General features: G+C 35.8%; 4 protein-coding genes across 6 annotated transcripts; 3 read left to right on the forward strand and 1 right to left on the reverse strand.

Annotated features, from left to right (window-relative positions):
- Positions 1 to 1124: 1124 nt before the first annotated feature.
- On the forward strand, positions 1125 to 10500 carry LOC123563016 (D-beta-hydroxybutyrate dehydrogenase, mitochondrial-like). Its single transcript, XM_053537636.1, has 6 exons — positions 1125 to 1366; positions 1987 to 2187; positions 3293 to 3445; positions 4448 to 4641; positions 6972 to 7208; positions 7499 to 10500. Exons 1-6 carry the CDS (start codon positions 1162 to 1164, stop codon positions 7595 to 7597), a joined length of 1089 nt encoding a protein of 362 aa, XP_053393611.1. The 5' UTR covers positions 1125 to 1161; the 3' UTR covers positions 7598 to 10500.
- Positions 10501 to 25959: 15459 nt separating this feature from the next.
- Positions 25960 to 27035, forward strand: LOC128555391 (estradiol 17-beta-dehydrogenase 2-like). Its single transcript, XM_053537642.1, has 2 exons — positions 25960 to 26250; positions 26831 to 27035. Exons 1-2 carry the CDS (start codon positions 26046 to 26048, stop codon positions 27019 to 27021), a joined length of 396 nt encoding a protein of 131 aa, XP_053393617.1. The 5' UTR covers positions 25960 to 26045; the 3' UTR covers positions 27022 to 27035.
- Positions 27036 to 27629: 594 nt separating this feature from the next.
- Positions 27630 to 31584, forward strand: LOC123565056 (D-beta-hydroxybutyrate dehydrogenase, mitochondrial-like). The gene is made up of 4 exons (XM_053537641.1): positions 27630 to 27866; positions 28871 to 29064; positions 30275 to 30511; positions 31425 to 31584. The coding sequence occupies exons 1-3, from the start codon at positions 27692 to 27694 to the stop codon at positions 30308 to 30310; spliced, it is 405 nt and encodes a 134-aa protein (XP_053393616.1). The 5' UTR covers positions 27630 to 27691; the 3' UTR covers positions 30311 to 30511; positions 31425 to 31584.
- A 451-nt stretch (positions 31585 to 32035) lies between these two features.
- On the reverse strand, positions 32036 to 92251 carry LOC123565055 (uncharacterized). Of its 3 annotated transcripts, none has more exons than XM_045359057.2 (8): positions 92212 to 92251; positions 73312 to 73371; positions 70245 to 70281; positions 60053 to 60768; positions 59536 to 59671; positions 51048 to 51231; positions 43892 to 43971; positions 32036 to 43411 (listed from the first exon to the last, which is right to left on the reverse strand). In XM_045359057.2, the coding sequence occupies exons 4-7, from the start codon at positions 60741 to 60743 to the stop codon at positions 43906 to 43908; spliced, it is 1077 nt and encodes a 358-aa protein (XP_045214992.2). In that variant the 5' UTR covers positions 60744 to 60768; positions 70245 to 70281; positions 73312 to 73371; positions 92212 to 92251; the 3' UTR covers positions 32036 to 43411; positions 43892 to 43905. The 3 variants fall into 3 exon arrangements, with proteins under 3 accessions (XP_045214992.2, XP_045214994.2, XP_053393612.1); XM_045359059.2 differs by lacking the exon at positions 92212 to 92251 and adding an exon at positions 69783 to 69809; XM_053537637.1 differs by lacking the exon at positions 70245 to 70281 and having other exon boundaries at positions 92212 to 92228.
- Positions 92252 to 108525: the final 16274 nt, after the last annotated feature.

The raw sequence follows: 108525 nt of genomic DNA on the forward strand, positions 1-108525 counted from the left end.
GTTCAGGTTCCTGTGACCTTAACTTTTGATCAAGTTCTTCAAAAATCAATAGGGGTCATCTACTCTACATGTCCAATCATCCTATGAAGTTTCAACATTCTGGGTCAAGTGGTTCTCAAGTTATTGATTAGAAACGGGTTTCCATGTTCAGGCCCCTGTGACCTTGACAGGTGATTTTTTCTCTCTTTTTTATTTTTTTTTTCAAATGAGATCTCATCTAGGTAAAAGCAGGCTATGAATATATTATACATAATACATAAAAGACACTTCAGAATAGCTCTTAAACTAAAAGCAACCATAAAATAATATTTACAATGAAATTAAAGTGTTTTAATTCAATTTTAAAACAACCAAAACAACTACTACTGTCTCCAGTATCGGCACACATCATGATCTTCAGGTTGCATTAAGTCATTTTTCAGCTGTAGAATAATGTAATATGCCTCATAATACAACATGCATGTTTTAGTGTTGTAATATTTTCTGGTCCTTTGGGATCCATTCGGAGTCGATTCAACATATGTGTAAAAGAGTTCCGCTTAAGCCGATGCTAGGGGACGTAAGAGGTGTTGCACATTTCATTACCTCTCATGAACAGACTCAATCAAACCGAGTCTGTTATTATTCTTCTTGGTTGCATTCTATGCTTCCAAAGGATTTTTTTACGAATTTTATTGTTAAAAATGCAAATATTGAAAATTGAATTTTTTCAAACTTAGTTTGAATTGTCTCAAATGATTTCATTGCCCGCTATTGTATAATTATCCAATAAGAAATCGTATGCCAGTACGTGAATATTTGTGGACAATTTGTGGTAAAAGCCCTATAATTATATACAAACTTACCTTGAGATATTTATATCATAAATTTATACAATAAAATGATGCAGAAATCTGTATAGTATCACTTTAATATACATGTATTACTTTGATATTCGAAGTTTGTTATATTAAACTAACAAGACACTCAAAAGTGGTATAGTTGTCAAACTTTGGAAATTCTCGTGCAGAAAATGCAGTCTACAAAAAATACATGCGAACATCTTGATAGACTACACAGACGACTTAAAAGATTATGCATTATCATGTATCTAGTTCAAGGCTGTTATATCTTATCATGTTATACTGAATGTAGTTCATAGTGCGTGCAGACGATATTAAAATGGATATTAAAAGCACTGAGACTTTGATTTTCTCAGCATACATGTTAGCATGTATTCTTCTGTTTTACTATATTATTATAGAAGTATACTTATATTTTGCAGCAATTATTGTTCTGTATGTACTTTATAGAATATTATCAAAGCAATATGTAACGAAACTTGAGATAAAAGGACAAGGTGTGTTTATAACTGGATGTGATACAGGTAAATAGGGTTTTTTTCGCAACTAAAATTCTTTATAGTGTCTTAATGTAGGTTTTTTAATCAAATAACTGTTCTATGTGGAAATTATCAAGACCTTTAAAATACACGATCCTAATTTCCACAGTTTTAGCGTCGTAAAAACTTTCACATTTTGATGACGTTTCAGCAATACTGGCCGGGGCAATACGGTAATTTTCCGTATTGCACCGGTCAGTACACACTAGTCAAATAATGAACATGCGTATATAATAATGCACATGACCGTAATATAGTTGATTAATACAGCCAGTCTGAAACAATAGTGAAAAAGACCGTATACATATTAAAAACACTGCACAGCTGGTTAAAAGTATTGATATCGCATAGTTGCTAAAAGGATACGTTTGGAAATTCCATGCAGTCATATTTAGTAATTGCGTAATTTTCCATGCTGCTGCGAAAATGACATTTAAAGATGCAATTGTTTCTAAATATGATAACCTGCAGACGTTTTTTATTTCTTTGAAATATTTAAGTTTATGTAATAAATTTTGCTACATTACAGACAAAAAGTCATAATGCATTTACAATATCAAAATTACATATAGAACAATAAACCAATTGCAAACTATACATTGTAGGAATAGGACATGCGACAGCATTACGGCTGGTAAAAGCTGGATTTACTGTGTTTGCTGGATGTCTGAAACCCGAGGATGAGGGAGCGACTGCTCTCATGGAAAAGGGAGGAGAAAGACTACACGTGGTACCATTAGATGTAACAAGTGACGAAAGTGTTCAACATGCTTTTGAGATGGTGAAAACAGGCATGCCGGAAACGGGTACTTTTGTCTTTTCAGTCCATTTTTACCTAATAGCAAAAAAGTGTTTTACCAATTGAGTTTGTCGTCTATTTTGCATATTATTTGCAGAAACGTTTTATCGTTTTGTAATCCATAAATGAAGAGCTTCACACTCGGCATGATAATGTTAAGCTATTCGTCCTTCACATATATTGCACGATTGCCTGGTCAGTTCAGTCCAAGAATAATTTTATTTCACAATAATAGGTACGGCGCCTTCGTTCTTTGACAAAGACTAGCTATACGTTTATAAAAGTAAATTTGATATCTAGATAGTGGCCTCTGTGGCTGAGTGGTTAAGGTCGCTGTCTTCAAATCACTTGCTTCTCACCGATGTGGGTTTGAGACCCACTCGGAGCGTCGAATTCGTCATGTGAGGAAACCATCCAGCTGGCTTACGGAAGGCGGGTGGTTCAACCCGTGATGAAATAATGCACAGAGGAGCATCTGAGGTCTTCCTCCCGCCATCAAAGCTGGAAACTCGCCATATGCTCTATAATTGTGTTAAACCGAACAAAAAAAAAAGAAATCTAGGTAAACCGACTAGGGAATCGCTCTCTGACGTTTAAATGAAAGTGGTGGTGTACGATATTAGCATATTGAAGGGCAAGGAATGCCTAGCAATAAGTTGATTTTAAATGAAAGTCATCCCCAAGCCTTTCATAACGCTGATTTTGTTTTAATTGGAGGCGTTTATGACGTCATTTACACACTGCTGAATTCTTTATTTAGTTTTATATGTTTCTTGCGTGTTGCGTGTAAGATGTGAAACATGGTAATTTCTTTCATTATACCTGGAAAAGGCAGGGACATTATTTTACAGAAATAAATAAGTACAGTTCGAATATGTATCTAGAAATTTAACAAATCCGCCATTTTTTTTGTTGCCACGGAAACTGTACGGCCGCCATTTTGATCAAACATTTAGATGCTCATAATTTTATCATTTTTAAGCCGATTTTGAAAAATAATTCTTTCACTTCTTTAAATGATTTAGGAAATCCTAGCAGATAGAATTAACATAATAACAACTCAAATACCGATATGCCTGATCGAGAATATATATAAGTTCTGGAACTTTCAGGTCTGTGGGCAGTGATCAACAATGCAGGTATAGAGTTTGCAGCGGAAATTGAATTTGCAACCATTGAGATGATGAAACGTGTTGCAGAGGTCAACTTCTATGGCATTGTCCGTGTTACAAAAACGTTCCTACCTTTACTCAGGAAGTCAAAAGGTGAGTTCCTTCCTATATATCTGCACGTTGTTTTATCCATCAGTACAGCCTATCTTGCATTAATAAGCATCATACCTCAGGTAACTACGTAACTTAGTATAGGTCAATTTATAATAAGGAAATGGTGACGTGAAAATGTGCTGCTTCAGACAAACAACGACTCAACAAATGGCTGCCAGCAGAACAAAGTTCATCCTACACAAAAATTTAAGTCTGTTTGCTTACATGATAATTTTCGTGAAATTCAACTTTTTTTTGCAGAAAAGAAGTAGATTTCTCTTGATTTGTAATTGTTTTAGTTATAGTTATGATTGCAAAATTTAACAATTCAGTGAGTCATAATTTTTGGATATAATTGATTAAATTGCAGATACAATTCATTGACTCAGAATGTTGAGGTGTAATTGATCAAATTACAGATACTACTGTAAAAGTTAACTGTTCAATTCCTCAGATTAATTACAGATACGATTGTAAAATTTAACAATTCATTTACTTTTTGGATGTAATTGATTCAATTACAATTTTAAGTAATCACAAACGATAACTTTTGCTGAATGGGACAAATAACAAAGATGACATCACATACATTTTATGTAACAGTATTATATTATCAAAACTATTTTCAAACCGCAGGTAAATTTACGTACATATTAGTTATTTTTCATGCACATTAGTTATTTTTTCAAAAGTAACGCCACTGAATCTGCACCATTTCACTAGCAGTACTAAATAGGCGTTTACTTAACAACAAGACTCGATGGGTACAGTTCTCAGACCACGAATTATGTATCGGTTACTCGTGTAGATGATCATATTCACACAGGTGTGAAGTGTCTATGTTTAAATGAAATACATGTGTATGGATCAAATGATCAATCATTTTACACGTACATGTATATGCTTTGTCTGATTACTTGATATAAAGGTAACTAATTATAACTGATTATAATTACAATGTACGATTACCACATCTGGTATTTTTCCTATGGTATATTATAGGTAGAGTAGTAAATGTTACAAGCGTTAAAGGAAGGCTTGGCTGTCCGGCTGATTCGGCCTACACATGCGCCAAATGGGCTGGTGAAGCATTCTCGGATATTCTCCGTAGAGAGATGTACAGATTCGGGGTCAATGTTGTTATTATAGAACCCGGGCAGTTTGGCAATCTAACACAAATACTTCAGGGCGAAAGAGTATGTTACATTGTTTAATCAAATAATGCATTTCAGCAATTAATTTCAAAGCCTTTCCTCGTTTTCATTTTTCACTGTTTATAAGTTTGACATATATTTATATAGAATATCTCGTATTCTTTACAGTTATATAAATTGACATTTTGATTGTTCTTCAACAATATAATTCTATTGGAGTTTAGTAAAAAGCAGTCTCTTCACCCCAGTGCTTATTAGATAGGTCTATCACCTTTTTGTCTCTTATAGGAGTTCGTTCTGTTGATGAGAATTCTCTAATATTATTATTTGCATAAAATATGTTTGTCCTTCGTATAAAGAGCAGCCTATTTGCAGGGTTTCGACTTTTCTTACTGAGGTTATCTTTGAACAATTCTGCCATTTAAGACACCAATGCCCGCTTTACGAAGGGGATTCAATTTTTTAGACTTACGCCCTTCCGTAGAAACTATTACAGATACAAGTACGATTTTTTCATGGACTTCTAGGGATTTCAGTAGCCGTCTACTTTGAAAATTCCAGCGAAGTTAGTTTTGTCATAGAGCTGAGTTTAAGTGTTTTAACACACCATAATCGTATACTCGTTAGGTTCTACATGTATAAAGATGCATTGTTCTCTAAATACAACAGCCAAACAGATCTTGCAAGAACGTAAAACTGTTTAAGATGATTCTTCCCCATTCACAGCCACTGTTAATAAGTGGGGAAGGGTGTTTGATAAGGGAGAATCTAGAGTCCAAGATCTGCATCGTGTAGGGTGCCTTCAAACGTCAGCAGTCTCTCGTATTTACATTGCTGCTGTAGTAGCCATTGTAGCAAAAGACTCGAGATATACAGTTTCACAAATAGCGGCATCAGTTGGCATATCACCGGGATTCTGACTTAACATTTGAAATTATCGAAGGTGTGTGCAAGGTGGGTACCCCATCTTTTGACCAAAGAGCAAGAACTTCAAAGAGCGCAGTGTTGCTAAAAAAACTTCTAAACATCTATAAAAATGCAGATGAAAGGGTGTTTAATGAACTTCTCACAGCGGATGATGCATGGGTATATTATTTCAAACCCCAAAGGCGGTGTAGCGTAGCCGCTCCTTAAGTCCTCTGAATAAATAACTTAAGACACTGTTTTTGTATCTAGCTAATTTATTTTCCGTAACCAGTGGTATAACTTCTAACTGACAGAGCTAACAAAATTCCATCTAGCACAAGTAAAGCCTTTAAGCATTTCATAACTCTCTGTCTTCGTCTTCGTTCCTTCTCAGGCTGTGAACAGCGCAAGGCCTTAGCCCTGGCCGGCCTCCGAGCCACCACGTGGTTGCTGTTTGAGCGGGCGTCCCCTTTCAGCTTAGTCCGACAATACACAATTTGTCTCCATATTTATACAGATTGGTCAAATACATCATTTACATAAGCAAAATTAATGAATTCTGGTACAAACCGAAAGTAATAAACAATAAAAATATTTCTCGTAAAATATAGATAAATTGTCACTCAAGTTACACCCAATGTCCATCATTTTACTGCAATATAACACTTATATGACCTGACTAATAACTTTAGATGCATTTTATGTGCACTTCGTGAGAAAAACAACATGTTTTTCTATAGTGACTTACTTATTAATTAACCTAGATATTAACCTGTGTAGTCTCGCCTTTTTGTAAGAAAAGTGTTTCTTAACTTATGAAAAGATATAAGGAGGGTGTGTTTTCTTTCAACAAAAAGAAATTATATCAATTTCTTTACAGCGGGTAAACAAAAAATATTGGCTTATGAAAGGTTAAGAGTAACCATGTATCTCCAAAAGTTGCAAACGAGTTTCTTTACAACGTTTGCTTCAATGCCAAAGGCCCTATCATTGTGCAAATACCCATTGCACCCGGTAGATCTATTGCTGGAAATTTTTACAGGGACAAGGTTTGAAAATCAGTAAGAAAACACGAGCTGTTTTACATGGCATCTGCCCTATTCATACCAATGCATCTGCACACATGAGCACTAGTGAACAGCAGTAATTAGAGGACCAGCAGGTCTCTGCTTGACGTCGCTAGAATTCCAGAATCGCCCACGGTAGCGCGGTGTATCGGTGACTGCATAGTATACCAAGGAAAGACTATTCTGCGGCTTTTGTTTCAAGGATAGCCATGATTGAAAAGTGCGCCTTTGTTAAGGGTGGCTTTTTTGAGGGACTGGTGTAAGCAATATGCTTAAATATAGGTTTTTCTATATTCTATAAAGGACAGTCTCAAAATTTTCTCAATTCCCCTCTTTTGGTAAAGGAACGTTTTACTTGTTCATATATTAGTATGAAAAAGCTATAAATGTTGTCTTCAGCTGAGACTTGCCGAAGATGAACTTAACAAATGCTGGGAGCTGGCTTCGGAAGAAATACAAGAAGCATATGGAAGAGAATGTATTGATGGACTCATAAAGGATTTCCGTGATGACAGTAAAAGTGGCCCGAAAAGTTTGGATGCAGTTACTGAAGCCATGCTAGATGCTGTGGAAAATGTGAATCCAAAATGCCGATATCTCGTGCATGGTACTAACATGCCATGTGACAAGTACTGTGTAAGTGAAGCTTATTGCTTAACAAAGTTTCAGCTTACTCTATTTCTCTGTAATGTAACATTTCATACAATAAGAAGTGTTTGAGGAAAATATTAATCTAAAATATATTTAATGACATTTATACAATAATTATGCCATCATGCAATATATAACCGCACAGTTTTAACACTAAAGTCTTGGAAATTTAGAAATAACTGACATCCAAAATGCCCCAGAAATATGTTAATTAAACAGAAATTTTAGCGGTGGGATAATGTTTTTTTGTTGTTGTTTTTTTTTTTGCTTTCCAGATCACGGCTGTACTGAATCAGTATTTACCAGAGTATTTGATGGACTACATTTATGGTTGGATAGTACCTTTACCACCTGTGAAGCAACAAGTCAAATAGGTTCAACAGATTGACATTTATAGTACATTGTACATTTTGTTCTGGCTACCATAACTTAACTGACGCTGTTTTTTATTTTCTGATGGTCGCGTCCATTAAGTTATGGCGAAACCACATTTGGTTAACTAACCAGTATCAAACCGCAACAGCTCGCACAGACTCTCGCGAGAAACTGATGACGTTATGCAACGGTTCAGAGCACGTGGTTATTTTTGAAAATCAAGATCAAAATTTTACCTATTTATGAATTTAATTTAATCATAAACATAACCGTTTTCGATAAAATTCATAAAAAGACATACATTAGAAGGTTTAAGTTCTCAGAAAATCTGGGAAGAAGATAGAATATCATTGCTCCAGGAAAAGGTCAATAAATAACGATTCTATACCGCCTACTGGTTTTCAAAATGAAGAGTACCCTGATCAGGTGGCAACTGCAATGGCGGACAAAATATCAAAGACAGGGGTACCAATTTGAAACTTGTGTGTATAACTTGTGTTCAATTTATGTTGCATGGATTGTTTTATGCCAGATCAAAAGGAAAATGGATTATAAATATTTTAAAGTAAAAGGCGAGTCAAATGCATTTCATTTGAAGAAATTAAATTATAGCGTGACAGACTTCTGGCACGATTCTTGGTTAGGTTTTAGTACGGGATTCGTTTCAGCTCAGAGATCCATAACAGCATATTGATCTCTGAGCTGATTTTTTTAGCTACATGTACCTTATTGGCTGCTAAACGGATTAACGTTTATGTATGAATGCTGTAACAGCTGCCTTACAGGCTGCTAAACGGATTAACTTTTATGTATGAGTGCTGCAACAGCTGCCTTACTGTCTGCTAAACGGATTGAATTTAATGTATGTATGATGCAACAACTGCCTTATTGGCTACTAAACGGGTTAACTTTTATGTATGAATGCTGCAACAGCTGCCTTACTGGCTTACTGGCTGCTAAACGGATTGAATTTTATGTATGAATGGTGCAACACTTCCTTACTTGCTGCTAAATTTGATTGATTTTATGTCTGAATGATGCAACAGTTTCCTTACTGGCTGCTAAATTTGATTGATTTTATGTATGAATGGTGCAACAGTTTCCTTACTGGCTGCTAAACGGATTGACTTTATTGTAGGGATAATACACGTTTTTTTGTGTATTAACGTCTGCAGAAGCCCGCGGGATTATTTGTGACCGAGACCGAAGGTCGAGGTCACAAACATAACCCAAGGGCTTCTGCAGACGTTAATACATAAAACAAACGTGTATTGTCGCTATTCTTGCATAAAAAAACATTACACGACGACTTAATGCATTATTTTCATATGTGATGACTTTACGATTCCGGTACATTTTTAGTTACCATTTGGTTGTTCTTGGAAACGGTAAACATATTTAAATATCCATAACCAGGGCACACAGATCAACAACACTACCAAAAGCGTGATTTGAAGGTTTTTCAGCATCTTATTTTTATTTCTAGTTATTACAAACGTTATATTACCCATAATTTTGCATAATTTTAATATAACTTAAATATTTGATTAACAGGAACACAACTTTAAGAATAATAAATTTACATTCGAATTATTTTGAGTACGAACACATTTAGAGAACGAATGAGTTCGAGGGTAGTGACTAGCTTTCAAGGTTTATTATATGAATTCTGCGAAAAATCAGGTAAAAACATACCGACTGATACTAACAAAAATCATAAATATAATACCTAAAAACGAGCAGTAGCACAAGTTACACGCGATACTTATTTATTCACAGTTATTTACAATAACTGAACAGACGCTTTGTAAAGGGAGTGAACTCTAAGAGAAGCTAGTACGTACATTGGTGGGGGCAGTACGTTTGGGGTTGGAAACTGATACAGTTAAACATACTTTAGATTACATTGTATTTATAATGCTACAAGAAGAGGTTGTTATGGAAGAAACAAGACGCAGATGCCAAATATCAGTGTGCGCAAAAATACATACATATGTCCCTGGCAAAGCATTTCAAAAATAAAAATCGGGTATTAACAGCACGTGAATTGCCTTGTTTGCACACGACTTTTCTCCCGTTAATACATGTGCGGATCCAGTGAAAAAAGTAGTTTTTATGCAAGAAATATGAATGATGCAACAGCTGCCTTACTTGCTGCTAAATGGATTGACTTTATGTATGAATGATGCAACAGTTTCCTGACTGGCTGCTAAACGGATTGATTTTTATGTATGAATGATGCAACAGCTACCTTACTATCTGCTAAACGGATTGATTTTTATGTATGTATGACGCAACAGCTGCCTCACTGGCTTTTATTTAATATCTAAATTTACTTCTCGTTGTGAAGACTTAAAAAATCATAATGTTTGTGATCTATCTAAGTCAGCATCTTACGCATATCGAATTTATTTTCTTGTAAATACGAGATAACTTTTTTTGTAATTACAAAAAAGAGATATTGATTAACGAGAAAAAAACTCCTTTTATTTCTTTCTGAATGTGGGTCATTTAAGTGAAAGGTCAAGGTCACAGAGGCATTTTTCCGATCAATAACTTGAGAACCATTTGATAAAACCTTCAAGCTTCATTGGCACACTGGTTTGGGTTAGAAGGTAATCCTTTTGGGGACAGCATGTCAAAAATCAAGACCCTAAGTCTGTGAAACAAATCAAGCCCAGGTATCATTCCCAGGAAGTATGTGTGATTTGGGCATTTCTTAATTGGACACATTATCAGCGACTTTTAAGAATATAGACAACCTAAAATAGGCAAAGAAATATATATCTCAGAAGTACAACTCCGAAAAAGATCTGAATAAACGATTTACAAAATAGATTTTCTTCATCGATTCATTTCTATATAAAATATTAGGACTTGATCTGCTAGATCTAGTAGTTAGTGAAATAAGTTCAGAAAGATAATTATATAGAAAAGTAAAAGACAAAACAGGTCAAATCTTATGTTTTGTTTAGGGCGAAAATAGAAATTGAGATTTTCATAGATTTATTCAATATATAAAAATGCAGTTTGCTAAAGCTGCCTCTACGAAGTTACGGCACTGATATTAGCAGGGCCCGAACGCCGACACGTGTAAAATGAGGGGAAATATCAAAATACCTGCATAGAGTACAATTACGTACTCATAATTTCTATTTACGTGGATTTTTGAATCAACATGTCTGCTGTATCTTTTCACTACAGTTTCTATTTGTGGTGGGCATACCGTTTGCGCCGTGTTCTGTATTTCCTGGAAACTTACTCTAACTTTTTCTGAAAGTACATGAAGTTGTACAGGTAGAGTGTATTCAAAATAGGACGATTTTTTCAACGACTGAAATGTCATTATTCTTATGCATGGAAACCTAGAATACCAAATACACCAAATGATGACATGTGTGCGCATTGTTTAAAAACATCCAAGGGGAAGAACACATGCCAAAGGAGGGGGAAGTGCGGGTGGGGGGGGGGGGGGGGGGGGGGGGTCCACTCATTTTACCTTGCCCAATTGATGCGCCTCTGCTACGCCTTTGTGGCATGGTTTGTCCGAGTTCAAACTTTGATTTGATAAAAAAACGTACGTACGTTATTTCTTCTTGAATTTCAACGTGGCTGATTTATGCCATTTCGTTATTTCACAACAAAACAGCGACAGAACGTCGTTATGGCGCCCGGGCCCACTGAGCGTCGCCCCGCCAAACGTCAGCCCACTGAACGTCGCCCCAGCCGGATGTCAGTTCGACAAAATGACAATTCACGAAACGTCGTCCCGACAAACGTAGGCCCGCATTTTATTAAGATGGTGGGCTTATATAAAATTAACTCCTCATTTAAGTTGTGTAATAAATTGAACCTGACGTAAGAAAATGAGTGAACTATGTCTGTTACATACATACCAGTTTTCTTTATAAATCAACAATATATTACCGCACGTGGGGTGGGGGAGGGTTGTCGAACCCGGTTCGCGTGCGTGTGAAGAAGTGGAAAACGTAACCTATCTGCAGATACTACTTTGATCCGTGTTAATAACCTTCCCGCTATATAAACTAGTAACCGACATCTCAAACTTACTCCCACTTAAAAGATTATTGTTGCAATATAGTATTCAGTTATAGATATAATTTACTCCTATTTCAGGAAACAAACTTACTACGTATAATATTCGCATGTGGCGGTAAAAATCAAAACAAAATCTTACCTGGGGGTCCTGGATTGCGTTTAGCTATTTAACATATACTGACCTATCAGAAATCAATTTATCATGTTTTTACGGAATCCTGTTTCCGCCATCGACTTTTCGACTAGACAGAAACGCGAAAACTTGAAATTAAGCATCTAATTTATACTTTTCGTGCTATAAATTTACCGCGAAAAGTCGAAGTCTTGAAGTTTTTGACCCGACAATTGTCGTGCAAACGTCAACTTTTCGACCTAGAATCAAGCGCGAAAAGTAGAAATTAAGACAGCTAATTTCAACTTCTCGTGCTAAGATATTTCCTCGAAAAGTTGAAAAGTCGAAGTTTGTAACGCGACAATTGTCGTGCAAATTTCAACTTATCGACTGAATTTGTAGGGCGAAAAGTATAAATTAAAGTCTTAACTTCTACTTTTCGTGCCAGTTCTTTGGCCGATAATTTCGCGATATTATCGCTTAAATTTCGACTTTTCGTTGTAGGACTAATTTCAGTGAGCATAACTCTACAGCGGTAAGAGGTGTCTTGGTAAAAAACTGTATACTATCACCGTTTTTCGAAATGTCGTTGGAAGATGACATTCGGCATTATTTTATGCAGAATCATACAAACAGGGAAATATTGGTACTTTTACACCTGGAAAAGAATGTAAGTATCAGGTAAGCTTCATAATATGAAATTAGGCGCTGCCTATCTGACGGGAAAACCTGGTCATACGGATTCTTTCTTCTTTCTGCATAAAGTGTTCTTTCTGATATTTTCAGTTTTGACTGTAAGCCTAGTGGTTTTGCTCTTGTTATATTACATAATATAATATTTCAAACTGTTCAGTATACCCCCTTCGGTACATACCTACACTCGGTGCCATGCGCCCTTTAACGATCATGCCTCTAATACAAATTTCTGAATCCAGGAATGCACAGTTTCTTTTCAGTTCATTTCTTATATATAGTTTTTAAAAAAGACCAAAATAAAAATACAAAACCATTAATCGCTCTCAAGCAATAAGCATCACAAACTGTATGTTATCTTTACATTTCTTTGACTATCAAATACTATATGATAGACCCACAGTATATATCTGCTTCAACATAATTAATGGTCTCAGATTTGCCTGTCGTGATATGTCTAAAAATACTCTAAAATGTGACTTATTATTTATCACACGATAAAGTCTGTAAGTTCCTGATGAAGTCAGCTGCTGAAAATACAAATGTACTTTGATACGGCCGCCAGGAAAGAAAACAGCATTTTAAATATGATACGACGCACAACAATGGCAGCATATGGACTTGTAATAGCTTAAATGTAAAGCCAAGTCATCTACGAACATATCCATATATGGTATAGGGAGGTACCTGGGGTGTAGAGACTCGAACTAGGGTCAAAATCTAACATAGTGTCATTGTCAACTGAAATTCCGTATAAATTACAATAATAATAATAATAATGATAATAATAATAATAATAATAATAATAGGACAGGTATCAGAAAATGACGAAACTTGTTATATGCGGTAGGGTGCTGGCCAGGACTAAGCTGGCCTGACCCGTGGAGCTCTGAGAATTGCTCCAATGGTGTCATTGGACTGAGTAAAGGTAGTGCTTGGGTTTTCAGGACTTCATTGACTGCTCTAACAAGTTAATATTTTGAGAATTTTACCTGAATTTGACCTATGACCTTGACCCCTAGTTGACCGGGTACGAACCGGACGTAGCAACTTTTCTCTAGGTATTGGCTTGCCCTTTGCAACAAGGTATCATGTATTAAAATCAGAAATCAGGTTATGAAGATATAGCTCCTCAGACAAGGACCACCCCTCTATTTAATATATGAAGAAGTATGCATATTTTCGCGAAAAATGATACATTTTGAGACGGTCCTCCGACGAAACCGTCGGTGGTAAAATTATACAAATTACGTATCCGTTTAGACAATGTTAAAATTATATTTATAAAAGTAACACCATTTAAATATCTTGTGTTTGGAACATTCTACAATTTTTTTTAAGCTAATGAAAAAACGGACATTTTACGTACGGAAATACAGCTTTTATCCTAAATTACGTACACACGGATGAACAGATATTGTCTTTTTTGTCACAAACATTCAGATTTTGTCATTTTCTTTCAAAACAAATTTTTATTTGCAGTTATTTACCCAAAATAAATCTGTTATAAGCACCTTTTCCTTATTTTACTGATAATGTTTTAAGCCAAAAATGGCAAAGTTCAGCAAATGTTCCCGACAGCGTGCCCATCGGGGAAGAACATTTGTTTTTAATATTCGATTTGACAATACTACTTCTTAAAAGAATTTCAGTTTGATACCTTACTTTTACCGCTTTTAATGATAAATTGAAATTGATAAATTGTTAAAAAAATGCCACCAAGATTAGGCGGGGTTTTTTTTAGTGAACACCGCTATTTATTCAAGTGAACACCAGTTGACGCACGACAATGCGATACAACATCGCGATAATGTCGTTTGTCGTATCGCATTTTCGCGCGTCGTATCATATTGTTGTGATGTCGTACTGCATTGTCGTGTTTTGTATTGCGATGTCGCATCGTGCTATTGACGACAATGCGACACGACATCGCGATAATGTCGTTTGAGAATGTACGGAAACTTTTATGGGCCTCGCAATGTCGTGTAAGATAACGAAAATATCGACATATTTTCGCGAGAAATCAACATATTATCATAACAAGTCGTTATATTTTATTGACATATTGCATTCATCTTTTCAATGTTTAATCATTTTTTCGAGATCCGCGTAAGCTGTAATGATACCTCGACATATTATGTCGATATAAACCATCCATTTCTTGATTTTCTAACGCAAGTTCTCGACTTAACCCGACTATATGTATACAAAGTCACTTCAATGACAGTGAGCAGGGGTGTAGGAAAGGTGTGTTTGGTTAGGATTCAGTATGTATGCGTGGATCAGGGGACTCGTCAAGCAGATTATACGAATACACAATGAACATAAACATAAAATAAAAACGTGTAGTATCTCTAGAAAAAAATGCGGATTCACTGTATAGTCAGTTTACGAGTACTTAGGCCCCAAATTTTCACTCGGCGGATCATTTGCCTTTCTATAAAGAGACTCGGCAGAGCTGCTAGTAATAGCAAGACTAAAAGTTTATTTCTGGTTTACTGCAATTTGTAAATGCCTTAATGCTACTCGTTGACAGATAAGTATGAAGCAGAGAATAACTGCATACACAGTTTGGTTTGTCTGTGAACAAATAACATATCACTAGCACATAACACATTTTTATCAACCTTTTCTGAGTGCATGTTCTTTCAAAAACAGCAACAACTAACAAATTAAACAGATAAAGAAAATTAGAAAAAAACAGTCTCACAGTAAAATATCCACAGTTCTACTTTCACAACAGACGTCCGTCAGGTGTTGTGAAAGTGAGACAGTTCTTTGATTTTTTTTCTATTTTTATGGATTTCATAAATGACCACCAAGACACTTTTATATTAAATAACAAAAATATTTTTCATAAAGTAGATCTAGGTTAAACACGGATTTCGTAATAAAAAGTAAATATTCAAATTTAAAATACAATGATTATGTTTCATGAATGTATTTTATTGAAGAACGTTCGAAAATAACAACACTTTCTTAAACTAAAAATATAAACAAGTTTTAATATTTCTATGAAGTACATCTAGAATACAGTCGGATTTCTTTAAAAAGATGATTAAGGAAAATAAATAAATAAAATGTTGAGTTTTTTATTAAGTAGATTAAGACTGCTTGAGTTTCCTAAAATATCTGTTGCATTGCATTTGACGGACCAGTGTGTTTGTAACACTATCTGCTATCTATGTCATCTCACATGGATTAGGAACTTACATACTATAAGTGGTCAGCTTGAATAGTGTATACTTTTCCATCGATAATTTCTACATGTTTTATTCATGACAGGAAATATGGACCTTGTTTCTTTTTTTTTGTGTACATTCATATATCTTTTGTGTGTTGTCAGAATTAAAAGGAATTATGGTAACGTTACTGTTGTTTTTAGGAACCGCTTTTTTAACACATCCCGCTCCCAAAAATTGCAAACTAAGTGCTGATTTATAGTTGTAAAAGTACAGTCTAACCTGCCCTACGGTCAGTTTATATTGGCGGTAAGCCAGGCTTCTAGGAACAGGGTCAGAGCAACAATTCCCGAAATAATTTCCAAAATTGCGTTTATTCTACTGATTGAACTTCCAGCTAGTTGATTTGTCTGACTAGCATAAAATACTTCGTACGGGCCTGTAAACCCAAATTCCATATTTCTAAAGAGAGCAATTACTATATATTACGAGAACTCACTTTAGTAAATCAAGAAAGGGTCATTTCATATCGTCATTATATGTCGAAATATCTTTATAGTTTACGCGGATCACGAGAAAAAGTGGTTAAACATTGGAAAAATGAATGCAATATGTCAATAAAATATATCGACTTGTTGTGATAATATGTTGATTTCTCGCGATATTATGTCGATATTTGCGTTATCTAAAGCGACATTGCGAGGCCCATAAACGTTTCCCTAAGAATGTCATGTGTCGTATCGCATTGTCGTGCGTCGCTAAAATGCAGGACACGATGCGCTACAATGCGATACGACATCGCGACAATACGATACGAAGCACGACAATGCGATACGACGGACAACAATGTGACGCGATACTGCGATATATCGTGCCAAAATTGCCAACTCCACGCACGACACTGCGAAGCGACATCGCGACATTTGGACGAATGTCATATTGCATTGTCTCGCGTCGTATCTCACTGTCGTGTGTCGTATCGCATTGTCCCGTGTTGTATCGCATTGTCGTGATGTGGTATCGCAATGTCGTGCATCGCCTTTGAGGGGCGAGGGACGACATTTCACATGGCACTAACAGGATTCCGTAGCTAACTGATAACAAACAAGACTCACACACCAAGCTTAAAAGCCCACATGTCCACCAGCCGTGCATGCCATGATATTTGATTAGTTTAAAAACATAAATGCTGTCGGGTGCAAACAATTCAACACCATTGAATTATTTGAATAAGATTGATATCGAATTCATGTAAACAGTAGTACAGTAGTATGATGAGGAATGCATTTTTTTATATTAAGAAATAGTAACGTTTTATAGATCTATCTACTAGTATATAAAAAAGAAGAAAAAACAAACAATGTGCACAAAGTAAATGTACATTGTTTCATTTCAGAGACGTATAGATCATATATTTATATGTCTGTGATTGTTTCAATAACTTCATGTATTTTACAGATTCATAACACATGATTAAAAACTGTGATAATATATATTCTGAAATTATTTTTTTTTAATTTAAACTTTTATTATTTTAACGCTTAGATTAGAAATGTAACACAAATAATTATTTGAAAAATCCTCTTATTTTGTGACATATACATCACATAAAATTACAAGTTAGGGAACTTCATTAGAACATGTACTTGAGTAATAACCTCTAATAAGGTGTGAATTACATAATACCATGAAAAGTAAGTTTGATGAACCGGCAGTATAAATTAAGTTTTATTTAATGTATTACAGTCTTAGAAGTCTTGAGAGAATTCTTCGTAGCCTTGGTTTGAGAAGAAGGAGAACATTGGTTGTGCCCAGAGTTCAGGCAGCATTAATGGTATATACTTTAGTCTGTTTTCTGTGTTTTGTTTAAAAAAGATGATCTTGACATGCTTGAAGGCTTTGAAACCTATATAGCTAATGGCTACTTGTTGACTCTGCTATTTTATTGCCAGCTATTAATTATCCAATGTGTGAAAACATCAGCTTCTGGCCCTACCCTTAGGTGTACTACTTGTCTAAAAAAAAATTGATAGCCATTTTTTATACCACTTGTACCAAAGTACCAAATGCATAATAGTAACTTTCAACAAAGGATGGTAACCATTATCACATACAAGTCAGACACAATTCACAAGAAATAGTCATGTGATTGCTAAATGAATTTTCTCACAAACTTGTTCAGAAACACTTTTAGAGAAATGTGTGCCTGATGGAAATATCTTATTTTACAATAACACACATCACAGGAAAATGGGCAATTTTGAGCCTTGTCCAAGATCTGTCTGAAGTTGTGAAAACTGACCAGACCCATATTATACATGTATTTCTTTTTGTTCTTTACTTTTTTATTCAAAACCAATTTATATTTTTCTTGTCATTGCACCATAATCTCTGTACATGTACAGATATGGTAAATGGACTGATATATTTTAGCCACTTAACGACTCAACTTGTAAACAAACATATAAAATGGACGCTTGCAGTGGTTTGGTTGATTACTGGATCTGTGCCATATGAGACTGGCCAAATAAGCACTGCTGGTTTGAAGCGTACTTGTGGGTACTTGCCTATGATTCATTATGGAAGTGCATATCAAGACTGATAACTCAACAGCAATTAGGAATGATTACTTAGCTAATAGGTAGACCTTTTGCCTTCCCAACAATGTTAATGTTTATCATGGAACTTTTTTCAGTCATCAAGAATAATGTATGTTGACTGTTTCAACCTACAAAATTTGAAGCAAGGATAGTGGAATTTTAAATTGTTTTTATAATTTCTAGAGAATCGAGTCGTGGTGGAGGTTAATGCGGCAAATGGGAATAGGCTACTGGATTGACTATTTCAAAGATCTGGATGACAATGGGGTATTGTCCACTGAAAGTCCAGTTCATTTGTGAGTATTGTCTCAACCATAGTATAATGCACAAAGTGTATAAATAATTATTGACAAATATGCAGGTAAGAAACCTCAACTAGAAGATGTACAGATATTTTCGCAAATATTGTTAAAAGTAACTTATTTAAGCTCTACTTAGATGATAGCTTAAGGACGTGTCTGGGAGTTACTTATATAATAATAGTGTGAAGAATTTCCCATGAAATCGGATTTTCTCGTTGTTTCTTGATTTCAAGGGCAGATAACTCAAAAGCAAGGATGGCGACCTATATTTTTTTATTTCATTTTCTCTCTGTGTGGGAAATTTTTCACACTATTATTATATAGGGATCTCCCAGACTTTTTTTTTTGTGTGTGTGTGTGTGTGTGTGTGTGTGTGTGTGTTTTTATAAATTTTTGTGTACACATGTGTACTTTGTGACGTTACTTGGCAACGCCACATTTTCATTATGTCTGCCCTAACGATTTTACATGAAACCGGTTGGTGGACGAAATACATATTAAAAACGCATTTGATGTTTTTTTATCATTTTTAGCTCGAATATTCTAAGAATATGGGAGCTATCCTACTCGCCCGGCGTCGGCGGGAGCGCTGGCGTGAGCGTCACACAAACGTTAAAGTTTGCGTACCACCCCAAATATTTTCAAAGTCCATTGAGATATTGCTTTCATATTTTGCATACTTGTTTTCCATCATGACCCCATTCTGTAAACAGGAGCAGACAACTCTATCAAGTATTTTGACTGAATTATGGCCCCTTTTCGACTTAGAATATGCTTATTGTAATGTTGAAGTTTTACTCATAGCTTATATTATACTATCAAGCACTGAGAATAGTCGAGCGCGCTGTCAACTGACAGCTCTTGTTTATCTTATAATATACTTGTTCAGGAGAAAGTTATATATATATATATATACACACACACATGCTCATAAATTTTTGAACTGATTGTATAAATTAATACAATTAATGGGTGTTTTAGCTCACCTGTCACACAGTGACAAGGTAAGCCTTTGTGATCACATTTTGTCGTTCCTCCGTCCGTTTGTGCGTCCGTGCGTCAACAATCGATGTCTGCGCTCTAGTGGCCACAATTCCTCCTGAATTTTCACCAAACCTGGTCAGAAGTTGTGTCTGGATGATATCTAGGTCAAGTTCGAATATGGGTCAGATGGGGTAAAAAAACAAACTAGGTCACACGGTCACGAAGTACATTGAAAATCAGCTTTTTAATGCTTTAGCGGCTACAATTTTGATTAGATTTTCAACAAACCTGGTCAGAAGTTGCTTCTATGTGAGTTCTAGGTCTTTTTTCAAATATTTGTCATGTCTTGTCAAAAACTAGGTCATGGAGTCACTTAGTACATTAAATAAAGCCTTTTAACACTCTAGCAGCTACAATTTTCATTGGAATTTCACCAAACCTGCTCATAAATTGCTTCTAGATGATCTCTAGGTAAAGTTCGAATATGGGTCATGTTGGGTCTAACACTAGGTCACAGATTTACTGTGTACATTATATAATAGCCTGTGAACGCACTAGACAAGTTCTGTTGAATGCAAAATTGACCTATAACCTCTATATGTGCCTTTGAAGTATGGACCTAGGACTTAAGCAAGACACATGGTCTCATTTCGGTGAGCATTTGTGCCAAGTAATTGCAAAGTCCTTAATTGGATAAGAGATACAGTTTTTACAAAGTGATCTGGGCACACACTGTTAGCATGCTTCTGAAGGTCTTTATATTGTGTCACTGTGCAACAAGTATTGATGGCAATTTTGCCACTCATTCAAGGTTGTTTTTTTTTTATTTTTAAGGTGCAAGAGACTACAAATTTCCAGTAGAGTTTGAGGATATTGATGCTCTAGAAAGATTCTCTGTTAGGACACCACAGTATGGTTGTCTTGTTGAGTATGTTGAAGAATTTCAAATCCTTCTTGAAAGGAATGGAAAGGAAATGCCAGAAACCTGTCATGAAGCTATAACCCTTTATTTATGGTTAATACAACAAATCTGAAATTGTAATCTTTGTCCTGCAAGCATGGCTTGAGTTCGAGGAGGATATGTAACAAAGATCAAGAGCTCAGTAAAGCAAACTTTATAGCTCATGAAAAGAGCAACAACATTGTCATACATTTTAGATACTAGTAGAATAAATATTGGAAATGTAATTGCTAGAAATATACCAGATCACTCTTTTTTTTTTTGGAAAATCAATGTAAATGTTTGATTGCATTCACAGGCTCACTGCATGCCATCGCAAAGTTATGACAATTCCAACTTCGGTAATATCCCAGGAAATTTTCTGTCTGACCAAAGTATAGTTACACAGTTAAATTACCTTATAGCTAAACTAGTAACTAGCCTGGGAATGCAATCGGACATAGATGTTGCATACAACCAATGGTGTGATATTGTTAAGTCAGAAATGTATGAGAAAATACCTTTTATAACCATTTATACTAATAACATTTTATCTTGTTCCAAATATAGAACGTTTAAACCTTGGTGGAATGATAAATCGTCTGATCTGTGGGGAAATGTTCATACAGCAGAAAGAAATTGGTTAAATTGTTCTTCCAAATCTTTGAAAAATGATTTTAAGCATGTATATGTTAATGTTAAAGAACAATTTGATAGAGAGGTACAACGTTCTATAAGGTTTTCTTGGTATAAAACTCAAAATGATATTTTATCTGATCTACATTGTGATAGTAACCAGTTTTGGAAAACAATAGGCAAAACAGGTATTGCAAATGAAAAAAGTAAGACTATACCTATGCAGGTAGCTGATATTGTAACTGACAATGTTTTAGATACTGATATGTGTTTTAGAAGTAAAGAAAGCAGAACAGCGTCTGGTTTTGATATGTTACCATGAGAGGTTTTTTAAGAATGATACTTCAATTTTTATTTTGCATAGTCTTTTCAATATGTGTTTTAAAACTGGTCAGGTTCTAGCACTCTGGTCAAAAACTATTATAAACCCAATACCAAAGTCATCTTCTAATGATCCTAGAAACCCTATGTCATATAGAGGTATATCATTGGTCTGTTCTATAAGATATACATACCTTGGTTTAACCTTAACTGAACATCTTGATTTAAACATTACAGCCAAAATGGTCGCTCAGAGTGCTGGCCGTGCCCTGGGACTACTCATTGCCAAGTACAAAAGCTTTGTTTGGTTACCTTATGATGTTTATACAAAATTGTATTATTCAAATGTGGTACCAGTTATACGCTATGGAGCCGCTGTTTGGGGTGCAAGAAGATTTTACTGTATCAATGCAATACACCACAGGACTATGAGATTTTTCCTAGGCACCGGCAAATATACACCCATTGCTGCTATACAAGGTGACATGGGTGGCAACCTACTAATGTTTGAGCAATGGAAGAATATATGTTATCACTGGAACCATTGTTTTACATTAACACATGATTAGAATTAACAGTAAGATTTTTCAATGGTGTTTAAGAAAAGGTAATCATAGGTGTATTCTAAAAAGTCACAAAGGTAAATAACGACATAGAATTTTGGTAATATCTTTGATAAACTTGTCACTACTGTCTACATGATGATGCACTGTAAAATGTTGCATGTAAAATAGTCACGAGGCTTAAAATGAATATTATGACCATGTTTCGTGAAACTCTGATAAAAAAATGTGGCCTTTAAAATGGTTGCAAAGGTTTTCCTCAAATTTGACATAGTGACCTAATTTTTGACCCCAGTTGACCCATATATAAACTGGATCTACATATCATCAAGAGAAACATTATGACCAAGATTCATGAAAATTTTAAATCCACTGAAAATTATAGCCTAACCCTACTTGACACAGATTCAAACTTGACCTAGGTCTCATTAAGATAAACATTCTGACAAAGTTTCATGAAGATCCATTGAAAAACATAGCCTCTAGATTAGTCACAGTGTTTTCGTATTTGGTTACGTAGGTATTGACCCCACTTGACCTAGATTCAAACTCGACCTAGATATCGAGATAAACATTCTGACCTAATTACCCTTGGAAAATGTGGCATTTGTAGTGAGTGATCACAAGCAAAAGTTTATGCATGCATGGCCAACGGATAATCACAAAAGCTCAACTTGCCACTTTGCAACAGGTGAGCTAATACTAGATAAGTACATGTAGGTCATGGTAAAGATTATTCATGGTAAAAATATGTCAAACACTTCACAAAAAATATGGTACGGAAAACTTAACCAAGACTTCTAAGTCAAAAAGGGGCCATAATTCAGCCAAAATCCTTGATGGAGTTATGTACTATTGCCTATAACTGGATATGGTGATGGTAAACAGGTGTTGAAAGTTTCAAAGCTTTATCTCAAAAGACTTTGTCAAAATACAAACTGGTACGAAAAACTTAACCAAAATTTCTAAGTTGAAAGGGGCCATAATTCAGCCAAAATCCTTGATGGAGTTATGTGTTCTTGCCTATAACTGGCCATGGTGATAGTAAACAAGTGTTGAAAGTTTCAAAGCTTTATCTCAAAAGTCTTTCTCAAAATGTGGACTGGTACGTAAAACTTTACCAAGGTGACGCCGACGCCGTGGTGAGTAGGATAGCTCTACTTATTCTTCGAATAGGCGAGCTAAAAAGAGGGTCAGTTACACAAGAGTAAGACTATTCACGATGATTAACCCTCCTTTTTCATACTATGGGCTGATGGGCATAATTTTTCATAGGGGACGTCGCTTATCAAATATCCATGCTTTTCACCTTGTAGTTGTCGAGACAATTGCTCCAATGTGTTACAAAAACATTAAAAGAAACACTGTCTTTTTTAGTTTTATTGCAAAGGATATGCTTTATCCTTATATGATCAAAATTTTATGTAACTATACTAGTCAAAAGTTCCAACGCCCATATGTACAAAAGTATCAATATTTCATTTAATATTATTCCAGATACACTGAAATTTGACATGAGTATTACATAACTATCCTGTAACAGAATAAAAAACAAAAACTTATCAAATACCACAGTAGACTGCGATAAAATGCATTAATTAATCGAAGGGTGCACTTTTAAAGATTGCAGGATAGGTCAGAAGCGCGTAACGGTAACATGAACGGTCAGCGATACCAAAAGGACATTTTGCGTGCTGTGGTGGTACCTTACATCAACGCACATCCGGCGTACAATCTCATTTTCCAACAGGACAACGCACGTCCGCACGTGGCTCGTATAAATATGGCATACCTGCAGCAGAACGGCGTCAACATTCTTGATTGGCCTGCGTTTTCTTCCGACATGTCGCCAATTGAGCACCTGTGGGACGCGCTCGACAAGGCGATCCGCAGGCGTCATAGACAGCCTAGAAACCTACAAGAATTAACCAATGCGATTATACAGGAGTGGCGTAATATTCCAATTAACTTTGTGCGTCGTTTGATCGCATCAACGCGAAGAAGATGTTTAGCTGTGGTGAATGCTGCTGGTGGCCACACCCGCTATTGACTGATCCTGCGAACTTTAAAAATGCACCATTCAATCAATTAATGCATTTTATTGTTCTCTACTGTGTTTTTCTGTTAAGTTCTTGTTTTTCATTCTGTTACAGGATAGTTCTGTGTTACTCATGTCAAATTTCATTGTACTTGGTTTAATATTAAATAAAATATCGAAACTTATGTACATATGGGCGTTGGAACTTTTGACTAATATATAATTATACTCGCCCTTCAGGGAACATCAAAATCAAGAGCAACATTTAGTATGAAAATTATTTTTCCAAAATAGGCCTACACAACATTTATACTGAAATAAATGAGTAACCGACAGCTTAAGTATGAAACACTTAGGGCTGTTCCAGGAAAAAAGGCATGGAGTGTGTGTGTGTGGGGGGGGGGGGGGGGGGGATGCAGAAGGCCATTCTAAACAAGAGCTCCGCCAAGTGGGGCAATATACACCCGAAGGGTTATATCAGAGGAGGATGGGAGTAAAATTTAAAGAACTTATCTGTTGAAGCCTAAAGGACAGGAAGAACAAAAAGAAGAAATTCAAAAAAAAAATTCTAAGTCAACAGCAAAAACAATAAGTCCACAAAAAATCCTTACCAGGTATAGATATGTCACCTAAAAATTGGAGGTACCATCCATGTTGTACCACAGAAAAGTGGTCTCGGTTTTTCCCTATGACCAATAATAAAATAGTTACACAATAAGCTATTTATAGTAACATAAAAAGGAAGTAATCCAACAAGAGGGTCATGATGACCCTGAATCGCTCACCTAAGAAATATGAGCCACATGTTTCAAATGGCAAACTGACTCTAAAATCTTATAAAGTAGGTCACATTCATGGTCACTGAAAGTCAGTTTTAAGATTGGTGTGCAAAACTGTACATGTCATCCAAATTTCATGGCTGTATCTTAAAAAACAAGAAAGAAGGTCAAGGTCACAGTCAAGTGACTCCTAATTGCTTAGGGTCATCAGGTAATTGTAATTAAACAGTCTAGGAAATATAATCGGATAATATTTGAAGTTTTTATTCCTATATAACTCATATAACAAATGAACCCCAGGGCGGGGCCTCTTTTCATCCCAGGGTCATAATTTGAACAATATTGTTAGAGATCCACTAGGCAATGATACACACCAAATATCAAAGGCCTTGAACGTTCAGACACGAAGATTTTTAATTTTTTTCCTATATAAGTCTATTTAAAAATTGGGACCCCCGGAGCGGGGCCTCTTTTCACCCCAGGGGCATAATTTTAACAATCTTAGTAGAGGAGCACAAAGCAATGCTTCATATCAAATATCAAAGTCCTAGGTCTTGCGGTATCAGACAAGAAGATTTTCAAAGTTTTTCCTATACAAGTCTATGTAAAACTTGGGACCCCCGGGGCGGGGCCTCTATTCACCCCAGGAGCACAATTTTAACAATTTTCATAGAGGACCATTAGATAATGTCACATACCAAATATCAAGGCTCTATGCCTACCCCGGTAAATTAGTCCTACAACGAAAAGTCGAAATTTAAGCGATAATATCGCGAAATTATCGGCCAAAGAACTGGCACGAAAAGTAGAAGTTAAGACTTTAATTTATACTTTTCGCCCTACAAATTCAGTCGATAAGTTGAAATTTGCACGACAATTGTCGCGTTACAAACTTCGACTTTTCAACTTTTCGAGGAAATATCTTAGCACGAGAAGTTGAAATTAGCTGTCTTAATTTCTACTTTTCGCGCTTGATTCTAGGTCGAAAAGTTGACGTTTGCACAACAATTGTCGGGTCAAAAACTTCAAGATTTCGACTTTTCGCGGTAAATTTATAGCACGAAAAGTATAAATTAGATGCTTAATTTCAAGTTTTCGCGTTTCTGTCTAGTCGAAAAGTCGATGGCGGAAACAGGATTCCGTATGTTTTCGCTTTTTTGTTTGTTTCCGAGGCTGCTGCCTTAGTGTGCCTCAGTGTGGCTACGGGCCTGATGTAATACTTCATTTAATAGGTCAGAATGCAGGCTAACAGTTCAGAAAATATGTTTTTCTTTGCGTGGATGTTTACAACGCTGCTATCAGTTTACAAGATTATTTGGGAAATTTATTTATATATATTAGCCATTATTGTTTTATACATTTTGTATAAAGTTTTAGCGAAAAAGTATATTAACAGGATAGAAATTGTAGGCCAAGGTATTCTAATAACAGGATGTGATACAGGTAAATATATTAGTATCTGTTATGTGTTTATAGTTATTAATTTAGGATTACATGTCAGCTGAGCACAATAATGTAAGGATTTAGGTTTAGGGGTGGTGGCGGAGTTTCTAGTTTATACTAATTGATTTTTGCTCGATTGTGATGAAAGCTTCGAGCTTATTGAAACCACTGTCGAGTCCGCTTCCTGGATAAACCAGTACTGGTGTCATATGAGAAGACGTGGTCGTGACCCCAGTGGAGCTCGAACCCACGACCCCCGGATTGAATGGCCAACACCTTAACCACTAGACCACCGCTGCCCTCGAGAGCAGTGATCAGCACGAATACTTCTTTCTTGGGAAGAACAGTACTGGCCTCTTCATTGGCCAGGAGACACTCTACATGCCAGTGTCTGAACCGGTGTCCGAACCATGGAAAAAAACAACAACAAAAAAAACCCCCAAGGAAACACGGTGGGAAGACACGATATCCGTATCACACTTTCAATTCGTAGTTTCGTTTGTCTCATCGCCCAAAGTTCATTTAGCAGCATAATTTAAAGCATATCAATGAATAAATACTGATGATTTATTGTCAAAAGGTTTAGGTCATGATACAGCCCTACGACTTGCAAAGACTGGATTTACTGTGTTTGCCGGATGTCTTAAGCCCGAAGGTGAGGGAGCAACTGCTCTCAGAGAGAAGGGAGGAGAGAGACTGCACGTCGTACCTTTAGATGTAACAAGTGATGAAAGTGTAAACCAGGCTGTGGATATCGTCAAAAGCCAGTAAAATACCAGATTCAGGTACTAGAAATTTGCAAACCACCGAAAAGAAATTGTACTAGACCGAGAACAATGTATAATTCTTAAAAAAAAAACATATTTGTATTTTCTTTGTACGCGCTTCAACTTGTGACTTTTAAGTAGTGCAGAAGACGTATCCAGTGTTTGAAGCAATTTACATAATGAATATTATGAAACGTGTGTTTGATAAACATGGCTTGAATAAATGATTATGTACAACTCACCTTGATAACCACAGTCAATATTGCAGATAACACACAGTGTCAGTGTCCTGTATTTGACCGGCGATTTATATGGGATCTTCGAAAGCAGAGTACTACTATATAAAAACACAGTATCTAGCACAACAACGAGATGTCGGTGGATCCTAATGATCAGAGTAGTTAATTGAGTTTGCTGTCCGAATCGTGTGTCTCTCATTACTGTGGGTTAGAGGCTCACCGGAAGTCAGAGCTGTCTTGCGGAAGGTCGGTGGTTCTATCACTGAAGTTACCCGCATGTGCCTAAAGACACGTCCAAAAAGACTCGCACCTTATTTTTTACCCATTTTGAATCAGGATAATTCCAGGTGAAATGATACGGACAGAAAAACAAGAATAAATGTTAAGATGTTGCTAACTTGAAATTTAGGAGTGTGTTGGTGATGGTAATTACACATGTTTTTAATTTTTCTCACAGGTCTTTGGACTGTGATCAACAATGCGGTTATAGAGTTCATTGCCGATGTTGAATTTACTCAAATTGAGATGATGAAACGTGTCGCAGAGGTCAACTTTTATGGAATGGTTCGTGTAACAAAAGCTTGCCTGCCTTTAATCAGGAAGTCTAGAGGTGAGTTACAGTACGTTCGCTTGTTTTAGTTGGCCAGTCCTCCGATAGTCAGTCCCACAAAGTCGGGTCCTACGGTAACATTACAAATACAAGATATTCAGGAAACTTGATACATTGATAGAGGGCAATATGGAATATTGGCACTACACGTCCTTTTATTTTGTTGCTATGACAAAAAAATGAGATTTCTATGGCAACAGATAGTCCAAAAAAAATATGATAAAAAGTGGAAACGTGGGATCCTGCGATAACCTTAAAAGTTAAGGATATTTGTTAATGAAATTTGAAACATGGGTAGATAGCAATTCAGAGAATATTCACCTCCTTTTATTATTTTGCTACGACAACAAATAGTCCAAACAATGGGACAATATGTGGAGTATACTTAACTTTAAAAGTACAAGATATTTTTCATGAAATTTAGTAAAAAGATAGAAGACAACAATAGTATGGAGAACACGTTACGCACACTGTTGATCTTCCGTTCGTCCTTCTGTCAGTCTCAAATTGTGGATTTTTACATTACTAAAAAGGTACAAGATATTTTTCATGAAACTTTATACATGGATAGAAGACAATATGGAGAATATGCACATTTTTTTTATATTGCTGGGGCTACTATGGCAACAAATTATTCACAACTGTGAGAAAAGTTAAATTCTATAATAACTTAAAAAGATCTGCAAGATTTTTTCCCTGACATATAGATGGTAGGTTATATGGAAAATATGCAGGTTTTTTAATGAAATTTTAATATAAAAATGTGGTTCGTATGGCAGCTGTTATGCTAAATGCTCCTTCCACTAGGGGACTTTTATTCGTTAGCAATAATCTTGTTTTTCAGTATTTATTTCAGTATTTATTTAACCCACAATTGTAGAATAAATAATTCCGTGTAATGAATGTATCAGCCAGAGTTATATCCTGACAAATGGGTTCAGTTTTCAATAATCCCATCTGTGGCAGCTATTTGATTGTCTCTTGTCTGAAACACTGTATTTTAGGCAGGGTGATTAATGTAACCAGTGTAAAAGGTCGTCTGCCACTACCTACCGACTCTGCTTATATCGTGACGAAATGGGCGGGAGAAGCCTTTTCGGATATTCTCCGTAGAGAGATGTACAGGTTTGGTGTCAAGGTCATCGTAATGGAGCCCGGACATTTTGGAGGAGTTACCGCGATGCTTATGAACAAAAATGTAAGAAATCAATTTAATTTGCTATGTGAAATTATGATTGTACAAGTTATGATTGTACACCTGTTGATCATTAGTACGTCCGTGCTTGTCCCGCAATAACTTTACATGCATGGAGCAATCTTATATTTGGCATAACTGTTTACCCCCAATGAGATGGAGTGTCGCGAACAAACCCTCGGTCCCTATCTCAAAGGTCAATGTCACATTCGGGAAAGTTCATGTAAGATCTTGTCTGGGCCACTTAGACATGCATGAAGAAATCTTATTTTATTTTGTTTTGTAGAGGTATTTGCCTAATGAGACAAAGTGCCATACATCCCATACTACTGTCTCAAAGGCCAATATCACGGTTAGGGGTCAGATGTCATTTTAGACGTTGTCGTGGCCATAACTTAGACATGCATGTAGCAATCTTTATTTATATAAGGCATAATGTTAACCTCAATGAAACGGAGTGTTGCTCGCAAACCCCAGATCTCTTTTTTAAAGATCAAGGTCTCGCTGGGGATAAATGCTCATATAAGATCTTGTTTAGGCCATGAGTTTCACATGCTTAGAGACCATATGAGCCGCGCCATGAGAAAACCAACATAGTGCGTTTGCGACCAGCATGGATCCAGACCAGCCTGCGCATCCGCGCAATCTGGTCAGGATCCATGCTGTTCGCTAATGATTTCTCTAATTGCAATAGGCTTTGAAAGCGAACAGCATGTATCCTGACCAGACTGGGCGGATGCGCAGGCTGGTCTGGATCCATGCTGGTCGCAAACGCACTATGTTGGTTTTCTCATATTGCGGCTCATATTTATTTGGTAAAAAAATAACCTACAATGTAGTATTGCCACAGGGCACAGGTCCCTATCTCAAAGTTCAAGGTCACCCTCGGAATCAAAAGTCATGTCAAATCTTGTCGATGCCATAATAACTTTGGTTTTCCTTTTAACTGGCTGAAATGTTTGAGCCGTTATGGCGGTGTGTCCAAAGATAACGTGCTCGACAAAGGTGTCATTTGGGCATCAACGTTCTAGTTACAACAGGTTGAATGATAAATTAGAATTGATTCGCAATTCCTTTCATTTGCTTCTTTAATAAATGTAGACAGAAAGAAATAATTTGTCATTTTATGTGATCCGTTACGTTAATTAGGAAGAAACACTGCTGCATCTCACAAGAACAAATTTTAGTGTTTACTGTTTTTTGACGTTTTCAGGCAAAACTTGCCGAAGATTACCTCAATGAAGCTTGAGATGAAGCCTCTCCCGATGTAAAAGTGGCTTACGGTAGAGAGTATATAGACAACCTGATAAACGGACTCAGTCATATAGCAGACGCTGGAGCAACCAGCACGGATCCTGTTTCAGATGCAATGCAAGACGCTGTGGAGAATGTAAATCCAAAGTGCCGGTACCTTGTACATGGAACAAAAAGACCTTTCGACAAGTATTGTGTAAGTGTGCTAAAACATGAAAATGATTTGCTCTAAACAGTACGCTTCTCATCCTCTCAATGTTGTACATTTCATAGAATGTGACAAGTGAATTTCTTCGAAATTTTTTATTCACATACAAAATTGCATATGAACTATAAAACAGTAATAATTGTTTTAATCTAGTGTTTTATAATACATATGTAATAAAAGTTTAAATCTTAGCTTTAAAAAAGCATTTCATTTATGTGAACATTAATACATACTGTTTCAAAATAGCAGTGTCTCATTCCGAGTGGTTTTGTACATATTTCAAGTTGCAAAATATTTATGTATTAATGTTTTAATGAATTGTTTTATACTTTTATGTTATGTATAAAGTCAGCAGTGTACAAAAGTGAGACTTTGATAAACTCTCCTGTCTGGCCAGCTATTTTCTGTCATAGTTATATTCTTAACAATTACTGAAAACATGTAGAAAAGTATCGAATTTCAAGTGACCTTATTTTCCTCTGAAATTACTTTTTTCAGGTGCTTGCACGTCAAAAAGTCTCAAATTTCAAGTGAGCTTATTTCCCTCTGAAATTACATCTTTCAGGTGCTTGCACGTCAAAAAGTCTCAATTTCAAGTGAGCTTATTATCTTGTAAAATTACATTTTTTCCAGGTACTTGCACATCAAAAAGTCTTCCATTTCAAGTTAGCTTATTATCTTGTAAAATTACATTTTTTTCAGGTACTAGCACATCAAAAAGTCTTCAATTTCAAGTAACCTTATTTTCCTGTGAAATTACATTTTTTCAGGTGCTTGCGCATCAGTCTCAAATTTCAAGTGACCTTGATTTCCTCTGAAATTACATTTTTCAGGTGCTTGCACTCAAATTTTTTCAAATTTCAATTGAGCTTATTATCCTGTGAAATTACATTTTTTTCAGATGCTTGCTGTCCTGAATCAGGTTTTACCTGAAGCAATGTCAGACTATCTAGTTCGTAAAGCATTCCCTTTGCCGCATGCAGCACAACAAGTCAGATGAGAATTCAAACAGACTAAAACTTTCATCAGTGGATGTTTCAGGAAATAATGAATGGACACTGCCCCTTATTCCATTTTGTCTCCCAAATCTTTTTAAAAATGTTCTATAAATAATGCCAGTTTATTTTCTACAGTTTCATTAGTAGGCTATCTGCATGTTTTCAGTAAACAGCCCTTCAAATAATAAATGGTATTGCCAAAATTGAATGATGGACCAGTCCATTTTAGAAATTTAGCGGACTAAAGTTAATTTCTTGCGCACTGAAGTGCAGTTTTAGTCAAAACAGTTATTTCCTTGGGATATGAATACCTGGATTTCAACTTCTGAACATAAAATAAATGGGATTTACACTTGTCCACTAGGATTAAATTTCAATCTATTGTCTCAACCAAGAAAATCAGCAAAAATTGCTCCTGAACAAATATCAATACTTTCACAGTAAACAAGCACAGAAAGTATTAGCAGATCCTCAAATACTGGTATAGAAGTTTCGTAACAACCAACTACCATGCTATAATTCCCTCTTTTTATTTCCAATCTGACATTTTTACAAAATAGACATCATGATCAGCGAATTACAACACAATAGAAATGTGTATGAGATAGAACGAATACTGTAATGACCTTGAACTTTGTACATGTAATGACCGTGAACTCTGTAATGACCTTGAAATATGAACAACATTTAAACAAAAGTTTTGCATATAAATTTTCAGAAATACTGAAAGGTGACAGATATGTAAATATTTTACAGGCAAAGTGCAAAAATTCAGGAATAAAATAACTTCTTAACTTAAGAATAGGGAAATAATATTATACAACGTAAATTTTGATATGAAGAAATCATAGTTTAAGCAAATACTAAAGTAGAAATGTGTTTACAGGCCCAAAATGGTAGCCATTACTGATTATAAAAAAATATAAAAAAAATTCTAAATTTTACAAAATTTGAGAAACATTATGTCTGAAAGATGTAAAGACTCAAATTCAATATACTGTGCCTAAATTAAGTAGTTGTATGGGGTACATTTCAATATGCATATTGAGCCGCGCCATGAGAAAACCAACATATGTGACCAGCATGGATCAAGACCAGCCTGCGCATCTGCACAGTCTGGTCAGGATCGCTTTCAAAGCCTATTGTAACAAGAGCCATGTTAGACATGGCCAATCCCCCCGCCGGGCATATTATAATTGAAGGCTAAAGTTCCTGGCAAGTTAGTGTCTGAAAGTATTATTTTGGGGAAAGCTTTGAAGAACCGTTTAGTCGTGGTCCACATCAGGGGTTTTAAAGATGTGGAAGAAAGAATTATTCAGTGGTGAGGTGGTTTACTGCTAAATTTTATTAATTTTCATGAACAGTATAGCTACGATGTTTTTCTATATGGCTACTGTAAAAAGAAGGAATGAAAAGCTAACAGGGAACAAGAGTGCCAGAATGTCACAATATACGCCCGTCACAGCAAATTTCTTTACACTAGCACCTGTATTTGCAAATGGAATTTTAATTTTGTAGTTGTTTACAATGTTTTTTATTGAAATTATTGTAATTCTTTTATTTTTCTAAGTCCACAAAAAAACTCCTTACCAGGTAGAGATATCTAAAAATACACCTAAAATTGGAAAGTAACATCCATGTTGTACCACAGAAAAGTGGTCTTGTTTTTTCCCTATGGTCAATTATAAAAATGTTAAAATATAAGTTATTTATAGTAACAACTAAGGGAAGTTAACATTTAAAACAAAAAAAAACAAGAGTTGTCTCCACAGGATGACACATGCCCCCTATGGCACTTTGAATGAATAGTTATAGCCGATGTTAGAGTTTAGGACCTTTGACCTACGGAGCTGGGTCTTGCGCGCGACACGTCGTCTTACTGTGTCACACATTCATGCATAGTTATTTTAAAATCCATGCATGAATGACAAAGATATGGACCGGACATGCCCATCAATGCACTATCATGAAAAATGACCTTTAACGTCTAAGTGTGACCTTGACCTTTGAGCTATGGACCTGGGTCTTGCGTGTGACACATTGTCTTACTGTGGTACACATTCATGCCAAGTTATTTGAAAATCCATCCATCGATGACAAAGATATGGACCGGACACGCCCATCAATGCACTATCCTTTAATGTCTAAGTGTGACCTTGAGCTTTGAGCTATGAACCTGGGTCTTGCGCATGACACGTCGTCTTACTGTGGTACACATTCATGCCAAGTTATTTGAAAATCCATCATCGATGACAAAGATATGGGTCGGACACGCCCATCAATGCACTATCCTTTAACGTCCAAGTGTGACCTTGACCTTTGAGCTACGGACCTGGGTCTTGTGCGCGACACGTCGTCTTACTGTGGAACACATTCATGCCAAGTTATTTGAAAATCCATCCATCGATGACAAAGATATGGACCGGACACGAAAATTGCGGACACACCGACAGACTGACAGACGGTTCAAAAACTATATGCCTCCCTTCGGGGGCATAAAAAAACAAAAATGTAAGTCCACACAAAAATCTTTACCAGGTAGAGATTGGTCAAAATACACCTCAAAATTGGATGTAGCATGCATGTTGTACTACAGAAAAATGGTCTCAATATTTCCCTACGACTAGTAATGAAAAAGTTACAATAAAAGCTATTTATAGTAACAACAAAGGGAAGTAATTCTAAAGAAAGGAACTGTGCATGACACTTCCTCTCATGATGGTATATAATTGCGCCAAGTTACATCAAAATCCCTCCATGCATGAAGAAGAAATGCTTCGGACAAAGTCATTCTTGTATCCGACTTTTGGCCTCTAAGTGTGACCTTGACCTTAGACCTAGGAGCTGGTTCTTGCGCACGACACTTCGTCTCGTGGTGGTGAACATTTGTGCCAAGTTATATCAAAATCCCTCTGTGCATGAAGAAGAAATGCTCCGGACAAGGTTTTCATTCTTGTATCCTTTGACCTCTAAGTGTGACCTTGACCTTAGACCTAGGGACCTGGTTCTTGCGCATGACACTCCGCCTCATGGTGGTGAACATTTGTGACACGTTATATCAAAATCCTTCTATGCATGAAGAAGAAATGCTCCGGACAAAGTTTTCATTCTTGTATCCTTTGACCTCTACGTGTGACCTTGACCTTAGACCTAGGGACCTGGTTCTTGCGCATGACACTCCGTCTCATAATGGTGAACAACTGTGCCAAGTTTTATCAAAATCCCTCCATGCATGTAGAAGATATGCTCCGGACAAAGTCATTCTTGAATTTGACCTTTAACCTCTAAGTGTGACCTTGACCTTTGACCTAGGGACCTGGTTCTTGCGCATGACACTCCGTCTCATGATGGTGAACAACTGTGCCAAGTTTCATCAAAATCCCTCCATGCATGTAGAAGATATGCTCCGGACAAGGTCTGTGGACGCCGCCCGCCCGCCCATCCGCCCGCCTGGGGCGTTCCCATAATACGTCCCTTTTTCAAACAGCGTATAATATGACTAAGGGGAATAACTCAAAAAATAGGCAAGGTAGAGTTACTGTTCTTGCACACTGCACTTCCTCCCAATGTGTTCTATCAGTGTATGAAGTTTGAAGAAAATCCCTCCAGTACTTTTGGAGTTATGCTCCGGACAAAGATCGTTGCGGATGGACGGACACACGGAGAGCATTTCTAATATCCCCTTCGCCTTTGGCTGGGGGATAATTAGAGAAATCATCAGCGAACAGCATGGATCCTGACCAGACTGTGCGGATGTGCAGGCCGGTCTGGATCCATGCTGGTCACAAACTCACTATGTTGGTTTTCTCATGCACGGCTCATATGTATTCATCTGGTAAAATATTGTTACAATACCAGCATATTTAAATGAAGTATTTTTTATTTCAAAACATCATAGTAAGTTTGATCCAACCATCAGTTGTTTTCAAACAAGAGCAGTTTCCAGTAATAATGTATAAGTTTAAATACATTAAATATGTTTTGGATATTGCAATTTCAATAATCAGCATATATAAAACAACTGAAATGTTTCCATATCAATCTGACAACTGAATGGAATTAAAGTAGCAAAATCCTGGCTTAGAAAAGTTCCAAACGTTAATTTCAGACCAACAAAAATGCAAAACACTAATATTACTGTAACTTAATTTAAAATGAATTTATATTTTGCATAACTTTTTTATAGTTTTAAAATTTACATTTCCAAAATGTTTCACAGAATTATGTATCAGGTGTAAAAAAGTACCGAAAGAAGTAATATTTGCATATTTTCTTAAATGTTTACGAATATGGGTCCCAGGGCATTAGTTCAGAAACTTTCTCAAATGAAACCCCAGATCCTGATAAACTGTTTAATACAATTTTACATTTGAGCAACTTTTTAAATGTGTAAACAACTGAAAATCAAATTATACATTAAGTTCTACTATGGGAAGTTTTCCAGCAAATCTTAACTCATTTAAAACAAATATGCCACCCCTGATGGCCCACTAGCAGAAGCTGGATGTGTAATTTTCGGTTTTAAGCATGCTATGATCTTGACATTGCAAAATCACTGGGCCTCATCTATTTGCCATGGACAAGTTTGACAGTTATATGTCCAAGCAAACTGACACAAATTTTAAGTCTCAAGGCCACTATGACCTTGACCTCTGACATCAAAAATGACAGAGGTCAGAAACTAACCACAGCCAATTGTCTCAATATGAATGTTAATAATCCTAGGTCTAAATATTCTCCAGTTATTGAAACAAAATTATTCTAAGTATTGAGGTCACCTTGCTTTATGACCTTACGAACGTTTATCTGATCTCAGGCAATCATCCAATGTAATTTGGTTTTAATTGGCCCAAGTGTTCTCCAGTTATTGTGCAAAAGCTGTTTTGGGTCAAAAGGTCACTGTGACTTTGACCTTGACCTGCTGATTACAAAACAACAGTGGTCAACTACAGACAAAAAGCAACTGTCGTATATGAAGTCTGACCACTGTACACTAAACTTTTTTCAAATGACTGGAAACCAAATACTCTACCATTCTACAGACTGACTGACATGGACAAAACACTATACATCTCCTCTTCAAAAAGAAGCATAAGAATTAATGTCTGGGATGTTAGAATAAAAGCTATAAAAGTTACTTTTAATTTTGTATTGCCTGGTCATTCAAGTTCTACCGTGTTATGCAATTAAGTGCACTGATTTTAGGCTTATTCAACAAAATATGGTATCTGATCTAAGTAAGAGACAGTTACAGTTTTAATCTGCAAGATCTGCACAACAGATTCAACTTTTGATCCTTGAGGTTGACCATATTAAAACCTTATGACTGTCCAAAAAGTTATGCATTATGCAGATTACATGGCAAATTATGAACTCTTACAAGGACTGATGTGTCACAACCTCATACTGTATAAACAACATGACTTTGTAAAATACTGACATATAAGAAATGCTATAGTGACATTAAATTTTGGTCCCTGTAAACTAGGGGATATTAAATGGACTTTATATTGACCTAGTATCTGGGACTGTCACTCGTTATTTCCAGAAACAAAATGAACTTCAAAGAACAATCATGGCTAATGATGTACCTTACTGTAGCTTTTCTGTGTTGGTTATATAAAAGCTTATCAAGAAAGAGAAGACTTATTATTTACTGGTATAGGCTGTACAGTAGTAAATAAATTTGCTATACGTTCTATATAAAATTAACAATCTTCTGAGAGCTATAACATGTTACTGGTATATGAAATGCTATACATCTTATAATAAGACTTAAAGAGTAATTGACCTTTTTATTTAACCTATGCCAATTATCAAAATCTTCCTGTAATTTGTGTGAAACTAAATGTATGACATATAAAGAAAACTTGCCATGCACAGTATAATCCCCCTTAGCCATGTACATTTTAAGGCCACTATGTATGTGCAAAATGCTAAAGAGGTATGTAACTGAAGTATACTGTAAGGTAAAATATCTGACAAGCTACAATGGAGTTAAATTTACTAAATCAACACACTTTCTAACCAAGGAATCCAAATGGGACCTGTAACTTAAGGCTGAACAAGTTTTACAAGACATATGAATAATGTAACAACTATCAACCATTTATTCAGTAAACAATCTTTTTGTTCTACCATATTCATAGATTAAATCCTTGATAGTCAAGTTTGAGACATCATTTTTTTTATTCCGGTTTATGGTGCACCAACATATACCAAACAGGACAAAACATTTTGGTTTCACATCTCATTTACATTGAAATAAAAATATCTGGTATGTAATAAAAATGTTCATACCTGTTTGGCAGCAAAACCAAGTGTTCAGATCCTAGTTCTCTCTTACGATTAAGCAAGTGTAAGAAAGTGCTTCCAATATTTTTCATACAAAAGTTGTCTCCCAGAGCCATATGGGAAAGACAGAAAGAAGACTGAGGGTTGTCCAAAATGTTAAAAGAAAATAATGAAAATGCTGTAAAATAGTCAAAAATGTATTTCCTGCAAATAATATTGATATCACAACTCGAGTATATTGTGCCCCTACAAAAAGTATTTGAGCCGTGCCATGGGAAAACCAACAATGGCTTTGCAACCAGCATGGATCCAGAACACCCTGCGCATCCGCGCAGTCTGGTCAGGATCCATGCTTTACGCTTTCAAAGCCTTTTGCTATTAGAGAAACTGTTAGCGAACAGCATGGATCCTGACCAGACTGCGCGGATGCGCAGGCTGGTCTGGATCCATGCAGGTCGCAAATCCACTATGTTGGTTTTCCCATGGCACAACTCATTTAACCCCTTATTGTCAAAACAAGTGCATCATGCAACAATGTTATAGAAATGATAATGTTAAAAATCTTATTTCACAACAGTTGCTTATAAATAAAGATGTATATCTATCTGAAAGAGCCCGCAAGCTGAGCTCAGCAGGGAGAGCACTGGTCTACTGAATGCAGAGCAGTGAGTTTGATCCCCTGGTAAGGCTTATGTCCTTGACATTTTGATAAAAGACCCTGTAGCAGGAGTCATTTTGTCTTCCACCTCTGATTCGTGTAGAGAAGATGGGTTGGCAGTTTAAGTACTTGCAGAGAACAGGTTAGTACTAGTACAGAATAGGTTAACTGTCCACTGTTTGAAATTATAAAGCAGTGTTGAAGCCTACATGTTAAGTTGCAGTTTTATATATATCTATAAAAAATAATTTATCATTAAAGCTTAAGCTATGTACTTATATGATTCGATACACAACCTTTCAAATTAATTCACTGTCATTGCACCGAGAAAATCAGTCGACACTAGCCGCTATATCATTGTAAGCTTATATTACATGACTCCTTATATGAATCACCAGTCCATAGTTTGTGCTTTTTACCAGTCTACAGTTCAACACTAAATTTTTTCTAGGCTATAGCCAATAGCCAAAACTTGAAGAAAAATATTGTGAAAATTCATCTCTGACTGCATGTAAAATACACTTACTGAACAGCTTCCTGGTCAATAATCAAAATAATTGCCCTTAGTCCTTCAAACTTGGGCAATAGTTCTGACTAATGACCAGCAAGATATTCAATAAGACTATACTATAAAATTTCTACATAATGTACATGTCAAGCAGCTGTTATTGTATAATTTGCATGGTTTTATCATGTAAGATATTGATGTTGGCTGATACTATGCCTCGGATCAATGCCATAAACTGTCTTAATTGGTAAAATATTTAAGACTGATATATTACAAATAATGTAGGTTAGCTCATATAATGAGCCACACCATGAAAAAACCAACATAGTGGGTTTGCGACCAGCTTACGCACAGTCTGGTCAGGATCCATGCTGTTCACTAACGAGTTCTCTAATTGCAATAGGCTTTGAAAACGAATAGCATGGATCCTGACCAGACTGCGTGGATGCGCAGGCTGGTCTGGATCCATGCTGGTCGCAAACCCACTATGTTGATTTTCTCATGGCGCGGCTCATTATTATGTCAATATCAGATCTATACACTTTTAGAGGAATTAACAACATACAGGGATCACCACTTCTTAACATTCTAAGACTGGGTAAGTACTGTGTAAGTGGGAAAAGTTCGCAAGGAAATATTCGTGAATTTTGCAAATTCAAGAAATTGTGAAAATATCAGCCCGCCTATATTTCCAGGTTCACCAATACATGTCATTACAGTCAAGTAAAGATAAAAACATTTGGCTTTGGCACTTCAATTTTCAGCAATACCCGAATATTTCCCTTGCGAAATGTCTGGAATTAGCAGTTTGCAAACTATTTGACTTGTGAAAATGTATGTTCCCTTGCCCTTTCCATTTCTTCTACTTGGAAAATAATTGGGGTACAATATGTGGAAAAATAAAAGCTGATATGCAAGACAAGCAGCCTGTAAACATGGAGCCAATTTAAAACTGTTTGCCATGTAACTGATGAAAATACATGAATTCATTATCAATTTATGTGTTTTTAATTATGGGAATAAATTAAGCCTGTTTTACTAATGCACAGTATTAACTATGTACTGGCTTTACCAGTAATTCTGTTGACCGCAGAACATGAGCAATATGACTTGTGTGCACTCGGATATGTTCCAATATAAAATATTATTGTAAGTATGTTGCAGAGATAGGAAATATTTTTGCCCAACATCAAAAAAATCGTAATTTGCCAAGTTTATGTCATATCAACAGACTATACATTGTTGACACAGAGCAAGATCTATAGTTCAGCTTATCAAATCAAACTGGAAAAGATTGAAAAAGAAGAATACATTCATCTTAAATCAAGATAAAAATCTGTTGACTCAGACGTGAAAAGTATGGTTTTGTCCAAATTTCATGATATACCTCGATATAAATATATGTCATGATAACCAACCCTATAGCATTCATTAAATTATATAAATTTCATTTCAACTAGTTAATTTGATTTCAATGTAAACGGATATTAAATTGTGCCAAATATGTAGAAACAGAGGTAACCTAATATAAATCGCAGAATAACAATAAATACACAGCACTATCATGTCACAACCTTGTCCTGGTGAATACAAAGTTCCCTTGTAGTCTCTTTATGGACAACCCTCATACAGAGATGCATATTATACAACAGTACAGATATATGTACCCTTCTAATATGACTAGGCTCACTTAAAATGTAAATTTATAAAATGAATACAAAGTGTAATAAATAAATTGGGTTTATACAAATTGTGAAAAATAATTTAGTATGCTATGACCTATCTTTTGTTCAGGCCATTTTGTCCATCAACAAAAAATAATTTTTGTATTTAAGTTAAAAATTCATTAAAAATTTTGCAACATATACAAATAATTACTGACAGAAAACTGTTATAATTTCAATCACATCCTTTAAATACAACCAAATTTTGCGTAGTAATTGCATATGAATACATATTGCTTGCAATGTTCAATCTAATATCAGTTTTTCATGAAACTGTCCAGGATTTAATACTTTTTACATTATGTATATAGAAATTGGGGATTTCACAGTGAAATGTTCAGTTTTATATGGCTGTAATGTTACATATAAAACTCCTTATTGCAGCTGTGGAATGCCATTTTGAATTGTGTCCATTAACCTTTAGCCTGCTAAATTTTATAGACAGGTCCATCAATCAATTTGGGCAGTACCATTTATCATTCAAAGGAGCCTGCACTGAAAATTTACTGACTGAATAAATAGGGAACAGTGCAGACCATAAAGTGCAGGCTGATCTTGGTCTGCGCTGGTCGCAAACACAGAATCACTTGCCACCAATAGGCTAAAGGTTAATAAGGACACTCAGCTGTCAAATTATTCTAATTTTGGTAAAATATTTTTGCACACTTTCACTGCTAGTAAAAAATCAGCTTTTATATTACTACTTAAATATGCATGCAGCTCTGTTTCATAGTAAAAATCAAACTGTTCAAATTTCTGACACTGAAAGTTATACATTTTGTGTGTGTGAAGAACGGAACTTTCAGCACAATTAAAACTACTACCAGGTGTATTATCCAAAAGAAATACAACTAACAAATCCTTTTTGTATGTAAACAGTTTCAATTAATGTTGAAGAAATTTATCAAATCAGCATTTTTTTACACAGCGAGAGGATTTTCAAAACACTTCAAAAATTGTGCATACATGGCAACACCATGTTCATACATGCCAGTACTCTGTTCCATAGTTGTAAAAACAATTACAGAAATATATGTCTGTTGTCTCCTAAAACTCTAACTATAATTTTTATTTATCAAGTAATAAATCAGATTAAGTTTCAATGTAAAGTCTGCAAACTGCAAAAGAAAACATACTGGTAATTGAGTTAAATATGCTTCTATAACGGGTGTGTGACATTTTGTAGCTTTGGTTAAAAAAATTCAAGCAATTCTTTAGAGGCTGACCTTTTCTTGTTCCAAATAAGGTAGTTCTCATGTTCAGATCAATTTTTTTTCTACGATGTAGAATTTGATATAACTCTGAATTTTCAGAACTTCAGAACACACCTAGAAAATCTGGTAAATAAAAATGATAGGGTTGTGTGCTTGATTTCTTGCTAGACTGATTTGAAAAATTTGAACCTCAGACAAGTTTTCATAATGGGTGTCTATGGGAAAATTACTAATTTTATAACATTTTCGTGGATAGAAATTTTCCTACAATGGTGATTTTGATGAAATTTCTCACAATCATAAATAAGTATGGAAAAAAATGTTTATGTCCATGTGTTTGTTTACGCTATATTTACACATGATTAAAGAGATCCGCATATTACACGCTTTTTTATGACACTATTTTGAATTATTTAGTGTCGAACATTTTATTATCTTATCTTCTCTTCAGAAAGACAGAAACATTGCCGTTTTATAAATTTACTCACAGGTTTCCATTTATTCATAAAATGATTTTCATATCCGTATACAGAGTCCATGCTTTATTATATGTTATCCGGATAAATGAAGTTACGCCATTACTTTTGGTTAATCAAACATGCAGAACTACCTTAACTGTGGAAACTATTTATCATACATTAATTGCATTCAGCTTTTATTGTGATCACAACTGAACATTCTTATAAATGGTCAGCTTTAAAGTTGATTACATATGGCGATCAATTTGTCAGCCTAAGTGATCAATTTGTCAACTTCAGTGATGCTGCTTTCTTTAAAATTTACTTTGTTTTGTTTTTTTTTCCAAATAAAACTTTTCTAAATACTAAATACAAATCATATTAGAAAGGATGTCAGGAAATTTTTTATTTTATTTAACCAACCTATTTCACAAGCTGAAGCAGTTAAAACTATATACCGGTATGTGTGTGACTAGATAAGCAGTCATGGCTCTCTATATAACTTTTTTTGTGCAACACTCCACACTTTAAACATTAACTAGTTACTACGAAAGCTACTTCTGTAAGCACTCAATGCTATGCCAGGCACAAATGAGACACAAGTCCCCTAAATAAAAGTCTCCTGCAGGAAAATATCTGAGCCAGGAACCAGTCTATGCCAAGAACAATACAGAAACTGGTTCCCAGGCAAAACTGGTTTCATAAGCCAGGAACCTGAGGAACAAGTCTATGCCTGGAACAAGACATATACTGGTTCCCTGAGCCAGGAACAAATGAGATGAAACCTCTCCACACCAAGTAAAGCTCTTTTCCACTGTAGCACTCTTACAGTTCTTCATACAGATAAAACAAGCGTTTCATTGCCTTGTCTCTCTCTGCACAGCACTTTGTATCATGTCAAAAATGTTATTCCTTACAGCAACTGTTCTTGTTCTAATCCCTGCCAGAAACCACACATAAATCACCAGCTGTCCTTGGGTTGTAAAGAGTTTAGTAAATGGAACACAGGCAGATGAAGACATTAAATAATTGCACTGAAAAACAAAACGAATAATTTATCATTCATTACGACTGACTGCAGTAAACTGATGGTAACAGTGTTGAAATACCTGTTGTACTTACTCCCTAACATATACTTGCTCTTGAGCGACTCCACTATGCAGATGGCAACAGTATAGAAATGTTTGTTATACTACTCCATAATATATATATTGAGTGACTCTTTCTAGTCTGTTAAACTACTCCGTAGTATATACATTATCATGAGTGACTCTGTTTCTAGCCTATTATACTACTCCATAATACATACATTATCTTGAGTGACTCCAATAGGCAGACAGCAACAGCATAGAAATGGGCTGCCATTTTCTCCCTAACATAAACCTTATCTTGAGTGACTGCACTAAACAGATGAAGACTATATAGAAACAGCTGCTGTTCTATTCACCAATACATAGTTTACTTATGCAGATGAAAAGAGAAAAGGAATGAATCCTTTTCTATGATAATACTACCTTTAGTGACTGCACTATGCAGATGATGAAAGTATTGAAATGGCTGCTGTTCTACCCTCTACATCTTCATCCTCAGCATCCTGTAACACAGTAAGTTTTCAGCTTATTCATCTTATGTCACAACTGAAAGCCTTTTAAAATCTAATTTATAAAAGTTTCATAATTATTGACATTTAGCACTTTAACTTAGTAAACATTGATCCACTGAATTTTTTCTCATTTCTTTCAACATCCTGTGGCCCATTAAATAGCACTGGTCCGTTTCGAACATACATTTGAAATGTAGAGACAAATTTTAATCTTGGCAGCTGCAGTAGTAAGACCCTGAACTGTGAAACTAGGAGATGGATGTTCAAGCCTAAAGTCCATCAACAAAAATACTGTATAGGAACCTTGTACTTTGGACAATAAAGAAGTGGAGCTCCTGCAACTGGAGCATCTACTGAATCTTGCAACATCCTCTAAACAAGAGGACCATGATGGTCCTGAATCGCTCACCTCTTCCCACATGATCCAGTTTCAAGTATGAAGTCGTTTTTTCTATTATTTGACATAGTGACCTAGTTTTTCAGCTCATGTGGCCCAGTTTTGAACTTCTCCTAGATATCATCAAGATAAAAATTCTGACCAATTTTCATGAAGATCCATTGAAAAATATGGCCTCTAGGGAGGTCACAAGGTTTTTCTATTATTTGACCTATTGACCTAGTTTTCGAAGGTACATGATCCTGTTTTGAACTTGACCTAGATATCATCACAGTAAAAATTCTCACTAATTTTCATGAAGATCTATTGAAAAATATGGCCTCTAGAGATGTCACAAGGTTTTTCTATTTTTATACCTACTGGCCTAGTTCTTCACCGCACATGACCCAGTTTAGAAACTGACCTAGATATCATCAAGGTGAACAATCAGATCAATTTTCATGAAGATCCATTGAAAAATATGGCCTCTAGAGAGGTCAAAAGATTTTTCTAATTTTAGACCTACTGACCTAGTTTTTGACCGCAGTTGACCCAATTTCAAAATTGACCTAGATATCATCAAGATGAACATTCAGAACAATTTTCATACAGATCCCATTAAAAGTATGGCCTCTAGAGAGGTCAAAATGTTTTTTTATTATTTGACCTACTGACCTAGTTTTTGATGGCACGTGGCCCAGTTTCAAACTTGACCTTGATATCATCAAGGTGAACATTCTGACCATTTTTCATGAAGATCCATTCAAGGGTATGGCCTCTAGAGAGGTCACAAGGTTTTTCTATTTTAAGACCTACTGACCTAGTTTTTGATTGCAGTTGACCCAGTTTCAAACCTGACCTATATATCATCAAGATAAACATTCAGACCAACTTTCATACAGATCCCATGAAAAATATGGCCTCTAGAGGGTCAAAACGTTTTTTCATTATTTGACCTACTGACCTACTTTTTGATAGCATCTGATCCACTTTCTAACTTGACCTAGATATCATCAAGATGAACATTCTGACAAATTTTTATGAAGATCCATTCAAAAGTATGGCCTCTAGAGAGGTCACAAGGTTTTTCTATTTTTAGACCTATTGACCTAGTTTTTGACCGCACATGACCCAGTTTCGAACTTGACCTAGATATCATCAAGATGAACATTCAGACCAATTTTCATACCGATCCCATGAAAAATATGGCCTTTAGAGAGGTCACAAGGTTTTTCTATTATTTGTGCTACTGACCTAGTTTTTGAAGGCACGTGACCCAGTTTCAAACTTGACCTAGATATCATCAAGATGAACATTCTGACCAATTTTCATGAAGATCTTGTGAAATATATGGCCTGTAGAGAGGTCACAAGGTTTTTCTATTTTTAGACCTACTGACCTAGTTTTTCACCACACGTGACCCAGTTTCGAACTTGATCTAGATATCATCAAGGTGAACATTCTAACCAATTTTCATGAAGATCTTGTGAAAAATATGGCCTCTAGAGAGGTCGGCAGATTTTTTTATTTTTAGACCTACTGACCTAGTTTTTGACCGCACGTGACCCAGTTTCAAACCTGACCTAGATATCATCAAGATGAACACTCTGACTAATTTTCATAAAGATCCCATGAAAAATGTGACCTCTAGAGTGGTCACAAGCAAAAGTTTACGGACAGACGGACGGACGCTGCCCGATCACAAAAGCTCACCTTGTCACTTTGTGACAGGTGAGCTAAAAACAAGACCACCACCTTGGGGGTGCTGACGCTCATCTGATTTTTTTTGTATAATAGAAAAATTGTCCTACCCATGATTTTCTAAGTCCAAAAAGGGCCTTAATTCTTGCAAAAAGCAGGATGGAGCTATGTTTCTTGATGTACAGAGTCAGCTTATGATGGTGAACAACTGTTGCAAGTTTCAAAGCAATAGCTTTGATTGTTTAGGAGAGAAGTTTACCTAAACATATAACTTAACCAATAAATCTGATATTTTCTAAGTCCAAAAGGGGCCATAATTCTTGCAAAACGCAGAACAGAGTTATGTTTCTTGTTGTACAGGGTCAGCTTATGATGGTGAACAAGTGTTGCAAGTTTTAAAGAAATAGCTTTGATAGTTTATGAGAAAAGCTGACCTAAACATAAAACTTAACCAAGAAATCTGATTTTCTAAGTCCAAAAGGGGCAATAATTCTTGAAAAAAGCAGGATGGAGTTACTTTCTTGATGTACAGGTCAGCTTATGATGGTGAACAAGTGTTGCAAGTTTCAAAGCAATAGCTTTGATAGTTTAGGAGAAAAGCTGACCTAAACATAAAACTTAACCAATAAATCTGATATTTTCTAAGTCCAAAAGGGGCCATAATTTTGCAAAAAGCAGGATGGAGTTATGTTTCTTGCTGTACAGGGTCAGCTACTGATGGTGAACAAGTGTTCCAAGTTTCAAAGCAATACCTTTGATAGTTTAGGAGAAAAGCTGACCTAAACATAAAATTTAACCAGGCAAAGCCGACGCCGACACCGATCAAGTGATGACAATAACTCATCATTTTTTTTTTCAAAAAAATCAGATGAGCTAACAAGAGGGCCATGATGGCCCTATATCACTCACCTGAGTAGAGTTGCTTGCTTGAACAAATTTCTTAGATAAAGCTTTAAGATCTAGGTCTTCTGGTTTATTTTTAGCAAATTTATAAGATTTCCCTATGCACAATCAAATAACCCTGGGGCTGGGTCAATTTGACCCTGGGGGGGGGGGGGGGGGGGGGGGGGGGGGGTCAAGATTTGAATAAATTTTGTAGAGGTCCACTAGGCAATGCTACATGTCAAATATCTAAGCTCTAGGCCTTCTGAGGGTTTTTGTTTTAGAAAATTTTGAAGATTTTTCTATGTACAATCAAGTAAGCCCATGGCGCGGAGCCAATCTGACCCCGGGGGTCATGATTTGAACAAATTTTGTAGAAGTCTACTAGGCAATGCTACATGTCAAATATCTAAGATCTAGGCCTTCTGGTTTATTTTTAGAAAAATTTTGAAGATTTTCATATGTTAAATCAAGTGACCCCTAGGGTGGGGTCAATTTTGACCCCTGGGTCATGATTTGAACAATTTTGGTAGAGGTCCACTAGGCAATGCTACGGGTGAAATATCTAAGCTCTAGGCCTTCTGGTTTATTTTTAGAAATTTTTTGAAGATTTTCATATGTAAAATCAAGTGACCCCTGGGGCGGGGTCAATTTTCACCCTGGGGTTATGATTTGAATAATTTTAGTAGAGGTCCACTAGGCAACGCTACAAGTCAAATATCTAAGCTCCAGGGCTTATGCTTTTTGAGAAGAAGATTTTTTAAGATTTTCCTATGTACAATAAATTAACCCCTGGGGCGGGATCAATTTTGACCCTGGGGTCATGATTTGAACAAATTTGGTAAAGGTCCAGTAGGCAATGCTTCACACCAAATATCTAAGCTCTAGGGCTTCTGGTTTTTGAGAAGAAGATTTTTTAAAATTTTCCTATGTAAAATCAAGTGATCCCTGTGGCGGGGTCAATTTTGACCCTTGGGGTCATGATTTAAACAAACTTTGTAGAGGTCCACTAGGCAATGCTACATGTGAAATATCTAAGCTCTAGGCCTTCTGGTTTATTTTTAGAAATTTTTTGAAGATTTTCATATTTAAAATCAAGTGACCCCTGGGGCGGGGTCAATTTTGACCCGGAGGTCATGATTTGAACAACTTTAGTAGAGGTCCACTAGGCAATGCTACATGTCAAATATCTAAGCTCTAGGGCTTCTGCTTTTTGAGAAGAAGATTTTTTAAGATTTTCCTATGTAAAATCGGGTTACCCCTCGGGCGGGGTCAACCGCGGGGTCATGATTTGAACAAATTTGGTAGAGGTCCACTAGACAATGCTTCACACCAAATATCTTAGCTCTAGGGTTTCTGGTTTTTGAGAAGAAGTTTTTTAAAGTTTTTCCTTTTGGTTGCCATGGCAACCACAGTTCTCCATGGAATTCAATTCTTTGAACAAATTTGAAAGGGGGCCACCCAAGGATCATTCCTGTGAAGTTTGGTGTAATTCTGCCCAGTGGTTTTCAAGAAGACGATTTTTTTACAAATTGTTGACGCACGATTGACGACGCACGACGGACATCAAGCGGTCACAATAGCTCACCTTGTCACTTCGTGACAGGTGAGCTAAAAATGACTAATTTAAAGATTTTCTTAAAAAACCTTCCAGATGAGTAATCATGGCAACTATCTACATTTTTTCCACATCAACATAGTCATACCAGTATTGTATTATGACTTCCTAAATGATAGCACGCATGGATGAACCTCAGGTGCCACTCTCAAAATTTCAGACATAAGGGTATATCTGTGTAGAACCACTAACATTCCATAAGGTAGATAAACAGGTTCCTCATATTAATTAATTTAATACTGCAAGCAAGGTTCTTAACCCTTTAATATTGGGTAAACGAATTTTGGCCATCAACTTTGATTCCTAGTCATCGCAGAGTAAAGAACTAGAAGATGCTTTTGTAGAAAAGCACATGTCCCCCCAATGCATAGGAGTAATAGGCAGGACAGGAACAAAAGTCCAAGAGACACCAATCCTTAGCTGCAATAGGGATCATCTACTTGGCATGTCCAATAATCCCAAGAAGTTTCAACATTCTGGACCTAGTAGTTCTAAAGTTATGTACTGGAAATGGTTTTCCATGTTCTGGCCCCTGTGACCTTGACCTTTGATTGAGTGACACCAAAATCAATAGGGGCCATTTACTCTGCATGTCCATTCATCCTTTGTAGTTTCAACATTCTGGGTCAATTGGTTTTCAAGTTACTGATCATAAGTTTTCCATCTTCAGGCCCCTTCTGACCTTGACCTTTGCTCAAGTGCCCGCAAAATCAATAGGGGTCATCCACTCTTAAGTCCTATCACCCTATGAAGTTTTGAAGGATCTGGGTCAAATGGTTCTCAAGTTCTTGATCAAAAACAGTTTTCCCATTTCTTGCCCCAGTGACCTTGAACGTTGATCAAGTGACCAAAAAATCAATAGGGTTCATCTACATTTCCAATCATCCTATGAAGTTTCAATATTCTGAGGCAAGTGGTTCTCAACTTATTGATCAGAAATGGTTTTCCATGTTCAGGCCCCTGTGACCCTGACGTTTGATCGAGTAACCCACAAAATAATAGAGGTCATCTTACTTTGTAAGCCACATCACCCAATAAAGTTTGAAGGTTCTACGTCAAATGGTTCTCCATTTCTTGATCAAAAATGAAGTGTGACAGGCAGATGGTCCCTGTGACCTTGATCTTTGATGAAGTGACCCCAAAAACACTTACTCTGTAAGTCCTATCATCCTATAAAGTTTGACGGTTCTAGGTCAAAGGATCTCAAGTTATTGATAAGAAATAGATTTCCATGTTCTGGTCCCTGTGACCTTGACCTTTAATAGAGTGACCCCAAAATCAATAGAGGTCATCTACTCTGCAAGTCTAATCATCCTATAAAGTTTCATCATTCTGGGTCAAGTGGTTCTCAAGTTACTGATCAGAAATGGTTTTGCATGTTCAGGCCCGTGACCTTGACCTTTAATGGAGTGACCCCAAAAACTATAGGGGTTGTCTACTCCATAAGCCCTACCATCCTATGAAGTTTGAAAGTTCTAGATAAAATGGTTCTCCAGTTATTGATCGGAAATGAAGCGTGAGGGACATGCGGATGGACGGCCGGCCTGACCGGCGGACAGGGCAAAAACAATATGTCTCCCCAGTAGGAATTACTGACACCAAATTGATGGGTATATATTATCCCCCTTTCTTCACAAACATATCAAGAAAATGACACCTTGAAGACTGCAATGGATGTAGTCAATAACCTGATAAATGAAACATGATTCAACCATACTAGTGTGAAACATATGGGGATTGGCATGCCTTTTATATAATTTTGTCTTAGTACATTTTACAATCAACACCGTCACAACATAGAAAATTAGTGACAGGACAGCCCACATATCATCACCTCTGTGTGAATGAAGACAATGACTAGCCAAGCCCAAGAGAGCATGTCACTGTACAATCTGTAGAATTAAGACTTCCTCACACTCGGGTAGCAACAAACAATCCCTTTGTAACTGTTGTTCTAGTTAGTGGCATTTATAATATTTGATACAGCATCCATTTTCATTTGTTACATAAATGAAATTCTTGACACCTCTTGACCTCTGTACTCAAAAAAAGGAACAGATGTGCTACTGAGATTCATGTTTCCATATAACCATCACTGAGCACTAAAAGGTCACCAGTAGGCAGAATGACATAATTTGATTACAAGACATATCTGTATCCTGAAAGCCATAAACTTACAAATTTAAGTAAATTAGCCCTTACCCTGCTAAATTTATATAATGAACTTGTCCGACTTTCAATTTGGACAGTGCCATTAACCGTTAAAATGGGTGCATACCAAAAGGATACTGATTGAATGTCGAACAGTGCAGATCTTGATACGAATACACGGATGTGCATTCTGATTATGATCTACACTGGTCACAAAGGCAGAATCAGTTGTGTCCTGCATGATAAGGGCTAAAAACTGTGATAAATGCATGCATGGGATCCCAGAAGCTCTAAAAAAAATCTGTGTATTGTTCTAATAAAACTGTTTTCAGTTTGTACCTGAATGACTTCTGTTAACTGGCTGAGTTTCATCTTTAAATTCTGGATTTCATCAATGATTTGTGAAAAAAGGTCTGCATCTATCACAACAACTTCTCGTCCATTCATCGTCATAGTGGTCACTTCTGGTTGGCTAATGGTGGACGGAAGATCGTAACTGATATCTGAACCATCCAGGAATGACCTACATTATATAAAACTCTGATTCATATTGTTTAACATAACATTTTCAAAACTAAAATTCTTTCATTTAAGAAGATCAAGGCAAACAAACCAAAACATACTGTATAATAGTGCAGTCTTTACAATTTAAGGTGATTAATCACCTGCCCGCTTAGCTCAATTGAGAGAGCTTAGATCTATGGATCGCGGGGTCATGAATTTGATCCCCAGGCGCAGCTTATGTTCTCCCTCATGATTTGATAAGACATTGTGTCTGATATCATTCGTCCTCCACCTCTGATTCATGTGGGGAAGTTGGCAGTTACTTGCGGAGAACAGGTTTGTACTGGTACAGAAACTAGGAACATTGGTTATGTTAAGTGCCCGCCATTAGATAACTGAAATACTGTTGAAAAATGGCGTTAAACTCAAAACAACCACAAAAACAAACATTTAACAAACAAACAAACAAAGGTGGTTAATCAGAAAAAAATTATAATTTTTCATGGGCAGGAACTTAACACAAAGGAAAGATACATCTATTTTTCATAGATATTTCAAAATTTCAGAAAGATCATATTATCACCCTCTGAAACCGTTGAAATGAATGAAGCCACAATCTAATGAAAACCCACATTACTGATTTGGTGGATCAAATAGTACCAGTTTTTTGTACAATCAGACAGTTTCAGGATCTCAAATTGGGTATAAAAAGAGTAATATTCTGTGCACTACCACTTTTAAGATTTAACACTTTTTATCACATGTTTGAATCATGGAAGTAAAACAAAGCCATTACATAATTTTGGTAATACATTAGTGTAATAAAGCTTTGACACTGACGTCGCTTTAAGTATAGAAAACATTGGTCGAATTTACTTTGTCTATAATATGTAAAGAATGAAGAAATTTTGATTTTTTCAGCAGGAAAAGTATGCATGTGATAAAAAGAATATTATATTTGTGTCTTTCCACATTGAATTTATTAAATTCATTGAATAAAATTGATAAAATGCTCAATTCATCCTCGCATTTTATTATTTTATTCAATTTGTTTAATTACAAACTCATTTAATGTCCGCTATTTTCATTTTCTACCATGCCCTTGAATAATGCGTATATTCAAAACATGTTTTGACCCTGGGCAAAAGTTAAACATGTAAAACAGACAATTAAATTACAATCTTATTATCCTGAATTTCACTTCGCAAACAAAAAAATGCAGAAAAAAAAAAATTAAAACCAAATGTTTCAAAACTAAATTGGTAGCATTATATTATAATAAAAAAGAACTAGAAAATGCTTTTGTAAAAAAGCGCATGTCTCCCCCAATGCAAAGTCCTATAGGCAAGAAGTCAATAGGGGTCAGGAGCGAAAGTAAAAGAGACACTGATGGTTGGCTGCAATAGGGATCATCTACTTGGCATTACCAGTCATCCCGCTAAATTTCAACACTCTTGGCCTAGTGGTTTTCAAGTCACTGTTCAGGCTCCTGTGACCTTGACCTTTGATCAAGTAACCTCAAAATAAATAGGGTCATGTACTCTGCATGTCCAATCATCCTATTAAGTTTCAACATTGTAGGTCAAGTGCTTCTCAAGTTATTTCCAAAAAATGATTTTACATGAACAGGCCACTGTGACCTTGACCTTTAATAGACTGATCCCAAAATCAATAGGGGTCATCTACTCTGCATGTTCAATCATCCTATGAAGTTTCAACATTCTGGGTCAAGTGGTTCTCAAGTTATTGATCGGAACTGGTTATCAATGTTCAGGCCCCTGTGACCTTGACCTTTAACGGAGTGACCCCAAAAACAATAGGGGCCATTTACTCTGCATGAACAATCATCCTATGAAGTTTCAACATTCTGGGTCGAGAGGTTTTCAAGTTATTGATTGGAAATGGTTTTCCATGTTCAGGCCCCTGTGGCCTTGACCTTTAACAGAGTGACCATAAAATCGTTAGGGGTCATCTACTCTGCATTACCAATCATCCTATGAAGTTTCATCATTCTGGGTCAAGTGGTTCTCAAGATACTGACCGGAAATGGTTTTCAATGTTCGGGCCCCTGTGACCTTGACCTTTCAGAGTGACCCCAAAATCGTTAGGGGTCATCTACTCTGCATGACAAATCATCCTATTAAGTTTCCTGTGACCTTGACCTTTGATGGCGTGACCCCAAAAACATTAGGGGTCGTCTACTCCAGCAGCCCTACAACCCTATGAAGTTTGAAGGTTCTAGGTCAAATGGTTCTCCAGTTATTGCTCGGAAATGAAGTGTGACGTACGGACGGACGTACGGACGGACGGACAGGGCAAAAACAATATGTCTCCTGGGGGAGACATAAATAACAAAATATCATGTAAACACAGGAGGGAGCACTCAATCATGCAGTATCACAATTAAAACATCGTCCAAATAATGTTATTTCCTTTGCAAGGCAGAAAGAGCTGGCAAACATGCAGTATATCTAACAATATCAACTAAAACATTTCCATAAACTTTTGTACACCTAAAAAACTATTGGAATAATATTTAATAGAATAATATGTACAGTATTTAAATTTATGCAAATCATATTTCTTAACATGTATTGTAATAAGAAATCAATTATGTATGAAATCATCTTGAAACTATCAATCCATATCCATAATACTATTGCGACAAATTGATTTTAATGCTCATTTATTTATATAAAGTTGTTCTTGTTTTTTTGCTGCAAGAATTGTAAAGCATAAAGCTGCAATACACACAATAAGCAATATTTTTAAGTTGGAAAAAGCTCTTGATTTTACAATTTGTGAGAGTATGAGAACAAAATAATAATTTAATGAGAAAAACAAGAGCTGTCCGTAAGACAGCCAAGCTCGACTATTCGAAATACTGTCCCAGAAGCAGGAAAATATTACCCAAAATGTTAAATATCAAAAGAGTTTAAAGTCCAGAAAGGGGCATAATTTGGCCAAAATGAAGGTCAGAGTTATGGGCCTTGCTGCTATCAACTAGTTTTATAACCCCAAAGACACATGTGAAGTTTCAATTCAATATCTGCATTAGTTTTGGAGATAGTAACTTGCATGTAAAACTTTAACCAGAATTTTCTAAGTCCAAAAAGGGGGAATAATTTGCTCAAAATACACGTCAGAGTTATGGAACTTGACCCAGTGAGGTTGGTAATTGACCTAGAAAAAGAATAAACTAGAAAATGCTTTTGTAAAAAAGCGCATGTCTCCCCCAATGAAAAGTCCTATAGGCAAGAAGTCAATAGGGGTCAGGAGCGAAAGTAAAAGAGACACTGATGGTTGGCTGCAATAGGGATCATCTACTTGGCATGTCCAGTCATCCTGCTAAATTTCAACACTCGTGGCCTAGTGGTTCTCAAGTCACTGTTCAGGCTCCTGTGACCCTGACCTTTGATCAAGTGACCTCAAGATAAATAGGGGTCATGTACTCTGCATGTCCAATCATCCTATTAAGTTTCAACATTGTAGGTCAAGTGGTTCTCAAGTTATTTCCAAAAAATGATTTTACATGAACAGGCCACTGTGACCTTGACCTTTAATAGACTGGGTCAAGTGGTTCTCAAGTTATTGATCGGAACTGTTATCAATGTTCAGGCCCCTGTGACCTTGACTTATAACGAATTGACCCCAAAAACAATAAGGGTCATTTACTCTGCATGAACAATCATCCTATGAAGTTTCAACATTCTGGGTCGAGAGGTTCTCAAGTTATTGATTGGAAATGGTTTTCCATGTTCAGGCCCCTGTGGCCTTGACCTTTAACAGAGTGACCCTAAAATCGTTAGGGTTCATCTACTCTGCATGACCAATCATCCTACGAAGTTTCATCATTCTGGGTCAAGTGGTTCTCAAGTTACTGACCGGAAATGGTTTTCAATGTGCGGGCCCCTGTGACCTTGACCTTTCACAGAGTGACCCCAAAATCGTTAGGGGTCATCTACTCTTTATGACCAATCATCCTATTATGTTTCAACATTCTGGGTCAAGTGGTTCTCAAGTTACTGACCGGAAATGGTTTTCAATGTTCAGGCCCCTGTGACCTTGACCTTTAATGGAGTGACCCCAAAATCGATAGGGGTCATCTACTTTGCATGTACAATCATCCTATGAAGTTTCAACATTCTGGGTCAAGTGGTTCTCTAGTTATTGATCAGAAATGGTTTTCAATGTTCAGGCCCCTGTGACCTTGACCTTTGAGGGAGTGATCCCATAATCAATAAGGGTCATCTACTCTTTATGACCAATCATCCTATCAAGTTTCAACATTCTGGGTCAGGTGGTTCTCTAGTTATTGATTGGAAATGGTTTTCAATGTTCAGGCCCCTGTGACCTTGACCTTTGACGGAGTGACCCCAAAATCAATAGGGGTCATCTACTCTTCATGATCAATCATCCTATGAAGTTTCAACATTCTGGGTCAAGTGGTTCTCTAGTTATTGATCGGAAATGGTTTTCAATGTTCAGACCCCTGTGACCTTGACCTTTGACAGAGTGACCCCAAAATCAATAGGGGTTATCTACTCTTCATGACCAATCATCCTATGAAGTTTCAACATTCTGGGTCAAGTGGTTCTCTAGTTATTGATCGGAAATGGTTTTCAATGTTCAGGCCCCTGTGACCTTGACCTTTGACGGAGTGACCCCAAAAACAATAGGGGTCTTCTACTCCAGCAGCCCTACAACCCTATGAAGTTTGAAGGTTCTAGGTCAAATGGTTCTCCAGTTATTGCTCTGAAATGAAGTGTGACGTACGGACGGACGTACGGACGGACGGAAGGACGGACAGGACAAAAACAATATGTCTCCTGGGGGAGACATAATAAGTTTCAAAGCTATATGCCTTTAAATGATGGCTGTATGTACTTGCATGCAAAAACTTAACCAGAATTTTCTAAGTCCAAAAGGGGGCATAATTTGGCCAAAATGAAGGTCAGAGTTATGGGACTTGCTGATATCAACTAGTTTTATAACCTCAAAGACACATGTGAAGTTTCAATTCAATATCTGCATCAGTTTTGGAGATAGTATCTTGCATGTAAAACTTTAACCAGAATTTTCTAAGTCCAAAAGGGGGAATAATTTGCTCAAAATACATGTCAGAGTTATGGAACTTGACCCAGTGAGGTTGGTAATTGACCTAGAAAAAGAATAAATAAGTTTCAAAGCTATATGCCTTTAAATGATGGCTGTATGTACTTGCACGCAAAAACTTAACCAGAATTTTCTAAGTCCAAAAGGGGGCATAATTTGGCCAAAATGAAGGTCAGAGTTATGGGACTTGCTGATATCAACTAGTTTTATAACCCCGAAGACACATGTGAAGTTTCAATTCAATATCTGCATTAGTTTTGGAGATAGTAACTTGCATGTAAAACTTTAACCAGAATTTTCTTAGTCCAAAAGGGGGCATAATTTGCTCAAAATACATGTCAGAGTTATGGAACTTGACCCATTGAGGTTGGTAATTGACCTAGAAAAAGAATAAATAAGTTTCAAAGCTATATGCCTTTAAATGATGGCTGTATGTACTTGCATGCAAAAACTTAACCAGAATTTTCTAAGTCCAAAAGGGGGCATAATTTGGCCAAAATGAAGGTCAAAGTTATGGGACTTGCTGCTATCAACTAGTTTTATAACCTCAAAGACACCTGTGAAGTTTCAATTCAATATCTGCATTAGTTTTGGAGATAGTACCTTGCATGTAAAACTTTAACCAGAATTTTCTAAGTCCAAAAGGGGGAATAATTTGCTCAAAATACATGTCAGAGTTATGGAACTCGACCCAGTGAGGTTGGTAATTGACCTAGAAAAAGAATAAATAAGTTTCAAAGCTATATGCCTTTAAATGATGGCTGTATGTACTTGCATGCAAAAACTTAACCAGAATTTTCTAAGTCCAAAAGGGGGCATAATTTGGCCAAAATGAAGGTCAGAGTTATGGGACTTGCTGATATCAACTAGTTTTATAACCCCGAAGACACATGTGAAGTTTCAATTCAATATCTGCATTAGTTTTGGAGATAGTAACTTGCATGTAAAACTTTAACCAGAATTTTCTAAGTCCAAAAGGGGGCATAATTTGCTCAAAATACATGTCAGAGTTATGGAACTTGACCCATTGAGGTTGGTAATTGACCTAGAAAAAAGAATAGATAAGTTTCAAAGCTATATGCCTTTAAATGATGGCTGTATGTACTTGCATGCAAAAACTTAACCAAGGTGTGACGCCGACGCCGACACCGACGCTGATGCCGATGCCAGGGTGAGTAGAATAGCTAGACTATTCTTCGAATAGTCGAGCTAAAAACGATATTCCACCAGAAAATAGGTTTTTCAGAAAAGTAATTATGATAAGATAATATGTAAAACATTGAATATCCGAAATTAATACTACTTCATAAACTTCATTTTTGCTATTTGTTTTGTTTGATCCCTGAAGTACTGCAAAATTTGTCCATTTTCATACAGATGGTACCTTAAAGGTCCAATACTAAGGAAAGTGAACATTTTAATTTCTTTTAAAAAGCACAGAAACTATTTCATTTTATTGGAAAATGAAAGTTGGTATGTAGAAATTCGAAATAAATCGCAGTATATGTACAATTATTTTTCTATGAAGTATGAAGAAAGTTAAAAAGACCTGGGGGTCTTTCTATCGATTCATTGAAATTTCAACATAATACACATACATTTCTTTGAGTTCCAAAGACCTTCTGTAAATTTTGACCTGCCAATCTTCATTATTTAGTGTCTTGCAGAATTCTATGCACTGGCTATGAAAAAAATTGCCAACTCACTTTCCCTTAGTAATGGACCTTTAAAAACATTTTGGACAACAACGGCAGCGAAACACATTTGAATCTTCCATTTATTAAATATGTCCATATACGTTCTAGAACAGTTATCTTTCGAACGCTTTCTTTTCCAAAGTAGGACCAACTTTTTAGAATGAAATATAGTCTTTCATCATGAAAAATGAAGTATAAATTTCAAAGTGAAATCATTATCAAAATGAGACACTCCAGTATCAAGTTTTCACACAGAAAACAATATTAGATGCAAAGGGAGTATCCTTAAATTTCAGACAAAAGATACAGGATTTCTTTCTTCTGAGAAATTAATGAAAGCACCCCTTAACCATGAAATTACTTTAACTCCTAGGCAATTAACTCTATGTGCATTAAATTTTATTCCAAATAAAACTAAAAGGTGCAACTAGAAATGCATCCAGCAAGCTTAAGCATGTTCAAATCACTATACTGTACCACAGCAACATTTCACACCAGGAATTTTGCGAATTTTCAAGAATTATGAAAACTGAAAATATGATTTTCTCTACTTGTAGATCTATTTCTGTTTCAAGAATCAAGAAGCACAAAAATTTAGCAACAGAGTAAGAATCATTACAGGTTTTGTGTGAAATTCTCTTTTTGCTTAAGAAATGGTATATCCCAAACATCAATTCTGTCACTGAATAAAATCACCGTTTTGAGTTCAGATGCAAAAGAATTATATGTATTACATAAACAATAAGTATCTGAAAGGCAAACAGTGATTTTGCTCAAAATAAAAGTACTGTTTGAGATTATATCATTCTGATTCTAACACAACACCAAGGATTACTATTTACATCACTAACTAAATCTGCCAAAAATGTGCGTTTTGTGTCGTATTCATTTCCAGCGCGCCTCTATGACCTAAAACAAGTGATTTTGTTACGGAATAATGTCACACTTCGTGTTGTGTTAGAATTTACAGTATAACTTTTGACATGCATTATCCCTACGACTTGTGAAAGTAGCGTCCGTGCAATTAAAACAAAAATTTAGCCTAGTAATTAGGTTAAAACTTAATTTTTTAAACATTCTGACATATTCATGTAAGAAAATGAACAAAGTGTTATTTCATGGTAAAACAAAACTTTACTAATTTACTTAGAAAAACTCATATAAAACTTTAAAAAAATATCATGCCTTTAAATTAATGAAGGAATCAATCTACATAACACAATGAATTTCAAAGGAGTTAAACTATACAGGATCACACAGTGTGTAAATTATAAATTTACATTGAAATATTTACATGTACCAGCCAAAAACCGAGGTAAAATAAAAGTTAAATCGAAATGTGAAGCATAAACAAACTGAAGGAGAAGACAACATGCAAACAGTGAGTACCGCAAATGGTTACAACAAAACTGCGAAAAGAATTAAAAATCAAAAATCGAGAAAGGCTACAAAATGTTATTGTTATATGTAGCAGGAAACAACAAAAACATCTTACCTAGCATACATCTTACCTTTGTTCTGTGGGCGTTCCGAGCGAATTCTGACGTATCGCCAGACGGATTTTATCCAAATCCGTTGTCGATTCATTTGTTTTGTTAGACTCACTAAGTCTGTCTATTGATGCTATTGACTGTCTATTTTCACCTTCTAATCCAGAAAAATCAAATTGAAATTGAAATGTATCAGAGCAATAATCTACACGTTTTTTCATACTTTCACCAAGGCGTTTTGAAAAATCATAGCTACTCCCTAAAGCAAAATCGACAGAATCAAAAGCAGCTAAAGGCGCATTTAATAAGCTTATATCATCACCTAAAATAGAAGAGCACACGCTTTTAGTTCTATCCAAACTGATAGCAATAGATTCTAACCCATCTAAACTGTCGGCTGATTTCCAAGATAACCCCTTTTTCCGTCTTGATTTAGAGTTACTCTTTTTCAAACTAGATTTTAAAATTAAGCTTTCAGAACTTTTGTTAACATGGAATGGTCTTGAACTTTCTGAAAATAAATGACCTTGACACTCACCATGGCAACTACAGATGTTGGAATGGTCTGTGACATTTCTGTGTCTTTGAGAATCACATATTTTGGAATTTGAACATATATACGAGCTTCGTTTTATTTCTTGTTCAGTAACATTTACACTGCTTGTAGCAGTGTCAGTTTGATTTTCTAAGGGATTTAAATGTGTTTCGAACTTTTCCGAATATTCATCTTTTGCATCCTTCTTTTGTTCTGCACTTTCACAACTTTTACAGGTTTCCACCTCTATTCCACTGTCTGATGCCGAGACTTTTCCATCTCTTGTGTTTAAATGTTTTGAAATCTCACCAAAACCTTTTTGAGCATTTTCTGAGTCACTGGGTTCATCTTTGAGTTTAGCACTTTTATCATTTATCACAACCAGATCATTTTGTTCTAAAATTTCACAACCAGTCAAATTTTCAATATTTTTATTTGCATCTCTAGTCAGGTGATCCAGACTGGTCTGCTGACTTTTATTTATACAATTTGTTGTGTCTGTCACAATAACATGACTGTCCTCTGTATAGACTGTGTCACTGAGATCTTTTTGTATTGGAATATCTATAACCAGTCTACTATTTTTAAATGATCCTGCATGACCATTTTTCTGAGAACCCTTCTTTCTCTCTCTAGGTCTTTTATCTTTGTCTGGATTGACATCCTGTCCAGACTTGGAATAACATGCCCCCATTTTCCTTCTATTACACTGAAATCATCTGAAATTTAGAAAAATGTGTCACTTAACATGCTTAAAATTTATTAAAAGTATGACAAAATCAATCCAAAATTAATCCTATATTCTAAACACCACTTCATGTTCTGTCTAATAAAATTTCTACAACTAGCTGTTGGTCACGAAATAAACTGATCTCCTAGATATAAATAGAATCTTGTAAACATAATGTCATTAATTGACATAAACAACTGAGTCATAGATCTATAATCAACGACTTTTTATCAAGACTGATGTTTACCATAACATTTCAGTATTTTGTCTATATCTACAACATAATTTCATACTGCAAAAGCCTGTGTAGTTTATGTAACATATTCAATTGTTCAGTGATAAAAATATGAAGTTAGCTCACATGTCAATCTCGCATATCAGATGGTGATTAGCATAGTATTACTGTAATTCCTATTATTAATCCTAATCAAACCTATCAAACCTAGTATGTGATATGAGGCAATATATTATGACTGTGTTCCCAGTGAAATTATAGCCATCAGATTTTCAGGAACAAAAATAATAGCCCAAGCCTGCGTGTGAAAGCGCGCGGAAAAAAATTCAGTCAGATTTTCAACACTGTTTTAATTATAGTTCTAACAAGAGCTGTCCGTAAGACAGCGCGCTCCACTATTCGGCGATTTGACAGTAAAATGAATATATGTCTCAATAAGAGACCTCTACTTTAAAAGGAAGATACACAAAGGGGCATAATTCTGTCAAGAACACAAATTAGAGTTATTGGGATTGTTACCACACATGCAGATGATGATGGTAAAGATATATTTTGAGTTTCAAGTCATTATCTTATATAGTACCAAAGTTACGTCCAGAAAACGAAGTTTGTTAAAAAATTTAAGTTGAAAGGGGCATAATTTGGTCAAAAATACAAATCAGAGTTATGGGGATTGTTACCACACATGCAGATGATGATGATAAAGATACATTTTAAGTTTCAAGTCTTTATCTTATATTGCATTAAAGTTCTATCCAGAAAGCGAAGATTGCAAAAAAACTTTAAGTACAAAAGGGGCATAATTCTGTCAAAAATACAATTAGAGATATGGGGCTTGTAACCACACATGCAGATGATGATTCTAAAGAAATATTTTTAATTTCAAGTCATTATCTTTTAAAGTACCAAAGATATGTCTACAAATGAAGCTTTCAAAAAATTCAACATGAAAATAATTCCAAGTATAACAACTTTGTGACCTTGTCCTTGAGTATAATGCCCATACTTCCTTTGTATACTGAACAATATTTATGTGAACTTACAGTAAGATATAAGCAATAGTAACAAAGATATGACAGAAAAACAAAGGTTGCTGAAAACTTTAACTGTAAAAATAACCTAAGTATAACACCTTGGTGACCTTGACCCTGGGTATAATGGGCTCAGCCCCTAAACATATTTTATTTGTATACTGGACAATGTTTATGTGAAGTTACAGTAAGATATAAGCAATAGTAACAAAGATATGACAGAAAAACAAAGTTTGCCGAAAAACTTTATCCACGAAGGGTCACGCCGACGCCGACGCCGGGACGAGTAGAATAGCCCCCCTATTCTCTAAATGTGTTTGTATTTTAAACTACTCAGCTGTTACCTTTAATATTAAAAGAGTTTTACAGCCTGCTTGTACAGTTTTGGTAGAGGGTCACACAAGGACAATATCTGTGAAATTATTTTGAAATAGAGCCTGTGTTTTCTCATTTTTAAATTTTCCTCTCAATATTGGCTGGTAATGTAAAGAGTGCGAGGTAGGGGATGGGTTTGGGTGGAGAAACAGACAGAAACAAGAGGACCATGATGGTCCTAAATCGCTCACCTCTTCCCACATGATCCAGTTTTGAGTATGACGTCGTTTTTTCTATTATTTGACATAGTGACCTAGTTTTTGAGCTCATGTGACCCAGTTTTGAACTTGACCTAGATATTATAAAGATAAAAATTCTGACCAATTTTCATGAAGATCCATTGAAAAATATGGTCTCTAGAGAGGTCACAAGGTTTTTCTATTATTTGACCTATTGACCTAGTTTTTTAAGGCACGTGACCCAGTTTCAAACTTGACCTAGATATCATCAAGGTGAACATTCTGACCAATTTTCATGAAGATCCATTCAAGGGTATGGCCTCTAGAGAGGTCACAAGGTTTTTCTATTTCAAGACCTACTGACCTAGTTTTTGATCGCAGTTGACCCAGTTTCAAACTTGACCTAGATATCATCAAGATAAACATTCAGACCAACTTTCATACAGATCCCATGAAAAATATGGCCTTTAGAGAGGTCACAACGTTTTTTTCATTATTTGACCTACTGACCTACTTTTTGAAGGCACGTGACCCACTTTCGAACTTGACTTAGATATCATCAAGGTGAACATTCTGACCAATTTTTATGAATATCCATTCACAAGTATGGCCTCTAGAGAGGTCACAAGGTTTTTCTATTTTTAGACCTACTGACCTAGTTTTTGACCGCACATGACCCTGTTTCAAATTTGACCTAGATATCATCAAGATGAACATTCAGACCAACTTTCATGAAGATCCATTGAAAAATATGGCCTTTAGAGAGGTCACAAGGTTTTTCTATTATTTGACCTACTGACCTAGTTTTTGACGGCACGTGACCCACTTTCAAATTTGACCTAGATATCATCAAGATGAACATTCAGACCAACTTTCATACAGATCCCATGAAAAATATGGCCTCTAGTTAGGTCACAAGGTTTCTCTATTATTTGACCTAGTGACCTAGTTTTTGATGGCACGTGACCCACTTTCGAACTTGACTTAGATATCATCAAGGTGAACATTCTGACAAATTTTCATGAAGATTTCATGAAATATATGGCCTCTAGAGAGGTCACAAGGTTTTTCTATTTTTAGACCTACTGACCTAGTTTTTGACCGCACGTGACCCAGTTTCGAACTTGACCTAGATATCATCAAGATGACCATTCAGACCAACTTTCACACAGATCCCATGAAAAATATGGCCTTTAGAGAGGTCACAAGGTTTTTCTATTATTTGACCTACTGACCTAGTTTTTGAAGGCACGTGACCCAGTTTCGAACTTGACCTAGATATCATCAAGGTGAACGTTCTGACCAATTTTCATGAAGATCTTGTGAAATATATGGCCTCTAGAAAGGTCACAAGGTTTTTCTATTTTTAGACCTACTGACCTAGTTTTTGACCGCACGTGACCCAGTTTCGAACTTGACCTAGATATCATCAAGATGAACATTCTGACCAATTTTCATGAAGATCCATTGAAAATTATGGCCTCTAGAGAGGTCACAAGGTTTTTCTATTTTTAGACCTACTGACCTAGTTTTTGACGGCATGTGACCCAGTTTCGAACTTGACCTAGATATCATCAAGATGAACATTCTGACCAACTTTCATAAAGATCCCATGAAAAATGTGACCTCTAGAGTGGTCACAAGCAAAAGTTTACGGACGGACGGACGCACGCACGGACGGACGACAGACGACGGACACCGCGCGATCACAAAAGCTCACCTTGTCACTTTGTGACAGGTGAGCTAAAAATCAACAGGTCTCCACCCAAGTGGTGGGAGACACAAAGACACATTTAAATTCTAATATTTAGTTCAAGATGTATAGCATAATATCCTTGGTTCTAGTGTGGAATAATATCCTTGGTTCTAGTGTGGAATGTAGAGAATCTATTTAACAGAATTAAGGAAATACACTTCAAATAAGTACCTAAAAATAAATAAAATCCACCATCTAGTACTGTTGCCATGACAACAAAATAGCTGATCAAATATTGGAATGTCCAGAACTTTTTCATTTTTATGCCAATTTTGAAAATTCTTTCACTTTTTTTTAATAAACTAAGAAGACCAAGCGGTCAGAATTAACTTAGAAATAGTGCTGTCTTTCCTTTTAATTTTTTTCTTTTGGTTGCCATGGTAACCTGCATGCTTCTGCATGGTTGGCATATGTTTGAAGGATTCAGAAAAGGGACCACCCAATTTGGAACATTCCTGCGGAGTTTGGCTGAATCTGAAGATTTTTAATACTAAAATGCTTTACGAAAATGGACTCTGATATAAACCTATAGGTATCAGCAAGTCTGGGAACTACCTGTAACTAACAGAAGTAAACCAAACAAAACAACTGAAGATAGTCTTGGTCCATGACTTACAGCTAGCTTTTTTATGTCACCTCATCATAAACTTATTGTGAATCATAAGTATGCTTGTTAACATGGAAAAGAACTTGCATTGTACAACCCTAATAACACGGTCATGTACTGTACTTTAAAATCTGCTTGAGAATACTAGTATCAGGTTTGCATTGTATCATTGGTCTGTCAAATATTTTTAAACATTCTGATTGGTTGTGACCAATTCAGATTTTTTATACCCCATTTATCTCTGAAAAACACTGCAGACATCTGCAAATATAATTAAGTAGATATGGTAAAACAAATCTTACTAATTGATAACATTTAACTTACATTTATTTATTACTGGGGATTAGCAGTAAGGGCACTGGTAATGGTAAATAAATTCAACTTATTAAAGCAAGTCAGTACCATAGAAATTGAAGTCATCCAAAACTATAGATTTGTTTATAATCACTAGGTCAATCCAAACTGGATCTATGCTTAGCATCCTCAGGCTGCTCCAAGAAAATGTTAACAAGAGCTCGTCGAACACGAAATGCCCCCCTTGATGCATTCAGTAATTGCACAAGGAACAGAAATTATATGCTCACTGTAAACAAAAGTTCTACCATTCTGGTTTAATCTGACCTTGACCTTTAACCTATTAACCTAACAAGAGATTACAGAGTGATCTTGGCGCCATCCACTGAGCATGCATGTGGTCCAAATTTGAAGCCTGTACCTTCAAAAATGTGAAAGTAGGTAGGTCAATAACAAAGTCAAAGTTTTTTTCGGTACACAAACCTATGCATGTGGTCCAAATTTGAAGGCTGTAGCTGCAGAAATGTGAAAGTAGGTCACTAGGTCAAGAGCAAGGTCAACTCATGTCAAGGTCATCTTGCCACTCAAAACTATACATGTGGTCCAAATTTGAATGATGTAAGTTATGGACATGAAGATTCTATGTTTTTCCCTATATAAGTCTATATGAACCATATGACCCCTGGGACGGGGCCATATTTGACCCTAGAGGGATAATTTGAACAAACTTGGTAGAGAACCACTAAATGATGCTACATTACAAAATATCAAAGCCATTGTCTTTGTGGTTTGGACAAGAAGATTTTCAAAGTTTTTCCTTATATAAGTCTATGTAAACCATGTGACCCCCAGGGCAGAGCCATATTTGACCCTAGTGGAATAATTTGAACAATCTTAGTAGAGGACCACGAGATGATGTCATAAACAAAATTTCAAAACCCTAGGCCCTGTGGTTTTGGACAAGAGGTTTTTCAATGTGTTTTCCTATATAAGTCTATATAAACCATGTGACCCTAGGGGTGGGGCCATATTTGACCCCAGGGAAATAATCTGAACAATCCTGGTAGAGGACCACTAGATTTTTGCTACATACCAAATATCAAAGCCCTAGGCCCTATGGTTTTGGACAAGAAGATCAGAAATTGTTTTAACTGTTCCTGGCCAATGTGACCTTGACCTTTGACCTAATGACCTCAAAATCAATAGGGGTCATCTGCTGGTCATGGCCAACCTAAGTATCAATTTTCCTGACACTAGGCCCAAGCGTTCTAGAGTTATTGCCTGGAAACCATTTTACTGTTCCTGGTCACTGTGACCTTACACCTTTGACAAACTGACCTCAAAATCAATAGGGGTCATCTGCTGGTTATGTCCAACCTCCCTACCAACTTTCGTGACCCGAGGCCTAAGCGTTCTTGAGTTATCATCCGGAAACCGTTTTACTGTTCAGGGTCACTGTGACCTTGACCTTTAACATACTGACCTCAAAATCAATAGGGGTCATCTGCTGGTCATTACCAACCTCACTATCAACTTTCATGATCCTAGGCCCAAGTGTTCTTGAGTCATCATCCGGAAACCGTTTTACTATTCAGGGTCACTGTGACCTTGACCTTTGACATACAGACCTCAAAATCAATAGGGGTCAACTGCTGGTGATGAACAACCTCCCTATTAATTTTCATGATCCTAGGCCCAAGCGTTCTTGAGTTATCATCCGGAAACGGATTGGTCTACATTCCGACCGACCGACCGACATCTGCAAAACAACATACCCCTCCTTCTGCGAAGGGGGGCATAAAAATGCTACTGTTGAGGTATAAAATCTGATCAAAATGGCTGTTTGTATTTGTCACAAATATACTACCTTAGTTTTCAACTATTTCAGTCAATATGTAAATAACAACTGCTAAAAACCTATTTATTGAATGGGTAAAGGGAAAAGTGAGTTTTATTTACTTTCACTTTAAGAAACAATTAATATAAGCTCTATTGAGCTTTTGAGCAACACAAATTTAAGTCAAACCAATTATAACTAATCCCAAACGATTTGCTGGCACCCACTTATAGCAGGGTCAAATGCAGCATTAATTATAAAGTGCATAATTGCCAAATTATGCACCGCAGTAGTACTAAGCATGGTTTAGAACTGGGGGCCTTCAAGTGTTGAAGCCCCCTCGATCAAACAATTCATCCACAGAAAGCTGCCAGGATTTTGTTTTTTTTATCAACACTTTATTCCCCCAGCCATTATGTGAAGTCTGAAAATGGAAGTTGTCATTCTTTACAAGTTTTTAGTCTTCAGGTCACAGTGACATTGACCTTTGACTTACTCACCACAAAAAAAAAATCAAATGGCATACAAAAACAAGATTACAGATGTAACATTATACAAACCATAGTTTTCTTCTTAGATCCAGATAAAACATTAATTTCTTCTTCACAGTGAAATTTCACCTCTTCACAGTCAGAGATTTCAGTGATTAAAATCTCTTACTAGGAAGAAAGTATTAATTAAAATGAACCTGCATGTTACACTTAAAAACACTACACCAGTCCTGTTCTTCCAGTGTATCACAAACGGTTTTTAAATACCCATGAAAATGTAACGAAAAAAACAGAGAATTGTGTGTCTATATTTGTTTATATCTTATGTAAATCTCATTCACCTGCCTGTAACATCAAAATCTATAAACCAGAATCTGATGTGGGAGTTATCAATAAATCATCCTCATTAAGAAGGTTTCTTTTCTCCAATATTGCTTGTTTACAGTTTATAAATTGAACAGGTTTAGTAACAATATTGACAGCCTGCAACAGCTATTACAGGCAATAAAAATTGAAGTGGAATACCTCAAGATTTGTTTTTGTTGTCTTTTTTGTTTTTGTTTTCAAAATTTGTAATACCGTATTTTGGTGTGTATAGGTCGCGGTAATGTATAGCCCGCATCTAATTTTTGCTCTGGAAATGGTCGGAAAATTTAACTTCTAGTGTATTAGTCGCAGTTAAATTTCGGACTTTTTCCCCAGCAATATTTAATATTTACCGGCAAAAAAGTTATGGCGGCGGCCATATTGATGCCGCGGACTGAATTATTATCAGAACCTGATTGGTGGAAATCGGACAGTGTTATTTTCGTTCCCAACCGTTTCGTACCAACAGTAGTATCGGTAAAAGACTACATCAAAGAAAAGCGGGTTTTTGACACTAATTGGCAGCAGACGGTTTGCGTTTACATTCTGTTATATGCAAGTTTAAGTGTGAATTGTTTGCACAGCAATTTATAACACCTTTCCATGTCATGTAATTAACCGCGTTCTTTTGATTCTGAGTAAAAAGATTAACAAAATATCTCATTTTGAATTTTTTTCTTTTATTTAAAAATCAAAAGTAAAAAATTATCTTTCAAGTTTTTTAATACGCTAAGAATTAGTATAAACAATGTTTGGAATGGAGGACGGATCTGTCCGGATTTTATCCAACCCGGAGTACATGTCAATGGCGTCCAGTAAAACGAAAGTAGAAACAAACGTAATTCAGACTGCAAAAACATCTTTGAATTAAAGTCATTCGTAATTTTAAAACTCTGTATGGGTTATTTACGATATATTTTATTGAAAGTAATCACAATTGGTTGAAAAGCCGCCGATATTGATATCTTTTATCCATTTTGTTCGTTCGTAACAGATGCACGTAATTTTGCGAGAGCTACGGTCAGAAAATTGGCCCGGAAAAAAAACTGCTGGCAATGTTCTGTCCTATAGGTAGCAGGAACTTTTTCTGGCAGCAGAATGGGAAGAAAAAGTGCGACCTATACACACCAAAATACGGTACTTTTGTTATTATAAAGAAATATTAACAAGAGGGATATGAAGGCTCTGTGTTGCTGACCTGACTAATTTTCTGACCCCAGATGACCTGGTTTTGAACATGACCTACTGGTAGTTTTAATTTTAGAATAATATTTTGACAAGGTTTCATGAAGATCAGCCTAAGCAGAATCTGTGGCTGCTACAGCTTAAAAGATTTTTATCAACCATTCTTGTGACCCCCCCCCCCCCCTTCCTCACTAGCATTTAAACTGTCTCTGAAAATTCATTTTCTCCTGGCTCAGCTCAAGCAATGAAAAAAGAAAAGAAAATGGTATCAAAGAAGATTTTAGATATGGTAGAGAGAGTACTTTTAAGGACTATAACAATTGATGCCTGTATAGTATTTTATAACAAGACTGAAGTCTGACCTTACGACAACCATTATTTTTCAACATTGCCTAATAAAAAAAAAATTTAAGTAACAGCAACAATCTTAGCTAGCTAAACCATGTTAGATATTCACTGATTTTTAAAACATCATTGTTCAAACTGAACTATTTACAGAAAATAATCTGAAATAGAAAAAAGCTTCTACTTTACCTGAATCAGGTATATATAGAAAAGTTTGTGAAAAACAAACAAACCCATTGAAAGCTTATAGCCTACAAAAATTCAATATTAAAGTCACTTTGAAATCAGTTCTATACACTTACAAAGTCCTTCAAAAACTTCCCCACTTTCTGTTTTAAAAAAGTAAAATGTAAATTCTTTTTCTATATTATTAAGCCTTCTCCTCTTTTCACACTTTTATTACAGCTAGTATTTCTGTATAAACAGAGAGATATTACACTGTCACCCTATAACCTAAATAGTGCATGTCCATCAATACTGCCACTATATGAATAAATAATGTTTACCAATGTTTGGAGACTAATTAAAAAGATGTCAGGCTCTTTTAACAGTGAGCGGTTTTTATTAGCTAAATGTGACAGATGAATAAACGATCAACAACTTTAAATACAACACTTTTTAACATTCTTTAAATACCATTACTATACAATTTTACTACTGTATTTTTAACAATTAGTGAAGAGAGTTTGCATGATGGTACAAACTAAAAACATCAAAACAAAACAGAGGTTGTGTGTGTAAAAAGATGCAAAAGATCGTCTTACCTATCCATGCATTTACCACCAGTCACTCAAATTATACCTGAAATAAGAACATTTTTAATACAGTCAAACTCTGTTTGCTCAAACCCGGATAAATCGTACACAACCAAAATTCACCTGAACTCATTTCCCATCAAATTGACTACATAATGCAGCTTTTTCAATGATTAAAACTACAGATAAATCCGACAAACTTTGCTTGTCCCGTCAAGTCTGAGTGAACAAAGTTCAACTGTACTATGTAAGTATATAGGGTGACCATAAAGTAGAATTCTGGTGTTTTTCCCTGTTTAATATTCTAATAATTTTTCGTTGTCATTTCAAGATGTTTGGTTAAAAAAAACTTTTAGTGAATGTCTAAGTTGACTGAAGACCATAATATTTCAAAGAAAACTCATTAATGTCTTGAATTTTAAAATAAAAGGAAAAAAACACCTCCTCTAAGATATCATAATCAATATAAACATTATCCTGAAAATACAGTTAATTCCAAAAAAAAATATGACTGTGCTTTTTTTCTATCCAGTTCACATTACAGTACAGAACTCATCAAAATTTTAGCAAAATTTAATGTAGACCCTTTACAATTCTATGAGACATTATAAAATCGATGAAAATATAAGTGGCGATTTTAGTACAAATGTACATTAAAAACCTCACTCGGAGGCAAGATTGACACTTTACTTCCTGTAAATGTGACCACCACAACAAAAACAAACGTGAAAGTGCAAAGATTACTTAACTGTTCAAATAAAGCTAAACAAATATTAATTTCCCTTTTCAACATGTATCAAAATGTTTTTGTAAACTTTGATTTTTCAACTATTAATTTCTTTCAAAAAGAGAAATATCTCGTAACAGTTTTAAATATCAATTGCCAGCATTATTTGACCATAAAACACTTTTATGACAGTAGACAGGAAAAACATTTAAAACAAGAGGACCATCATGGTCCTGAATTGCTCACCTGTCCCCACATGACCCATTTTTTCTATTTATTTGACATAGTGACCTAGTTTTTGAGCTCATGTGACCCAGTTTTGAACTTGATCTAGATATCATCAAGATAAAAATTCTGACCAATTTTCATGAAGATCCATTGAAAAATATGGCCTCTAGAGAGGTCACAAGGTTTTTCTATTATTTGACCTTATGACCTAGTTTTTGAAGGCACTTGACCCAGTTTTGAACTTGACCTAGATATCATCAAATGGACATTCTCACCAATTTTTGTGAAGATCTTATTAAAAATATGGCCTCTAGAGAGGTCACAAGGTTTTTCTATTTTTAGACCTACTGACCTAGTTTTGGACCGCACATGACCCAGTTTCGAACCTGACCTAGACATCATCAAGATGAACATTCTGACCAACTTTCATAAAGATCACATGAAAAATGTGACCTCTAGAGTGGTCACAGGCAAAAGTTTACGGACACCGCGCGATCACAAAAGCTCACTTTGTCACTTTGTGACAGGTGAGCTAAAAAGAAAGAGGCAAGACAGAACTGTTTTCTGTGTAAAATCTTGGAAAAGTAACCAAAATGTACAAGAAACTTCTAAGCTGACAGACCGTGAGGGTAAGGACAACAATCCTCGCAATCTACAGACTTAAGTCTGTGTTCCAGTTATACTGAAATTCTAATTTTTTTTAAATAATTATTTTTCCCCAAATTTTTTTTTTTCTCTCACTTTTTTCATCTCACAAAATTCTGTTGTTGCTCTAATCATGTTTTTTTAAGGTGAAAAGTGACATAATTTACCAGAACTAGAGCTGCTTTTGTGAAAAGCGCATGTCTCCCACAACTGCCTAATCATCTGAATAGTAAGTCTGTCTTTATATACTGTTTACTCACAGAAAATATAACTTTGACAGTTTTGGAGTAAGTGTTGGATTAGGTTAGTGTTCGAGTAAGCAGCCTATCGGTAATTCAAGGGCATAATTCCAAAGTGCCTGGGCCGATTTAGCTAGTTATCAAACTTGGCCGAGGACTTATTGGCAAACACATTTTGTTTAAGTTTGGTGAAGATCGGATGAGAATTTGTTCGACTTAAGAGTGCAGACAAGATTTGTGACTGACGAACACACATACACACAGACAGACAGACAGGAGTAAATCAATATGTCTCCCACCACACAGTGGTGTGGGAGACATAATTAATATACAAAATCTGACAGTGACAGCTTCAGGAGGTACACTTATCTCCTATAAACAAAACAGACAATGGAGACTCTATCATACAAACTTGACCAGAATATACTTAGGATCACAGCTTGTATATTTGAACCTGATGAAAAGCCACCATTTTGGTTTCTGAAAACAAATGTAGTTCATTCTAACACTATAAGCTGTCTGTTGGTTTCCTTAAAGGTGGTCAATCACATTTAAACAACATTTAATGACATTTTTTACTTTTTGTATATTCTGGTAGAGAATTATTTAAGGAACAAAAAGACCGATTACATAGAGTTAGATTCCTATTTGAAATGTATATTTTATTATTTTTATAAAATTTTGTAATTACTCCCCTTTAATATGGAAGTATATAAAAAGCTGGGTATTTCTTTTTATTTCGATACAATGTCTAGTTTTACATTTGCATTTGATAGACATATCAACTATTGAACAATCTGAACCAAAATGCAAGTTTAAAAGCTGTGAGTAGCTTCTGAATTCATTTATTTCCAATCTATCTTGGTTGTGCAACCAAGATAGGCAAAGGGAGGTAATAATAATTTTTCAAACTTGCGTTTCTAATGAATTCCATCTAAATACATAATTTTTAATGCAAATATTTTACAAATATATTACAATATGTCTAATATTTATACATTTCTTTAGGCAAAGTATGTTTATTAAATTTATACTTATGATAAAATAACTCTAGCTTGGTTGGGCAACCAGGATAGGAAAATGAAATTTTAGAAATACCTCCAGTGAAAATCTAATTTGTATTAAGTGTTAAGTGAACATAAATGAGTGTAAATGATCAGATGCTAAAGTTTCGAACAAATCCGTTACATGGCCAAAATCTGATTATCCACCTTTAAAACATTTTATAGCGACTTACCACAAATACACAATCCACTTGCATTGCTGCCTAATTCCTCTACTTTGAGTTGCTTGAAATCTGAAAAAGAAGAAATACTTAATGTGATACCAACTTACAATCTAAAGACATAGGTTTCTTCTTTTAAACCTTCTTACGTAACAAAGAGAAATGGTTTTCAATCATTTGTTTCTTTTGTTGGATTGTACACCATTCAGTGTTCTTCTGACCCAGCTGTGCTATCTGATTGCTCACAAACATTTTTTGAAAGTACCTTTAGCTATTACAAATGATAAAACAGAGGGGCTGCAAAAAGTAACTGAGTTCCAGTGTAACATACTAGAGATGGTACCTACCCAAATAAATCAAAGGGGGACAACTCTGAATTGATCAATAAACTGAAGCCAACATTAAACATTGATCAAAAGTGAAAGAAAAATCAGATAGGTCCTTTTACAAACAACTTATCAGGCAGACAAAATATGACCTACATTTGTTTAAATCCCTTTGTATTCAATATACAATATGCACGCTTTTCTCATGACTTACACTGACAGTTATTTTGTAAGTTGTAGTGAGGCCCTGATAGAAAGTTTAGTAATGCATGAAGATTATACAGAATAATGCATACATTCATTCGAAGAAAATTAACGACATTAAGAAACATTATTAAGTTTTGATCTTTTTGCCAAAGTTGTTTATTTATTGTTCTCAATGGTGATACATTGGTTTACACAACATTTATATATCAAAATGTAAAATGTATATATCCAACAATGAGAAATAACAAAAAAAGTTAAATTGGTAACACAAAAATTCATTGTCGTCAAATATAACCACAATGTTTTAAGGTAGTGGTTGTAATTATTACTACATGTTAAGGTAACTGACAGGAAAAGACACTATGTAATGTATTTTAAGCAATTCTCACTTTAAACATTCTCTGGGGGGAACTAGCACGATCAAAGTTTGCTTTCCTTGAAAAACGAATAAATGCTGAAAAAGCATATGGAGATTACTCTATTTGATGATTTTCGTTACAGGTCAACTACCCTAAACAAACTAAAGGTGTTTTATTTATTGTTGAAAACAAAGTAATCGGATAATTTCAGATATCAACATTAATTTAAAACTTATACTGTTTACACAACTTGAAAAAAGGTTTTTGTTGGGGCCTCTCATTTACAAATATATCAACAATTATCACCTGAACTGAGTGCATTCATGAGTGGAAAATATTGATGGTAAAATGGTGTAGGGGTTTGTTTACAATATAAAATCTTTAATAACATCTTTAAGGTACATTTTTGGTATGGTTTTGGTAAACTTAAAATAAAGAGCATGTCATTCTCTTTCACTCAGAATTTTTTCAAGCATTTTAGACACTTGGCTAGTCTTGGAATTTGACATTATTAAAAGACAAAAGGAAGTTCAGTATAGGCTCTTTCAAAATGTTGAAAGTAGAGTAAACTTACCTTATACTCTATTAAATTTATTTAGCTGTGGGAGATTTTGATATAGTCTATAATTGGGGAAGTCCTAAAATCTTTGAAAAACAGTCAATACAAGAGTTGTCCATTTTGCTTCAGATATTTTGAGAAAGTCATTTTTTAGATATCAAATATTTCTATTTTTGACATGGAGAAGAGGAAAATCATGAATATATTTAATAAATTAGTGCACTTCGCTATCATTTCACTCTGAAAAAAATATGTAAAGATGAATTTGAATTTTTAGGTACCATCTCTAAACATACTGTAATTATTACCCCGAAGTTCAAACTAATGTCATTACTGGACTTGAACCTTTGTGACAATATTACCACACTGCCTGAATGGAACGATGGATGCTATTGATGCTACTCTTACCACTATCAACAGCTGAGAAAATTCAACTTTGCCCAGGATCAAGTGAGGACAATAACTCATAAATTTGTTTCTAAAATGAAAATTCAGATTTTGCTTTATACCTGTACAGCTTTCCCTGAAGTATCTACTTGTATTTTGAAAGCACACATTCTTTTAAACACTCATACCCTAAAATATTCATTTAGAACCCATGTCGTTTCAAATAAACACATTTTTAAAAATTAATTTCAGACCATTTAATACAGGACTGTAAAAATTTGTAAAAAACTGACTTGGCTCAAATTTATTCTTTTCCACTTTCTTCAATTCATAATGTCATAGTATTTGAATGAAACTATTTCAGTTAAGTAATATAGATAATTTCATACACATTAACAACTTGACGGTAGTTTGTTCAACATTATGTTTGCCCAATCAAGCTTGATTATCAAAATATTATGGAATGCTGCTAAATTAATTTAAAATGTTATATCAATATTAGTTCTAGAAGCTTTCATCTTCCAGCTTTTATTACATCTGAAGTGGTCACTTTATGTATTTTCATACAAATAACAAGTGTATATACCATGTTTGGATAAGAATAGCATACACTGTAACTCCGTCATGGCCGTCCGAGTGAATCAAGCGTAGGAGGCACTAACAAATTTAATGTTGTATTTTTTAAATATTTCCTATCTGTACAAATTGAAGGGTTTAAAACATAAATATCAAATTCACAAAAGGTTTAGAAATGCAGAAATTCCTTAAAAAACAAATTTCAAACTTTGGAAAATGCCAACGTGTTCTGTGTTTTGTTATACATATTTAGTTTCATCCAACCATACTATTCAGGAGTACATACAGATACTACAAACATAAAATTTTTCATTTCCTGTGTCATTCCCGACTCAAATTATTAGTTTGACCTTGACCCTACGGCATCTACTGTAAATAAATCTTTTAAGCACAAAAAAAAATGTAAGGCCCAGACCAGGATTTGAACCATGACCCGCTCATTTCACAATATAAACGATAAACTAGACCAATGCTAAAACTTCAAAGTATACAGATTAAAGTGGAATTATGCGCATTTTTCAAGTAAAAATCCAGCTGAAACAGGTGTGTGTGTAAAAAGGGTGGAGGAAATTATAGCTTTTAACCCAATATACCAAACTCTTCCTGTTACCAGTAAAAAATAATAACTTTCCAAAATTAATATGACTTTTCTTATTTTGACTTGAGCAGTCCTTTTAAAAAAGTCAAACTGCACGTACTATTGCTTCCCTTCAACTTCAGAAATCTCTACCTATAGGTATGGGAGATCACTTCGTAGAATCTTGAAGAAAAGAACTATTATAATATAAAATAATAATTATTTTATTAGTCCGATTTCTTTATTTCTGAAGCATCAACTTCAAATACTTATGTGGCATTATCGTTAATTTAACACATTTAAAGGCACAGCAACTGAAAATTGTTTTTTTATAAAACATTCACCAAAAACATACTATGTGCAGTAAGATCTGCATAATGCCACTTTAAGTTATTAAGCGGAAACCAAAGACAAAACAATTATTAAGCAGAAACCAAAGAGAAAACAAAGTCAATATACATGAACGTATGTTCAATAAAGTCAGTTGTATAATTATCTTATCTGTCCTGGGATTAACCTTTAGCCTGCTGGCAGCAAGTGATTTTGCCTTTGCAACCAGTGTAGACCAAGATCAGCCTGCACATCAGTGCAGGCTGATCATGGTCTGCGCTGTTCACTTTCAGTCAGTAAATTTTCAGTTAACACTCCTTTGAATAATAAGTCAGTGGTACTGCCTAAATTGAATGATGGACCAGTCCATTTTAGAAATATAGCAGGGTAAAGGTTAAATGGTAATGCTCCCCGTAAGAATAGAAATAAATTTTTTTTATGATTGCACAGTTGAAAGGTCTGCAGCATGCCTGTCTAACTAAGCTGCAGTGAACTACCGAAACAGGTTACTGGTTACACCTGTAATATTTTACCTATATACATAATACTATCAATAAATAAAACATATCCTTTTTACTTAACATTTAAAAAATGCTGCTGAACACCTGTAACTTCAATGAGTGAAGATGTATGTTTGATGGATGACATGACAATACATTGTAGTACACATCAAAGACAATAAGCAAGATGCCTACTTACAAAGTTTTTGCACCAATTTCAAAATTCTTTGCCATTTTATAACATTAATTTAGCTGTTTCTTTTAATAATACCAAGAGCTGTCACAGGAGACAGCAAGCTCGACTATTTCTATGCTGGATAGTGAAACTGGGCACATGAAATTGAGAGGAAGCTGGAGCTGTCACTGGAGTGTTAACTTACTCAAATATGAAGATATTGGACAATAGCTAAAGTCTGTAACTGAACATAAAATTCTAGTAAAAGTGGGCATAACTCATAGCATGTTTGGTGCCAGCATCATGAACATTGTCTCATATGATGTGGGTGACAATGTGGAGCCACTTCTTTAAGTCTCTATGTAGTAACAATAGAGATATAGTGAAAAAGCATCAAATTAAACTGAAATTCTAAGTAATCTCGTCGAACACGAAATGCCCCCCTTGATGCATTCAGTAATTGCACAAGGAACAGAAATTATCTGCTCACTGTAAACACAAATTCCATTTTGGAATGCAAAACTATGCAAGTGGTCCAAATTTGAAGCCTGTACCTTCAGAACTGTGAAAGTAGGTCACTAGGTCAATCTCAAGATCAAAGTTCATTTCAGTACACAAAACTATGCTTGTGGTTCAAATTTGAAGGCTGTAGCTTGAGAAATGTGAAAGTAGGTCACTAGGTCAAAATCAAGGTCAAATTTTATTTTGGAGCAAAAAACTATGCATGTGGTCCAAATTTGAAGCCTGTACCTTCAAAAATGTGAAAGTAGGTCACTAGGTCAATAACAAGGTCAAAGTTTTTTTTCAGTACACAAACCTATGCATGTGATCCAAATTTGAAGGCTGTAGGTACAGAAATGTGAAAGTAGGTCACTAGGTCAAGATCAAAGTCAATTCATGTCAAGGTTCATCTTGCCACTCAAAACTATACATGTGGTCCAAATTTGAATGATGTAAGTTATGGACATGAAGATTCTAAGTTTTTCCCTGTATAAGTCTATATAAAACCTATGACCTCTGGGGCCCCGGGGCCTTATTTGCCCGAGAGGGATAACTTGAAAAAAACTTGGTAGAGCCCACTAAATGTTGAACTTAAAATTTTCCCAAAGCCATAGCCTTTGGGGTTTGGACAAAAAGGGTTTTTCCCCTTTTTTAATTATATTAAACATGGGCCCCCAGGGCAGAGCCATATTTGCCCCTGGGGGAATTTAATTTGAATTATTATTTGGGGAAACCCTAGATGTTGTATATACAAAATTTTCCAAAGCCTAGGCCGGGGTTTTTTTGGGCAAGGGTTTTTCAAGGTTTTTTTCCTTTATAATTTCTTTAAAAACCCAAATGTGCCCCTTGGGGTGGGGCCCTTATTTGACCCTAGGGAAATAATTGAACTTTTTGGTTGGGGACCACTAATTTTTGCAAATTTCCAAATATCCAAAGCCCTAACCTTTTGGGTTTTTGGGACAAGGAGATCAGAAACCTTTTTAACTTTTCCCGGGCCCAAATTTGTACTTGCCCTTTGGGACCCTAGGGCCCTCAAACCCCAATGGGGTCATCGTGGTCATGGAACCTAACTTTAAAATTTTTCCGGAAATTTAGGCCCAAGGGGTTCTTCAGTTTTCCCGGGCCCGTAATTTTCGTGACCCTGGGGCCAAAAGCGTTCTTGAGTTATCATCCGGAAAACCTTTTTTCTGTTCAGGTCACTGTGACCTTGCCCTTTTTAACATACTGCCTTAAAAAAAATTTGGGGGTCATCGGGTTTCCATTTCCTTTCCTCCCTATAAAACTTTTGTTTCTAGGCCCAAGTGTTCTGGATTTCACCCGGGGAAACCCGGGGTTTTACTGTTAGGGTAACTGTGCCCTTGATTTTTTAACATATTTGGCCCCTAAAAACATCATTGGGGTTATTGCTGGTCATTCCCCAACCTCCCTACCAACTTTCAGGTTTCCTTTGGCCCCAAGTTTTCTTGAGTTATCACCCAAAACCCATTTTATTTGTTCAGGGTCACTGTGCCCCTTGCCCTTTTAACTTACTGCCCCTAAAATTTTCAATAGAGGTCTTCTGCGGGCCCATTCCCAAACCCCCCTTACCCAACTTTCATGACCCTAGGCCCAAGTGTTTTTGGGGTTATCATGGGAAAACCCGTTTTCCTATTCGGGGTTTTCACTTTGCCTTAAATTTTGGGACCATCCCGCCCCAAAACAATAGGGGGCATCTTCTGGTGAGGGCCCCAACCTCCATATCAACTTTCTTGACCTGGGCCCCAAAAGCGTTTTTGAGTTATAAATTCCGGAAAAATGATTGGTTACATTCCAAAAACCCCACCCGGGAACCGACCCCGGACTTCCGCAAAAAAATTTTTACCCCTTTTTTTTAAAAAGGGGGGCATAAAAAGGGACTTTAAGTCACAATTAGGGGGTGGCAGTTTTATGGCCCGGGTGTCATATGATCAGGACGGCGATTTTGGAAGACTTTTTTTTAAGTTTGAATCAAAATTCATTAAGAAATAAAAACAAAAAAAGTGAAAGTGCAAAAACTTTTTTCTAAAAACTTTTAATTTAGAAAGGGGGCATAATTATGAAATTTTGGGTTTGCCAGATTTATGGCTCTTGTGTCAATGTTTTGGGTGATTTAAGTAAAATTTAAATTTTTAAATTTTGGAATAAAATCTGTTTTGTTAAAAACCCCATTAAGTGGAAAGTGCCCAATTTTTGCAAAACGGGGGGAAATTATTCATGAAAATTTTGGGTTGCCAGAGTTTTTCCCTTGTTTTCCTATGTTTGTGGGTTTGATGGGAAAAAATGTTTTATTTTTAAATTTTAAATTTCCCTTCTGAAATTTAACAGAGATAGAGTGAAATTTGCATAAAAATTAACCAAAAATTTTAAGAAAAAAGGGGGGCTTTATTAAAAAAAACGGGTGTCAAGAGTTTGGACCTTGTTTCATTTGATGTGGGTTTGATGATGGGGGGAACAATTTTTTTTTAATTTTGGGGAATAAATCCTTTTTAGAACTGAGATAGAGTTGAAAGTGCCCCAAAAAATTTTAACTAAATTCAAAAGTAAAAATGGGGGAAAATTTCATAAATTTTGGTGTGGTTTATGGCCCTTAGGCAAATGAGGGTGGGTGATGATGAGGAAAAAACTACTTTAAGTTTGAAGTAACCCATTTTGGAAATTTAACAGAGAAAAGAAAAAAAAAAGGGAAAGGGCCCCCCCCCAAATTTTAAAACAAGGTTTTGGCGCGGGAAGGACCCAAACGTGAGTAGGATAGCCCTTCCATTTTAAAAATTTTTTCGAAACAGTCGAGCTAAAAAGGGCCCACCAAATTAACAAAAGCATTATTAAAATTGGCAAGTTTGGGGAAAATTTTTTGAAGCCCCCCAATTTATTATCCCCCCAACCCCCCCCCCCCCCAAAGGTTATAATTGATATAATAAATGTCTCTTTTAAAAACACTAAAAAAAATTTTCCCTTTTTTAGAACTATCAAAAAAACCCCAGAATAAAACTAAAAAAACATTATACTTCTTTGTGGGTTTCCGGATTTCTGCTACCCTAGGGGATTCTTTTTAAAATTTACAGACAGAACTTTTTCCCATTTCTGGTTTTTGGGGAGATAAAACCCAAGATGTTTAAAATTGAGGGTTAAACTGTGAACTGTCAGTTTAAAAAAGGGGAAACTGTCAGAAAAAAACCAAAATAATTGCAGCTAAGTTACAGCGCTTTTTCAATAATTGGAAACCTGGTCAGGTTTGAATGTTTTGCCGTTGTAAATAAAAAAACGACAAAACAAAAGTAAACAATGTAAAATTTTTCGGGAGAGGAAACTTTGTGTTTTAAATGTACAAGATTTTGTTGATGATCCCTCTGCTAAAATAAAAACATTGTAAAAGTTTTCAGGACCAGATCCAGAAATATTTGACTGGGGTTGCACCAGTCTAGAACGAAGACGTTGGGCCCCCGAGAGCGGGGGTTCTGGTACGGGAGTGGGGGGAGGACTTCTGCCCTGTTAAAGGGGGTTCAGGGGTGTCCATTTCCGTACTTTCCCATTTTTTGGGGGGCCCGGGGGCTCTCCCCCCGTAACCCCCCCTTTTTAATTTTTAGGGAGGGAAATTTGGGGGCCTCTGGTGCATTTTAAAGTTTTAAATTTTTTAGGGAATGGAGGGGTTTCCCCTGCTTTTAGGGAGGGGGGTCGGGGGAAAATGTTGGAAAAAAAGGGATGAATGGTGGCCCTTTGTGGGGTTTTTGGGGGCTTAAAATTTTGGGGGGAAAAATAAAAATTCCTTTGCTGAAATAGTTTGGGGGGGACCTTTTATAAGTTTAGGGCACTTCTCAAGGCCCAAAAGTTGGTGCGTTGTGTGTGGGAGTGGGAGGGGGGGGGGGGGGGATCCGGGCCGGGCTTTCTTTTTGAAATTTTTTTTTTATGATCTAAAGGGCCCAAATTACTCCTTTTTTACAATGCCCCAAACTTGCAATTTAGGGTTTAAATGCTAAAATTTAAAAAATTTTCAAAAAAAAAAAAAAAAATAAAAAAAAAAAAAAAAAACTTAAAAGAAAAAACGGGTTTGAACTTAAAAGGGAAAAAAGTTAATTTTTTTAACAAAGTTTAAAGATATTAAGGGGAAAGGGGACGGGTTTTGCCCGCCCAAGGGAAAGGCATCTTGTTATGGTATGAAAAAAGGGTTTTTTCCGGTTCTTCATATCCATCCATTCCTACAAAACCCTTTAGATTTTGGGCAAAAAAAAATTTAGGTAAAAAATCCTTTCACTTCAAAGTGTGCTGACTGGGGGTCCCTTGGGGCATTAGTTTTGGTTATGGGTCCGGGCATGACTTTTTCTCTTGGTTTTTGCCCAAATTTTTTGCCCCAAATTTTTTTGCAGGGTCCCTGAAAAATTTGGGAACTTTTTATCATCACTTTATTGTAAGTAGATCAAAACCATTAACCCCTCCCTTTTTCATTTTGTCAGAATTTTGGGCCCGAAAAAATTTGTATGTTTGGTTTTTTTTGGGAAAAGAAATGAGCGGGGCAGAAAAATGACCTTTAAATTTTTAAAACCCTAAAATGGACCCTTGATTTTTTAAAGACAGAGGTATGGTTTAAAACTTTTCCCTGCTAAAAATTTTTAAAAGGGGCTGGGTCCCCTCATTTCAATTTTTGGGGCCAAATTCTTTTTTTTCTTGGAAGGTGTGGTTTATGAAAAATTATCAATTTTTTGGGGCGAAAAGGGGAACCTTTCAGACCTTGATCAGCATGCCGGTTTTGCCCGGGCTGATCTTGGTCTGCACTTTGGGCGCAAAAGGGTTAATCCCCTTGCTGCAGCAGGCTAAAACTTAAAAAATGACAGTTGTTTTGTTTTTGTTTTAATATTTGTGCCAAAATTTTTAACTGTTATTAAAAATTTCATAAAAAAAGAGGGCCATGATGGCCCTTTTAAAACGCCCCATTTTGAGGGGAGTTTCCGGGAGCTTTTGAAAAAAAGGAAGTTGGTAAAGGTCACCCTTTATGGGCACGGGAAATTTTGTTTAAAGATCGGGATTTCAAAACTATTTTTATGTCATCCAAATTTTTAAAGCGTATCCCTTAAAAAAAAAAAAAATTTGGAAAAGGAGGTCTTTTTTCAAGGTCACTGGGAAAAACAGTTTTAAGTTCGGTGGGGCAAAACTGGACCGTCGTCCAAAATTTTAAGGGTTTTTCAAAACAAGAGGGCCTGAAGGCCCTTTTATTGCCCCACCGGCCTTTTGATCTAAAAATCTAAGATAGTTTCATTAAAAATATGGTCTTAAAAAGGGGGCTCCAAAATGGGTTTAAATAAAATTTTTCTTTTATCTGACCCCGGGGATTCCCAGTTTTTTGAACCCCCCATGGGCCCCGATTAAGATTTCATTTTTGAATTTGTTTCATGAATACAGTCATTAAAATTTGGCCCCTGAGTGGGTTAAAAAGCTTTCCTTTTGATTTGACCTGGGGGGCCCAGTTTTGACTCCCCCCAACCAAAATTTTTACTTAAACCCCAAAATCATCAAGTTTAACATTCTGAAAAAATTTCTTTTAAAATTTAAAGGGCATAAATGTTGGGCCCCTTGAGGGAAAAGTTCTTTTCCTTTTATTTGAAAGGGTGACCTAGTTTTTGACCCACATGACCCCAGATTCAAACCCGGGCTTTTTAGGGCATCATGATTAACTTCTGACAAAGTTTCATGAAGATATAGTCATTAAAAATGGGCCCCTACAGGTTAACAAGCTTTTCCTTTTATTTTTCCCCTGGTGACCAGGGTTTTTTCCCCCTTTGGGAAAAACCCCAAAATTTTTAAAATTTATTCCCAAAATTTTATTAGGGTAAAATTTTTGACAGTTTCTTTAAAATTTTGGGGCCCAAAATTGGACCCTTTGGTGGTTTAAAAAAGTTTCCCTTTTATTTGACCTGGTTTACTAGTTTTAACCCCAAAATTTTCCCCAAAATCGAACTTGTCCAAGGGTTTTTTTGAGGGTAACATTCTGACCAAGTTTCATTAAGATTGGGTCAAAATTGTGCCTCTAGAGTGGGTTAAAAGTTTAAATTTTTTGACGCCCGGGGGACCGACGAAAAGGAACAGCAAAAAACATTTAAAATAGGTCAAATGGGGCACATTCATGGTCACTGAAAAATTTTTGTTTAAGATCGCTGTGCAAAAAATGTACATGGCACCCAAATTTCAAGGGTGTATCTTAAAAAAGGGAAACGGGGTTAATAAACACTTGGGCACCCCGGGGCATTTCCCTTTTCGATTCAAAGCAACCCCCCGTCCCCCCCAAAAAAAGGTCAAGGTCAAATGAGGTCAGGTGATGTTTGAAGATGAGGAATGGTCCGGTTTAATCTGCATTAGTATCAATTTATTCTAGTAAGGGGTATTGATGCTAACGAAACCCTCCCATTTGGGTTTAAAAAGAGGTTGGCCCCTTCCCAAAACCCCCCCCCCCCAAGTCCCCCCCAAAGAGGTCAAAAGGGCAAAAATGGGTCAGGTGAAAGTTTGAAGTTTAGGAATGGTCACAGGTTACTCTGCATTGTTTCAAGTCATTTTTAGTAAGGGGGATTGTTTCTAGACGAAAAAAGTCCCATTTGGGTTTTTCCCGTAGGTCAGGAATGGGGAAGGACGGACAGGACAATCATGTATGCCTCCCCCAAACAGTGATGCTGGGGGCCCCCGGGCGAACGAAGGATGGGGCAGGGGCAATCATATATGCTCCCCCATCAGTAAGGGCCCGGGGCATTTAAAAAAAGAAAGTGGTCAGGGTTTAAAAGGGTTTCAGTCAATGAACCCTAATTATTTGGGGTCATAAGGTAATTATTTTTAAACGGTTTTAGGAAATTTTATCAGTTTTTTTTTTTAAGTATTTTTTTTTATAACTTTATATAAAAACTATGTGGGGCCTTTAGGGCAGGGGCCTCTTTTCCCCCCAAAGGGGGTTAATTTGCCAATTTGTTTGGGAGCCACTTGCAATGCTACAGATGAATATCAAAAGCCTTGGGTTTTAAAATTTTAGGCAAGAAGATTTTTTTTAAAATTTTTTCTATGTAAGTCTATGTTTAAAAATTGGGGGCCCCCCGGCAGGGCCTCTTTTTTTATCCAGGGGCATAAATTTTAAAAAATTCTTGGTAAAGTCCCCAAAAAAATGGAAAAATTTCCCAAAAAAACAAAAAAACCCAGGCCTTTTTTCAGGTTTTATACAAGAAAATGATTTTTTTTTTTATTAAGTCCCCTGGGCCCCTTTTTACCCCAGGGGCATAAATTGAAAAATCTTGGTTAGAGGGGGAAAAAAAGGGCAATTTTCCCACCCTACCCAAAACATAAAGGCCCAGGTCTTTTTTGGTTTCCCGCAAGAAGATTTTTTAAAAAAAAAATCCTATTTAAGGGTTTTGGGAAAAAATTTAGGGGCCCCCGGGGTGGGCCTTTTTTTCACCCAAGGGGCTAATTTGAAAAATTTTGGTAGGGAACCCAAAAAGGGAATGCTACAACATGTACCAATTTCAAAGGGCCCAAATTTTTTTGGCTTCACACAAAAAGGTTTTTTTAAGTTTTTTCCCTTATATCTTTTTATTCTAGGGAAAACTTGGGCCCCAAAGGGCGGGCCTCTTTTCACCCCCGGGGCATAAATTTTTAAAAATCTTTGTAGGGGATATTTGTTTAGGCACTTTCCAAAAATTTTTGGGATCTGTGCCTTTTTGGTTTTGGACAAAAAGGGTTTTCATAGTTTTTTATTAAAAACTACGTAAACCATGTAAAAACCCCAGGGCGGGGCCATAAATTTTACCCTGGGGAATTTTAAATTTTAAAAAACCCCGGTAGAGGAACATAAATTTTTGCTAAAATATTAAAAAAAAAAAGCCCTATGACCCTGTGGTTTTTTGGAAAAAGAAGATTTTTTAAAATTTTTTCCCTTTTGGTTTCCATGGGAACCAGAGTTCAGTATGGAATTCAATTCTTTTAACAATTTTTTTTAAAAAGGCCATCCAAAGGGGTTTGGGGAAATTCCCCGTTTAAATTTCCCTCAAAATTGGCCTGGTTTGGGTTTTGGGGAGATGGGGTTTAAAAGGGAAAAAGGGGGAAAGGCAGGCGGGCGCCCGGGGCGGTGAGCAATTTGAAAGCTTTCCCGAGCCTTTGGGGTCAGGTTTAGCTAAAAAGTTTTGTATTTCAACAATGACCTTAAATTTTTTTCTAAGTTTGACTTACACATTTTTTGGAAAATGGGGGTCCAGATTTTTGGGGGAAAAAAAATTTGAAAATTTGGGGCTATTATGAAAAATTTGAACATGGTTTTTTTTTTGAAAATATCCTGAAAAAAGGGGAAATCAAAAACAAAAGATTGGGAAAGCCATACCTTTCAGCAAATAAAAACTTTTTTTTCTTTTTTGATTCCCCTTTGGAGATATTCGTATTTTTGGGGCCCTTTAAAAATTTGTTTCATAATTTTTGGGAGTTTTCTCCAGTACCCCTTTACCCCCCCGCTTTTCAATTTTGAAAGGAAATTTTTCTAAAACAACTCTCCCGTGTTTCCCCAATTTTCCCCTTTAATTTTTCAGTTTAAATAAGTTTCAAAGGGCCCTTTTTAAGAAAATTCTTTAAAGATAGGGATAGCAATAATTTCATGTTTTTTGATTTTTTTTTCGTGATCGCAATTTCTTTTGGGGAAAAAAATTTGGGGGAAAAGTGGGACCCCATCAGCCAAAAAAAGGGACCGGGTGGGCCTGAATCCCCCACCTTTCCCACATGACCCAGTTTTGGTTTTGACGTCGTTTTTTATTATTTGACAAGTGACCTAGTTTTTGAAACCCCATTTTGGGGCCCGTTTTTTAACCGGGGCCTAGATATTATCAAAAATAAAAATTCTGACCCAAATTTTATGAAGATCCATTGAAAAATTTGGTCTCTAGAGGGGGTCACAAGGTTTTTTATTTTTGGGCATTGACCCAGTTTTTTTAAAAGGGGTGGCCCCGTTTTTAAAATTTTCCAAAATATAAAGGGGACATTTTTCACTAAATTTTCATGAAAAATTCATGAAAAATTTTGGCCCCTTGAGAGGTTAAAGGTTTTTTTATTTTTATAAACCTTTTGGCCTGTTTTTTACCGCAAAGTTTAAACCCAGTTTCGAAAACTGACCCCGTTATCACCAAAGGGGAACATTCAGGGTCAATTTTCATGAAGAAACCATTGAAAAATTTGGCCCCTTTGGAGGCAAAAGATTTTTCTAAATTTTTTGGGCCCTTTCTGACCTACTTTTGATGCAGGGGTTTACCCAGTTTCAAAACCCGCCTTTTTATCTTTTAGATGGGAAAAACAGGGGAACTTTCATACAGATCCAAAGAAAGGTTTGGCCTCTAGAGAGGTCACAAGGTTTTTTTATTATTTGACCTACTGACATAGTTTTTTATGGCACGTGACCCAGTTTTAAACTTGACCTGGATATCATCAAGGTGAACATTCTGACCAATTTTCATGAAGATCCATTCAAGGGTATGGCCTCTAGAGAGGTCACAAGGTTTTTCTATTTCAAGACCTACTGACCTAGTTTTTGATCGCAGTTGACCATGTTTCAAACTTGACCTATATATCATCAAGATAAACATTCAGACCAACTTTCATACAGATCCCATGAAAAATATGGCCTCTAGAGAGGTCACAACGTTTTTTCATTATTTGACCTACTGACCTACTTTTTGATGGCACGTGACCCACTTTCGAACTTGACTTAGATATCATCAAGATGAACATTCTGACCAATTTTTATGGAGATCCATTCACAAGTATGGCCTCTAGAGAGGTCACAAGGTTTTTCTATTTTTAGACCTTCTGACCTAGTTTTTGACCGCACATGACCCTGTTTCGAACTTGACCTAGATATCATCAAGATGAACATTCAGACCAACTTTCATACAGATCCAATGAAAAATATGGCCTTTAGAGAGGTCACAAGGTTTTTCTATTATTTGACCTACTGACCTAGTTTTTGATGGCACGTGACCCACTTTCAAACTTGACCTAGATATCATCAAGGTGAACATTCTGACCAATATTCATGAAGATCTCATGATATATATGGCCTCTCAGAGTCACAAGGTTTTTCTATTTTTAGACCGACTGACCTAGTTTTTTTTTTGACCGCAGTGACCCAGTTCAACTGACCTATATAACATCAAGATAACATTCAACCATAATTCATACAATCCATGAAAAATATGGCCTTTAGAGATGTACAAGGTAGTTATTATTGACCTACGACCTAGTTTTTGATGGCACGTGACCCACTTTCGACTTGACCTAGATATCACAAGATGAACATTCAACCAACTTTCATACAGATCCCATGAAAAATATGGCCTCTAGAGAGGACACAAGGTTTTTCTATTATTGACCTACTGACCCTAGTTTTTGACGCTCGTGACCCACTTTCGAACTTGACCTAGATATCATCAAGTGAACATTCTGACCAATTTTCAGAAATCCATGAAATATATGGCCTCTAAGAGGTCACAAGGTTTTCATTTTTATTAGAACCTACTGACCTAGTTTTTACCTCACGTGGACCCAGTTTCGAACTTGACCTAGATATCAACAAGATGAACATTCAGACAACTTTCATACAGATCCCATAAAAATAATCCTTTAGAAGGTCACAAGGGTTGTCTATTATTTGACCTACTGACCTAGTTTTGATGCACGTGACCCAGTTTCAAACTGACCCTAGTATCATCAAAGTGAACGTTCTGAACCCCAAAAGTTTTTTCATGAAGACTTGTAAATATATGCCTCTATGAGGTCACAAGGTTTTTCAATTTTTCAGACCTACTGACCATATTGTTTGACGGCATGTGACCCCTTTTTTTGAACTTGACCTAGATATCATCAAGTGAACATCTGACCAACTTTCATAAAGATCCCATGAAAAAATGTGACGCTCTAGATTGGTCACAGCAAAGTTTACGGACTGACGACACCACGCCACGCACGCACGGACGACGGACACCGCGCGATCACAAAAGCTCACCTTGTCACTTTGTGACAGGTGAGCTAAAAATGGGTTACAGTGAAAAATTTTGGGTACAAACTTTAACCTACACGGAAATCTGTTCAGCCTTTCTAAATGCTTTTATAGATGGAATTTCTCAACAATTTATAGCTTCTGCTGCCTTTTATGGCCATCAGTGATTAAACGCCTGGTGAAAGAATACTTCTGTATATCTTGAAACACCCTGTCACGAAAACATTAACCGAATTTACCTAATTTAAAATGAACGCAAACCGAACACTCCTTGGACAGACCATCCAACAATAGCCACTCATGAAATGCAGGATCAGCTAGCCAGTCATCTTGAAAGGTTTTAGGATGTTTTTTTTTTTTAGCGGGGAGTGGGGGTTCAAAAAGAAATTGTGTCCAATGGACACAGATACCCCCACCATCCTCTACATGTATATAGAAAAAAAAATTATCGAAGGGCCATAACTGCAGTAAAACTATTCACAGAAAAAATTCCTTGCTTTATGGTTATCTACACAGTGAGCTTGTTCATCTGTTAAAGTTTAAGCAAGTCTAGGCTAATAGTGCAGAGGAGTTGAACTATTTGGGACATGTATACAAACGTACATACAACAGTCAGCATCGCTACATACCCTAACCCACACGGACATTTGTCAATACATTGCTATATTTTTGCGTTAGGTATATCATCAGTTTATATTTAAAGATAACACATAGGCACCCATGATTATTTCTGTAAGATATTCACAAAGACGAAGTATGATACTGAAATAACACTGCAACAATATACACTAACACTACTTGATTTAGTAAGGCTTGTCGACAAGGTTAGCCATTAAAAGTTCTCTAAAAATGCACAAATATGGAGCAGAGGTAAAACACCGAAGCATGGTCAAAGGCTCTTAATAATAGGATCCAATCAGTATCCTAAATGGCACTACCTCTATGCATCCCAGTATCATCCATGTGTCCACACAGGACTGTACAGTCCCCTGCTCTTTCTAGCTTATATAAATACCTCCCTCCCACAAAAACGTCATTTCCAAAGTCCGTCTGTTTGCAGATGGACATGGCAATATATCCTAACTTGTTATATCAACTTATATGCAGACTAATCTGTCCACCTCCAAAAATGACCTAAAACTTCTAAAAAGTGGAGTTGGAGGGATGTGGAGTTCAACCCCTACCAATTCAAGTGATCCATGCCCACTAGAAGGAAACAACCTATCTCTTACCCATATTACCTACATTGAGTCCAACTTGAATCGGCTCCAACTCAGCTAATATCTCGACGGGATATCTCAAATGACCTATCATGGGACAATCTCTTAAACAGGTCAACCAAAAAAGTAACCAAACCCTAGGTTCTTACGAAGTAACATTAAGTCAAATTCCCAACCCATTAAAAGACCATTGCTTACTAGACTCTAGTCCGACCCCTAGCTCGTATATGCCGCCGAGTATGGTCCTCCTAACTCAAACCAAATTGCCCAACTGAAAGCGCTCCAAAGGAAGCCGCCCGTTGTCAAGACGACTACGGCCGGACTCCAGTGTAACAGTTTGCTAGCACGCCCTTAACCTTAGTCGACTGATTTTAAGGCGTAAGACCGCTAAGTTTTCACGCTTCTATAAAATCATCATGATCTGGCGCTATCCCAATCGTTTATTTACCTGACCCCAAAGACCGAGTGCCCTATGCAATTCCCTAAGTTATAGTTAATTAATGCAACCCACTGACTATTACAAGTTTTCCCTATTTTCCGAGAACGTGTACCATTGAACCACTCCCCCAGTTCCGCCCACCTCCCGACCATAGAGCAGTTCAGTGCCGCAGATTTCAAGCCTTGAACTTGCCTCGCCCTAGTTATCCGCAAACTAAACTAAAGTTTTTAACTTTTTATATCACCAAATTTATTTTTTATTTCTTCCATCTAAATTTTTATCCATATTCCTTTCCTTTGTGGGTTGACGGGCAAAACTTCTAATTCCCCGCAAGGGTATGACGTCAATGGATAACAGATAGATAGATTAAAATATTCTGAAGTGGGATCCGTGTATTTACGCAAGTTTTCATAGAATAAATTTCTCATTTTCTACATCATCAGTACATGTATCACAAGCACAACTCAATAATTATAGAAATTTATTTTATAAATCGGAGTGATTAACAATGGCCCTTGATCCAAAACCCAAACCCGAGATATACAATTTGAAATCCTTAAAATAATTTTTACATTTATTCTGTGCTGTACATTATTTGTATTTGTGTGATGTCAGCAATCATTTTGAAAATGGATGAAAATCTCTAAAAACTGCTTGAAATGTCTCTTGTTAAGTATATCAAATTCTGACACCGTCAAGTTTGGTGGGTTTATTTTGGCTTTCTTTCTTGAGCACGTTCCCTATTAGTCTAAATAATGAGACCTCGGCGACTGATTTTACATTTTGATATTTAACGTTGTCTCCTAGAGAGGTCTTCAACCAGAAACAATCAAACTGTGGTGAAACAGTGTCTATTGAAATTACGATTTTATCAGTAGTCAACGATTTTCTTATAGCCCTAACTGCTTACTGTGTTTTAAAATCATAAATAGCCTAAATAAAAAACGAAAACCTGACTATTTACTCATGAATTCTTGTAAAAAATTTAACCTCTAAACTTTCAATCGTCTTCATGTAATTGCGGTCGAGGCGTGAACCAATAAAAAACGCTTCATGTATGAAAGTTGTTTACCGGTGCTCGTCCATGTTCCAAGATTAGTATACTCGTTTTAAACTGGCAATTTTTAACTGTCATAGTTTGAATTTTTCTCAAGAAATCTCGGTATATATACATCATTGAAAAGGAAAATTCAGCTGTCTGTGTATTCATTGTCTTTTTGTTAGCCGTTGCATTATGATAACATAATTCCCGCCCAAACGGATTTCCATTGTGTTACTTACGCAAGAAGAGGACAGTGCTTTACCACATTCTTTACTTTCTGTTTACTCCTAGTCGGAATATCGACAAGGTCAAAATACTAATAACGCTAGTCAACTCTCCAGTAACAATTATTTGGACTATTCCTAGTTTTGAAAGCACCCCATGGCCGTTCATATTTCAGTGTGACCCTGTCTGACATTTCATTCCCTATCTTTATTTTATATATTCAGTGGGTTTCTTTTTTTTAATAGATGAATGCTGATCTTGGGGGTCCTTAAGAATTTTGATAAATTCAGACGCCTGTCCCAAGTAAGAACACAGTATATGTATCAAGTGCATTGGTAAGATATTTGGATAAGCTGACATATACATGGCTGACAAATTCAGTTCTACATACATAACAGAATTGTTACTTTGCAAAAAAAGATAACATATTTGTTATCAAAACAAACAATTTAGAAGAAAATAATTAACTTCTTACATCTTTCCGAACCTGTCAAATACCGGAAGTAAACTTAGACTACTTCATTTATATTCAATATCTTTTCGACATTTAGGAATTAATCGGCAATTCCGCGCATAGTATAAGACCTGTAAAACATACAAAATTTTTATCCTGATTGTGAATTCATTAGTAATTATATTTGGTTTTCATTGCCGAGACTAAATTAGAAATTTATGATGTTGTCAATTTTCAAGATTATGTTTTCTTGCAAAAGGCGAGAGAGCGATGTTACAATCGTTCGGGTGGAGTTGGCGTATTCATCGAAAGTTCACTGGCGAAAGAGTTTTCTTTGTTAGATATCAGTTGTGAAAATTTTTTATTCCTAAAATGCAAGAGCACAGAAACTGTTTTCATTAATGCGTGTATTACCTCCTGAATATGTTCTATAGAGCTGGTGATATAAGCTGAAAACCACTTCCATGACTTAAACAAAATTCACTAACTGTTTATTTTATGTTTTTGGAGACTTCAACGCACGGGGTGGATCATTAAGAATATTCATTGACTTCGGTAAATATGTAATCAATGACAACTTTGATGCTGAGACCGCGCACGAGCTTGTGTTAAACAATATAAGTGATCTATGGTTTCCAGTGGAACGGTTTTTTTTTGTTGATACTAAATGTAACAATTTTGTCACAGATTGAATTCATTTATAAAACTTATAAACTTCTTGAAACAGAAGATGAAATGACCTTATCATTTTTTTTTGTTATTTTTGGTTAAAATACTTGTATTAGGTAAAGATTCTTGTTACTAATTGCTTCTATCAGGATTGTTATTTCAAAATATTACCTATTTTGATGTTTTGAAATAGGATCCGATCTTATCAGATGTTCATTGTGTGTTAGAATTTTGTTGTAATCGAAGTATTGTTAGAGATAAAGAGAATATATGGTTTATAAAGAAAATAAATTCTATTAAAAGCCATCTGAACTCAATTCGAGTACAGATTATATAAATAATTATCAAAGATTCGTTACATAGATAATTAGCTGACTCAACAAAGTATTTGAAAACCGTCGTTTTGATAAAGAAGTTGTAAATGACAACACAAAAAGTTTCAAAAGTTTCAAGCGTTTTAACAGATGCAGCTAAAGGCCTAAATAAACTAAGAACCAGCGTGGACCATCTGGTCATCGCGTAATGCGCCAGGTATTTGAACACTAATTTTGCACTTGGCATGGCAACAGAGTCTAAAATTGACGTAGTTTTTGTTTAAATTTCATGTGGATTATTGTGACATTTAGATAGGAAAAATGGGAGAGCATGTTGTATTTGTGAAGTCAAGCTCCATTTTAGTATAGTAGTTTTTATAATTCCAGTCAACAGCAGTTATTTTGATGTCCATTTACAGTATGTAAATGGACCAAGAGAAAGCTGTCCTAAAATACATGAACCCTACGTTCCTCTTCATTTTAATATCAGTTTTATCATAACTCTTTAAAAGGAGTAAGATTTGTTCTCTTAAATGTCTACTATTGTTACTCTTGAAAAAGTTCAGTTTATATAATATATAGGGAAAACTATTTAGCTTTGTACTTAAAGGTTTGTGATCCTTTTCAGAACAAATATAACATAAACAAACCTAAGGCAATTGAATACTAAATGTATATCTGTGTAATAATAGTTTAAATATCTTCAGCAACATAGAGATAATCTATTAGAAGTATAGCGATGGAACAAGAGCACCGCCTTGCGGATGCAAACCGCTGACAATGCTGAGCAATTTTAGTAAACAAATAAAATTTAGAGCAAATATTTCCGATAAATTGATATATCTAATATTATTATAAATAATTATTGAATTTGATCAACCTTCACTGTTATCAAATACCGAAGCATAAGTTCATTAAAAAATAATAAAGCTTCTTCATTGATAATTACTAAATAACTATCTGAAAAATGTTCCTGAGAAATTTGTTTACGTTTTTGTTATCTTTTCATAACATTTTGGATTCTGTATTTTCCAGATTCTGGACAATTAGATCCAATTACCCTTTTATAAAAAAAGGATAATTAGTACTGGTAAATATCGGGGCTTACATATTTTAATTGTTCGGTTAATATTAGCAAACATATTAGATGAATGCTAAATATTGTTTCGTGCAGCTGGGTTAGTATTGAGAAATATGACTACGTTTTGTGATCATAAGTTAAGAGCATTATTCTAAATGGAATAGTTATACCTAGACTTATCTTCGAGCTATACTCAAGGCTCATTCTATCGATCTCGGTCCTTGGAAATATTGTACTGCCCTGGTGTCAGTTCATTCATGAAAAGTAAACACTAACAATCAGATTTAATCTGCCTCTTTTGTAACTATCAAGTATTATCTTCACTTGTGGGTAGCAGCGAAATCTTAGCTTAACATTGTGTTATACTGGTGTGCATGGCGGTGAGGTTCGTTTATACTACATAATGTAAAGTTTGACAAATACAAGTATATCTTCTGTGCTCAGATATATGTTTTTTGCTGGACTACATAGGCAAGTGATAGTTAGGAAATATAGCTGAGTTGGAATACGTTACCTTATCTTAATAGCGCAATTAGATTACTTCCTGTTTGTTCCTGGTTCTTGTATAGTGTATTAGGAACAGTGCGTGACTGTATCTGTGTCTACTGTGTATGTATGATTAAAGTGTTAACAACACTAGCGCAGAGATTATCCAAAATCGATCAACTGTTTGCCTTATACTTTTATGGGGTGAATCTGATTTCGTGGTGTAAGTTGGTTGTATTGCTGCAGTACTAGAGACCAAGACTTGAAGTTTGAGGGTTCCTAGTCAAATGCGTTAACTGGGTACTATATGTCTAGTTAGAATAAATAGGCTGGATTCTTGTATGCAAACGATCCAGTTTATAGGGAAGTCCTAAATTTTCATAAGCCACTGTTCTATAATACTGGATTTAATTGTGTTGTATTATTAAGAGTATGATAATAATGCATGGACTTGATTATTTTGGTCATGAAAATTTGGGGTTGGGTTATGAAATTTATTATCATTAAGTAACGTCAAAGTCACATTTATAGTCAGGCAAACTATAAAGTGTCTTACTTTACCTAACACCATTGTTTGGTCACATCGTTAATGCGATTTTGTTTCGCTTAAGTCCTATCCGTGTTTATTTTATAAATAAATCATAATACCTAATACCTACCGTAATTAAATTTATTGTCTGTTTTGAAAATGTATTTAGCCATCCATTCGTTAACTTTAAAAAAAGATTTTAAAAATGGGTATAACATTTTAAACAACAAATTTAAGATGCAAATTTCTGACAAAAATATATGTCTGTGTAAATTTTTTCTGTTAACAGATTTTGATTGTTCAGTAAAATGTTAAAAAATGAATGATTTTATGGTTATCTATTGCTTACAAGTATATAAATATTATAACGGCAATTTATTATTATCTCGCTATCCGGATAATATTCTATATGGATAACCTTTTTTGTCTATGGGGTATTCCTTAGGTTCCTAGAGCTCAGTTATGATACGGATGCTTCCCCCATGTTTAGATTTACATCTCTCTATTTATACAATATTATTAAATACCAAAATTATGACAAAGGAAGAGTTTAATTTTATATTGTAGATTTTCCCCCATTTGATGTGATATACCCTCAGGCTACATCTTATGGGACAATTCTCAATTAATTCGTTTGCCACGAGTAGCTTCAAGCATTTCAATGAAAGTAATCAATATATTCCAGTAAACTTCTTCAGCAACACCGTTATAAAATTGCGTAAATATTTTGCTAAATTTTACTGAGCGGAATTCTCTTAGTTTAAAATTCAATAGTAATTAAAGAAACTTCGCAAAGGTATTTCGAAAAAACACTGTTGTGAGGATTGTTTACAAACGTCTTAAAATTTGGTCCATGGGTAATTTCCAAATGTATTTGGTAAAATTGTAAAACGTTTTTATAAAAAGAGGTTATACCCAACTGTTTTTTTTGTGACATACCGCAGTTTAGTGTTCAACACGTTTACAGTTGACACTACGCTAATCTCTTTGAGTGCTGACAAGAGGAGGACGCCTATGATAACAGCTTTTAAATCCTACCAGCTTACGGGGAGATGCGTCTGCTGGCCTGTTTCTTGGGCCCTTAAGGTGTTTCTCTTGTTCTCTGTCTTCTAAAGCATTGATACATACGTTTTTAGGTCTAAAGTTGCTTTTTATATATTATACACGAAGCATTTTTGGTGTATTAGCATGCTAGCCTTTTGTTCCATAGTGTGTTAGAAGATGCACACTGGAGGGGATTACTTTTATTTACAATGTCCCGTGTTGGAACATGTGGGTAAGATGAGTTGGTGCGCACCATAAACCTTTAAGCTCCCTTGGTGTTTTGCACTGACCGTTCCCTGCGGTGCCCCTCTGTATTCCTTTTATTGTTCGTTTCATTGTCCTAATGTGTTCTTTGTGGTGTTGCGCGTGTGATGTGTATGTGTGTGTGTGTTTTTGTGTACCGTCGCGGTTGTGTTTCGTTTTTGGAGCTGCAGCGTTTTTTTGGTACTGCATTCCCTTTTGTATTAGTGCTTTTTTTTTTATGCGCACAACTGTTGTTTTCCTTGCCCCGAAAAAAAGTCTTCCCACATTCAATCAATATTTGTTATATTTTATCCCTCAGATTGTTTTTTTCGTTCTAAACAACTCTCATGGCCCGTCAAATAAGAAGTATCTTATAACCGGTGTTGAAAGGTTCTTGTGCACTGACCATTCGGCCAATGCTAGTTAATCCCTATGTATTCCTGGACCTCCAGTGCGTTTTTATCTGTCGCTTAACTTTTCACTTATCGATTTAAACTGCTGACTGTTCTAACAGAACGCCAATTTTCACAGATATTACAATTATGTACCTTCATGAGTACATAATAATAGAATACCGAAATTAATTCTTTCACCTCTCGGTTACATTCTGCATCTTCTGTCATCTGCCTAAAGAGAACCATACTTTTTTAAACATACACCATCAAGCCACCTTTCCTCCACTTAAGCTACATTCTGTACATCATTTTATATTCAACGACAGTTTAACATCTCCAGCTGTTATTCTCTAATCTACGTATTTGGCTTCACCTTAACTTTCTACTATACGGAAGAAATAATAAACATAAAACTACAAAATTTTTCCACATAGATGTAAGAGTGCCGTTCTAATAACAATGCAAGTTTAAAGGTGGCTGTGTTTCAATCATTTTCGCACAGGTCCTACAATTACCTCAAACGTTAACGGCAGACGTTTATGTGTACTTAATTCTGACGTTATGAAATACTCCCACATGATATGTACTACGGGTGAAACGCACCCAATTGTGTATTCATATGTTGGCCTAACTGGCGTTCTTTTTAATAAATTAGTTGCCGATGCATCGTGACGAAAGATGGTAAGTCGGAACGATTGGGTGGTGGGGGGGTAAGTATATTCTGACGTATGGTTGGTGGGTGCAGTCTAGATAGGTAAATCTGCGGTATCTGATGTGTGAGAGATAAGACAGATCTAACGATCAGGAGCGCTTCGCGGCTCAGACTTTGTGATCATTACTATCACCATAGAGCAAATCGTATAGATATAAATTCCACATCTATTTTATATTAAAGCCAATATGTACAGAATTCAAATGGATTAATTTGGGTCTGTAAAAATTCAGTGGGCTTAAATGATAATATTTATCCAAAGGTATTATCTCTAATAACCCTACTTCGTATCTTCTATTTTAAATATAGAAACGTAATTGAGTCGCATGGAATTACACATATGGTAATGTTAAGCGCTAAATCTAAAGTCAATATATCTGTTGCAGACCTCGATTTAAATTCTTTCAAACTCTGGTAACATTCAATCTTTCTCGTCTCTCATCTTTATCTTTCAGTCTTTTAAAAAAGCTAGACGAGGAGCGACCATCCTGTTATTCAAACAATCCGTTTTACACGTATCGTTATCTTTATCAAAGTTTCCCACAACACGGCTCCTCCACAGAGTCCACCCAATCTACCCATGAAGACATTTTCTTAAAATTTATTTCATTGTAAGGGCGTATATCACATAGTGATATGTATATGCTTTGCTGGCGCCGTGGGTTTATTCTATGTATTGCTCCTAATGATTGTTATGGCCGCGTTTACTGTGAATACTCATATATTGTCTTTTGAGGGAATTTTAAACACTTGCGGAAAATTTGTTCTTTATTATTACTCAAAATCGTTGATATTACTTTTCATGCTTTTATTTTTGGCGGGAAATTACAAGTATAAATATGTTTTTGTAACATGCTTTGGTCAGTTAAAACTGTGTTTTGGATTACAATTGTCATGACAAACTATAAAATATTGATTAAAAATAGTGAAAAGTAAAAAGTTTGGAATTTAAAATTGTGTTTTATTTTCCTTCGATCCGATTGCCAAAAATAATAGGTTTTAAGGAAAATCTGCACATATTTGCGCCGGACTCGAGGCGCATGGCAATTGTGAAGTTTAAATGAAAAACGAACAGAACAAAGTGAATTGTTTATGTTCTTTGTTTTAATTTGTTTACTGTTCACAGTGGGTCAGAAGGAAAGTTTGTGTTGAAGAAAGCGTAAATTCACAAAGTATGTATTGTTTTTGAATTGTTTAAAATTTATTGTCAAAATGGGTGAAAAGAATTGCAATATCTTAAAGCAGTACACAAGGTAGTTCATACATTAAAAAGAGTTGAAAACGGTCGGAAGTTATTGTAACTGAATATGAATCCGAAATTTTGTCGAAGCTCAGGCTGTAAGGAAAACTTAGCAGAGTGCAAACTTTAGATAAATACTTACAGTGAAAACTTAGCTTGCAGTCTGAAAACTAGCAGTTAAACTATCAATCTGACGGTGATTTTGCTCAACTTTCGCCAACTATATACTTCTTGTGTGAATAAGCGTGTCATGCTTCATAACTTCAGTTGATAATGAATTACTGAAAGTATTAAAGTTAGGAACAATGTGGCGCAGCGCTTCATGTCCAAGAAACGCTGTTCAAAAGTTATGTGAAATGCAAATGAAAATCAGCAAGATTTTTTGAGAACACAGCAAGAATGATATGCAAATGAAATGCAACAAGATTTTATTTTCGAACACAGCAAACGAAAAAGTGTGGGATGCTGCGATTTTGCCAAAACTGGAGATGAATCATTCAGTGGAAACAGAATACAATGATAGAATTTTGATTCCTTTATAGTTCAGTGAACAAGAACGACAAACCATCTCCAGTGATCATGCAAGTTACTTAAAGTGAAACTTACTGGGAAGCTAGAGCCGCAATACAGTCTAACTCCTGTCAATGAAAATTATCAAGTGCAATTAAAACTTATCAAACAGATTCGGTGACAAACAGAATCAACGACTTCATTACAAAGGACTTTTAACCTTACCTCACCTACAGCACTACATAAGCCTACTCTTTTTCGTATACAAAAATTGAACGTCATCTTAGAAGCCTAAAGTACTTCATGAAAATCTGGATCACACGTGTATTTTCAATGATTCGGAGTAAACTTCCAAATGATGTTCTCCTTCAGCTTGAAATGTTGAAAGGTGCTACAGGTTTGGACTATTACATTTGCGTGATCGTACTGCGACAGTACCTAGTGTCAAGAGAGACTCTGAAAAGGTAAAGTGATAAACCCATCTGGAAGTCGGGATACATATAGATTCAAGTCAAGAACACGAAACCATGTCATAGTTTTAAAAAGACTGCAGCATCAAACCAAACCGCTGGAGCTTTGATAACAATGAAAGAAAAGGAGCAAACACCCAAAATATTATAAAAAGTGTAATTTTTGAAAGAGAGCATGGACTGACGAATGGTTCCAGATATAAATCCATAAAGGAAAGAATGGGCAGACTCAAGAAGTTGCTTTAAATGCTTAAACGAAGGACATTATTCCAATGACTGTAAACTAGAAGATTTGTGTTTATTGCAAACAAGTTAATGTCACACAATGTAGTATGTGCCCGAAAAAGTACCAAAATCGGCAATCAGAAAGTGTTAATGTGTCGAAAAACACTAGAAACTTCATCACCTGCCTCCGCCGTCAGAAGAAAACGTCTTCTATCTTCAAATGAGATAGTTTTAATGTAAAATAAATAAAAAAAAACCGCAACGCACGAATGTCAATCCACCTCCGATCAAGAAAGAGAATAAGGATTCTACTAGGACTCGGTTCGCAGAGGACTTATATAACAGAGGATTGGCTGAATCATGAACCCCAAAAGAAATGGAACAGGAAATCCGGCTTGTGACGTTTGGCAGTGATAAACCGAAAGTAATTAAAACCATTCACAAAATTAAATGTCCGACTTAAAGATACAGAAATGACAATCACTGCCAACATTGTTCCCAATATAACTGAAGCATTCAAAGAAAACCAGTGAAGATTTCAGACAGGGTAGTTTTTTGATTCTTAGGTAAACACCCCCGACTTGCTGATACATGCCGAAAGAATATTCAAACGGTACTGTGGAGCTCCTTATTGGAAGTATTACTAATCTGCCATAATACTCGACATAAGATAGAGGTGCAAGAAGGGTAATACTTCTTTATTCAAAACTTGGTTGGATACGACAGAAGAACGAGCGATTTCGACAATGACATTCACGATGCAAGCATGCTTCTAATGACTATGGCAACAACATCAACAATACAGAAGTATTTTCAAATGAAATGAATCGGTTGTTACTAAACCAAATCTTGAGGACTTTTGGCATATCGAATCTCTTGGTATAAGAAATTCATCATGTTCAAAAAAACGAACAGCAATGCAAAACTTCAATCGCCAACTGCCATTGGACGCCTGAAAAGCATTGTTTCGAACTCGAAATAACCAGACGTATTGAAGAAGAATGACATGTTATTAGGGAGCAGCTTGAGAAAGGAATAATAGAAAAGGTTGAACATTTTCAGCAGATGGTATACTTACTATATTGCCCAATCATGCTGTGATCAAGAAGACAGTTATTATAGTTTTAGAAACCACAAAGTTGAGGATAGTCGATGACCGTCAGCAAAAACAAAATGGGAGAACAACAGTCTAACGAATGTATGATAAGACCGACCCTGAAGATTCTGTGAATTCTACTGATTCAACGCACAAGTAGCTATAGTGATCTGACATTGAAAAGGCCTTTCTCCAATAGCTTACAAGCAATCAAAGAATGGTAACACGCTTCTTGTGGGTGAAGGATATAGACAATCCAGGCATAACAAAGAAACAGATCTAGAATATCGCTTCTGTAGATTCCCCCTTTGCATAATTTCCAGCCCCTTCCGTCTAAAGTGCGACAATTTGAATATCATTTGAAGTTATATACACATTGCTACCACCAACTAAACAAGATATTCTACATGACAATTTTGTTACTGGGATCTATTCGATGAAAGAAGCAAGAAACTATATGAAACATCCAAACAAATGTTTAATGAGGCAACATGAACTTACGAGAGTGGCTTCAAATATCAAACAGCTGAGTGGAAGTATACCACTTGAAGACAGAACAAAAGAAAAAGAGATAAAAGTATTAGGACTCACTGGTAGACAGAGAAGGATACAATTCTCTTTCAACAGTGAAACCATCATGTTGTACAAGGTGTGACTAAACGCTTGTTTTAAACAAATCTCAAGTGTTTTTACCCACGAGGTTTATCGCCAGTGTTTGTTGAAAGGAAAATTACTACTTCAAATCATCTGGAAAAAACACATGATGGATCAAACCTTAGATGCTGAAGTCAAAGGACATGGTTCGGGATTCAAGAAGATCAACGCAAATACCCCTTTCATGAAATCCAAGATGTAATGTGTCAAAAAGAATATATTAAAATGTGATCACTGCTTTGGTGACGCCTCCGGCAAAGCTATGCACAGTGATCACTAATGCCATTGGAGAAACTGAGCAAACACCTGAATTGCGATTTGCTAAAGTCGTGTCTTGCGCCTGTTACTACATTAGCTCCTCGATTAGAACTAATGCAGGTTTTATTAGTACGAGGTGCGATGTGTAAGGAATTACCAATACCCTGTGTACTTGTTTACGGAATCACAATTACCTCGAAATGATTCACAACCAAATCGTTGTCATGTCTGTCAACAACAGAGTGCGCTAAATTAGAACTCATGCGGACATACGTTTTCGTTATATCAATCCAACAAATTCCGCTGATCAAGCGATCTGTCGTCTGCACGTTGGAAAAGTTACTACAAATCGATCTTTGTGCATGGACCATATGGTTGTCCCGCGATTAAATTCAGAATGGCCGGTTAACACTGAGATGAAACCAAGATGAAAATTTTACAAAATTAAGATAAATTAAGCAAAATATATTGGAAGAAGCTTAATGTATTCAACAAGCCAGTAATGTCATGTGGACGTTTTCCCCAAATTGCACCGTTTACAATTGATTGCAAACGCTATTCATCCTTGACGAAACTTCGTGAGTAACAGCCCAATTACACGTTTCGGAAAACACTGAAAAAAGAGAAGTCAATGATCATATTTGTCATCAGAGATGAAAAAGCTAAAAGGTGTGTTTCGCACGTTCAACATAACATTTCAGCGATGTGTTAATCCATTAGAGAAAATAAGAAACCAACTTAAAGGTTCAACTCGAATATACAAAACATGATGGATTACTGCGGTGCAAGGTCGTCTAGAACCTTGTTTAACGTAAGATCTTGCGAGATTTCCGTTGCACCTTCCTCTAATGACAGATTTACGAGATGATTATAAACCGACCACCAACACTCTTCCCAACAGGTGTATCACAACGCTAAGGCAAGTCAGGCAAAAATACTGGATCTTCATGAAGAGCAACAGTCGAAAGTATAAACATGTTCTTAGTTCTGACTAAAAAAGAAGTGGATCCTACCAAATGCCTCCAAGGGCGGCGCTACCACAAGCAGGTTATCGGAGAGTACACCATTACCTACATAGGCCTAGCTTACTTAGGACCCAATTTTCATAGGAGGACAGGAAACGAAAACGAGGTGTGTTTGTTACATGCATGTACTCGAGCTGTGCACTTGAGATGGTCCAAATAAGTCAGCATCGGCGTTCTAAATGTTAAAGGCGGATTCATTGCTTCAGAGGAACCGAATGAATAGTATGTGAACACTGCTATCATTTAATCAGCATACAAGACAACAGAGTTAGTATGGAGAGTGGCAATTAAAAGTGCAGATGTTCAGAATTATTTTTCAGTTTAGGGATAAAATGAGATTCATCATTGAAATATGCGCTTGGAGCATTTGACGAACTTGTTGTTTGAGAAGAGATCTACCGGAAAGCAATTGGGAAAAAGATGCTGAGCAGAGATCCACTACACACTGTCTAAAAAGCTGAATCGTTGTGAATTGTCGACCTCTATATATGTTGGGGAAGATATAACTCTACCATAACATTGACGCCATGCTCATTAAAACTTTCTTTAACCAGAAAACAGCTTTCCGGAATCTGTAATTCTGAAGATGACCCAGATTTTAAGATTTAAGATAACTCCGCTGATAATTATTACAAATCTGAAAAAGGACAGAAGTTTGTTGAATCGTTCTGAGAATATGGCGTGATGAATACCTATCCAGTCCATCGTTAAAGAACGCCGACCTATGAAACATGGAAAAAATCAAGCAAAGTTCGAACCTAATCTTGCATATAGTGTCTATTAAAGATAATGTTCCACGCGTAGTTTGAGGCTTGGAAAAATTAGTGACTTAAATCAAAGTGCAGACGGCGTGTTTCGATCGCAAAAGTGCAACTGCATCTGAAGAGAGTATACAAAGACCGTTGGTGTTGGTATATCCGTTAGAACTAAGAAACTCACCACCTCCTGAAAAGACAAAGTCTATCAGATTATGAACTGAAAGATGGCGCAAAACCGTCCAACAAGCAGCGACCAGCAGCAAGGGAGCGTATTAAACGTTGTTAAATGATGTAGTTCTTTTATTAAATGAAAGATTAACTTTTTACGTCTGTGGGAGTGTCGCGCTTATCCAGATATTCACTGTTAAAAAGTACATTATATTCAAATGTTTAACCAGTTTTTATCATAAACAGCTAACTTGTGTGTAATCTAACTGAAATACAATACGACTAAAAGGCGCGAAAATTGGTGCTAAGATAATTAAGCGAAAAGCACGTGAATAATAGCGCGAAAATCGGAGTCAAAGGCAATAAGCAATCAAAAGTTGGAGCATAAAAACAGAACGCCTACAATTCCACGAAAAGCAACGTGCAAAGTGTGAATTGTCTCACTTTTGTAATCCGCTTATTTATCTACAGTGTATTGAAACAGATAGACGTGTATTTCAGCAGTAAATTAGTGACAAATAAAGAATCTTTGAAACTGAATATTGTAAATAAAACGGATCTCTCTTTATACGCGCAGCAAAATTTTGTTTGTGATACATGCAACAATCTATTCACTTGAAGAAAACTTAACCCGGCATATTATGGGAAACATAGTGACAATTGGGTGATTTCAATGTCCAATAAAAACATGTCATTCACAGTGTATCAGGCGGGCACTATTTTAAGACTACATTTCATGAAATGAATGGATACGAATTAAAACAGACTTAGAAGGCAAACATCGTATGAACTCCGTCGTCATATCAAAAACATACGCAAAATGTGGACTACAGAGTGCAACATAATGTAGTGAAATGACATCAAGCACAAACATTGAAATTCAACAGCCTACAGTTTCTCTTGATATCTACGAAATATAAGCATGTACGAAGAGACAACCAGTGAAAAAAGGACATATCAATGATGAATTAGAGATATTAGTGACACTGATTTGGAGCCTTTAGAGGAAAATATCAATTGATAAATTACAAGTTAGTGCAAATGAAGCAAACGTGACAGTAAGATTTTATAATAGATTTCACACGCATACCAAGATATAATAACAACCATGAAGATATGGACAATGTTTGATCTACTTTTTGAACGAAGAACTGATGAAAAATGTTTTGAGTGTTTTTAAATCTAAAGATGGACAGGATTTAAAGTTAAACGGAGCACGTTTCAAATTTGAAAGGATGAACAAGGACGAAAAGTGAACAAGTTTTTAGAATGTAGTGCAGTTGCAGAGTTAGGAAGTGAAAAGGAAAATGAATTTACCTGTGTAAAAGTGAGTTTGATGATTTTTGTTTGAAAACAGTGTGTACAATAGAAAAATAGATGATGGAGATGAGGATGTGTATTCTTGAGTGTATGAAGAAATAAAGACTAGTTATGAGTCAATTCTGATGAAATCGCTTGAGAGAGAGAGCAGTCAAGTTACAGTGATAAGGATTGTTTAGTATCGATAATATTTTCGATATGAGTGAAGACGATGTTGAAGAGCGAGATTGAAGCACAAGGAAAATGTATACATAGTGCATATATCTGATGACGAGACTGGATGGAAAGACCGACATATGCGCACTGAAGTAAAAGTGTGGTCGAGAACAGGGTACAAATACACCACCTATCGTGACGGAGAGCCTGTCTTCAGTACTGTTACCTATGAGGAAGATATCACAAATATACAAAGAAAAACTGACAAAAAAGTACAAACATTCACAAACTAAAATGTATATTGTGTTTTGAAATTCAGTTGGATAATGGTAACGTAAAGTTTGTGTTTCACATAAACAATCACTGTTAAGAGTTTTTCAGTTAAGTAAATCGTTAATATTTGTGCCTTATTAGGAAGCTTTTAATGATTTGTATAAAATTGGTAAGAACAAATGTTGATATTTGAAGGGTTCAAATACTTCATTGTAGTTTTTGTTATGTCAATGTAAATACAGACAGTTCATGAATAGAAGTAAACCAATGTGGATGCTCCATGTTTAAAAATTTCATCAAGTTTGATATCACCTGTATGAGTATTACAGGTGTCGGCGAGGTGCGTAATATCACGTTATGAAATTTATGATTCTTTGCTTTTCTCCTTTTGTGTTTATTTCTATGGATTGCTCCCTAATATTGTTATGTAAGCAATTGTTAACTGTCTTACTCTATTTTGTCCTGTTTGGTGGGAATTTAAACACTTGGCCGGGAAAATTCGTTCTTTAGTATTACTCCAAATTTCGTGATATTTACTTTCATGCTTTTTAGTTTTGGCGGAAATACAGTATAGAATATGTTTCTGTGTAACTATCGGTGGCATTCAAAAATGTGGTTTGTGGATGTAAAATTGTCCAGGACAAACATAAAATATTGGATTAAAATAGTGAAAAGTAAAAAGTGTTGGAATTTAAAATTGTGTTTATTTTCCTCATTCCGATGGTGGCAAAAAAAAAGGTTTTAAGAAAAATCTGCCACAAAAGTATTGACTTCCCCGATGTACCCAGTATATTCGTGATAAACCGTGTCATTGATTTCTGTGCCTAAAAATTTCAGAAACACCGAATTTCTATTTATCTGTTATAAATAAAAACACCTGTAAGAAATGTTATATTCAATACAATAAAATTGTTTCCGACTTAGATGTTCATACAAATACCCCTCTTACTGGCAAATGTAAAAACCCAAAATTATGCTTATTCAATGCCGACATGTCATCACTGGTAATTTGTTAATATTAAAGACAAACTATTCGTAATTAGTTCTTTAAAGGACCTAAATATAGAATTTTCTTCAACTATGATTTTGATGCGTGTCGTGGTCACGATGCGAATCCATCCTCAAAACTTTTTGTGTTAAATGGTGTCGTCCCGTGAGAATGCTGATCCCAATGCATTATACGTCTTGGAAACGAATGTTTTAACATTGTTTATTCTCGGTAAATTTATTTCATCTAATGAACACTACTTCCATCATAACCCAACTTTACTTTGAAATTTGAAAAAAGGCAATCCAGATTTCATTCTAAGTATGCTTAGTTCCAGCAGACAAGGCGCCAACAATATTATCATCATTTGACTCCTACATTATATAAAGTTTACAAAACGAACTAAACACTAAAACTTATCACTATGAGTCTTCTGTTGAAAATAATTTGGTCACTGATCACATCACAGAAGTTTCTAATTTAAAAGTTCGTATAGACGATCAACAAATTAAACTACCAACCATGTACTTGATTCCTAAAATTGCTCACAACCTAATAAAACTCGCTTCATCGCTAATTCTAGCTCTTGTTCAACTACTAATATTTCAAAACATTTTTCATCATGTCTAACTGCTGGAAGCCCACATGGAAAGATACTGCGATAAAGTAAACAAAACTCTACAAACAATTATTTTGGTCGATAAAAATTCTGGCGAAATCCTGGATAATTTAAAAATTAAAATTACAAGGTATCTATCAGTCAGGTACAGACGATTTTTCTACTTTTGTATACCTCATACACACCCATAACTTATAAATGACAAACTAACGCACTAATTCAAAAGACTTTTGCCAGAGAGGAAGCTACATTCCGCTTGCATTGATAAAGCTTTTTTTACTAGCAATATTATTAAACATTATACAATGTGACCCTTGAACAAGTTTGTAAGCCCATTCCTTTTCTGTGAGCAACATTTACATCAGGTTTGGGAATGCGTTTTTTAGAACAAGTATGGTATTCCACATGGGAACAAATGTGCACCCCTTGTCCGCAATTTGGTTTTTATATTGTTATGAAAGAGACTTTATGTTTGAAAAGCTTTTCTCCAAGACGCAGCAGATATTAATAACTGCATTTAATAATACATCACGCTATCTGATGATATTCCTAATATGGATAATCCGGGTGGCATTGATGGTACTTTTATCTTAGGGACTTCAGTTAATTAAAACTAACAATTCGATACTGATGCTTTCAATTTTTAGATTTACATCTCTCTATTTATGACAATATTATACATACAAAATTTATGACAAGAGGGATGATTTTTAATTTTAGTATGTAGATTTTCCCATTTGGATGGGATGTACCTCAGGCTACATCTTATGGTATATTATTTCGCAAAAATTCGGTTTGCCAGAGCGTGTAGTCATGTCCAAGCATTTCAAGAACGTACAATATACTACAAGTAAACTTCTTCAGCAAGCTACGTATTACAAATTGCCGTAAATATTTTGCCTAAATTTTTACTATCGTAATTCCTGATTAGTATAAAATTTCAATAGTAATTTAAAGATCTCTTCTGCGAGAAGTATTTCAAAACCCGTTTTATGGGATTGTTTTACAAACTTCGTAATATCTGGGGTCATGGGGAATTTTCCCCAAAAATGTAATTTGGTAAAATTATAAAAACGTTTTATTAAAAGAGGTTACGACCCAA

The sequence above is a fragment of the Mercenaria mercenaria genome, chromosome 2 (assembly GCF_021730395.1).
Source record: "Mercenaria mercenaria strain notata chromosome 2, MADL_Memer_1, whole genome shotgun sequence".
Taxonomy (NCBI): domain Eukaryota; kingdom Metazoa; phylum Mollusca; class Bivalvia; order Venerida; family Veneridae; genus Mercenaria; species Mercenaria mercenaria.

What these genes read in the sequence shown, in the direction of transcription:
- LOC123563016 (XM_053537636.1), top strand. Translation starts at nt 1,162, where the DNA reads ATGGATATTAAAAGCACTGAGACTTTGATTTTCTCAGCATACATGTTA. An exon ending in TTTACTCAGGAAGTCAAAAG is followed by an intron (nt 3,446 to 4,447) that starts GTGAGTTCCTTC and finishes GGTATATTATAG; the next exon opens with GTAGAGTAGTAAATGTTACA. An exon ending in TGCCATGTGACAAGTACTGT is followed by an intron (nt 7,209 to 7,498) that starts GTAAGTGAAGCT and finishes TTTGCTTTCCAG; the next exon opens with ATCACGGCTGTACTGAATCA.
- LOC128555391 (XM_053537642.1), top strand. Translation starts at nt 26,046, where the DNA reads ATGCAGGCTAACAGTTCAGAAAATATGTTTTTCTTTGCGTGGATGTTT. An exon ending in AATAACAGGATGTGATACAG is followed by an intron (nt 26,251 to 26,830) that starts GTAAATATATTA and finishes TATTGTCAAAAG; the next exon opens with GTTTAGGTCATGATACAGCC.
- LOC123565056 (XM_053537641.1), top strand. Translation starts at nt 27,692, where the DNA reads ATGTTTTTAATTTTTCTCACAGGTCTTTGGACTGTGATCAACAATGCG. An exon ending in TTTAATCAGGAAGTCTAGAG is followed by an intron (nt 27,867 to 28,870) that starts GTGAGTTACAGT and finishes ACTGTATTTTAG; the next exon opens with GCAGGGTGATTAATGTAACC. An exon ending in CGATGCTTATGAACAAAAAT is followed by an intron (nt 29,065 to 30,274) that starts GTAAGAAATCAA and finishes TGACGTTTTCAG; the next exon opens with GCAAAACTTGCCGAAGATTA.
- LOC123565055 (XM_045359057.2), bottom strand. Translation starts at nt 60,743, where the DNA reads ATGGGGGCATGTTATTCCAAGTCTGGACAGGATGTCAATCCAGACAAA. An exon ending in CAACATCTGTAGTTGCCATG is followed by an intron (nt 59,672 to 60,052) that starts GTGAGTGTCAAG and finishes TTTCTGGATTAG; the next exon opens with AAGGTGAAAATAGACAGTCA. An exon ending in AGTTAACAGAAGTCATTCAG is followed by an intron (nt 43,972 to 51,047) that starts GTACAAACTGAA and finishes ACTGTGTTACAG; the next exon opens with GATGCTGAGGATGAAGATGT.